Below are 136,166 nucleotides of genomic sequence, written 5' to 3' on the forward strand. Positions count from 1 at the left end.
GTGCTTTTATTTAAAACGCATCTCTGGGTTATTTGTGGGGCACAAGAATTTGTCCACTTTTCCCCTTCAAAATATAGTCCAGTCCCCACAAGGTCTGAGGGACAGTGGACTGGCCCCCTGCTGAAAAAAGTTTGCTGACTCCTGTGTTTTCACACACTGGTACCCCATCCTGTAGAATTCTATCCGTTATATTTTAGCTGAACAAATTTCAGGAACCCAAATGCTCCTTCTGTGCAGCTTGAGCGGAAGCAGTGAATGACATTATAGTCAACTAGTGCCATTCAGCCCGTTTAATAAACGGGCGCTAGAACATTCGATCTTTTTCGGTGGCAGCGGCGCGTGGGGGGCTTTTATTCCTTGTCTAATTGATTGTTCCTCCCCCCTCCCTTTGATCCTTAAATTATCCCTAATTCCCCCCCCCTTTCCCAAACCCCAAGTCAAAGTCCCCCCCCTTTTTTTACCTTTACAGCCCGGGCTCGGCTGGGGGGTGCGGGGGGTATTTCTTCCTTTACCCCCTCCGAAGCTTGTTTGGGGTGCGGATCCCTCCCCACCCTGTTTTCGCGCGCTTTTTGCGCCTGCCGTTTGGTTCCTAATTTTTCCCCGTCAATAGCGCTGCTGCTGCCAGGGCCCAGTGGCCGAATTCTGGCTCCTGGATGGCCTGGGCGGCTGCTCCGGGATATACGCCCAGTTTTTCGGAGGGGGTGGGGGTGGCTCCCGCTACTTTTGTTGGCCTCCGCGGCTGTTTTTCAGTTGCCTGCTGCGTCTGGAAGGGAGCTTTGCCGTCCGGGGGGCTTGCGCCCACCCCGGCGCTTTCTGAGGGTCCCGCGGTTGGCGCTGAGCATTCGGTGGCCTCCCCGCGCCTTTCCTGGCCGTTCCGGCCCAGCGGGGGTCTCCCGGTTGCTTGCACTGTTTGGGCCTCAATTTCGGGCCTGTTAGTGAGGAGAAGCCGGGGCCTCAATTTTTTGGTCGCCCCGGCTTCCTCCTCAGGCCCTTGGGCACGTTGAAAGAGGGCCTGCCCTGCTTAGGGGCCTTGCTGCCTGCTCCTGCCTTCCACCTGGTGGCCTGTTTTAACTGCTTATTGAGCCAGTGCAGGGCAGAGGGGTGGGGTGGGGAGAGCGTGTGTGTGCGTGTGCGTGCAGTCTTTGCGTCCAATCCCTGTGTCCCTGGGGCACATGCTCAGTAGCGCGGAAAACGGGACACAGGGAATCTGGATGCAGAGACACAGGGACTTTATTATATAGGATTGTCGCTTGTCTTCACTGACCCCACCCCACCGCCCTGTTCACAGCTGTGAAGAATATCCCTATGTTATGAATGGTCCATTAAGAAAAAGAGGTCTGAATCGGCCGATATGTATGTGGATTGTCCCTGGATAAGGTGACATATCTTAAGTTCTCAACGCTCTTAACCTAGCTCAGTGTTGTCATCTGAACTTTGTTGTTATTGTTGTTTAGTCGTGTCCGACTCTTTGTGAACCCATGGACCATAGCACGCCAGGCACTCCTGTCTTGCACTGCCTCCCGCAGTTTGGTCAAACTCATGTTCGTAGCTTCGAGAACACTGTCCAACCATCTCGTCCTCTGTCGTCCCCTTCTCCTAGTGCCCTCCATCTTTCCCAACATCAGGGTCTTTTCCAGGGAGTCTTCTCTTCTCATGAGGTGGCCAAAGTATTGGAGCCTCAGCTTCACGATCTGTCCTTCCAGTGAGCACTCAGGGCGGATTTCCTTAAGAATGGATAGGTTTGATCTTCTTGCAGTCATGGAACTAGCCAGATGTTTAAATGATAATTGCAATCGGTCAATAAAAATTAAAACTTTAGAGCCGTCTTGCCCTAAAATGGCAACCATTTTGGTGACATTCAAGGAGCCATTTGGGGCCTAGCTCATATACCTGAATTTCAAACACTGCTTTTGTTTCTCTCCCATTTGTTTCCCTTTGATTTATTAGGCTGTTCTGTAGGAAGGAGTGATGTTAGCACGGCCTCCCAGAACCGGGTGCCAGACAGAAGTTTCTGGACTACAGTTCCCATCATGCCCCTGGCCATGAGACACACTAGTGACATCACTGTTAAGGGGAGGGGGGCACCACCTTGCTCTGTAGCAATTCCAAGCATTAATATGAACTAAAGTGGTTAGGAGCCTGCATGGCCCTCCCGGATCTTGCTGAATTGCAACTTCCAAAAGGCCTGATGGGATTTGTAGTTCAGCAACACATGGAGGGCCAAACGTTCCCCCACGCCTGATAACAGAGCTTGATTAGCTCCTCCTCCTTTCTGGCCCCATGTTTGCCTTGGACCAATCAGGGAATCGGGAGATCACCCTGGTCTCTGTTCAAAGACTCCTTCTTTTGAACCACGGAGCTCTGCAGGTTAAGGATTTAGTAAAACACTAAAATCAAGTGTAACAGACAACTGATTAAAAACCTAAAAGCAGAACTAGGGAGGTGAAGGACAAGCCTTAAAGATCCGGCCCAAATAAGAGAGTGCAAATACAAGGAACCCTTCAAATTTAGTGCCCAGGTGCCACCGATTGGCAAAAGGGCATTAAGAGACTGGCATTTCCTTTTTGACCACTTTTTGTGGCAATGCTTTGGTTCAGCGCTCCCTCAACTTTTGCAAAGAATGCCTGGACAACTCATCTGTTGAAACCCTTTGTGCTCCTTGCAGGGGCTTTTGCTGTTAAATGATGTGGTGCAGAGGGGAATACTGGGGGCCTAACCATTTTAGGATAATCATTATTTTGCTGTTACAAGAGAGACCACCAACAGGTCACTGCGTTCTGCTAGAAAGTTTCTCCTCCAGGCTCCAGAGATAGCTCACTCTGCAAAATCTCTCAGCAGGGTTTGCAGTGGGTTGCAGAACAGATAAATTAATGGGCCCACGTCAAGCCACGTCCGTTAATTTCAGTGGGTTTGCTCTGCGCATGGTTAATGCTGCATACTAGCCACAGATTTCAAAACTTTTTTAGCTCTTTCAGTGTTAAGTCTATAAAATCACCTTGAGACCTATGTAAAAGGCGATTGATAAATGAATTGGTAACGACAAGCTGCATCCAACATTTGCCCTACTCTGAGTAAACCCACTGAAATTAAAGGATGTGACTAAAGTGCTTCAGTTTCAGGAGTCTGAGTTGAATTTAGTAGGAGATACACTCTAGTAAGCACAAAATAACAACAAACAGGGATTGCCAAAATGCTTATATCCCATCTCGACCACAGAGGTCATCTGCAGGAGTGTTGTGGGTCATCCCCCAAGTCGGCGAGTCTCATTTGACAGCAGCAGCTTTCAGTGCCATGGGCCCAGTCCTGTGGAACTCTCTGCCACTGGAGACTCAGCAGGTACCTTCTCTGCCAACTTTTAAGCACCTGCTGAAATTTTTTCAATTCCACCAGGACTATGCAGGTAAGAGAAGAATTGATGCTTTTGATTTATGGTGCTGGAGGAGACTCTTGAGAGTCCCATGGACTGCAAGAAGATCAAACCTATCAATTCTTAAGGAAATCAGCCCTGAGTGCTCCCTGCAAGGACAGATCCTGAAGCTGAGGCTCCAATACTTTGGCCACCTCATGAGAAGAGAAGAATCCTTGGAAAAGACCCTGATGTTGGGAAAGATTGAGGGCACTAGGAGAAGGGGATGACAGAGGACGAGATGGTTGGACAGTGTTCTCGAAGCTACGAACATGAGTTTGACCAAACTGCGGGAGGCAGTGCAAGACAGGAGTGCCTGGTGTGCTATGGTCCATGGGGTCACAAAGAGTCGGACACGACTAAACGACTAAACAACAAAATGCAGGTAAGAGTGCGCCGTTCCACAACGGTTTGCTGGTGCTCGTTTTAAAGCTTTTTTTGTGCTTTCACAATACACGTTTTACGTTTTCCTTGCTGTAAACCACTTTGATATGTGTATTTATGAAATGGCAGCATAAAACTATTTCCACAAATAAATAAATACCGGTTAGCTGGTTGCGAAAACCACCGACAAGGAAATCGATAAAAGGGTTTATTATAGAGGTTCCAAATCTCCCACCCTCCTCCTTTGGGGAGACACTTGCAAAACGAACCACGGTCCTGAGGTTCAGAAGGCACCTTTTTAACTCCGCACAGATCCCGCGGCCTGCTCCCCAGTTCTCGAGCCGCAGCCGGCTTCACAGCTTGCGGAGCTTCTGCATGAGCATCGTCCGCAGCTCCTTGTTGGTGACGTTCTCCGCGATGGACTCCAGGAAGTGCCTCTCGTTGGCTTTCCTCAGGGCGCTGCCAAGGGACTCGTCGGCGTCGTAGAGCATCTCGTACTGCGAGAGGATCTCCAGGGAGAGGAGGAGGAGGGGCTCGCCCGTGCTGTCATCCGGCAGCATGGCGGCCACGTGGAGGGCGTGGCAGAAGAGCTGGACGTAGACGAAGGACAGCTCTCGCGTCACGCTGGTCTTCTCCTGGGCCGGGTGGCACTGATTCCGGGCGATGCCCTTGACCGAGCCCAGCAGGTCGGAGACGGCGAGGCAGTACAGCCGGGCCACGTGCTTCCACGCCTCCGCCGGAAGCCAGGTGGAACCGCTGGCGCCGCAGAGGAACTGGAAGGCCCTCAAGAGAAGCACCGAGAACTGGAGGTGGTAGGCAAACGGGCGGAAGTTCAGCAAGGGCAGGAACTGGACGTACTCCAGCGAATAAGGCACGTACAGCACTTCCCGATCTAGGAGGCTCTGCACCACGCCTACCAGCCTCCGCCACTCGCTGTGGCTGCACCAAGGGAAGACCTGGACTAGGGCCACCAGGAAGCCTTTGCTGAAGAGGTTGACCTCCTCGGGGTTGTCCACGTTGACCGTCAGCAGCGCCAGCATCTGCTCCCGCATGGCGGCAGAGACGCAGCAGCACTCCATCCATGCCAGCAGGCCGCTGCCCGCGCCGTAATTCGGGAGCGGGCAGGACGTCCACTCGCCCTCTGGGAGCTTGCAAACCTCAAAGAGCGTGGCCGGCACCTCGTTCTTGAAGTGCTCCCCGTAGATGCTCTTCAGCCGGAGGCCGACAGTCCAGTCTAATGCCGCCACCTTCTTGTGGAGCCAAGCCACCGACTGCGCCCACAGCTCGGGCGAGAGGGAGTCCTTCTGCGCCAAGAGGGCGTCGCAGAGCTGAGCTAGGTTGGCGGCCACCAAGTCCTTGGCTTCCAAGGGGCAGCTGTGCTGGTCTTGCGGCTCGTGCCAGTACTGGGCAAAGCCGTTGAGGAGCTTGCAGAGGCAGAAGAGGAGCGGGAAGGGGTGGCAGGTGTGGAGCCAGCTGCCCTCCTTGGGGGGCAGCGGCACTTTCAAGACTTTGTTGAGGATCTGCAAGCACAGCTCGACGCAAGGGGAGCCCGCCTTCAGGAAAGGGAGGACGAGGGCCTGCGTCACCTCTGCCGGGGAGAGGAGAGGGCTCGCTCCGCTTGGCTGTAAGAGATAAACCAAGAACTCCAGGAATTGCTCCTTCTCCTTGGGCGACGAGAGGCGGTCCCAGACGGCTTCTTTCAGGCACCCCAGCAGCAGGCTGATGGGTGCTTCCTCCGAGTCCGGAGTCTCTCGGAAGCTCAGAGCCGGGAAGGAACACAGGATCTCCGCCAAGAACTGGTGCGTCCCCAGATTGGCCACAGCTAAGTTGCTCATTTTCTTGATGGTCGCCTCCGGGTTGAGGACGACCAGCCGGGAAACGGAAGCCACAGCCTTCTTCAAGCCTTCTCCGGAAGCGCTCTGGATGATCTGGTTGAAGGCCACGTTGAGGTCCTCCTGGAACCCCTCGGAGAAAGCCTGCGACACCCTGGAGAGGCCCTGTCTTCCCCAAGCAGCCAAGACGCCCGAAATCACTTTGTTCTTATCCGGCAAGGAAAGGTCCGTGTAGCACTCAAGCAGGACCCTCGCCACCGTGGCTTGTTGCTCCTGCTTCCCGGAGGAGTCGGCAGATGCCACCGTCTCCAGCAATTTCGAGACCAGCTCTGGTTCCTTGAACAGGTCTTTGTTCCGAACGAGGCAAGCGACCCAGTCGTCTGTGAACGCCCAGCTTTTCTCCGAAGCAAAAAGGGAGCACATCTCTTGGTGCCTGTCCATCTTCTTCTCGATGACCACCATGGCCACCGAAGGCAGGAGGTCACCACCGGAGCTCTTGCCCCACAACTCAGGGCTCACTTTCTTCAAGAAGCCTGCGATAAGGTCACCGAGCGCCGACATCTCCTGCGCGGCGTCTCTGTTGTGGTCTTCCTGCTTGGAGCAGCCTGCCAGCTTCTTCTCGAGAGAGGCCAGGGCCTCCAGGAGCCGGTAGCTCTCGTAGCAGATCTGCTGGGGGTCGTTGAGCAGCTCCTGCAGAGCAGGGGACCACTCCTCCAGCAAGGCCCGGAGGAAGCCCACATCGACGGGCAGCGCTTCACCCGGCGGCCTCACGGCATTCAGCAAGCTGGTGCTCCTCTCTGCCTCCTTCACCTGCTCGCCCAGTTCCTGCTTGCCGTATGGACTATCGCGGTCGCTGCTCCAGAGAGTTACCACAGAGGAGATCTTCTCCAAATAAGCCTGGACTGGCAGTGAGTCCGCCTCGCGCTGCGCCGCGAGCGACCCAGACAGCACATCTGCCAGGTTGGCGAGAGCGTAGCATTTCATCCTGGCCGGGTCAACGCGCTCCTTGATGAGCTTCAACCCTTCAGTCAAGATCGGGAGGACGCCAGCGGCCACAGAGGAACCTAGCAAAGAAGGGGCATCACTCTTGAATCTCTTGGGGGGCTGCCCCGCCTCGTCAGGCTCCGAGAGGTACTGGTGGGACACCGAGCGGAAGAGCAGCACCAGCCTGTCCTCCTGCCCCTCCTTATGCTTCAGAATTTCCCACCAGACGTCCAAGAAGAATGAGACGTCGGCCACGGATGTCTCGCTGGCCACATACCCCACAAAGGTCTCCAGCTCCTTCCGGCAGACGTGTTCCGGCAACACCAGCAGCAGCTGGGCGAACAGCCGTGGGGCGTTGACAGCCTTGAAGAGCTCAAAGAGGACCGTGTGGTTGATCTCCGGGATCATGCTGCTGGCCGAGAAGAAGACATCTTCCTTCCACCTCTGGTTGGCGGAGACGGACGGTGACGAGAGGAGGATCTTGGACCATAGGACCACGGCGGCTTTCCTCTTCCATGCGCCGGGCTCGGGAGGGTAGGAGGAATGAGACGTGCAGATTTCTTCCAGGGCATCGATGATGGGCTTCCCCACTTGGGGCCAGTCGGACTTGGCCAACTCCGACAGCGGTTTGGGGTGGCATATGCTGGAAGCTAGCAGGAACCCCCCGTGCAACACACTCAGTTCTCCGCAGATGGTCACCGGCCCTGTTTAAGCAAAGAGAGGCATACTGAGAAGGCAAAGACCTGTATTTATCCATCCAGCCCTATACGGCCCACTCTGACTGGCAGCAGCATTCTTCGGTCCTGGGCAGACACACACTGGAAGCTGCCTTATATAGGGTTACACCATTGGGCACAACTAGCTCAATACTGCCCACACTGATTGGCAGCCGCTCTCCGGGGCTACAGGGAGAGGCGAATTCCCAGCCCTATCTGGAGATGCTGGAAAATGAACCTGGGACCTTTTACATGCCAGAAAGATGCTCTGCCGCTGAGCCCGAGACCTTCCCACCCATGATCCTTTAAGCTGGAAGCGTGGAGGTTCGAGCCCATATTCCAGGGATGGAGAGACTGAGCGAGAGAGACACCTGCCTTTGCTTAAGCCTGCAGGCATGGCCAAACTTGGCCCTCCAAGGTTATGGAAAAGTAATATGAAATTTACGGCATGCAATGGATTAAAAGAAAATATGTATAAGATGATGTATAGATGGTACTTAACTCCAGTAAAAATGGCGAAAATATATCATAAAAAGGACAATAAGTGTTGGAAATACCAAGAAGCAGAAGGAACCTTTTATCATATGTGGTGGACTTGCCTCCGAGTAAAGGGCTTCTGGGATAAGATTTACAATGAATCGAAAAAAGTGTTCAAAAACACGTTTGCTAAAAAACCAGAAGCTTTTTTACTCGGAATAACAAGACAAGAGTTACCAAAGAAAGATATTACCTTTTTTCTGTATGCCACGGCAGCAGCCAGAATACTTTTGGCAAAGAACTGGAAAACTGAAGATTTACCTACAATTGACGACTGGCAAATGAAGCTGATAGAATTTATGGAACTGTCTGAACTGACTGCGAGACTCCGAGACCAGCGAGAGGAGACAGACAGTGGAAGATGACTGGAAGAAGTTTAAGTTATATTTAGAGAAAAATTATAAGGTTAAAGAAACAAGGCAGGGGGAAGTATAAGAGGCTGAAGAGGCGAGAAGTTAAATATAAGGAGAGAAATGATTATATGTTAAATAGTGATTATAGATTCCAGATTCTAAGTAGTTTTTTAATTATTTTATATTTGTATGTAAAATAGAATTGGAATAGTAATGTAATAAGTGGATTAGAATCAAGAATAGAGGAATGAATTAGAGAGTGCCAATGTTAGCTATAAATAGAAATGTGGATGGGGGGGAAGGAGGAAGTCAAACAGGGTCAAGAATTCATAGGGGAGCAAATTTGGTTAAGGGGTATTATTGTTAAGAATAAGGATCCCCAAATGAGATTTTGATGTGTATTATTCTTTGTTTTTTTCCTTTCTTCAAATTTTGAATTATTCTTTTTTCTCTCTCTCTTTTTTGTATTCTTTTTTCTGTGTTTTTGTTCTCTTTTTGTAACATTAGAAAACCAATAAAAATACGTAACAAACTTGGCCCTCCAAGTGTTTTGGGACTACAACTCCCATCATCCCTAGCTAACAGGGCCGGTGGTCAGGGATGATGGGAATTGTAGTCCCAACACAGCTGGAAGGCCAAGTTTGGCCATGCCTGGAAGGCCACTAAGTGGGCACACGGTTCAAACCAGAACCTTCCCTATTAATTTTGATTAATTTCATAAAACTGCTTGATGGTGTGTGTGTGTGTGTGTGTGTGTGTGTGTGTGTGTGTACACCAGACACACACGCCTCAAAACGGTTCACACACACAAAAAAAGAACAATAACATTGTACGGTTAAAACGAGCTATTTAAAATACCCAGAAGAGAGTTAAAATAGACGATAAACTTAAAACACGCGTCCACTGACTACACATCTGGGTGGGCTTCCTTAAAGACTCCCCCCCCCCAGGCTCTGAAAAGAGGGCAGTTGGAGGCGAGTTCAAAAGTGTGCGTGTTGCCCTCGCTAAAAGATTGATTTCTTACAAATGCGCTCCTTGGCAGGAAAAGAGGCTTAAGAAAACCAGTGCAGAACCCCCCAAAATGAACAGCCGCGACCAACTGGGCCCCTCCGTTCATTCCAAAGGGGTCTACTCCGAGTAGCTGGAAGCGAGAGAGAAAGGCCAGCAGCCACGCAACTACCTAGCTCCATGGCTTCGGGGCTGCCTCCTAGCCCGGCTCCGGCAGGCGAGGGGAAGGCGGCATGGCCGAGACCGGGGCTTTTCCGCCGCCTGCCCGCGCCGGGATCCTCGACGGCGGCAGCGGCTCGGGCGACGGCACCCTGCAGGGCTCCGCAGTTGGAGACGGCGGTGGCCCCGTCCATTGTGCGCTCAGGGCGCACGGCACAAAGCTTTGGAGAGGGGCGCACGGGCAGGCTCGGCCAAGGTGCGCCACACCACCGCTGCCGCCGCCGCCGCAGTCGCTTTCCAACCGCGCGGGCGCGCTAGATCCCGGCTCCTCCTCCCGGATCTCCCGGTCCCTGGGCGGATCCCGTCCAGCCAGCGAGACGGGGCTGCGCAAGCAGAAGCGACGTCGGAACAGCTACCTCTGCAGGCTCCTGCGCAACACTGCACGGCGCGGGGGCCGCCGAGCCATCCTGCTGCCCGCCTACACCGGCTGGTAAAAAAAAAGCCCCTGGATGGAGGGGGGGGGCTCTTTCTATTCCTCCTTCCTCACGAAGAGCAGCAGGTGTCGGGGCTCCCCCCCCCGACTGCAAAGCGAGAAGGGCGCCGGGGTTTGGAAATATTGGGGCAGGAGACATTCTCCTCAAGCTCTCGACGTTTCGCAACCTGCCATCTTTTAAATCGCCTCCTGGGTTTGTGCAGGGGATAGCTTGAGGGACGCGTCTCTGGGCATGTGCAGAGTGCTTTCTTGCATTTCTATCTTTATGGCGCTCAGCCCGGCTGTATTTTGGGGTGAGTGGAGATTTAATCCCAGGCCTCCCTGTTCCCGATCCGAAACTCTAAAGGAGTGGGGAGTCTCCGGATGCTGATAGACTACAACGCCCATCATCCCTCACTACTGGCCATTTTAGTTGGGGCTCATGGGAGTTGTGGTGGCGCAGCTGGAAGGCCACAGGGGTTCCCCCTCCACCTGTGCAGTCTACTGTACTACCATGGGCCACGCTGGTTAGAGCTGATGCGAGTCTGAGCCCGACACCATCCAGACAAGCGTATCTCTTTGTAGGCTACCAATTTCTTCGAGGCATTGCTCAACAACTTTTCTGTCCAGGTTTTCACTTTTTGAAATATGGCAACACTAGAATTACAGCTTTGGGAATCTGAAGCGAGGGGGCCTTTTGCTGCTCTGGAACTCAGCCACCTTACAAGTGATATAACACAAGGGTGTTGTTTCAGAAGATAATTACAGGCGATGCATTTTTAAAACCATGAAAGGTCCTCCAGCAATTCATTACTGCTCTGTAATATTGCTCTGAGCAAAACAGACAGTTATTGTCATCATTATATTATTAGGTAAAGGTAAAGGTGCCCCTGACCATCATCAGGTCCAGTCGTGTCCGACTCTGGGGTTGTGGCGCTCATCTCGCTCTATAGGCCGAGGGAGCCGGCGTTTGTCCGCAGACAGCTTCCAGGTCATGTGGCCAGCATGACAAAGCTGCTTCTGGCGAACCAGAGCAGCACATGGAAACGCCGTTTACCTTCCCGCCGGAGCGGTCCCTATTTATCTACTTGCACTTTGAGGTGCTTTCGAACTGCTAGGTGGGCAGGAGCTGGGACCGAACAACAGGAGCTCACCCCATTGCAGGGATTCGAACTGCCGACCTTCTGATCAGCAAGCCCTAGACTGTGGTTTAACCCACAGCGCCACCTGGGTCCCCATTATATTATTAGAACCCACCTTATTGCTGTGATTTTTAAGTCATCTTAAACTGTCTTTAATACTGAGTTTTAATTACTGGAACCCTGGGCCATTAGAGTGAAGGGCAGGTTTATTTATTTATTTATTTATTTATTATTGTTCCTATTATTCCATAGAATGTATATCCCGCTTGGTTGTAGAAATACAGTACTCAAAGCAGTTTACAAAAATAATAATAAGATTATAAGTAAAAAAAATTAAAACATTCAAAACATTTAGCAACAAACTGCAAAAAACACCACCATTCCAAATATCTGGTTAGGCTTGTCTAAACAAAAACATTTTTAGCAAGTGCGGGAAAGAGTACGGTGAAAACGCCCGCCTCATATCAATAGGCAGGGAGTTCCAAAGTGTAGCTGCTGCCACACCAAAAGCTTGAGTTCTTACAAACGGCCGTTATGTGGCCAGTTCTGCAGATCCAAACAGCCGAGAGGGCATATATGGGGTAAGGTGATGTTCGCCTTAATACTAATTAATAATAATAATAGGCAGCAGATTTAAGAAGTGCTCCTTTTCCTGCCCTCTGTTTGGAACACCAGGGACAGCCCTTTCAAGCATGACTCGCGCCTGATCTCGAGAAGGGCCCTGTGTACAGGTCAGAAGGAAGGGGCGCTCATGACGACATGTCACAGGCTGAGCTTGAGAAAACCACTCCCCTGGTCTCGCAAGTGAAGGGGTCCGTCTCCATCATGGATTTGGTGGTGCACAAGAGCGCTGCCCCCTGCCTGGCCAACCACGACCTAAAATCCGAAGCAAAATGGGAGGCAGGGAGAGACCACCGAGACCTTTTGGAGGAGGAAGCCCCCGGGAAGGTCCACATCACCAGGGTGGAGGAGCTGGAGAAAAAGAACAGCAGATGACTGCGGAGAGGACCACCTTCCGCCCTGACGATCTCTGGTGGTTAAGGCAATAAAGGGTCCCTTGATAAGCTCTCCGGTGTCACCTTGCAGTATTTTGTAGCTGCCTCTCTCTTGTTTCAAATTGGGAGCAGTGCGTTGGGCTTCGTTTTGTGGTACAGACCTGCTAGGGTTGGAGGACTGTACCGCCGTGGGGTTGGCGGCGCCAAATGCCTTGCCTGAAAAGGAGCACCAAACCTGCTCCTTGAACCTTTTCCTGATGTGCTTAAGCAGCTTAGGGAGCAGCCTTATGTAGGTCAGACGCTTTCTCCATCAAGACCACTACTGCCTGCTCTGACTGGCAGCTGCCACCCATGTTTCAGGCAGCTCTTTCCTCATCGCCTCCCGCTATCTAATCCTTTTAACCTGGAGATGCTGAGGATCAAATTGTGGGGGCTTCTGCATGCAAAGCAGGGGCTCTGCCATTTGTTTGCCAGCAACGGCCTGCTAGAATTTCTAGGTGCAGAGAATTTAGTAAGAGTGCGGCACTTAAAAACACACACACACATTTTGCAAGATGGAGTGGTACCGTCCCGACTATTTGGGGGAAGGGGGGGCCTGTCCTTTTAGACGGCAGGAATGTACAGTAGGATAAGCTATTTATATTTATTTATTTATAAAGTTCGGACAGAAAAGTTCTCAAAGGGGTGTGTGTGCATTTGAAACAATGGACAGGACAATGACATGCAGCGGCATTTTGGTTTGGTGAATCATCACACCTTTGCAGGCTGCATCCGTCGCAGCCAAGAGGTCTCCCCGCTCCATGCACACACAAGAAAGGAACAGATTCAAGAGGGGAGGGAAGGAAACTGCAATTAATTTAATTAAAAGAGAAGGAGTTCCAAGCAATAGCAGCAATACTCCTCCACGTGCGGAGAAAGTATATGGCCAATGGCCTCCTTTCCTAGGTCCCCACAAAAGACACTCGCCAACCAGATGATTCCCCCCCCATGCTAAGCGGAAGGCTTTGGGGTGTTACGTTTGGCAAACCATTCATGGCTCTTGTCGGCCGCCATCGCCTGCAGGAGAGAAGAGAAAAGCCGTGAGCCACATCGTAACGGAGAGAAGCCGAGCCCTTGAATCGCCTTTTAATTCAGAATAAACGTTGAAAGCAGGAGCCTCACCTCATCTAAGAGTTTCCCACCGTTTGGGTCCACCTTGGAAAGCTCTCTGAAGGCCTCATCCCCGACAAAGCAGATTTCGTGGCCGTCCTAAAGCAGGTTGAAGAGGAGGAACAGCAAGGGGGTCACCCAAAGGGAAGCGACATTTGTCACGGGGCTCGCGGTCACAACTCAAGGGAGCTGGCAATTATTTTGGGGATATACTGTCAGTTTGCATTTCTTAGTACAGAAGGTATTGATCTGATGCGTAGAGATCTTTCCTGTTCTGCTTAGCTCAAGAGTGTTCTGGAAGCTTTCTTTCTACGTGAAAGAAACAGGCAGAAGGTTTCTAGTCTTTGGGTCATTCCTTCTGGGAAGCTGCTTTAAACTGGTTCCTTATCCTTTCTGTCAAGGTCAGGCCAGGAGGAGCCTGGGTTTCACATTTGTCTTTTCTCTCTCTGTTCTGGGTGTGGTGTTCTGTTCTGTATGCTATAGTGTTAAGGTTTAGTCCAGGGTTTCCCAAACTAAGGCCCGGGGGCCGGATGCGGCCCAATTGCCTTCTAAACCGCGGATGGTCCTGGAATCAGCATGTTTTTACATGAGTAGAATGTGTTCTTTTATTTAAAATGCATCTCTGGGTTATTTGTGGGGCCTGCCTGGTGCTTTTACATGAGTAGAACGTGTCCTTTTATTTAAAATGCATCTCTGAGTTATTTGTGGGGCATAGGAATTCGTTCATATTTCCCCCCAAAATATAGTCTGGCCCCCCACAAGGTCTGAGGGACAGTGGACCGGCCCCTTGCTGAAAAAGTTTGCTGACCCCTGGTTTAGTCTTATTATAAGTTATTGTTAAGTTTAAGACAAGACTGCTGTAACTGGATTTCTTGGGGACAGTGCCAATCCTGAATGTATTGGATTTGTGACCATTATGCTCATTTGCCTTCGGTAGCAGTACAGCTCTGCTGGATGAAATTGCCTCTGGTTTATTTTTTGGGAACTGCGATGTGTTAAAATTCTCCCTCCACATGCACTCTCTCAGGAAGGACTCCCTCTGCTAAACAGAGGCATTCCTTCATCTCTCGCACACAAGTAGGGAATGCTGCTTCTTGGGATCCGGGGTAGGGGACCCTGTGGCCCTCCAGATGCTGATGGACTACAACTCCCATCACCCCTGACCACTGGCCCTGCTGCAGCCGGGGCCTGATGGGAGTTGGAGTCCAAAGACACCTGGCCACAGAGCCCTCATTCCTGACCTAACACTGGAGGCACGAAAGCTGTTTTGAGGCTGCACTCACAGGATCCGCCAGGATGACCACCTGAACCGTCGCTTTCCCAGGCGTGTCCAGGCTCACGAGGGGGGTCAGGATCTTCTGGCCTTCCTTCTTCATCAAGGCTTCGATGCCAGGCAACTTGGGAGGAAAAACGAAACGGGGCAGGGGAAATCAGCAGAGTGCGAATGCGTCCGTTTTGAACGAGGGAAGGGAACAGAAGAGGGAGCTCATTTCTCGTTTCACAAAATCTTTGAGCGCCTTTAATGAACGAAATCTAAAACTTGGGTGCCAAATAGGCCACGAAGCTCCTTGGGCGACCTTGGGACAGTCCCTGTCTCTCAGCCTAACCTACCTGGCAAGGTTGTTGTGGGGATAAAATGGGGAGGAGAAGTATGGATGCATCCACCTTGTGCTTCTTACGAGGAAAGTTGGGATCCCAATGTCATCAAATAAACAAGCCAAACCAATCCATTTACAGCTTTTGTAAAAACAACAACAACCAACTAATCCATTTACAGTAGTCCAAGAACTAGTTGAATTAAGACTGTTAAGAAGAGGGCGCAGTGGGACCCTCCAGCCCAGCATCCTGTTCTTAGTTTGGCCTCCCAGAGGCCCCAGTGGGGATTCTGCAAGTGGGACCCGAGCACAAGAGCAACTCTCCCCTCCTGTGGTTTCCAGCAACCGGCATTCAGAAGCATTGCTGCCTCCAGCCGTGGAGGGCAGAGCACAGCCATTGTGGCTAGTAAACATTGGCAGCGCTTTCCTCTTCCAATCCTCTTTTGAAGCCATACCTGCCACTGCAAGAGTGAGCTCCGTAGCTTAACTATGTGCTGCGTGAAGAAGGACTTTAATGAACAGATTGGTAGCTACTTTGTGTTATTCAACATTTCTATTTATGAACAGGTGTTGCATGCTTTTGATATACCCCCACTAAGCATTTATTTCAAGGTAAAGTTGCCTTTGTCTTGTTGGGAACATTAGGAACCTGGAGAAGCTGCCTGACAGAAAGTCCAGGCTACTGGGTCTACCTCAGTATTCTCCACTCTGACTGGCAGTGGCTCTGCAAGATTTCGTGCAGGAGTCTCTCCCAGCCCGACCTGGAGATGCTGCCAGGAACCGAACCCGGGACTTTTCATCTCCCACTTGAGCGGCAGCCCCTTTCCTGACAAATCCTGTAAGCAATCCCCACTGACCTCTTCCTTGGGGCAGGAGAAGGCGATCCTCCCAAAGGCTGACCCGTGGTCCACGGCTTGGCCGATGCCCTGCAACTCCAGCTTACACTGGAAGGGGAAAATAAAAGGAAAGGAAATCAGGCCACCGGGTCTGCAGCGAAGACTGATGCCTCAGCAGCAGCAACAGCAGAAGAAGTGGGGCTTGCGAAGAGAGCGGAGATATCCATGCCCTCCGTTTAAAGCACATGACTTCCCCAATGGAATCCTGGGAACTGTATAGTTTGTTAACTGCAGAAGTCGGAATAGCAGCCCCTGTCTCTACCACACATACCTGGAAGATGCCCTGAGGTTCCCTTCAGCCTCACCTGGTTATCTCCATAGCCGAGCAGAGCCTTCTGCTTGTCTTTGTCCTCCTCGTACAGCTTCATGCCCAGGAACTTGGACCAGTAGACCAGAGATTTCTGCAGGCTGGACACGGCCAAAGTAACCTTCAGCACAGGATCTGGAAGAACGGAAGAGCTTCAGGGATGGATGGGCTTTAGGTACAGGATTGAGGATTCCAATAAATTTGGGGCTGGTGGCTGGTAGTTCCTCTCCCCAACTCTATTGTTATGCTTTATAAAAACTGGTTATATACAGGCAACACCTCTCCCTCCCCCATTTACGCAGGGGTTATGTTCGCACGCATCAGTGAAACTGCATATATTTGAAACACCTTTTAAAAAGCCTGCAAACACCCTATTCCGACCCAGTTCCACCCCCACCCAGCTGAGTTCTGCTCCTTTTTTGTGACCTTTTTAGGTCACTTTCCGGGGGGTTAGCACAATGAGCGTAGAAGACATTAGAAGACACCTGAAGGCAGCCCTGTTTAGGGAGGCTTTTAATGTTTAATACAGGCGTCCCCAAACTTCGGCCCTCCAGATGTTTTGGACTACAATTCCCATCATCCCTGACCACTGGTCCTCTTAGCTGGGGATCATGGGAGTTGTAGGCCAAAACATCTGGAGGGCCGCAATTTGGGGATGCCTGGTTTAATAGATTACCGTATTTTATTTTTCTGTTGGAAGCTGCCCAGAGTGGCTGGGGAAACCCAGCCAGATGGGTGGGGTATAAATAATAAATTATTATTATTATGCAGAGTCGCACACATATTGAACGCGCGTCAATAGGGGGTTGCCTGTAATGCTGATTCATTATTTTAAAAAAAATCTGAGCAGTTTGCAGCAATTGCGCATAAAAACAATATGATGAAAGCCATATCAAAAAATTAAAATCAGAAATCAGCAATTGTGGAAAGGGGTATTCTTTACTGCCTGCATAAGCTTGAAAGAAAATAATTTTTTTCCCAGAAGGCTGAATCTCCACGGGCAGATGAATCGACTGTCACCCTAACTACAGAGTATCATATGCAAATGGGGGCCCTGCAGGCTCTTTACCTTCCTTTGCTGACGTTTTGTCTTCCAGGCAGAACTTGTATCCTCCTGGGGCTTCCGTTTCGTAGACGCCTGCTGAGATCTCTTTGAGCGGCCACTGCAGCCTTTTGGCATTGCTCACAGCCTGGCCGGACACAATAGTCATTCCCTGGCATGGCAAGAAGAAGAAGAAGAAAAAATAACCCCAGAATCACAGCCCTGGATGACCTGGGGCCAATTGCTCTTTCTCAGCCTAACCTGCCTCACAGGGTTGTGTTGGGAATAAAATGGCAAGAGGAGGGGGAAAGCATGCTCACCACCTTGAGCTCCTTGGAGTAAATCCGGGATATAAATGTAGTAGTAGCATTGGAGTAGTAGCAGTATAAAAAATAGCACCTGTCTGCCACATTTGACCCCTGATCTGAACCTGCCCAAACAGTTGGATAGGCTTCAGAGGTCTCGCTTTCTGACTCGCCTCCATTGACAAGACCATTTTTATTTACCTTCCCCCCCCCCATTCACGAAATCTATACACTGCTTGATTGTAAAAGAAAACCCCTCAAATCTCTTTTACAAAAAAAGAAAAAGATAAAGTCATCAATAAGAAAAAATGACAATTAATTTAAGACTTTCAAAAAGTTAAAATAACAATTGACTAAGAACAGATTAAAACCGTCCTGGAATATTTTGATGGAGTGCATTGAGCAAGATCTTGCTGAACTACAGCTCCCATCCCTCTGTGCCCATTAGCCATGCTTGCTGGTGCTGATGGGGCGTGTTGTATAGCAGAATCAGGAGGGCCAAAGGTTTCCTAACACCTGCAGTACACCTAACCCAACCACAATTGAAGAAGACTCAGAACACACAGTCCACAAAAGCTCACTGATCTAGTCCCTTTGCTATGTAAACTCCAAAGGCTTTTTGGAGAGCTTTTCACCTTTTCTATAATGAGAAATGTGGCCCACCTTACTCCCAGGGCCTACTCAGTGCTTTGTTCATTTCACCTGTTCTTTTGAGCAGAAACTAAGCCTTAGCGATCCCAGAACCAACATACTTTGCAAACCTTCTCACTTATCAACTGAATGAAGCGGTGCCTACCAGGAAATCGATGCCGAGGCGGTAATCTCCGATTCCATAATTATAGGTTAGCTCCGCGACGAAGTGGTTGTCTTCTGGACCGTAGCCCACCATCGTTTTACTCCACTTGCCGTCATAGGGGCTAGAAACACAGCTGCCTTTTATTTGTATTGCAGTAACACGGGGGAGGATCCCTACATCTCCCTCTTCCCTGGGGTTCTTCAGCTCACTCAGATGCCAATGCAATGGCAGAGATTATGCATCGCATGAGAAGGTCCCAGGTTCAATCTCTGGCATCTCTTGCCTAAAACTCTGGAAAGCCACTGCCAGTCAGAGAGGGCAATAGAGGGCTTGATGGGAAGACATACCAGGTCAGTTTTTTAAGGCAGTTTTTTCTATTCTGATTAGTCTCCCACCTATCTTCCCAGCTTTCTGCTCTTATCAATGGTGCACAACTCCTCTCCACCCAACACTGGACTCATTTGAAGGGCAGCATTCTACCCAGACACTGGCACTATACACAGGTAGAATTGTTGCGAATGTCCCATGATGTCACAGAAGGTCAGCCAATGGGAAGCAAGGGAGCATTTATTTCGCAGGCACAATTGGCAGAAGAAGCTTGCGTTGCCAGGCAGCAGCAAATGCCTCAGAGCTCTCCACCCCTTTGGGGCTACCGCCTCCGAACACTCAAGAGCAGGCGTAGGCAAACTCGGCCCTCCAGATGTTTTGGGACTACAACTCCCATCATCCCTGACCACTGGTCCTGTTAGCTAGGGATGATGGGAGTTGTAGTCCCAAAACATCTGGAAGGCCGAGTTTGCCTATGCCTGCTCTTGAGTGTCGAGGGTGAAGTAAAATTTTAAACTGGTTCCTATGAACCCAGAGAAATGGATCCTGACCCAGGGAGAGCCCAAGGATCCAGGCAAGCAGGCACGATGTTGCCGCTGGCCGTAGAATGACAGAGACCAAACTAAGGCTGTCAAAAGCAAAGTACAGTTTATTAAAGAATAAAAACTGTTGCAACAGGGTCCTTCCTCTCACGCAGGAGAACAAGGAAGGAACACCAAACAGAGGTGTCTTGCCCTTAAAAAGAAATTTGAAATTGGTTTCAGCCCACCCCCCAGAAGCATCATCCATATGTCACAGAAGGGGTGTAGCCCAAGACCCCCCTCCCTAGATTTATCATAGGTACATCATGAAAGGGGAGGTCTGGTGGCAGTAATCTGAGCAGTCTGGACCCTGCCCCCTGCCCCCAAAACCTAATCAACAAAATTGAGAGATATTTACATTTCCCTGTTTCCCAGCCAACTTAATCACACCCTTTTGTCTGGCACTCAGGTATCAGGATGCCAGGGATTATCACTTTAATTCCTGAGACAATGAGAAGGTTCCCCCCACCCCCCTTCTTCCTTGCAGAGGAACACCTGGTCAGAGAGAGTCAAAATGGTGTCAGTCAGGCCTGTTTTCCTGTGCTGCTTCAGACATGTTTCTGTACATTCATGTACATGTTTTATGAACCATTATTATATATATATAGATATGACCTCAAAATTCTTATAACAAGGGAAACGTCCGCTTTGATGAGAAACAACCAAAATGAAGACAATGTACCCGTTACAAGTGGCCTTGCAGCCTTCTTCAAATTCCTCATGCCTTAGAACCTGTTTGTTATATAAAAAAAAACACAAGTTAACATTCAGGCATATACAAGTATATTGCGTTTTAACACTATTATTCCAAAGTGATCTTAAACGCAACATGTGAATATTTGCATATAGATATACGGAGACACACACAGAATGTTTTCTGAAATGTGTTACTTATAAAAAATGAATGCATTCCTGATTTCCTGAAAAACCAAGTGCGCCGCTCTGCGGCCTGATCAGGAGCGACAAACGAAACGTTCAGGAAAGCAAACGCCGCCTCTGTAGGAAGATTGGGCCAAAGAGGCCGCCGTAATTAACTAGCCGCTCTAGGGGACGACGCTCAAAAACCAAACAAACTCGTTCCCGCGTTGCTTGGGACCCTGAGGCACCCGTAGCCGTGACGTCATCCCTGCCTAAAAAAGCCCTCCCCCCAAACAGCCAAGGCCGCTTCCCAACCGCCCACCATCTCGCGCCCCTACTTACGCGCATGCCCAGTACATCCCGGTAGAAGTGCACGGTCTCGGATCGGTCGCCCACTTTGAACACGAAATGCAGCGCCCGCCGAGCCTTCATCTTCAGGGTCGTCTTTCTTCCCAAACTCCGCCCACACAGAAGTGATTCGCGAGCAAGCGCGGTCGCCTGATTCAGGGGGTGCGGTTCGTTTTGTATTTATCCTCTCCCCTTTCTGGCGCGTATGAATGACGTCACGCAGCCTAAACCTGAGGCAACTTTTAAAATATAGACATATTCATATTTGAGGCGACAGCGCTCTTGAAACAGATAAAACTTATTTTTGAAAGCTTCTGTAATTCATGATTTTCCACGAACGTTGAGTGGTGTCTCTATAACTTTATATATCTATGGTGAACACCATATCGGGTTCGTCTTAAAAGTGTGAGACTGGAAATCGCAACGATGAATCTACTATGCCATATCTCTACAAGGGACTCGCAGCCAATGGCCGTTTCCGAACGTAGCCCGGAAGTTGCGGCAAAACGTTTTGACGCCCCTCTTCCATCTCTATGGCTTTTTAAGGCCGGTATTTAGGTTGCCATTAGTAACGGAGATCTCGCGATAGTTTGAGAAGCGGAAATCCCGATCGACGCCCGCGCCAGTAACCAATATGGCGGCCTTCGTGAGGGGAGCGCGAGCCCCCTTCTTGCTGCTCAGGCCGGCCCTGGGCAGCGCGGCCGGACGGCGAGGGGTCCGCGCGCTGAAGAGGAGCCCCGTCCGCGTGCTGCCCTCCGTCGCGCAGGCGCGGGAGGAGCAGCGACGGGTCGTCCCCGGCCCTCCTCAGCACAAGGCCGGACCTTCGAAGAAGCCTCGAGACCAGGCCGGCTCGGAGAGCAAGGCCCCAAAGGCAGCGGCCGAGAAGGTGCCGGAACGCAAAGAAGCGGAACTTTGCTTCCAGAAGGCGCAGTCCGGAGACAAGAGACTTAGGCAAGGCCGCGCGCGCGCGCAAGGCATTCTGGGGGTTGTTGGGCTCGGTCGGAGTCCGGGAAACGACGAACGGGGAAAGGGACTACAACTCCCAAGAACCACCAGGGCAAGCGAGAAAGGTCGCGCGCAAGGGCCTCTGGGAGTTGCAGTTCTGGGTGGATGGGAGACAGAATGTTTGTTTGTTGTATTTAAAGTCCACCCTTCCTCCAAGGAGCAGGGTTCTTTCCCCATGACTGTTTCACGGCTGAGAGGATTTGAACTCTGGTCTGCCAGTGCCTAATCCAGGCCATAGCTGTCAACTTTTGGATTTGAAAATAAGGGATTTTCACCTATCCCGGGGACATTCTGGTATATCTAACAATCCAGGATAGCAGCAGGAAACAGTGCTGGAATAAGGGAATTTCCAGCAAAATGGGAAGGCTGACAGCTTGGAATAAGAGAGTTTCCCACAAAAAAGGGAGGGTTGATAGCTATGATCCAGGCACCCCCAAAACTGCAGCCCTCCAGATGTTTTGGCCTACAGCTCCCATGATCCCTAGCTAACAGGACCAGTGGTCAGGGATAATGGGAACTATAGTCCAAAACATCTGGGGGGCCAAAGTTTGGGGGGTGCCTGTGGCCTAATCCAACAGTCCAGCCGCTGCACCACCCTGGTTTACTATAATAATATAAAAAATTAATAAGAAGCTATTTTAAACTACCTGAAAAAACAAAAGTGCCAACTGTATATTAAAAGATAAGGCAGTCTTCTCTGTCTGCTGATTCGCAGTTTTGAGTATTTGCAGCATGAAAGGAAAAACAGAAGGGAAGGGTAGAGGAAAGCAAACGAGCTGGGTTATTCTCCCCCTTGCAAGGATGCTTTCTGGCAAGCAAGGCAGTGCAACTTCCCAATGTCCCTAAGTCCACGTGGCTTTCATTTAGTCAGTCTTCCATGTGGCTCTGAAAGCAGGGCAAGGTTTGCTTCCCTCCTTCACCATAGATACACATTCTCCCTAGGTTTTATTGGCAGAAAAAGGCTGCAGAAGGATGTGATGGAGATTGGATGGGTTGATATCGAAAGCTGCCTTATAGCAAGTCAGAGCAACCCGCCCATCTAGCTCAGAATTGCAGTGGGTTTCCATTATTTCAGGAAAGCAACACTCTCAGGAGATGCCAGGGATTGAACCTGGGGCTTTGTGAATGGGACGCTGAGGCTGTACCATGGAACTAAAACCATTCTCCTGTTATGGGGGGGATTGTTATAAATGGAAACAGTTGTGCACATTTTGGATTTGTTCCTGTTGGAAGAACCACCTCTGATTGAGCTGGCTGGTGTGCTCTCTATCGCCTTTGGTGGGTGTCCTCCTTTGGGGCTACAGATAACATTTGTCAACCAGCATGGGGGAGAGGGGAGAAAGAGGAGGAAAAGCTTGTGGGCTTGATGGATCTGTTTCTCTGCAGCAAAGCGGTGACGCTTGCCAAGTCTAGGTCGTTTCGCGAGAAACACGGGAAGATCCTGCTGGAGGGCAGGCGACTAATAACTGACGCGCTGGCAGCTGGTGCCGTTCCCCAGACGCTCTTCTTCAGCACCATAGAGCAACTGAAGGAGCTGCCGGTGGACAAGCTGAAAGGCGCCAGCCTTGTCAAGGTGAAGTTTGAAGACCTCAAGACCTGGTCTGATGTCATCACATCTCAGGGTGTGATTGGTAAGTTCATCAGGGACGCAGGGAGGCTGCCTTATACACGGGCAGGCCATTGGTCCCTCTGAGCTCAGTAATGTCCACATTGACTGGCAGAAGCTCTGCAGAGTCTCAGACAAGAGGATATTCCCAGCCCAACCGGGAAGTGGTGGAAATTGAACCAGGGCGAGGCTGATACTTTGAGCCACAGCTCTTTTCTTGAAATTAAAACAAGATTCTAGTCCTTATAAGGGGCTGGTTTAAAGAGGAACATGGGAAGCTGCCTTATACTGAGTCAGACCGTATTGACCCATCTAGCTCAGTAGTGTCTGCACTGACTGGAAGTGGCACTCCAGAATTCCAGGCACTCATGGTGTATGTGAAGCAGGGCCAGTAGGGGGTGTGGCCTGGGGATAGGCTTTGGGAGAGTCTCGAGGGGCCCATTTGAGGCTATGGGTCTGAGGAGCCTCCACCCTTGTTCTAAAGCAGGGGTGGCCGACTCCCAAGTGACTGCGATCTACTCATAGAGTTAAAAACTGGCAGTCATCTACCCCCCTTTTTTTGGAGGGGGGGTTCAGGTCAAAGTTGTTGAGCTTTTCTTCAGGAACGAAAATCCTGCTTTTTGGGTTTCAGGTGAAAGAGTTATTGAGCTCTTTTTTTTAGGGACAGGAAAGCCCCATTTTGGGGAGGTGCAGGGAGAAAATGTTGAGCTTTTTTTAGCTGAGCCAAAGTTGTGAAGCTTCTATGGGGGGAGCCAGTGATTTACCACAGACGTCCAGTAATCTACCGGTAGATCACGATCTACCTGTTGGACATGCCTGTTCTAAAGGAATCCTCCCCGCCTCCATTTCCCCCAGGAATCTTCTCCAGACCAGACCATGCAAACACGGTATACCCGGAAGTCCAGCAAGAACATGGGCTGCCCCTCTCTCTCATCTGTGACAACATCCGTGACCCAGGGAACATGGGCACCCTCCTGAGATCAGCAGCTGGAGCAGGCTGCAGCAGGGTGCTGCTTCTTAAAGGTGGGGAGCGTCACTCTATGGATGTATCAGAGCTGGGTTCCAATTCCGCTTCTGCTCCTTGGGGCAGGACCTGTTGCCGTCTTCCCAGAGGCAGCTGGTTGGTCCCACAAAAGGCAGCGACTGTCACCAACCTAGTGGACAGCTTTAAGAGAGGGCGAGGCAGAAACTGCAGCATGCCTTTGAATAATAGTTGCTGGGAATTGCAGATGGGGAGAGCGCTCAGAAATGTCCCCTGCTCTCAGGCTTGCCATCTAAGAAGACTTGGCACAAAAGGAAAGGGGAGGGGGCTGGGAGGGAGAAAGGTGGGGAGCTAAAAAAAGCAGATCCAGAGAACCCGAAACCCCCCACCATTCTCTTTGCATTCTGTGGCCTGATGGGAATTAATTGTCCCAAACTTGAAGGCATCAGGCTCAGAAAGGTTTATATAGAATAGAACCTGATGGGTTTGGGGGCGGTTTGGCTCCAAGGAGGTAAGACTGATGGGTAACTGAGTTTTCTTAGTTACAGGTAGGTAGTCGTGTTGGTCTGAGTCGAAGCAAAATAAAAAAAATCCTTCAGTAGCACCTTAAAGACCAACTAAGTTTTTATTTTGGTATGAGCTTTTGTGTGCATGCACACTTCGTCAGATACCAAGTTTTCTTAATCGACATGCCTGTTGCCATTAACCCTTTAACAAAGCAGCTTTTGTTATGACGCATTTCCAAACCTATGGCTGTAAGATATGCAGGGCATCTCCAAAGCTGACCTCACTCAGGGACTTGATAAGGTTTCAGATATGCAAAAGGGGCAGGCTTTGCTTCTGGAAAGCTTCCTCCTTTAATCTTTTAAAGAAATCTGTGGAATTGGGATTGTGACCACTTTCATAAAATGAGAATCCCCACCCACCCACTCCCCAAAGGAAGTTTACTTTTCTATTCATATTTTTGAAGCATTTGTTATAATTAAAAAACAACAACACATGCCTTTGGGCTTTGCATTCTAAAAGTCACAACATAAAAGGAAGAAGGGATGGGGAGGGTAGAGGGAGGAAGTAAATCCAGGCCCTGGTTCTTAAAATTTCAGAGTTCTTTTAGGACCAACTGGACCTGAGTCAGTCTCTTAGGAAACTCTAGTGGTCCAGTTTCTCTCCTCTCCTTCACTGGCAGCTGCTGAGTGGCATCTGAAGAGGCTCCTTGAATGAGGAGTGCTTAGGTGGGCTGTGCCTTTTTCATCTGCCAGCAGGGCTGCTGTTGCTAGCAAGGCTTGGCTCCACTGTCAAAGGCAGCAAGGCATTCCTGGAGGGCCACAGGGAGAATGCTCTGGCACTTGAATCCTGAGTTACATTTGTGTGTGTGTATTGGATCAGATTGTTATAAGGTATGCAATCTTTGCTGTTTCTTCAGCTTGTAAACCACCTTGCATATAGCAATATAGAAAGGAAGTATACAAATAAAAAAAATCAAAAGTGAAATGAAATGCTAACACAGGCAACAGACCTGCCATTAGCTGGCGGCTTAAAATAATTGTAGGTCAGCAGTGTGTCATTCTCCGCAAGACTGCTCCAGACTCTTCTAACATTTCTCCTTCTCCCCGCACTCCAGGCTGCGTCGACGCCTGGGAGCCCAAAGTCCTCCGGGCAGGGATGGGAGCCCACTTCCGCCTGGCCATCCTTTCCGACCTGGAGTGGGGGGTCCTGCCAAGCTACCTCCTCCCCGACAGCTGTGTGCACGTGGCCGACTGCTCCCAGGCACAGGCCACGCCAGCAGTGGCAGAGAATGCCAAGAGCCATGGCTGGGTCTCCCGGCCCTACAACCTGAAGGCAAAAGCGGCTGTGCAGGACTGGGACCCTGATTTGGACGGCAGCGGAGATGAGGGGCAAGAACCGGGCCAGCTGGAAGTCCAGCCTTACTCCGAGCCCTGGATGGAGGGTTCCGCGACGGCGGTGGTGATCGGTGGGGAGACCCACGGCGTGAGCATGGAAGCCAGGCAGCTGGCCCAGAGCACCGGGGGGAAGCGGCTAGTCATCCCGGTGGCCCCTGGCGTGGACAGCTTGAACTGCGCCATGGCGGCCAGCATCCTCCTCTTCGAGGGAAAGAGGCAGATGAACCTGTCAGAGGCGGGGGGGAACCCCATTTCCGGGATCCGGCAGAACTGTTGAGGAATAGATGCCCGAGTCTTGCCCTTTTGGTTTTGGCCCCTGCATCTTGGAGAGTCCCTTCAGGACCACTCCAACTTCTCTCTGACTTGGTGGCACCACACTCTCGCAGTGCAGCCCTGTTGCCGAAGAGAACTGAAGTGAACAGGAAGGGAAGGGGCATGTGTCTGTTAAGAGACTGTAGTTTACAAAAGGCTGTTTGCCAAGAATGGCTCTCTGGGGGAGGCAAGTGTGATTGCAAGAAAGCTCCACGCAGAAGCGTTCAACCCCATTTTTACACTTTTTCTGCTTCAGTTGGTTGTTTTCCCACATTGCATCACTGTGGGGCTTATGGGGGCATATGTCCGTGGAGTTGCCTGCACATTTGAATTCCTTCCATCCCTGGGTGGGAAACATAGCTGCCAAGTTAGCCCTTTTTTTAAGGGATTTCCCCTTATGCTGAATAGGCTTCCTCATGAGGAAAGGGAAAACTTGGCAGCTATGGTGGGAAAACAAACAAACACAAAAAACACAGGTCCCTGCATCTAGAAAACCAGCACTTCAGGGGGAAATGTTCTGATCTTTCATTGAGGTTCTAGCTAACTCCATGCAGAGATACTTCGATTGGGGGGGGGGAACCTACATTCCAGAATAGGACCCTGGCCCATCGCGCACACCTGGCTGGCTAAAGTGGCACAAGATCTTGTATGCATTTTGAATTCTGAAACTCAGAGCTAACAAAGAAAGCTTTGCCTTGGCCCCAAGGCCCCTCACCCTGTGAAGCTGGCACAAAATCAATGTAGCCAAGCGCCCCAGGGCTGTGGCATCTGCCAGCATGTACTTTTTAAAAAGCCAGCTTCATCCCCCCCCCCAATCTTTTTTTCCTCCTCCCTTTTCTGGCAGCGAAGGTGCATTGCTGGGTGTGTGACTCAGCCTCTGGCACAGCCTCTAGGGTGACCTCACCGGGTCCTCTTTGATCCCTTGCCAAGGGCACAGTGCAGCTTGCCACCTCTGTCAGGCGACCGCAAGCTGCCACAGGCTCCCATGCTGTAGTCCCTCCTCACACTGCAATGTGTTTGTTCAGGCCTCTTTCCGGTTGGTGTCTCTTTCTTCTGCTGAATGACCCTTCCTAGCTGAGCCTGTAAACTCCTGTTTGGGGGGGGCGGGCGGGCGGGATCTCCATCTATTTCCTTCCTAGCCCTCCCAGTCTCTTCTTTTGTCCAAATCAGATGCTCAGGTTTCTTACCCAGATAGCATTTTAGTGCATTAAGCCAATAAGTTAAAAGATAAATCTGCTAAACGGTCACCCTGGTTAAAGATCAAGCTTTTAAATCTCTTTCTGCGGGGAAAAGATTCCCCCCCCCCGTTGTTTACCAGAGTTGTACAGAATAAATTTTGCATTTGCTCCCCTTTCTCTTTGTTGAGTATATTTCTAACAAGCCATTGAAGCAGTGAGGCTTCTCCTCATTTCAGATTGCCAGCAAGGTTTAAACATTCTGTAAAAGCCAGTTTGGACTGACACGTGGCTTCTCTTCTCTGCACTGCCCACCCTTAAAGGAAGCCTGAATGCTGCCATCTGCCAGAAATGCCTTTTAAATTTTCCCCCTCCTTTTGAACCTCCGGCTCTGACCTGTGTCACTCTGGCCACTCCAAAAGGAGCTTTACGGAAATTCTTAGTATATGTGTGTTTCTCAAACTGCTAAGCTTCTTTTTTACCAGAAGGTGGCAGAACACTCACAGAAGCACTTGATGGCAAAAGGGTGGGGACTCTACATGAAATAGTGTAGCATTGCCAGACTTCTTTACCCTCCTTTACTCCTGGATGGGATCGGTGCACCTGCGTCCCGTCCCCGTCCCCGTCCCCCCCCCCGGTCATAGGCTGGTCTCCTATCAGCTCTGGGAAGTTTGGTCAAATGGTCAGAGATGAGAGCGGCACTCCTCCAAGATCTGGAAGGCCAGAACTGCCAGGGCCCCCTGCTCTGGATGTTGTTGGACTTCAATTCCCATCAGCCATGGGGTGGCTAAGGATCATAGAGTTGGGGTTCCAGCTAGAGGGCCACAGAGTCCCTTCCCCCACCCCTGCTCTAGGCAGAGTCGAAATCAGCTTTGCCACCCCTTCCCGGTTTGCATCCTGCAGAAAGAGGGACGTCTGGAGGAAGCAGGACCTTCTAGCTCAGGCATCCCCAAACTGCAGCCCTCCAGATGTTTTGGCCTACAACTCCCATGATCCCTAGCTAACAGGACCAGTGGTCGGGGAAGATGGGAATTGTAGTACAAAACATCTGGAGGGCCAAAGTTTGGGGATGCCTGTTCTAGCTGTTGGATCTATGGGTTAAACTGAGCATCACTCTACTTGATCAAGGCCTTTTTATAAACTCCAGGCTCCTGGGTATTACCTCCAAGCAGAGGTCCTGGAAAACAAGGCCTCTTACATATGACAACTTAACGGGGCAAGCAAATCAGAAACCCCTGCGAATGGGACTCAACTCCCAGCGACCCCAGCCAAGGATCATGGGACTTGTAGTCCCGAAACATCTGGAGTAACACAACAAATCACCTCGATGTTGCAAGAAAACATGGGGGGGGGAATCTGTCCTGAAGGCCCCTTGCCATGAGTTTCTCTTGGAGCTTTCTCCCACGCTATCCTGCCCAAACACGTCCTCACATTCTTGCAACCTGCCTCTGCAGCCTTGACAGCAAAACCACACTGGGCGAGCTGACGTTACTAGAACGGGTTTTATTACAAAGTTCCAGTCACCATGTACAAGTTTGTTTGTTTTTTACAACGTCCAACTTTGCCAGAGAGAGAGAGAGAGACAGAGACACGATGGGGTTGGGGAGAGAGGATCTGGCTGTGCTATCCCAGCGTAATCCCACACCACCCCACCTTGCTTGCCAAAACGGCTAAAAACATCAGTCTCACCTCTATCGAGAATTGCTCAAGATTTTATCAGCTGCATGTTTTAGGGGGGATGTATTTAACATGGGATTAAGGAAGAAAAAAGGCAAGGGGAGGAGGAAAATAAGAGAGCCCTGGGTTTTATTTCAAAGTCATTGGAAGAAAGCACTCTGCGGAAAGTTGGTTGCAAAGCAGAAAGTGGAATTCAACAATTCAGAGCGACAGGAAAGTTCCCTACTTGCTAGTGGTCTGAAGGTTAGGATGGCAGCTACAGACCCCTCCCACAGGGAAGGAGCTCGTTTTACTGGGGTCCCTGACCAGGCAGAAGCTTCTGCTTACACTCAAGCAAATGTGACTTAGAAAAGTTTTGCATATCTTTAGCCACAATGCAGTAGGGTGGGGAAGTTGGGGCGGAGTCATGTGTGCCCCTCCTCTCCTTACTCTGAGCCAGGAATCCCCAAACTGCGGCCCTCCAGATGTTTTGGCCTACAGCTCCCATGATCCCTAGCTAACAGGACCAGTGGTCAGGGATGATGGGAATTGTAGTCCAAAACATCTGGAGGGCCAAAGTTTTTTTGGGGGGGTGCCTGCTCTGAGCCCTTGAAAGTTTGGGCAAATGGCTGACTACACCTCAGACAACACCCCACTTAACTGAGCCAGTTGAAGTCTTGACTTGTCTGACTGTCTGAGGGGCAGCAAAATGGTGCTAATTTTAGCAAAAACAGGCAACTACCAAAACACCCCACCAACCCGCGGTTGGAAGTTTTAAACACTGGGCAAACAACCTTCCACTAGATTTAGAATTGTGGCTGGTCATTCCTAAAAGAAGCCAAATTGCTGATTTTCAAAGCTAGGCTAAAAAATGCAAGGACATCCCCTTCTCCCCCAGGGAAAAGAAAGTGCAAGAGGATGCTAACATTTCCCAAGCCCCTAATTTGTCCCCCTACACTGCCCCATCTCAATTCATACGGTCCAATGGCAGCAACAGCAAGATCTCACACAGAGACACCATGGGCACACCCCATTACTCCCCGTGTGCTTAAAGCCCTGCATGGCAGATATGGGGCCTGAGGAAATCTCATTATCCAGGGCTTCCGAGTCTTCAATATCAACCTTTAAAGGTGGCTTGGCAACTACAGGCTCCCAAGATGCAACTGTTGTGTACAAATTGCAAAGAGAGAAAGGCATGGACGACTGGATTACGACCCAAGTTTTGGAAGGTTCAAGGGGAAGAGAGAGAGGAAATTCGATTCGATTCGCAATACAGGTGAGCATTAAATGCTTTTGCATTTTGAGCCAGGAGCATTCCAGCAAAGCTGGAGAGGTGACCCTCACCTAGGAAAACCTTATGCTGTTTCCCTGCTGCAAGACACCCTAAGGGAGTGCGGCTGGAAGAAGATGCAGAGTATTTGTTAGAGCAGTGTTTCCCAAACTTGTGCCGCCAGATGTTTTGAGACTACAATTCCCATCATCCCTAGCTAGCAAGACCAGTGGTCAGGAATGATGGGAATTGTAGTCCGAAAACAGCTGGAGGCACAAGGTTGGGAAACACTGTGTTAGAGGATGCTAGCTTCACCCCCCCCTACCCCTCAAAAGAACATAGCCAGGAGGGCAGTGGCCACTCTGCAAGCTTTTATTTTTCTTCAGCCTCGAAAGGCAAACGGTTTCGATAGGTTAACTACCCTACCCTTCTCCCAAAATATTACATAGGCTGGGTTTAGGTGTGGGTGCTTGTATGTCACTTGTCATCTTGGAAAGATGGGAAAACTGGGCTTTGATAAAGGATCCGATTACTGATTTGTTAGGTTTCATGAGTGACCAGCAGAGATTTTTTTAATTAAAAAAAAAAACAGAATGCAGCCACAGCTCTGCCTGGTACCATGGGAAATCCATCATTTCCCCTTCACCTGGGCTCTTGAGAAATCTCCCGCTTCCCCTCACAACCCCGGAAACTACAAGCCAAGCCTCCTCTGGCCAGCGTCTCCCAGCTGAAATGCAGCACCTTCTTAAAAAGAGTTTGGTTAGGAGGAGAAATCAAGAAGAGAGAAACTGCTGTGTTTGAAAAAAAACAAGGCACCACAAGAACGTCAAGAGTTAACGTTGTGCACAGAGCTGGAGAGAGAGAAAAATCCTGCAATTTTTTAAATAAGGTCCAAGCTGGGAGTGGGGGCGGGAAAAAAAAGAGCCCCCCTCCCCTTTTCAACCCTGCCTCTGCTTCTCTTCAGATGGGCTCCGGTTTAAGCTTGTCCATAAGAAAGTCATTCACAAAAGCTTCCACGATGTCGGGTGTGATCTCCTCGACGTCCATGACGTACTTGGCACGGGCAGACATGTCCAGGATGGTGAGAAGAGGAGCAGCCTCTGGGAGGTTGGTGAAGTCCCGAAGGGAGTCGGTCATGTCATCCTGCAAAAGATGGCCGAGAGAGACCCGTTATCCCAAAATCTAAGAGGCAGGAACACATGAAGTTTCCATATCCCCTCCCTCCTTCTAGTTCAGTATGGCTTGCGCTGACGGGCACCCGCTCTCTAGACAGGGGATATTTCCAGCCCTAGTTGGAAATGCCATTTGGGGCCTGAGTCTGGGACCTTCTGCCTGCAAAGGGGAAGAAGAGGCTGTAGCACAGCAGCAGAAAGCCCCTGCTTTGCATGCAGAACGTCCCAGGTCCAATCCCCAGTGGCACCTCTAGGCAGGGCTAGGAGAGACCCCCCTGACCCACACCCTGGAGAGCCCCTGGCCGTCAGAAAAGACAATTCTGGGCTAGGTGGAGTAGCAGCAGCTCCCTGTGTCCCCCTAAAAGATTCCAGTCCTCGTGGTTCTGAACAAAGGGATGCTTTAAGTATGGGAAGCCAGTTCACACAGAGTCAAAACCAGGCATAGGCAAGCTTGGCTCTCCAGATGTTTTGGGACTACAACTCCCATGAACTCTAGCTAACAGGGCCAGTTGTCAAGGATCATGGGAGTTGAAGTTCCAAAACATCTGGAGAGCCAAGGTTGCCTATGCCTGGTCAAAACAATGGTCCATTTAGCTCACTATTGTCTACACTGACCAGCAGCAGCTGTGCGTGGTTTCAGGCAGGAGTCATTGCGATCCCCAACCCACTATTATTCAGGGGCAGTGGGCCATTGAATGCGGAAGGGGAGCACAGCCATTGCGGCTAGGAGCTCCAGACTAGAGGGGCCTTTGATCCAATTGTAAACCCTTTTCGGTGTGGGACATTAAAAAAATACCCCAAAACAACCCCACACATTTTTTGCTTATGAAACTCTGTAAAGCATCTCAGGAACTGCTGGTACCGTGTAAAATAAATACTGTCATCAACTAGGCAGGAGGGTCTTGTGTTCATTGCGGCCTGGTGTAATCAGAGAAGAAAAAGAAGCTGCCTTTTGTCTGTACTTGCAGCACCCTCTCGCCCTGCCTGTCAGTCAAGCCACAATGAAAAGGGGGGGCAGTACAAAGGGGGGTTTGCGGCATAGTGCCCCCGCCTCCCCTCTCTGCTTAGAAAGGGTGAAAGCCAGGCCAAAGGTTAAGGCCTCCTCCCCTTCTCTCTCTCTCTCTCTCTCTCTCTCTCTCTCTCTCTCTCTCTCTCTCTCTCTCTCTCACACACACACACACACACACACACGACTATTGGGGGGGGGAAAGGCTGTGAACAGAGAGCGCTGCAAATTGTGGTTAGGTTAAATGGTGTAACAGGTTGCTCTTTAGCAGCTTGAGAAGCTCCACCTGCATTTTTTGTAAAAGCAAGCCAAGGATCTAGTCCTCATGGCTGAATTAGAAAAAGAGAAAAAAAGGACAAGCTTAGAATGGTGCAGGAGACAGAATCACATGAGAGGACCCAAAGGTTATTCCAGGGGAACCCCCTGCAATGCAGGAATCTCAGCTAAAGAATACCGGACAGACGGCCATCCAACCTGTTTAAAAACCTCCACGGAAGGAGAGTCCGCCGCCATCCAAGCGAATCCGCTCCACTGTCAAATGGCAGAAAGCTCTTCCTGTTTTTGAGTCAGAATCTCTTTTGCTGTAATGCGAATCCATTCCCCAACTCCCTCATAAGGCTTGGTTAGAGATCCCTGAAGGCATCCACACATGCCAAAGAGGTATTTCCCAAGCACCCACACAAAACAGGCGGCCTGAACATCGATATCCTGGGCAGATCAGCCCACCCGGCCTGATAAAAGGTGGAGTGCCCCCCAAATGGGCAATAAATACCTAAATAAAGAAGCAGATGGATGCAAAGGATCTGTTTGTGTGTAACGTCTGTGTGTTGCTAAAGGCAGTTTTTGCTTTGGAACAGTGACTGCAGCCAGCGTGGGCTTAGAGACAGGATTCTGAGCCATGAAGGCCCTGGTGAGATTTATTCCTCTTTCCCCTGGGTTTCCTGGCAGGAGATGCAGGCAGACGCGACAGCAAAGATGAAAAGCAATGCAAAACCCAAAGGGAGCACAAACTCTCTCTGCTTTTCACCCCCAGCCCTGTCTGCAACATGGCTACGGCCTACCTTTTGGGGATAGCCACTCCTACATATTAACTGCACCAATATCCCACCTTTCCAACAAGTACAAGGCAGAGTACAGTTCCTCGTTTTACCTTACGACACCCCTGGAAGGTGGGCTAGGCCGAGGGAAAGTGTCAACTTCATGGCTGAGTGGGGATTTGAAGCCGCATCTCCCTGATACTACTCTCTGAGCCCAGAGATGGCGACCCCAGGGCCTTCCAGAGAGCCCCGGGCTCCAACTTCCATCATCCTTGACTGGTGGCCATGCTAGCCGCCAGGGCTGATGGGAGCTGGATTCCAGCGTGCCTTGGGAGGGCGGCAGGTTCATCAGCTAACCATCACGACATAGTGGATCTTGAACTGCTCCTCTGCTAATTAGACAAATATTATTTATTACTCGGCCACTCTTATCCAACCCTGAGCGTACCCCTCCTTCGACCGCAGCTCTCCCCCACCCCCACCGCCTGCCTCCACCCATCCATCTTGGTCTGCCTCTCTGCCTCGACAAAATGGCGGGCGCCCATCCCTCCACGCCCAAAATCCCATCAATGTCTGGAGCACGCAGGCGCAGGACCAGGGGGCAGGGGGAAACGCAGAAATTGTCAGCCGAGTCCAGGGGTGCTCAGAGACGCTGCCCCTTCCCCAGTATTGTCTCAACCAATCCTCCTCAGGCCGACTCAACGGTGATGGGCGCATTATAGAGGATGGAAACCGTATTTTGGAGAGGCTTTCTGGATGAAGGGGGCGAGGCAGCATTGTTGCCAGATGCCGGGATCAGAGTTCTCCGAAATCTCCTGCGCCGTCGATTCCCACTCTCCGACCAGCTCGGAGGGCCTCAAAAAAAGGCTTGACATTTGTTCCATCTTCCACAAAGGACCCTCCGTGCCCCGAGAAGCCCCCCGGGGTCGCCGTGTCGGGTCCCCAGAGGCGAGAGGGCGTTCCCAGCACCTACGGGGGCCAAGGACAGCTGGCGAGGGTGGGTCCCGCCAACCCCCTATTATCGGTGCACAACAGGTGCAAGACTAGGGAGTCCGCCCCCTCTTTCACTGTCACCTATTTATTTCACCCCTCCCTTGTTCGTTTATTCTTTGCTTTTAAAGGGGGGGGGGAGACGGCGCAGGGAAGCTCCGCCCACCGCAAAAAAGCGCAGTGCCCGTAAATCAATGCGGTGGATGTGGTGGGAGCCGCCTTTCCTCTCCGCCCTCCCCCCCCCGCGTATGTGCACGTTACCGCAGCCCCCTTTCGCTCGCAGGGTTAGCGCAAAACAACCCCGGGGGCGTCATCCAGGAGCGACGGCGTGGGTGATGAATGGGTCATTCAGGCGGCTGTCAGGGAGCCTGCAAGCAGATGGCGTTGGAAATGAATGAAGGGCTGTGTTTGTCAATGTGGGGCTGGTCCGCGGAGGGGCTTTGGGGGGGAGAGCGAGAGGGAGAAAAGCAGGAGGAAGGGGGGGGAGAAGGGAATTTCCCCGGGCTATCTGGGAGGGAGGGAATAGGGTGCAGGAAACCTTTGTTTTAGAAGGCATTTTTTACAACAAGGAGCGCATTCAGAACTCCCAGGGGGTGGGTGGCAGGCAGGCATCTCAAACATGTTAGGGGGTCGCAGGGCAGGGGGAAGCGTATGGACGGAGGAGCAACAAAGGTCTGGAAAACGAGGGGTGGTCTCTGGCTGGAAGGGAATGCCGTGTTCGTTTGGCTCACTCGGGAAACAAGGGGAATGGCCACATCTCCCATTCCCCCCCCCAGTTGAAAAGCTGAGCCCTGTCTTGGTCAAGGCCCCCTAATTTACATACTCAGCCCCCCAAAACTCCTTAAAATAAAAAGGAGTGGGTTGAGAGAACATAAGAATCACATTGCTAGATCAGGCCAAAGGCCCATTTATTGCAGTGTCCTCGGAATCTGATATACAGAGGTAGACTTTCTGTGGACAGGGAGGAGGGAGGCTCTGTTCCAAACTAATTGTGGCAAATGAGTACAGCCGTACCTCGGCTCCCGAACGCCTTGGGAGTCAAATGAACGATCGAAAACCGGAAGTGAGTGTTCCAGTTTTCGAATGTTGTTTTGGAAGCCGAACGTCCAATGGGGCTTCTGCATATTCCAACTGGTTTCCGAACATTTCGGAATGTTTGACTTCCGAGGTACGGCTGTACATGAGAAGCCCTGATGGCTCCGATCCAAATAGAAGCCAGTCAGCAAAAGCTACTGGGGGAGCCAGGTTGGAAGGAAGATGGCAGTCAGCAGTCTGGAAATGTCCTGGCACATGGGGGGGTTACACACGAACCTCTTTTGACTGCCAGCAACCCACAGATAAGGAGACAACAGGACACCTGAGAATGTGCAAAGAACCAGATTTGAGTTTGGTCCAGGGTGCTGAAAATTCTTTTAATGATCCCTTGCAACTCTTTGGGAAACAAATGCGCTCTCTCTCTCTCTCGCACGCACACACACACACAGAGGCTTGCAACTTCTGAATGTAAGTAAGGCTCTGAGCAACTGGGTCAGGTTTCCAAGTTAAATCTCAACGGACACAACCTCATCTTGTTCCCCAAAGCCTTCACCCTAACCCTGCGCCTGGGACACTGTTTGGACTGTGTGCTTCTCAAACAATTAAACCACAAGAGTCTAGGGCTTGCTGATCAGAAGGTCGGCGGTTCGAATCCCTGCAACGGGGTGAGCTCCCGTTGCTCGGTCCCAGCTCCTGCCCACCTAGCAGTTCGAAAGCACATCAAAGTGCAAGTAGATAAATAGGGACCGCTCCGGCGGGAAGGTAAACGGCGTTTCCGTGCGCTGTTCTGGTTCGCCAGAAGCGGCTTAGTCATGCTGGCCACATGACCCGGAAGCTGTCTGCAGACAAATGCCAGCTCTCTCGGCCTATAGAGCGAGATGAGCGCCGCAACCCCAGAGTCGGACACGACTGGACCTGATGGTCAGGGGCCCCTTTACCTTTAACTCAGTCAGTAGAGCATGAGACTCTTCAAAAGATTCCTGCATTGCAGGGCGCTGGACTAGATGACCCTTGTGACACCTCCCTGCTATAATTCTATGATTTAAAAAGCATGTGTTTTTAAAATGGGTGCAGAGGGCTTTGCTGACATTAGCTTTCTCAATCCTTACAAACCACCCTGCGAGGAGGGCCAGATTGGGGAGGCAGGTGGAGGCCTAAGTTAACGGTTTGTAAAGCCTCGCTTGCTCACCAACAGCAGGCAAAATGCTAAAGTTCCCGTTTCTGGACTGAACCACATCAGACTGGATACGAGAAGGGGAGGGATCACATGGTCAAATGTTCCTCCAGACTAAATTTATTCCACATTGAAAGCTAGCATGTCAGGGAAAAGTGGTCTAGCCTAAGCTTCTCACCTGATAGGCAAGATTCCCGTTTATTCATTGGAGAAAAATTGAACTATATGAAAGCCATAATCATTGATCTGTACTCTGTGACGGTATATTCTAGGTAGGACTTTTATTTGGTAACTTGCTGTTGTTGGCATGATATCGGCCTTAGTCAAGCTATTATCTAGAAGTATTGCAGGAAGGAGGGCAAGGAAGTGCACCTGTAAAATGAGGATAGTAGTACTTTCCTACCCTGCAAGAAAGTTGTAAGCCCACCTAGAAAGTTCACAGCTGGCCCGAAATTTGAACCAGCAGCTTTACAGCTTGCGTTCTTAGACACTGGGATAGCGGTCGCAACTTTGCCTAAAGCAGCAGAGGTGGGCAAACTCAGATCGGCCCTCAGGGCTTCCCTATCTGGCCCTCGGTCCTCTCCCTAGGCCACACCCCCTCCCCTCTGTGAGTGTCCTGAGACTGAGACACCTCTGACTTTGGTGCAGCTGGAGAGTAGCTTCCTCTACAAATTTACGCTGCATCCTTTGCTCTGCTCACTCTGGCCTCGCCCCAAGCCCAAGCCTACGGCCCTTAGAAGATCACCGACAAGAGAATGTGGCTCTTGGCTGATGACACTTCCCTCGCCTCTCCCCTGAGGAATTCTGGGTCTTGTAGGCTGGTGAGGATGCTGAGTTCTGTTAAAGAACCCTTGCCCCTTTCCCATCACAACAGTTCCCAGGGTGCACTGGGGAAAGGGGCAGACGGCCTAGTGGCTTTCAGCTTTTAACACAGATGCACCCCCTAAGTCACTCTCTAGTTATACCCTTAGGTTATATGTTATCTCCTCTAGAATCTATCCACAAATGGTCAAATCATCAAAGAAGCACAATGGACTTAACTGAGCCACTTCTTAATTTGTTTATCAGGACAGACAAGTCTTTGGCAGCAGGAAACAAACTAACTTCTTAACTCCCAAACCAAACTACACACAGTATTTTTAGTTTAGTCTGATTCCTGGTCAAAGGCCTGAAAACGATGCCTTATGAGGAACGGCTTAGGGAGCTGGGTATGTTTAGCCTGGAGAAGAGGTGGTTAAGGGGTGATATGATAGCCATGTTCAAATATATAAAAGGATGTCATATAGAGGAGGGTGAAAGGTTGTTTTCTGCTGCTCCAGAGAAGCGGACACGGAACAATGGATTCAAACTACAAGAAAGAAGATTCCACCTAAACATTAGGAAGAACTTCCTGACAGTAAGAGCTGTTCGACAGTGGAATTTGCTGCCAAGAAGTGTGGTGGAGTCTCCTTCTTTGGAGGTCTTTAAGCAGAGGCTTGACAGGCATATGTCAAGAATGCTTTGATGGTGTTTCCTGCTTGGCAGGGGGTTGGACTGGATGGCCCTTGTGGTCTCTTCCAACTCTATGATTCTATGAATCAGCAGCCCACACATGGGCGTACCCAGGATCAAAACTAGGGGGGGGCAAGGGGAGGGGCCAAGGCACGGAAGGGGAGGGGCCACAAAGTGGGCGGGAACGGCAAACTCGCGCTCCGCCGGGCTGTGCCCCTCCCTAGAAGCAGGGCTGGTGGGCGGAGGCGGAGCCCAGCCCAGCGGAGCGCGAGTTCGGCGTTCCCGCCCACCGCGCCGCGCTCCCTGGTTCCCCGCCGCGCTTGGCCTTGCCTGAGGGCGCGCCGGGGAGCTGGAGGGAGGGTGCGGCGCTCCGCCGGGCTGTGCTCCGCCTCTGCCCACCAGCCCTGCTTCTAGAGTAGGGCAGCTGCCCTAACTTGCCCCGTGGTGGGTACGCCCTTGAGCCCACAAGCATTAGCAGTCAACTATGTCGCGTGCCCATGCAAGACCCACCCCTTTCCCCCACTGCCACGGCTCCCCCTCCCCTGGCCATACCTCTCCGGCAACGAAAAACAGCAGAGGAGCCTCTTCGTCTTTGGCTTTGTATTTGGCAATTATTTTCTCGGCAATGGGCTGGATCAGCTGCTTGGCGGCCTCCGACTCCCCATCGTCGTCGGAATCTGCAGGGCGGCAAGAGATGTGGAGGAAAATGATCCACATCAGTTTCAAGGTTCCAGTCCTCACTTTTTAAAAGCAACTCCTGTCCGTATATCCCAGGAGGGCTTTGTGTATGGTGCAGTTTCAGCCACATGGGAGCTGAATGGTACAGCAAAGACAACACACACCCACACACACACACAAACGGGTGCTTTCTACACTTATGTGAAACTGTGGCATGCACCTGTTACTGGAAAGCATCAAATACACACCCACACACTTCTTCAATCAGCCTAGAACATTATTAATAGGAGCCCTGCTGGGTCAGACCAGGTAAAGGTAAAGGTAAAGGGACCCCTGACCATTAGGTCCAGTCGTGACCGACTCTGGGGTTGCGCGCTCATCTCGCATTATTGGCCGAGGGAGCCGGCGTATAGCTTCCAGGTCATGTGGCCAGCATGACAAAGCCGCTTCTGGCAAACCAGAGCAGCACATGGAAACGCCGTTTACCTTCCCGCTGGAGCGGTCCCTATTTATCTACTTGCATTTTGAGGTGGTTTCGAACTGCTAGGTTGGCAGGAGCTGGGACCGAGCAACGGGAGCTCACCCCGTCACAGGGATTCGAACTGCCGACCTTCTGATCAGCAAGCCCTAGGCTCAGTGGTTTAACCACAGCGCCACCTGGGTCCCATGGGGTCAGACCAGAGCCCCATCTTAATCCAGCATCCTGTTCTCATAGGGGCCAGGGAAGCCCACATGAGAAGCGGGGTGCAATGGTGACAGCCCCCCCCTCACTCATGATCCCCTCCTCCTGGTGGGGAGCAAAGCAAAGCTACAAAGAACCTACCAGGCAGAGGGCCTTATTGGTGGTGGCGCCCGCCCTGTGGAATGCCCTCCCACCAGATGTCAAAGAGATAAACAACTCCCTGACATTTAGAAAACATCTGAAGGCAGCCCTGTTTAGGGAAGTTTTTAATGTGTGACATTTTAATCTTTGTTGGAAGCTGCCCAGAATGGCTCGGGAAACCCAGCCAGATGGGCAGGGTACAAATAATAAATTATTATTATTATTATTATTATTATTATTATTATTATTCACAGGCCTACTGCCTCTTGCACTGAAGGGCACTGAATTTAAAGCAATCTCTGAAAACAAAATAAAAAAATTCCTTCAGTAGCACCTTAAAGACCAACTAAGTTTATATTTTGGTATGAGCTTTCGTGTGCATGCACACTTCTTCAGATACACCCTGTATCTTTTGTATCTGAAGAAGTGTGCATGCACACGAAAGCTCATACCAAAATATAAACTTAGTTGGTCTTTAAGGTGCTACTGAAGGAATTTTTTTATTTTGCTTCGACTCAGACCAACACGGCTACCTACCTGTATCTGAAAACAAAACAAGCCAATTCCAGGTAATTTTTAAATACAAATAAAGACCTAACAGGGAAATCTGTATAACAGGGTCTGATATAAAGTTATTGCTTTCCGCGTTCCTAAAAGTTGTACAATAGATCACTGCTTTGGGGGTTTCTAAAAACAGTCCCCTTTTCCGACCTGCTCCGAGTTAAGGGCAGTGGTTTGGGGCTTTGACAGTCTCTTTGTCTGAAGCTGGCTGGAATGTGCAGGCCTCACCCGCAAGAACCCCGAAGGCCAAAGCCACACTGCTGACTCGATTGGGAACGTTTTGAATCTTGCGGAGCTTGTGTCTGGATTGGCTGTGTAATTTCAACCATGGGATGTCAGCCTGCAAAGACCCGTGAGATGCGCTCCCTGTTCCTCTCGCTTTTAAAAAATTTAAACAGAGAACAAGAGAGGCTGGAGACATGGAGAATCCCACCCACCCTCCGTGTTTGCATTCGGGGAGAAAGATTAATAATGGGATTAATTTTTTTCTCTCCCCTTCTCCCCCCACCAACAAAGCTAATTGGCTGCGCTCCAGCTCCTGTGCCTCCAGGCTGACCTCCCAAGTAGGTGGCAAATATATACGGCACAAAGCTGATTAATAATAGTCACAGATGCAGCTCTGTGTAAAGACACACACACACACCTCCAAGCTGTTCTGAGGCTCCTGCTGTTTAACTTAAAGGGGGGGGGGTCATGAGGAGAGAGAGAGATGGTGGACTGTAAAATGGGGCTTTGCTGTCGGGCTGGTTCGATAGGGGAGGGTGTCCTGGAGCTGAAAGGGCAGCTGAATTATCTGGGGAACTTTCAGAGCAGTTTTAAGTGTGTGTGTGTTGGGGGGGGGCATGTCACAGGAAGCCAGGTCCCGCATCTCATCACAACCCCATGAAAATATTGGCAAAGATGCATGATGTGGTCCTGGCACCAAAATTTTAATTCCAGAGAACCAAAAGCTTCTTTAAAAAAAGAAGAAGTAGTTTCTAGTCCATATGGGTGCAAAGATGTTTGGAAAGCATGGGATCAATGCCTGCTGGAAACTCAGAAGCCACAGGGAGGGAGGGTGTCGTATTCGCAGCAGCAATTCGAGTGTCAGGAGGCACCTGTAACTTGCCCGTTGATTTTCACGACAACTGTTTCAAAAGTCCCTTGTCCCTATCCCTTGTTGTTAACTTTGCTGCGTTAAATGTGCATTCTGCAGCTGACCTCCCTTGCCATGTTTAATTTCGATTTAATTATGTTGCTTTGAATGTATTCTTCATATTTGACTTTCTTCAATCACGTTTCATTCTGGATTGTTTTATTTGGTGTTTAAATGTGTTGCAAACAGCTTTGAGATTTCCCCCCTTAAAAACAGAAACTGGCATAGAAATGAAAATAATAATGATAATAATGATAATAATGATAATGATAGCAACAGCAGCACCTGAAGTGGAATTTCAGGAGCCACAGTGGCGCAGAGGTGAAGGGGGGGGCAGCTGTAGAACAGCAAGATCTCTATAGAGGTATAGATGTGGTCAGGCGACAAATCCTATCGACCAACGGTCAGGGGATGAAGGGGTTTGCAGCCGATGAAATCTGGAGGGAGCAACAGTGGCTACCCCAATATAACTTTATTTATTTACCATACTTCGTAAAAAAAAATTATATACTACTTAATGTTTTTTTTAAGCACAAACCTCAAAACAGTTTACAAAAATAATAATACAATAATGCAATGACCCACCCTGAGACCTTAGGGTGAAGGGTGGCTAAATAAATAGACAAATAACCAATAAAATTATCAGTAAAAACCGTACTCTGAAAAGCATTTGAAAAAGAACTAAAATCAACAATAAGCTAGAAACAGATTAAAACACATGCCAGCATTCTACATTTCATGTCAGCAAACTTTTTCAGCAGGGGGCCGGTCCACTGTCCCTCAGACCTTGTGGGGGGCCGGACTATATCGGCAAGGGGGGGGGGGAAATGAACGAATTCCTATGCCCACCAAATAACTCAGAGACGCATTTTAAATAAAAGGACACATTCTACTCATGTAAAAACACACTAATTCCCGGACTGTCTGCGGGCCGGATTTAGAAGGCGACTGGGTCAGATCCGGCCCCCGGGCCTTAGTTTGCCTACCCATGGCCTAAACGAAAAGGTTTTTAGCAGGTGCCAAAAAGAGTACAATGAAGGTGCCTGCCTGATGTCAAGAGGCAGGGAGTTCCAAAGGGTGGGTTTCCCCACATTAAATGCTGGATTTCTTACAAAGGCGGAACAAGTATTATGTGGCACCTGTAATGGTGCCAGTTCCACAGATTGAGGCAATAACAGTCGGACACGACTAAACAACAACAACAATATACTAGGGTAAGGCAAAAAAGGTGAAACAGCCTCATCAACCGTAGCTATGTGTTAACTCCCACATCATCTACTTATTCTTTTTTTCAGAGAGCAGGGTATAAACAAAAATAACATAAAATAAACCATTTAAGGAAGACAAAAAAATCTTACTATCTTTCTTTTATATATTTTAAATATGTTATTTTATTATTTTATTTCATTACTTGTTACACGTGTAGTAAACAAGACTGACAAAGCATTCCAACAATTCAAAGAAAGAAATCGTTTTTCTAATAACTGGGTGTTATGTATAAACTATGAAGAAGAGCTACAGATGAAATATTAACTGCTGTCATTCATTCAGGCTAATTTAAAACAGCATTTGTGAGCCATGTGCTGTTGTAGCCAACGACTGCATTTAAAATTCTGGACTGCCTTGCAGTTTTATTATGTTTACATTATCATTTCAGCGCACTTTTATTGTATTAAGGGGCCATTGTCTGGTATTTTAATATGCACTGGTCTAGAATCAATCTGGGGGGGGGGGAAGGACAATATAAGAAAGTGGAATGAAATTGGGTAAACTGGAAGGTTTTCAAATATTCGGCTGAATTAATTGCACCATTAGCATAGGTTCCTTTTGATATGAGATGGCTGGATTAATTGAATTATTGATTGCCTTGATTATATATATACAGAGATGGAGCATCAGTAAAGCTTTTAGTATATGTGTCTATATAAATTTTTTTTTTAAAGAAATACAAAAACAACAACAGCCCTAAACCAGGGGGAAAAAGAAAAGGGGAAAAAAGGACAAGGTTTTCGCTAGGCAGAGCAATGACAGGTACTCATTAGCAGAGGGCTTGACATTTGTCATCATGGCAACAGATAAGAATTCTAGGTCGTTTTCACCCCCCAAGGACACAGCACGACCCACCCTCTAACTGAACCCCTGGAAACGATTCCTGGATTATTTGTTCCCCCGCTGAATTTCTGCCCCACAGGCAAGCATGGAAGGGGGGAGGATGTTATTATGCTGCTGGGATAACTCTCTTCCAAAGTGGTCCATCATTAGCCAGACGGGGCCGCCCTATCAATCATTCCCCACTCACCCGCAGGGAGCGCAACAATCTATTCCCACCCCCGGCTACAAGAGTCGGGTTCCCGGTGGGTTGGAGGACCCTCACGCAGCAGCGCTTGGCTGAATAAATAAGAAGGGTCACCGTGAGCTCAGCTTGAATAGAGAGTTAGAAAGCGGAGAGGAGAGTGAATTACTAGGGGGCAGCGTTGAGGGGGAGAACTAGGCTGATGAGCAGAGCTGCCCCATCCCAGTAGGACAAAAAAAGACAGCTTCGTCTAAGACCAGAGACTATCGTGGTAGTTTCACACATAACACACCACAAGAACTGGTGATGCCATACTGTAGATAAAAACAGATTCCACTAAAACGAAGGGAACTGCTATACGTACAAGCTTAAAGCCGTAATAAATAAAATGATATATCCAAAGAGATACCGGATCAACTGAAATGAATTCTGTTGATCAGGCATCTATTTGCATATACCATTTTGGGTTTTCTTGTTTTTTTAAAAAACAAACTTCCTGTCTCAGTGCTATTTATTTCTGTAATGAAATCCATATACTGCTTGATTGCAACATAGCCTCCATTAAGCACAATTTACTGTCTGTCACATTGATTTCGTTGGACGTTATCATTTTGTTTTATTTTTTGCATTTAAGCATGTATAGTCATTCCCATTCAGAATACATTTCACCTACAGCATTATGAAAAATTGTATGATTATTTCATTGTAGCATTTTAAGCAGCAGCAAGTCTTAATTATCTATCTATCTATCTATCTATCTATCTATCTATCTATCTATCTATCTATCATCTATCTACCGTATCTTCCTGATCCAATTCACTGTATGAGAAACCATTTTTGCCTTTCCCAAAACACGTTTTTGGAGGCTGGGAGGAGGTAATATTTCAGAGCAAAACAAACCTCAACGGTGCAATCTGAGCGCATTTAAACCCAGATTTGGTACTGTTACAACCAGAAAACACAAACAAAATGGCGAGAGTCTAGTTTGAATATCCACGTGTCCATGGGTCTGCCTGCCTTCCTGTGTGTTTGTGTGTGTGTGCCTAAGCACCTCGCAAGGGAAGGACACAATTGCGATAAAGGCAGGAGATGTACAGCTTACACAAGTGGCGTTGCAAAAGATGAGCCGCTCCAAGCCCTAAACGGTCTCAAGTGTGCGCTCGTGCGAAAAAGCAATTGTGTATTTTCAAGCACTTTGCAGACAAAACAGCGCTTTACAAAAGGTTAAGCGTGAGATCAAACCTAAAGCAAAATAATTAATTACGTGGGGAGGTGTTACGCTCGCCGCCCCCGTTTCCCCCCACGGCCGCTGATACAAACCGAGAACTGTTGGGGTTGGTGGGGGGGCTTAGATGTACGGGCCGTGAAAGAAGCGCAATTGGCCCCGCACTCCAGGGGGGTTACAGACAACCACATTCAGACACAGCTTGAGTTCTCGGTTGGGTGGAGGGGGAGAAGACTCCAGGGGCAGAAACAGGAAACGGATGAATGTGAGGCTTGGAGTGCCGCCATTGAAAGGGAACTGATCTGGCACAGCATGGCTGCAACAGGGGAACAGCTCATCCGATTAAGGTACCACATCTCCGTGGGTGGGTGGGGTGTAGCTTGCAGGGTGTGTGTGTGGCCTCATGCTGAACGGGAGTGAAGACTTCCACTGGGCTGGAAGCCCTAACCCAGATTCAGAACCGGGAACAACAGTTGTGCTGCTAGTGGGAACACACTGGGGAAGAGAAGATCGCAGCTGCTTTGCTCTTTCCTGGGATTTCCAGAGCAGGGTGGGCCTCCAGGTGTTGGACTACAACTCCCATCAGCTCCAGCCGGCGTGGCTAGCAACCAGGAATGATGGGAGTTATAGCCCAGTGATGCCCAAAGAGCCACTGCTTCTGCATGCCTGGGAAAGGAGTCACAGTCTCTCCTCCTTAACCATGACCCAAGTCTTGTCCTATGGCTGCAGGTTGTGGTCACGGAGGCGAAAGCCTAACAGCCAGGGATGGGGAACCCTTTGCAGGCTGAGAGCTGCATTCCCTTCTGGACAATCTCCCAAGGGCCACATATTAGAAGTAGGCGGGGTCAGAGGGGAAAGTGGGCAGAGCAAGAAATGCAGATTTTGCCTTTGTATGGTATGCTAATCTCTAACACATTCACATTCTCTCTCTCTCTCTCTCTCCTCTATTCTCCATCCAAGCAAGCAAAGAGGCATACTCAGAGTTCAAGGGCACATTTCCAGCCAGGCACATTTAAAAACAAAAACAAAAAAACAAGGAGGGTTTGAAACTGGCCCATGAGGGTCATGGCTTGGAGAGAGTCCCAAGGGCCAGACAGAGGCATATGGAGGGCCACACCTGACCCCCCCCCAGGCTTGAGGTTCCGCCTGGTATGTTGCTTCTGGCTAGAAACAAGGCGTGTGTTGCAATCTTGAGGACTGGAGAATTTCCAAAGCCACTTCTAAAATTCTCAGGAAGAGAGGTGCTGTTTCTGATCTCTGCAACTTTCCGAGGGGCGAGAAGAGGAGGCAGGAGAGGAAGAATCCCTTACCTACGAAGAGGACGAGGCAAGGGCCCTCGTTCAGCTGGACGGCGTTGGAGTCGTTCAGCTCCAGGACGGGTTTGGGGTGCCAGGGGAACTCCCGGCACTCGATGTCATTCAGCACCTCCGCCCGGCCTTGTCGCGTGATCACGTCCCCCTTGGGGTCCAGGATTATGAGGGTCGGGATGCCTGGAATAGGGAGGGGACAAAGATAAACAGCAAGGTGAGCCTCTGTGTGGGCAAGACACATACAAAGAGAGAGAGATGGTGATCCTCAGTAACAGAGCATTCGCATGCAGACGGTCCCAGCTTCAATCCCCAGTGGCTGGGCAGGACCCCTGTCTGAAATCCTGCACTGCCAGTCAGTGCAGGTAATACTGAACTAGATGGACCAATGGTCTGATTTGGTATAAGGAAGTCTCTTCTGCTCTGTGGGAAGGAAAACCACAACTTAGTTGCAAAGCACTTTACTTGGAACCATAAAGACTGCGATCTTACTTCATTTGCCCTCAGTGATAGCAGCATATAGCCCAATCTGGCTTCTGGCTGGTCACTGTGAGAACAAGCTGCTGGACTAAACGGGCCTCTGGCCTGATCCAGTGGCCAGCCTCTTCCTACACTGCCCTCACTCACCATTTGACTTCGCTTGCCCTCAGTGATGGCAGCACATAGGCAAATCCAGCCTTTGGCCTGATTCCACAGCTGGACTCTTCTGATGGCAACTTTCACCTAATGTTCAGTCAGTTGGGCATCTCCCAACCCTCCTTGCCAGCCATCTTGGATCCCTGGGTTGCTTTTGCTTCTCTTCAGAACCCCTACTGCCCTGATCCCCCTGCTGCCTTGGGGGGGGGGGAATCTGACAGGTGTCAAGCAATGTCCTGCCTGCAGCCACCACCCGCCCCTCAGCTGTCCAGGAATCAGGTTTCCCTAAATTGTGGCTAAACAGTGATGAGCCTGCTTCCTTCTCTAGTAGGCAGCGTGAAACTGGTTTCATGTAGGACAGTTAATAAAACTGAGGGGGTTTTTTTGGGGGGGGGGTGAGGTAGGAGAAATTCATTCATCAGCAAGCTCTATGTAGCACTAAGCCAGAAGGATGGAAGTAACAATTCAAGAGCGATGGGTGCCGCAGGGCTCAAACCGGCAGCTCACCAGGCCAGGAGCTGCTTCCTTGCTTACTGAGCCCCTGCCACGTTGGCTGGTTTCGAGGGCGGACTCACACCCCACCTCACCAACCAAGGAGTCAGGTGAGCCACAGGATCACAGGAAGCTACCTTACACTGACAAACAGACCACCTTTGCAAAAAGTGAAGTCTTAAGTTTTCATAAGGACTAGAAACTTGCTTCTTAAAAAAGAAAAAAAAGTAAGCTGTAAGTTATATGATGAAATGCGGTATATACCAGTGCATTAAGAATGAATGAATAAAAAATAAAAAATAAATCCGAGGTGGAATTTTTTTGGGGGGTGCTGAAATTGGTGAGCAATACCACAGTCATTGTTTTTTTTGTGTGGTGTATTATAGGCACAGATGTTGCAATCAAGCTCTCTCAGTCAGCAGACCATGACTCTCTTAATCTCAGGGTCAAGGGTTCGAGCCCCACATTGGGCAAAAGATTCTTGCATTGTAGCGGGTTGGCCTAGATGACCCTTGTGATCCCTTCCAGCTCCTCAGTTCTATGGTTCCTCTGGTTCTGTTTCAAATTTCAATATAATGTCCTCACCCCTGGCCAAAGAATATGGGTCAGGGTTCACAGCCGGCTGTTGCCAGCCAAGTCTTTGCCAGGAATTTGCCCCACAAGCTGGCTGCCTTCAGAGCTTTCAGCTCATTCCCCACATTGTTTGCATTCTTCCTGCGACAGCTGCTTTTGTGTAGTGACCTCCGCCAAAAAAAAACCAAGTGATGATTCGACACGCAGGGAGGGGAAAATAAAACCCCAAACTGTGTGCTGAGAGGAAAAGCAAATTGAAAAAAGAGAGAGTTAAAGGCACACAGGAGCACAGCAAAGCTCAGTTCTACTGAGGAGCCTAAGTGCTGCTGCTCTGCACGATACTCTGATCTGGAAGGAGGAGGAAGCAAATGACGGTGTCATGGACTAGGACCCTGGGGGAAACTGGATCTCCAATCCCTGCTCAGCCTTGAAACTTTTACCGGGTGAAAGTGGGCCATGCGCACTGTGCAGTCTCTCAGGCAAGCTGACCTCGTAGGGTCATTGTGAGGATTAAATGGGGAGAACCATGTAATAATAATAAATAATAGTGATAATTTCAGCTCCATTAGAGATGAGAAAGGCCTAGGGAACATGAAGCATTCAGTACCACTTGGCACAAAGCCAGCTATGTTTTACTTAGAGCCGACCCACTGAAGATAATGGACATCATACACTTGGGCCCATTAATCTCACTGGGCCTACTCAAAGTAAAACGTAGCTGGAGGCAAGCAGAAGTCATTCATTTCATCTACTTCACACTGAGCGCTCACTGGAATGACAGATCGTGAAGCTGAGGCTCCAATACTTTGGCCACCTCATGAGAAGAGAAGACTCCCTGGAAAAGACCCTGATGTTGGGAAAGATGGAGGGCACAAGGAGAAGGGGACGACAGAGGACGAGATGGTTGGACAGTGTTCTCGAAGCTACGAACATGCGTTTGACCAAACTGCGGGAGGCAGTGCAAGACAGGAGTGCCTGGCGTGCTATGGTCCATGGGGTCACGAAGAGTCGGACACGATTAAACTACTAAACAACAACAACAACAACTTCACACCTGGATTCAGGTTGGTAGATGTTTGCATTCTAGCAAAAGGCAAAACAACTCTGACTAATCTTATTTTTAGAGAATGAATGTGGCCCTCCAAACCTGGCCCTTGAGTCTCCCTCACAGGTCAGAGCCCTCACTGTCCCTGATTCAGTATTTTTGCTGTGCTGAGAATGTGCCATTGAACTCTGAACATTCTTCTTTGCTTGCTTGGATGGAGAATAAGAGGGGTGGGTGTCTGTTAGTAGAAACTAGCCCACTGTACAAAAAAATATATTTGTTGCTCCACCCCTTATGGCTCTGCCCACCACTGGAACACGGCCCCCAGAAGCTTGTCCAGAAAGCAAAGTGGCCCTCAGGCTGAAAAGGTTTCCATTTTTGCAATTATTTTGGCAACAGGGAACCCTGAACATAGGAATCTAGAAAGTGACCTTCTACAGGGTCAAATCACAGGTCCATCTAGCTCAGGCATCCCCAAACTTCGGCCCTCCAGATGTTTTGGACTACAGTTCCCATCTTCCCCGACCACTGGTCCTGGTAGCTAGGGATCATGGGAGTTGTAGGCCAAAACATCTGGAGGGCCGCAGTTTGGGGATGCCTGATCTAGCTCAAGATTCTCTCCAGATGTTATAAGACTTCAACTCCCATCAGCCCCTGGCACCTTGGCCAACAGAGAGGAATGCTAGGCGTTGTAGTTCCAACATGATGGTCTATCCCCCCCAAAAAAACTCTACAGCAACTAGCAATGGCTCCCCAGGGTCTCAAAGAGAGAAGGGTCTTTAACCCACCACCTGCCATCTGATTCTTTTAAAGGGAGATCATGTCAGATGCAGAACTGGTGGCTTTCAGCCTGGACAACCACATGCTCTATCGGTGAGCTACAGCCCCTCTCAAGATCAGGGGCTTGTGGGGATGAGGGTGGAGCCCTCCCTTCCCCAGCGCTGTGAATGGAAGCTTTCAGACACACCCCAAATTAAGCTCTCGGAGTCTGTGTACAATTTCCTCCTGCAGATTTGATTTTCTTTTTTCTTTCGGCAGAAAAAAAATAAAGCTAAAGAAAAAAAACCACCTCCAGGGCACAAGGCCAGAGGAACAAGAAAGCCTGTCATCGGAAAACAGAACCAGACACACGCAGCCAGCTTGGAACATCTCTAGCATAGCTTTCCTCAGCCCCTGCCAGGTGTTTTGGACTCCAGCAACCATCAGCACCAGCTTGCACTACCATGGATTGAAGGGAGAGCGGCAAAGAAGGTGTTTGTAGGGTGCTCCCCACTTTACACAATTCCACTTATGCACGCAGGGCCCCAGAACGTTACCTCTGCGTTAAGTGGGGAGTCGCCTGTACAGCTCCCACCAGCCTCGTCCAACACGGCCCCAAATCTACTCCAAATAGCTCCAGTTTACTTGTGGGGGCTGAGAAAAAGGGGATGTTTGTGGCTCCCTAGCCATGCAAAGCCACAGCCCGTTCTTTTGTCCCTTAATGGGAGCCGTAGAGTGAAAAGATTGCCCTAATCTGCATAGCCCCACCCCTTCCTTTCCCTTTCTTGATCACTCAAGAAGAAAAGTGAAGGAGCTTTTTTCTGCTTTCTCTTCCATAGGTCACCTGCCAATAGTGGGTGGGGCCAGAGACAAAGTGGGCGGAGCAACAAATGTGAATGCAAACGTTTGCTCTTTCATTCATCCAATGAAGAAAGAAGCATGAATCAGTTCAACGACATTTTCCCAGGGCAGGCAAAAATATTCAAGGAGGGTGTGAAGCAAGGCTGGGTGAAGGGTGTGGCCTGAGGAGTGTCCCGAGGGCCAGATGGAGAGGCCTCAAGGGCCACATCTCAAACCCAAACCCGAAGTGCCCCACTCCACCTCTAGGGAGTGACAACGACATTGAGCCCAGAGATTTGACAAGTATAAATACATCATTAATACCGTACTGTTATTTAATAGAAGACATCTGAAGGGAAGTTTTTAATGATTGATGTTTTATTATGTTTTTAATATTTTATTGGGAACCGACTAGAGTGGCTAGGGCAACCCAGTCAGAAGAGCAGCATGCTGTTGTTGTTGTTGTTGTTGTTGTTGTTGTTGTTGTTGTTGTTGTTGTAACGGTTAGGGACTTTTGCATATTCTTTGAACCGTTAAAATCCACCCACCCCCAAGATCAAAGGTTCTTTAATCTGAATTCAAAAATTTCGTAGCCCATGTAGCATTTTTTTAAAATGGTTAAATCATTGTTCACTGTCTTTTGGTTCTTGGCAGGGGTGTATTGGTTTTGAGTGTTTATCATTAACTATTTCGTGCTTCCTTAGAAAGCCCCTAAGGTCATCAGCAGGGCGCAGCGGTGAAAATGACAAAAGGAAACAAGCAAATGACAAAAGCCAGGCAGAAGGTAGATGGAGAAAACCTCCCTCTTGGGCAGATCAAGAAAACCTCCCTCTTAAAAGAAGGAGGAGGAGGAGGCGAGGAATGCACAGAATGTAAGATGCTGCCTTCTGCTGAGTCAAACCATCAGTCCATCTATTCTCAATAATGTTGACACTAACTGGCAGCAGCTCTCAAGGATTCCAGACTGGGACACCTTCCCAGCCCTTCCAGGAAATGTGGGGGATCAAATCTGGGACCTTCTGCAAGCAAAGTTGGAGGGGGGTTTTTTTGGACTTCAAGACGTTTATAAGAATTTCATGCAAATAAACATTTTATAAGAGTTTTATACAAATATCCCAATAACTGGGATATAAGAAAACATGAACATTACACGTCAATACTAAATCTAATCAATGACCTTTTTATTTTGGCACCACCTTTTCTAGCAAGGGCCACAAGTATGTTATGCACGACACATGCAATCCTAGGAACGTTACTTTTCGAAGAGCGTTTTTGTCCCACCTTGGATGCCGTAGAGCCGGTTGAGACGTGAGCGCCGGGCATCATCATCGTATGGGACAGCTAGCCAGGGCATCTCGCTGAAATACTGCTTGAACGAATCCTCCGACCTGGAGGGGGTGAAGCAAAAGGAGGCAGCCTATTACCCTTTCCAGGTGGAACACCAACCCTGCAGTGCGGAACGAGGTCTGGACTGCAGTGGACAAAAGCAGTCTGGTTGCAGTAGCCTTCACAGGGATGCTGTTGTGAAATCTGCTCTTTGGGAAGGGGGATGAAGCTGATCGGTGCTGGGGGGGTGGCCAGGCGGTAGGGCAGGGAGACTGTGTGCACCCTATGATTTATAAAAGCGTTACAACCATACGAAGGTTGATACTAAGGAAACTTATCCATCCATCACTCTGGGGCCAGACACTCCAGCAATGGCATTGCCCACATGGTTCCCCGCCCTGAAGCGTACTTTCACCACTGTAATGAGGACTAGAAACTTGCTCTTCTTCATATACTGTATATATACTGTATAAATAAAGCAGGGGTGAATGGGATGCAGAGTTTCTTTAAAAAAAAACACCCACCAACGTCTGTAAAATTGTGGAATATATAAAAATGCTGCCTAGGAGGTGCCACAGGGATTCTAAAAGCCACAGGAAGAGGCCACCAGAGAATAGCCTTGCACAATGGAAATGTGGTGCTAAGGTTGTCTGCTGAGTTTGGATTCGAATGCCAGGAGCTGAGCAGGACCCCTGATCTCAAAGCCACACTGCAACTCTTTGGCAAATGACACCCACTTTTACTGATATCGGTCTTTGAATTCCTTTTACTGTGGATGGGTTTTGCTAATACCCATCTCTCTCTCTCTCTCTCCATGCCTGCCTTACCAAACCCCGGTTTACCTCCTAGGAACTAAACTTTGGCACCTCTGTAGTGAGGACACAGAACCTCTCCAATAGGTGACAACCCTGGGAAAATACTTACACAAGTGCTTATGTGTCAAGGTCCAGAGCTCTGTAACTTAACATTTCACCAGGCAACGGGTCACATGCACCTTTGAACCGTATCTTAGGGACTAGAAACTTTGCTTTAAGGAAACCAAAAGCTGAGGCTCTCAGAATGCTTGATTCCACACTCAGAGCTCCGCTAATGACATACAGCCCCTGCTACTGTCCCGCCTGCTTCTGACACCCGCTTCCCCAGTGCCATGGACCACCTGCCAATCCATTCTGACTGGCCAATAGCCGATCATCGCCTTTCATCCCCACGTCCTGTCCCTTCCCCACCAAGCGTAGCAGGAACTGGTTCCAATGGCAGAGAGGCAGCTCTTACCTGTCTGCGCTGACAAAGACGATCTCGAATTTATGACCGGATTCCTTGATCTTACGATAGGATTCCACTAGTACCCGGGTGAGGCTTCTGCAGGGTGGGCACTGCAAAAGAAATAACATGGGAAAGGTAGTACATTACTATTACACAGGCAGCCTCATGGCGAGTAGGAATTGCCTATGCGGAAAGGGTTTGGTCAACTGGGAGCAAGGACTTTTCTCCCTTTCAGGCTCTCTACATGCCAAAAATGACTTACGTAGGTATGTGTAGGCAGGCAGGCTGCAAAACAAGAAACACTGTGGACTACAACCTTCGGCACAGGTAAAGCTGGTGCAATGCAAATAAAGAGTTTAACAAATGTTGGGCAAAAGATTCCTGAATTGCAGGGGGTTGGACTAGATGGCCCTTGTGGTCCCTTCGAACTCTACAATGCTAGGATTGTATGAAATCACTCCAAATGCATTTCATACACATTGTTGGGGGATGCTGGCAGTCATAGCTGCTCTACAAAAGGAGTCTGAATCATAATAAAATGTTCTGAGTCACAAACCCTACGAAAAATTCCCGCTGTTAATTAAAAATAGAATTCTTCCCATTACAATCACTGGTTTTTCCTTACTTACAATTCATCACTATTTACAGGTAGGTAGCCGTGTTGGTCTGAGTCGAAGCAAAATAAAAAAAATCCTTCAGTAGCACCTTAAAGACCAACTAAGTTTTTATTTTGGTATGAGCTTTCGTGTGCATGCACACTTCTTCAGATGATCAATACATGGCTCTGCTTCTGATGACTCGTTGTAAGGGGAAGGCGCTCTGCACATGCTCGTGTGCACCCTCGAGCTCCATTCGCCACCCACACCCCCAAAGTGGTAAAGTTAAGAGCATAGCTCACCCAGTGTGCAGAGAAGTAAACGCCAACGTAGGAGCCCTCAAGGGCGCTGCTCTCCTGGGTCTGGCCGTTATTTCGGAGGACAGGCCCAGCAACCACTTCACCGAATGGCCGGGCCCCCCAAGGGAACTCCAAACCTGGAGCAAGAACGGGAGCAGGAATAGGAGTAGGAGCAGGAGCAGGAACAGGAGAAGGAACACAGCATAAAGGAGAGAAACGACTAACAATATCACAGCAACACCCCATCTGTCTCAACCTGCATCCCCCCCAAAAGAGAATCCAAAACGGTGTCTGCCATCATGCAGGCCCAAGACTGGTGTCATTGCAGGAAAGTGCATTGTGGGAAATAAATATGGCAGCTAGGTTCAGTTGCCAAGCACTGCTTAAACCCTCACAATGGCCCAGGAGATGGAGAAGGCAATTGGCCCACACTTAATCCTCAATGGCATCTCCACGTGGGGCTGCCCCAAACCCTGGAGAGCTGCTGCCAGTCAGTGTAGACAAAACCGAGCTAGATAAACCACTCATTATAAAGCAGTATATTGAGATTCTAATTAAATCTGCCTGTAATTCCGAACAATGAGGACTGGAATCTTGCTTTGTTCTTAGGAGAAGTCTTCGGTGAGGTTCGCCTGAGTGCATCGGCTTGCCTCAATCTCTGCCATGCTCTCAGAAAAGGGCAACCATGACCCACGAGAGGCAATGATGCAAAGATTTCCTTTGGCGTGACAAGCGAGAGCATTAAACACACAGCCTTACCTTCTGGGTCATCTCGAATTACCAAGAGGCCGTTCCGGCACACAACCTTTCCCGTAGTGGCATCTATAAATATCAGCGAGGGAATGTTGGACACTCGGAACTTGTTCCAGAGTTTCAACTGGAGGGAGGGGGAAAGAGAGAGAGAAAGAGAGAGAGAGATGTGGTAATGAACTGCAAAAGCAAGAAGTGAAGTTATATTTAGAATCGTCATGCCCCTTCCACTCTCCCTCCTCCCAGTTGCTGTCTCATGGTTCAAAAACTGTAAGCTCCTTGTGGCAGGGACCTAACTGGGTTTTCCGGTTACAACCAGAGGCCATTTTGAATCAAGATGGAACTGTTCAAGGCAGAGCTGATTTTAATAAATGATTTCAAAACCACACGGGTTCTTTTGGGCTTCTTGGATGTCCCAAGTGGCGCCAGGTTATGATAAATTAATTTCTAAAAAAATAAGGTAAAAAGAACAAATGAAGAGAACTGCTGGATCAGGCCAGTGGCGCACCTACTCTTCTCACAGTGGCCAACCAGATGCCTCAATGGGAAAGCCCACAAGCAGAACCTGAACACAACAACAACTCCCCCCACTCATTATTGGCAGCAACTGGTATTCAGAGGCATGTACTAACTGCCTCCAGCAATGGGAGTGGAGCATAGCTCTTGCAGCCAGTAGCCATCAAGAGCCTATCCTCCATGAATTTGTTCAATCCTCTTTCAAAGCCATCCAAGCCGGCGGCCATCACTGCCTTGTCTGGCAGCAAGCTCCATTGTTTAACTATGTGCAAGCTTTTCTCTGGCCACTCTCCCTTTGCCATGCATAATAAGATTATATCATGTCGGACGGTGGTGATACTTAAAAACGCACCATTTTAAAACGTTGGCCTTCCACCAACCCTCCTCCAAAAGGATTGTATGAGCCATGTGCAGATTCATTCAGAATTGATTCATGAGCAAAGACAACAACCCTGCCAGGTGGTCAGTTCAACCTCGTAAAAGCTGAAAAACTGAAAACGCAGCCCTCACTCGACCAATCGCTCACCCTGACAACAGCAGGCCTGCACTTTAAAACATTTCCAGAGCCAAAAGGGTTTTTTTTTATGGAGTTTCCGCAGTCTTTAGAGGAGCTTCGGAATGTGTTTGCAAAGGCTCTGGACAGAGTGTCCACTTAAAGGCGGCTAAAGCCTTCTGTTTATTTGGCCGGGCTTTGCAGCCCTTGAGACCCAGAGGAAGGGCGGCTGGGGTTGCATCAGCTTTCCTTGGCTTGGAGACAGGCGAGCGGGTTTCTCCTCCCGTTGCAAGTCAAGCGATGTGGCAGCAGCTCAGATGCTTAAGTGAGCTGGAGAGGGCCTGCGCAGCTGGATCTCAGGAGGGTCAAGAGGGGAAAAAAGGTCAGTTTTGCCAGAGAGAGGGAGAGAGAAGAGACGGAGGAGGGTGGAGAAAGAAGATCAAGTGGGGAAAATAAGTTTCACATTTGCTCCGTTCACTAAAAGGATTGATGCTGAGATTGCATCAAACCCAAGTTCTTACTAGGCTGGGAGGCTGCAGCTGCTGTCTTTCTGAAAACAAGTGCTCTGCTGCAACCAAACAATGCAATTCAGTGTCTCTTGGTGCGTGGTGAAGCTTGCGGGCCACAAAGCATTGTGCCAGCCAATAACACTTACAATCTGAATTGTATGGAATTCAAATTGTAACACACTAAAATACGAGAAATAAAAGCAGCAATATTTTTATTTTGTTTTATAAAAAAACCAAACACACAACATCTAGCACAGGGTAGGACAATTGTTATTAACACGCAGAACAAAAAAAATTCCAATGGTCCATGGGGCAGGGGAAGTTAAGGGAATTGATGCCTTGATGAAAATAAGTATGTGTCATTTCGACTACTGCAGGGGTAAACAAAGGATAAACTTTCTTGCCTTTTCCTCTCCCCACCTTATCCCTTTTTCCTTTTGTGTCACATCCTTTTAGAATGCAAGCTGGTGTTATTTAGACTGATCTGTAAGCAGCTCTGTAAGCTTTTCTGGCTAAACCAGTGATGGCGAACCTACGACATGTGTGTCAGCATGTCGTATTTGGCCGGGCTTTGCAGCACAGCCACGCATAGCCATTTTCGGTGACACGTGTCTGCATGCCGAGACCTCATTTCCGGCCGGCGGCAGAATGCCACAGGCGACGCATCTCTGGGGGCCTTGTGGACTTCCGGCGAGGCAAGATGGCGGTTGGCACAGAGCCGTGGAGCTCCTGAAAGTGACCAGCGGTGCAGAAGCCACTGGACGGGCTCCTGAGCCACCAAAACCGCCACCGCCCAGACACTGGGGGCCACCAGTGCAGCAGCCGGGGAGCTGCCGGACCCCACCCCCACCCCGCGAACCTGACGGACAGCCTCGAGGCACTCCGGAGGCTGGAGGAGGAAAAAGGAAGCCCCGGCACAGGCCCAACCCGAGCCCACCTCCCCAGCGGCAGACCCATTGGAGGAAGGCCTGAGCCCAGACGCCCACTGGGAAAGACCTCTGGGTTTTGCCTTATTTTTTTCCCTTTAAAAAAAAATTTAAATAATTTTTCCCTCCCCCTTTTCCTTTTTTTAAAGGGGAAACAATTATACATTTTTGATATTTAAACTATAAATATCGCAAAATTATGGGTTTTTTCTCGAAGTGACACACCACCCGAGTTATGCTCGTTTTTTTGGCGAATTTTGACACACCAGGCTCAAAAGGTTGCTCATCACTGGGCTAAGCAGTGGCATATAAATGCTTTCGATAAATGGTCCAACTTTCTAGTCATGATTAATATGGCAGAGAATACATGAGCAGTGGTTATTTCCTCTCAGCCTTCCAGGGTGAATTCTCCCAGCAGTTCTTACAGCAACCCTGGAAGGTAGACTGCCATCCAACCCTCCACCTAGTGCCACCAGACCACAGCAACCCACGGCACTGGAAACTTCCAGGCTAGACTACTGCTGTGCAATGCATATGGGGCTACCTTTGAAGGCGGAAAGAGTAAATCAAATTGTCAGTCTCTAGCAGCGACCCTAGCTTGGTCTCTTAAGATATGTAAAAATGGAAGATCCAAACAAGGCATGCTGAAATTCCTAAAGGTGAGCCATTTTCACTATAATCCCCCCAGAGACCTTTTTTTGGGGGGGGGGGAGGGGAAACAACACAGCAGGAATTCCTCCAGCAAAACCTAAACTCCAGTGGCTTATTCCGTCATTGTTCCCTGAGCATACTAGAGGGATGCCAAGATCCCTCTCGCTCCGTCTTTTCTGGAGGCTGGAGGAATTCCTGCACTTTTTTAAAAAATTAGCTGTTCCCGTTAAAAAGGAAAAAAAGGTCTCATCCAATATTGCTTTAAAAACTCAGAGAACAGGGTGTGTTTCTCCCTCCCCACTTCCAACTCTTTCCGTTGCTAAGCTACAAGAATTGCTTCAACAGCTAAACACTCTTGTAGCTTGCCTCACTCGATGGTCTGAAAGCACCACAGGCTCATAGCTGGTGCAATCCTGACGGTATCAGTCTCACAGGGGGAAAGAGGGGTGTGTGTGTGAGAGAGAGACTGGTGACTGATATCAGCTTTCCACAACCTGGAAAGCATTGGATTTTTTGGACTACAACTCCCAGCAGCCCTGACAAGCAATGGGGCCGACAAGAGCTTGAACCGTAGTAAAGAAACCATGGCCTCGGATCGTAGTTAAAGAGAGCCAGTGTGGTGCAGTGGTTAGAGTGCCGGGCTAGGCTCTGGGAGACCAGAGTTCAAATCCCCATTCGGCTATGAAGCTCACTGGGTGACCTTGGGACAAGAGCAGGTTTGTTGTGGGGATGAAATGAGTTCCTTGGACAAACAGGTGGGACATAAATGCAATTAATAAATATATAGCATGTGGTTCTATATTTATTATATAGAGTTTGGGCAATCAGACAGACCATGGAACCTCCAGCCCTAAATAATCAAATAAGCTGTTTTCCCCAAACCACACTCACCTGCCCCACACCTGACATCATATGGGATGCAGGTAAAACATAACTCCTTTACAAGCTGGGCTCTCAAAACAGCTGGGATCGGCTACACTATGGTGGGGGGATCACTCTAAGTGCCAATGGCAGAGAGCCCCTCTGAACTTTGACGGGCAGGCACTCCTCAAAAGTTTGACCATAGGGCGGTGGTACAATTAAGAATCTCACCCGCAGGCCAGATGAGGTACCCCATCTGGTTGGCCAGTGCTGGACGCGTTGGTAGTTCACAAAATGGGTATTCAGTAACAAAATGCAAGAGTATGCTAAGCCAGCAGATATCATCAGGAACACTGTAGTCCTAAACCATCTGCTCTTATTTATTTTTCCTCCTCCCTCCTCCTCTCCCTTTCCTCGTTCAAATACGTTAAGCCTTTGTTTTATATATCTATTGTTGACTTTGCGTCCATACTGAAGTTGTGTTTTTTTGTAGATGTATAAATTTTTTTTAAAAAAGTTTTAAAAATGGTAACAGGGAGGGGCAATTACCTCTCCCAACATGTCCCTTGAGCCCCCCCCTTTTTTTAAAAAAACACCAAGAAAGCCATTTCCAGAACTATCCCAGATGCAAGAGATTTTTCTGCTTCTAATTTTCTTTGAAATAAACATTTAAAGAAACATTTTTGGGGGTGGGGGGAAGAGAGAAAGCACAGAGGTGCCTTGCTGCTTTGGAATGAAAGTTCAGCTGTTTTCAAGCTTCACAAGAGGCTTTTTTTTGTGTGCTGGTGGGGGTGGGGGCAGAGCTTAACCATAATGGTAACAGATCTTTTCTTCTGTTAATTCTCTTTGCAGCAATCATCACTGGCCATGCGGGAGAAAGAGGATTTGGTCTCATCAAGATGTCCAGAGACCTCCGAGGAGATGGCCAGAGATCTTGCCTGCTGACAAAACCCAGATAGGGCAAACGGGGTGGGGAGCTTAGGAAGAGCCAGCCAGCTTCAACGAGGAAAGAAAAACACAACTCCAGAAAAGAAAAAGGGTGAAGGGACACTTGGGTGTGGAAGGAGAGGCCAGGAGAATCAAATGGAGAGAGGGGTAGGGGAGGAATTTGGGAGAAGGGTTCTGTCCAACAAAGGCTACATTCACAAGGTTAGTGTAGGTCTCCTTAACAAGCTAGCGTTCCCTTTAAACATGCCAGGCAAGAGAGGTTAGGATTGGCGTCTTGGCCCACATTCACACCACGTTTTAAATGATGCCACTTTAAACACCCATGGCTTCCCCCCCCCCAAATGATTCTGGGAGCTGCAGTTTGCTAAGGGTGCTGGGAGTTGTGAGGAGGCACCTCAACTCCCCTCGCAGAGACACAATTCCCAGAACGATTTAAAGATCCCTCGTCACAGGAAACGCTGGGAACTGTAGCTCTGGGAGGTAAATTGACGTCTCCTACCCACTCTCTCTCCTGCCCACCTAGCAGTTCAAAAGCACGTCAAAGTGCAAGTAGATAAATAGGTACCGCTCCGGCGGGAAGGTAAACGGCATTTCCGTGCGCTGCTCTGGTTCGCCAGAAGCGGCTTAGTCATGCTGGCCACATGACCCAGAAGCTGTATGCCGGCTTTAACGACTCTCTGCACCCTTTACAAACTACGGCTCCCAGGAATCTCAGGACGCAGTCCCCCATCCAATCTGAAACCATACCAAACCCTGCTTAGTTTGGTAAATGTGCTAGCAGTTGTATTAGGGTTGCCATATTTCAAAAAGTGAAAATCTGGGACACAACACAATTGCTGACCTTTTTCTTTTGCAAGCGAAATCTTTCCGCTTTCCGCTGTTTCCGATGGCCAATATGCCTGGGAAATTCAACCCTTGTTATATTGCTGCACCAGCCCAACAGTAGGCGGAGTCAAGAGACAATGATAGGCAGAGCCAACTCAGTCTGGTTTTGCCCCCATACTGCTTCCAGCTGAGTTCTATGGGAGGGGGCAATCAGATTAAGGAGGATGAGGATGACGGCAGATTCTGGGCTGGTTGCAAGTGTGGTGTAATGGTTAGAGTGCTGGACTAGGACATCGGAGATCAGGGTTCAAATCCCCCACTCGGCCACGAAGCTCCCTGGGTATGACCTTGGGGGCAGTCACTGTCTCTCTCAGCCATCCTGCTCACAGGGTTGTTCTGGGGATTAAACGAGGACGGGGAGAACCCTGTACGCCACCTTGAGCTCCTTGGAGGGAATGTAGTAAGCAAATAAAAAGTGCATAGCAGAGCATGTAAGCTGCCCGTGTCGGGTAGAAAACACAGAGAGAAAGTAAGCCAAGGGGCCTTTCCCCAGGAAATGGCTCTGGAGATCGTAGCCACAACATGAATCACAAACACCCATGGTGGTGTGTAAACAACAACAAGAAGAAAATAAGAAACAGACTTAGCCCCCCCTCTCCTCTGCACGTGTGCACAAACACACCCCCTCCATGTATCACAGTGAACTTGGCTCCACACACCGTTTTCTTTTGATTTGTTTGGATACCACTGCAGCAAGCGCCAGGAAAAATCAGTCCGATTTGTCATAACAAACCAAAGGTAAACAGAAAAGCATTAGCCAATTAAGCAGGAATGTGGCGTCTTAGGACGGGGAGGTGGTGGCGGCTGCTCGTTGCCAACCAGGGTCGCTTCTCGGGAGGGAAGGACACAATAGCGGGGTTGGTGGGCAGAGGACAACGTCCCTGGGAAGCAAAGAGGGGAGTCTCACTGGCCCCGATGATCCGTTTGCAGCGGGACTCTTTGCGAGGGTTTAATGCCACCTGCCGCAGAGTTGGGAAGGCCTAGACGGGGAGGGCAGGGGGCTGACAGATGCCCTCCCTGGGGACCTTGGCTTTACAACTTGGAGGGATGCCTAGTAAGCCCAAAGCCAGTCGAGAGAGAGAGAGAGAGAGAGAGAGAGAGAGAGAGAGAGAGAGAGAGAGAGAGAGAGAGAGAGAAGGCCAGGCCAGGCCAGGTGGCTGAATGGGGCCTTTCCGCTTGTGTCTGATTTAACAGAGGCTTTCGGCATCCGCTCCAGTGTAGGATACAAGGGGAGATTTATGGAGGGCTGGAAAAGGAGAATCAAAAGTACCGTGGATAATTCTTTTTGGAGACTCAGCAAGCCAAGCCGCAGCGCTGCAGGCCAATCCCCTGAATCTTCCTAGACTTCACAACCTTCACAAAATCCTCCAGAGGAGGTAGAGAAAATCTGCAAATGTTTCTAGTCCATAAGAAATGCACCTGGCCTACACTCAAGGTCAATATCATCACAGAGCAGCGCACTGATGGCCTCAAAGGCAGAAAAGAAACTGCAGATGCATCTTGAAAACTTCTGTGGACCCCCGCAATAATGAAAGAATAACATTGCTGGATCAGACCCAAAGGCTGTTGAACTCCAACATCCTGTTCTCACAGAGTGACATGAGCGCAACAATAGCCCTTTCCCCATTTGTGATTCAACGGGTAAATTCAGGGATAGACTGCTCCTGAACTGGGAGGTTCCACATAGCCATTGTGACTAGTAGCTGTTGAAGAGGCTTCTCCTCCTCCATCTTTGCCTCTGAAAGCCATCTAAACCTGGCAATGTTCCCCACATGTTGCAGCAATGAGTTCCACAAGTGCGTTGGGTTGTGTGTCCTGAAAAGCCTTGAGTTTCTCTGGATTGACTCCTAAGTTGGAAAGTATTACAGAAGAGGGTTCCGGTTTCCGCCTGCAGGAATGGCGGACCTGTTTTCCATCTCTCTGACCTTCGTAAGGAATTTGGCGGTTGCTAGGGGAGTAAATGGCAACCCCCTACCCTCTCCGGGGGTTACGGAGAGGGGCCGCTGGCCCGCGATGCCCCCAGACCCACTCCGACTGTTTTTGGAGTGGGGGGAGCTTGGGCTGAGCACTTACGAGGGCCAGGACTCCCGGACGCTAATCTGCATGGCGGGGATTTCCATGGTTAAAGAAGATAATTAGGTTTAAATCTATGGACATACTTCAGAAGGAGGGGAAGAAGCGCTGTTTACTGCTGAGAAATTTATGCTGCTGAGGGAGAGGAGTCAAAGATTGTACTGCATCTGGAAGAAGGATTGATGGGGACGGAGCGATAAGGGAAGTGAGTTTTTATTTTTTTTCTTCATATTGTTGCCTCGTACCTTCCCGGACGCGATGTCCTGGCTTGTTTGGAGTGAAAGAGAAGCAAAAGACTGTGTGAGTTGAACTTTATAACTGTTGTTACTGAGCATATTTTTTAAAGATGTGGAGTTGCCGATGAGAAAAGCCCCCCCCTAGTCGGACGGAAGGAGTTCTGGACGCGTTCGGAGGATTTATGAGCTGTGACGCACTTTAAATTGGAGCAGCGACCTGAAGCTAAGTTCAGCTATAGGGCAAGGAGATCCATTAATTTACCAAGAGTTTATGGTTTGATGTTTGGGTCTCCTGCCTGGAAAAGCTGTAAATTCTATAATGATCGTAAATCTTCATGGCTATGAGAGAAAACGAAAGTGATTTGAGCTTTTTAAGATGGCGCTGCTTCTAGCTGCTTCGACGCAACAGGGAGCTCCATTAAGAAGATTTATGGGGAGGCTGGACTGATTAACTCACACAGGAGAAAGAACATCTGTGAAACTTTGTTTGATATTTATCTCAGCAGCTGGGAAACAATCGGATGAAAGTGGAAAACATCTATGTGACTGTAAGGGGAAGATCTGGATTATTATGAACTTGGAAGACGATTTGAACTTTAGAAAAAAGACGGCAGTGGACAGTTGCGAGGAATTCCCAATTTCTTGAAGCATGGGAACCCAAATAAAAAATTCTTTAGATGATTTGGCATAACATTCGGTTTGATTGATATATATATGTGTATAATTTGAAATATTGAATGTGATATAATTGGTTTTAATTGGAAAATTAATAAAAATATTTTTTTAAAAAAAGGAAAGTATTACAGAAGAAATGAAGTTTCCTCTCTTCCCCCCTCCCTATTAATCTGAAAAACAAGATTTCCACACCATTTTCCACAAGTCGTATAAAAAGTAGAAGTCAAAGTGTTGGCAGGTTGTGGCTGAAGAGACTGATATAGGAGAGACATGTTTTGTTGCAGCTGGGGCAGAGGAAGGCGTCCAGTTGTGCTGCTGCAGATGCACCACGCCGTTTCTTCTCTTTGCGCTCCTCCCTGCAGTCATTTCTCCTCCGGTCACTGCTACAGATACATGACCTGACTGCCTGTCTCCAGGCACTGTGGTCGTCTGCAAGGGAATCCCACAGGGCAGGGTTGATGTTGCCAGCCTTCGTGTCACGTTTGCAGACATTTCTGCAGCGCAGAGTTGGTCTGCCTACGGGCCTGGTGCCTGAAGCATGTCCTTGGGGATCCTGCCATCTTCCATTCTGTGAACATGACCAAGCCAGCGTAGACGTCGCTGAGACAGGACTGCAAACATGCTGGGAATGTGGGCTTGGGAGAGCACATCTTTGTCTGAGACTCTGCCCTGCCCTGTGATGCTCAAAATCTTCCTGATGTGAAAGGGCTTGAGGCATCGCTCCTGGTGGGTGTAAGTTGCCCACAACTCATCTCCATAAAGCAGCATGCTCAAAACGCAAGCCTAGTAGAGCTTCATCTTGCTATTGGTCACCAGCATCACATTCTCCCATACCCTTTTGGAGAAGCGACCTGTTGCCGTAGCTGTCTTGCCAATACACTTGTCCAGCTCACCATCAACAGAGAAGTTGCTGGTTATGGTGGAGCCCAGGTAGACTAAATCATCTACCACCTCAAGTGTGTGGTCACCAATGCTGATGCGTGGAGGTGCTGACCCAGGATGTTAACTACATAAGAAAAGAAACGCCATGGAGCAGACCTAGAAGGAGCGTGTATAGAAAGTAGCCCAATGCACAAAGGTAGATGTTTACCTTCACTGCTGCACCCACTTTCCCCTCTGACCCTGCCCACCACTGGCATATGACCCTTGGAAGGTTTCCCAGATAGAAATGTGGTCCTCAGATTGAAGGTTCCAGAATGCATGATCAAGCTTTCTTTAGCGCCTCAGCCCTTGCTCCCCCCCCCAGGACATATTGCAGTCATCAGCAGTCGTTAACAGCCATCAACAGGTTTACCACTCCTATCAGCCCATCACCCATTCCCACCCACCACTACCACCCTCTGAATATACATAAGGGTCTGGCTCTTCTGTTTCAGTGTATCTGAAGAAGTGTGCATGCACACGAAAGCTCATACCAAAATAAAAACTTAGTTGGTCTTTAAGGTGCTACTGAAGGAATCTTTTTATTTTGCCAGAACATTCAGATTGACTTTTTCCCCCTGATCTAGCGAGAAAGTCCCCACATTCAGATATTACAAACATATTCCTAGCCTGGTTACTTGGGAGGCAATTGGTACTTGTCACAGGCAAGCACAGGCCACTTTTTAAAATATAGCCAGCCTCCAAGGTCTGATTGAGCACAGGGAAGCAAAACTCCCCAAGATCCAAGGGTGAACTGACAGCTAACCCCTTAAATTTTCAGATATAAAATACCCAGGTCTGGAGGAACCGGGGAGAAGCTACAATTCTCTCTCTCTGTCTCTCTCCCCGTTCCCCTCCCCTCCCCCCAAAGATAATTAAAGTCAGTACATTCCGGATTCTAAGAGGCTATTGCAAGCTCTGACAATCCCAACCTATAGCAGAAAAGCAGGCAGGCAACAGTTGGAGCCAGAAGGTCTATTGAATGCATCCAGACACTGTCTGGCGTGCTGGATCCCAGCCCGTTCCCTTGACTCCAGAGGCCCCCAGGATCCAAGATCTGGATTTGTCAGAACAGCTATGGGTTTAAAAGAATAACAGCAGTTAGCGCCTCCTGTATAAGGAGGCTTATTAAAAGGTGGTTATATATATATAAACAAACTCAGTGATTCTCATGTACTCACCCACTTTAAAGCAAAATTTCCTTCTCTCAAAACCAGTAAAATATTCCGTTCCCCCTTCTCATGGAAGCAAACAGGGGATGGTCAAGATTTAGATCAAACTCATTTTGGACCCCCCAGGTGAACACCCCACTTTGTGGTGCAAGCACCCACCTGATTCTGCAGAGGAAAAATCTGGGGAACAACTTAGCTCGAGTCTAGAGCAGGCACCCCCAAACTGCGGCCCTCCAGATGTTTTGGCCTACAACTCCCATCATCCCTAGCTAACAGGACCAATGGTCCGGGAAGATGGGAATTGTAGTCCAAAACATCTGGAGGGCCGAAGTTTGAGGATGCCTGGTCTAGAGCCTCTCCAAAGGGAATCAAGATGAGGAAGCTTCATTTAAGTTAATTGAAAGAGAGAGATTATATTATGGTGGGTTTTTCAAAGGCAGTCTGTCATCAGAAGGGGATTCTGGTCTAATCCCCACCCACCCTTGGCTTTTATCAGGACAGGGTGACGTTTCCTGACAAATCCTTCTCTAGACAAGAAGGACATTTACCAGAGGTCTGGTTTAGAAGCGCATGAAAAGTGTCTGGGAGGAACAGTGCAATCTATGGGAGTCCCCTGCACTGAAAGATCTGGGAGGCCAGAGTTCAAATGCCCACTCGGCCACGCAACTTGCTGGGTGACCTTGGGCCCCTCACTGTCCCTCAGCCTCACCAACCTCACAGCCTCACCTTCTCACGGGGTTGTTGTGAGAATAAAATGGGAAGGAAGAGAACCACATCCACCACCCTGGAGAACACAGTGGGGTTATGAATGCAATTTTTTTTATATACATTATATAAAAGAACTGGACCCTCAGAGCTTGCCAAAGCAGTTCCCGACCACCATCTTCCTGCATCAGAATTCACTGCGTAGCAAAGGAGGCGTTTTGTGCAACGAACATCTTTCCCTTCAAATGCAACAGTGGGAGTAAGCGAGGGAGGCTTTTGTTCAAAGTAGGGCAAGTTCATTCATCCCCGCTGTGCTTCGTTTCTCTTTATCCCCATTCCCTCCTTTCAAGCTCAAAAGGGCCTCTGAAAAGGCAGGATCCGCAGCTGGCTCTAAACTCACCTGCTAGCAAAAAGAGACAGGCCTACCACCGAGAAGAAGAGTGGGGGGAAACTGCAGCCCCGCGGCAGAAACTGACCGGTAACACCCACAGGCTACACTCAGAGCATCGAAATTTATTGGGGGGGGGGGAACACACACACACACACACACACAGGATTTCAGAGTTTGATTTGGCTCTGTAACTGGAATATTGAGGGAAAGGGACATAGCTCAGTGGAAAAGCATTTGCCTTGTGTACAGAAGGTCACAGGTCTGACTGACTATAAGGCAGCTTCCTATATTCCCAATCAATCAGTCTTTAACAAAGAACCATGGTTCATTTCAGGGGAACAGCTGTAGCTCAGGGATGCAGCACAGAGAAGGTCCCAGGTTCAAACCTTTGTATCTCCACATAGGGCTGGGTATGTCCCCCCATCTGAAAACCTGGAGAGCTGCTGCCAGTCAGTGCAGACAACCCTGGTCTGACTTTGTATAAGGGAGTCTCTTCTGTTCTGTGGGGGAAAGAACCACAGTTGTTTTGTTTATGTTTTTGCTACCCTGACCACAGCTATTTGGGGATCATTAAGACATTAATTATTCCCAGAACATAATTTTATCAGGAAATCCAAGTGCTTCTAGGTAACTTCTGGTCCTCCTGGGTCACAGAAATGTGACCAGAATAGCAAAGATTTTGTAAGTTTCCTCTCTTTTCACTATTTAAACTAGAACAGCTGTTTTTGTTTGTTTGTTTGCTTTACCTTGAGCCTAGCTGAGTGTTCCCAACAATAAAATAAAATGTACCCAAGGACACCAGACGAACAACACAACAGGAATCTGCATCTCCTACTTAAATTCTGAAGTGGTACAATTCCAAAGAAGGACTGTACCATTTAATGCACTGGCTATCCTTCCTTCTCCATTTTCAACCTGTAAAATGGAGAACAAACCAGCCTACTTCACAAGGGTGTTGCAAACTGGGAAAGGGAAAGACAAAAGTACATTACAAGTGTGTCATCATCAATAAGACGTTGAGATCCTACCTCACATTGGATTTAAGAAAGAGGTAATTGTCACCTGTTCAAGCCTAGAAATTTCTCCAGAGTTAAGAACACTTATATAAGCCTCCTAGCCAATCAGGGAGCCAAACTAGGAACCAGCCAATCAGGGAGCCAAGCTAGAAACCAGCCAATCAGGATTCCTTGCTGGAATCTAGCCAATCAAAATATATCAGCAGGGCCTGAAAAAGGTGGGAAAGTTCCACCCTTTCTTGATTCCCAACCATGATTTTAAAAAAACCAACCTCATTTGCCAAGGAGGAACAATGCACCGTGATACAGTAGTTGTTGGCTATGGAGATCCCTGGGTTGGCGGGCCGAGAAGGAAACGAGCTGACATGAGTCCAAAGCCCACAGAAAATCCTGCTAGCGCTTTTCAAAACAAAGCTGTCAGCCTCTGTTCTAAAAAGGAAGGAGAAGAAATCTCCCGCTTACCGGAACAGGGAGGAACTCAAACTCAGCAGTGGCCGGAGAGAATGAGGCAATAAAAAGGACATTACAGAGAGCCTGGCTGAATCAGATAAAAATTCAGCTTTCTATTCTATTCCCAGACTGGACAGGCAGATCCCCCAGTCTCGGGAAGCTCACAATCAGGACATCAGTAGTGTAGTGGCAAATTCAGTAGTGCAGGGTCCATTCACGATAGTCACAGCCTTGCCCCTTCTAAGTTTATAAAAATCTCTAATAATTATAATAATTAGGGGTGCATTGCAATGCTTGGTGCAGATCTCCATATGTTTGTTGCCTTTCAGCTAGATATACTGTTTTCTGTGCAGTCACACAGGGAAATGATCTAATATCTTCTATTGCATCACTATTGAAGTGATCTAATATCTTCTTTCGGTGGGACTCAAGTTGTGTTTTCCATGAAATTCCCTTGTAGGGAACAGAACTTGCACTCGCCATTCCCTTGAAACAGAAGCCCCTTGTGTTTGCAGTGCTCCTAAATGCTTAGGTTTGGAGAGTACAGAACAACTCCTTCTCCGTGTTCTTCCCCTGCACCATCTCCAGAGTGACCCTAGGAGCTCATCCTCAGTGACTGGTTCACCTCTTTTCACTCTGATTGATTCCAATCAATACAAAGGAAAAGGAGACTGACTTCTCAGAGGCTAAAAAGCTCCCGTTTCATGCTGTCTGGGCAGCTCTAAGATGCTGAAGATGGAGACCCTGCTGCAGAAATAGAATCAAGAGTTTTCAACATCCTGGATCACTGTAGGACATGAAGGCAATAGCCATCTTCAGCTGTTGTTTCCCAGCAACCGGGACTCGGGGATAAACTGCTTCTGAAGCTGGAGGTTCCATTTACACCTCATGACTAGTATACATTACACAGGACACAGCTAAGATCAAAGAAGGGTAAAATCAGCTCTGAGTTGTGGGTGGTGGTGGTGGTGAGGAAAACAATATTTCAAGAGGTCACCATTCCCCCATCAAGACCTCTCATTTCACCTTTACTGATCCAATAATGCTCTATATCACTTATTTAGGCGTTTGTACACTGCTGTTCCATGACACAGCTGTGAGGGTTCCCCCCTCTCCCATTCAATCCTCACAACCCTGCGAGGTAGGAGAGGGTGAGAGAAAGTGACTGGCTAAAGGTCACCCCAACTCAGCATCTTGGCCGAATGGGGACTCAGGTCTCAGAGGCCCTAGGTTCAACACTCTTTAACACCACTCCACAACAGCTTTCTGTTGCTTAAAAAAAAATGCAGGAAGTACTCTTTTTTCAAGGGGTATAGTTCATTTTTAATTTGCAGGATGTTCCATTAAAGCAGAGGGCAGTTCAACAATAACGCACATCACACACTCGTGGTCTAACGTGGTTCAGTCCTACTCTCACACCTCAGGATTCTACCATCTCAGGCACGGAGTCTCAGAGCAAGTTCCTGAGATGCCTGCAGGCCTTTTGATGTTTGCCACCCGCCCTTCCCACTTTTCACCCCCCCCCCCACCTCCCTCAGCCATCTCTGCTCCTGTCCAGGCTTACAGGATTTCTTGTACATTCAGCAGATGTTAAGTTAGGACATGCTCAGGCAGAAAAAAAGAAGTTTGGGTTTAATTTGCTCTAATTATTTGCATTCTTGGCAGAGGCTCCCAGCAAGCCAGCAACAGAGCGAGACGTCTGTTTGAAAAAAGGAAAAGGGGAAAAAGAGGTCCTGTTGCAAAAAAAATGCCAGAGATCCACCCTACCACAAATATATGGGGTACAGCTTTGCCTATAGATGTGCTCTCCCCTTTAACTCAGTCACCCCTAAAGTGTGTGTCAGGGCTGCAAGAGAACCACCACCACAAGAAGTGCATGAATGTGAACCAAACAAAAGCTGAGGTTTTGTTTTTGTTTTTTAAAATAAAAAAGCCGAAAGAATCTATCCAGATGCAGGTTGCCCACTGTGTCTCTGTATGATCTACTACTCTGGGCTTCCCTTCTTTCAGTCAGTGTCTGCTGGGAGCAAGGCAGGTAATGGATCTTTATCTTCTGCATCAAGTGCCGTTGGATCATGTAACCACTTTCAATTGACAGGCGCAGCAGCAGAGGTTGCCCCTTGTGTCTCTGCGTGAGTTGCTGCTGTAGGTCCTAAAATATCTACACTGGCTCTCAGTACTTTTCTGAGCACAGTTCAAAGTGTTGGTGCTGACCTTTAAAGTCCTAAACGGCTTTGGCCCTGTATACCTGAAGGAGTGTCTCCAGCCCCATCACTCAGTCTGGACATTGAGGTCCAGCTCTGAGGACCTTCTGGCAGTTCCCTCACTGCGGGATATGAAGTTACAGTGAACCGGGCACAGGGCCTTCTCAGTAGTGGTGCCCATATTGGGGAATGCCCTCCTATCAAATGTCAAGGAAATAAACATCTATTTGACTTTTAAAAGGCATCTGAATGCAGCCCTGAATCGGGAAGTTTTTTATGTTTAATGTCTCACTGTGTTTTTATATTATGTTGGAAGGGGCCAGAGTGGATGGGGCAACCCAGTCGGTAGGGTGGGAAGAAGAAGAATTAGTTAGGGCCCTTTGAAGGTGGATAATTCTCACTCTTTCACACTACGAAATTAATTATGTTGCTGCTAACTGGGAAGGGAAACTGGAAAATTAGCGAGTCATATTTTGCCATAACGTTCCCAACCTGCATTTTCTACCCCAATAATCAGCCTGCAACCCGTCCTTTTCATGTACCATTTTCACCTACGTTTTACGCACTACATTTCCACCCCAAGGAAAGCTTGGCACGGTGCATGGGTTACCCTGTATTTTGTCCTCTCAACAACCCTGCAAGGCAGGCTAGGCTGAAAGATGGCTGAGAGTCACACAGCCAGCATCATGGCCAGCACAGTGTGGTGTAGCGGTTAGAGTCCCAGGGTTCAAATCTCCTCTCAGCCATGAATCTCACTGGCTGTGGCACTGGGGCCAGTCATGTCCTCTCCCGGCACAGCCTACTTCACAGGGTTGTTGTGCGAATTAAACGAGGAGGGGGATAACTATGTACAGTCACCTCGAGCTCCTTGGAGAAAATGGCGGCATACGGATGCCATCAATAAGTGGCCAAGAGGGGATTTGAACCTGGTCCCGCCGTCACCTGTCAGCAAAACTGACTTGAAAACGGGTTCGATGGCTTAGGAAAGCTTCACCCTTTCTCTCTCCCGTGCCAAATTTGAGGATCAGAGAAGGAATTTCCTCAGCCGCGGTGCTGGGAGATGCTAACGGATGTGTTTTTGTTTGTTTTTTCTGCCGGAGGGCTAAGGTGTGCCCAGAGAGCCATTCCCTCCCCGCTCCCTGGAGGATCTGAAGGGCCATAAAAACCACTTCGCATGCTTCCGGCTCGCTCGTAAAAAGCAGCAGCTCCGAGTCTGACATGAAAGAAACCACCTCAGGAAACGGCCTCCCTTCGCCCTCCCCTCAGCCACCCGGACCACCGCAGTAACACGGAGGCAAAACAATGGCTCATCCTGCGTGTTGCTCCCAAGGGGACAGGCGGGAAGGAAACTTGACACGTAATGGCACCTCTTGTACCAGAGGTGGACAACCCCCTCCGCCTTTATTGTTCTGTTGAGGGCCACATGCTGATAGCGAGGAGGGCCAAAGGCAGGAGTGCGCAATATCACAGGGCAGGGACACCCCTTTCTATTATTCCACCATCTCATTTTCTGTCTCTTGGTCACCCCCTTTTTTTTTCTCCCTCCGCATCACCCCTTCTTTCCGTCACTCCCTTTTTTCTCCTCTTCCATCATCCCTTTTTCTTTCTATTCACTCTTTTCTGTCACCCCTTTTTTCTCTCTCTCTCCCTTTGTTATCCCTTTTCTCTGTCCTCCTCTCTCCATCAACTCTTTCTCTCTCACCCCTTCTCTCTTTTCCCTTTCACCATCACCCCTTCTTCGCCCCCCCCCATCCTTTTTCTCTCACACTTCTTTCCATCAACCACTTTTTAATGTCACCCCTTAGAGAGAAGTCACCTGTTTCTCTCCCAGTTACCCACTTCTCCCCACACCTTTCTCTCTCCATCAACCCCTTTTTCTCTCTCTGAGGAAAACTCGGTGCAGGGGTGACATTTTGAGGAGAAACCCTCCTCAAACCTCAACCAGCTTCTGCCCTTAATTTGTCAAGGAAAAGAGCCCAAACCAGCCCTTAAGCACACAGTCGCCACAAAACCAATCTGTTCCCTCACCGAAATCCATGTTTTCTGGCATATATATATATATATATATATATATATACACACACACACCACCACCACCACGACAGACACAACCACAGATATTTTAACTGCCTCTTCAGGAAACGCCGTCGCCTTTGTCCGGCTGAAATATGAACGCCATCCAAAAAAAATATGGCCATGTCAAGAATTTTCTCTTCACAACGAAGCTTCACTCAATTTCCTCCCTGACACAGCCTGTCAGGGCATAAATAAATAAATTTCTCTCCCTCACTCCCTTAAAAAAGAAAAAAGAAAAAGAAAAACCTGACTCTTGCAGGGCCCAGGGTGAAGACACCAGGTTGAAAAGCGCAGGGGCTTAAAATTCAATTAAGCGAAATAATAAACGAAAGATGAGCCCAACTCCTTCTATGGTTTCCTGAAGAAATAGTTAGGCTGCAATCTGATACATGCTGGCCCTGTGAGTAGCTCTCATTGAGCTCACAAGGACTTACCTCTGAGCAGAACAAGGCAGGTTTTCTTGTGACAGCAGCACATTTCTAACAAGAAATTATTTTGACGTTTTAAATGTTTTTAGAGGCTTTTAAATACTTTCAGGCTGCCATTTTTAAATTCAAAATGGTGTCCTATCGCAGCCAAACACAGATGAAAACGTGCTCCTTGGCCTCAGGAACCACCATGCAAAATTCATTTTCGGTATTTCAAAAGGTGTCCAAATGCACAGAGAACAGACAGAAAAACAACTTTCCAAAATGTAGAGCATGCTCCAGTTTTATTTAAGTACACTAATAACTTGTTTTGCTTCGTTTTTGTAATGGAACTCACCAGCACAGGGTATCCTTGCCAATGGCAGCCATTTTGTGCTGACACCCCAAAACAGTTATGAGTACTGGGCACCTCATTTTTCACCAGGAATAAGCAACAAAACAAACAAACAACAGAACTAGCTTATAAATGATCTCTTAACAACATCTCTGCATCTCTTCATTTTCTTGTCTTAATTTACACGTTGGAAGCGTTAACTCAAAATCTCATAACTCTTCCTTCCTTCCTTTTCCATCGCCCTTCTTCTCCCCAGAAGCTAAAAGTGAGTGGTATGCATGGTCTCCTTCCATTTTAACTTCACATTGACCCAGCTGAGAGCAAAGTGAACGACGTTAAGACCACCCATAGAATCATAGAATCATAGAGTTGGAAGAGACCACAAGGGGCATCTAGTCCAACCCCCTGCCAAGCAGGAAACACCATCAAAGCATTCTTGACATATGCCTGTCAAGCCTCTGCTTAAAGGCCTCCAAAGAAGGAGACTCCACCACACTCCTTGGCAGCAAATTCCACTGTCGGACAGCTCTTACTGTCAGGAAGTTCTTCCTAATGTTTAGGTGGAATCTTCTTTCCTGAAGTTTGAATCCATTGCTCCGTGTCTGTTTCTCTGGAGCAGCAGAAAACAATCTTTCTCCCTCTTCTATATGACATCCTTTCATATATTTGAACATGGCTATCATATCACCCCTTAACCTTCTCTTCTCCAGGCTAAACATACCCAGCTCCCTAAGCTCCCATAAGGCATCGTTTCCAGGCCTTTGACCAGTGAGCTTCTTCATGGCTCCAGTGGGGATTTGAACTCGGGTCTCCCTCAATCCTGCCCGATAACTAAAGGTGGAGAACCTATGGCCCTCCGGCTACATTGCTGGACTACAACTCCCATCATCCCTCACCACTGGCTGTGTGCAGGGTTCGCCTCCCTGCTCTAACCACTAGAGAACAGTGTCCAGGCACAACGGAAACTGTACTAAGCGATCCTGAATTGGTGTATTCTCGGTTAAGGATGTTAAGAGGAGGCCTGCTGGGTCAGCCCTGCGATGAAGGCAACTCCCGTTTGCTAAATGAAAGCAGGCAAAGTTTGTATGGAGGAGAGCTCTAAAGTTGAAGGGGGATGCAGAGTCTTTATCTCACAAAAGGGGCCTCATCTTGTTAAAGCAAGTGTAATAAGATCTTGCCATCATTTTGGCACCAGATGTTTGCTTTGGCTGGGATGCTCTCGGAGGAAACTCACGCCAACAGGGTGCTGATGCCTTTAATAGGCTCTAAGCCTCGATAAAGGAATTTGTTCCGGATAATCCATATTTCTCCAGTTCTTGCTGTTAATATTTCACAAGGACAGCAGAAAGGGTTTGCTTTCCTGTTGATCAGAGTGTGAGAAGAATCAGAGGGGTCTCCTTAGGCCCCGGTGGGTTTCAGGTGAACTTCCAGACAGCAGAGAGAAAACAGCCTTATTCTGGAACCAGACCACTGGAACTATCTATCTCAGTGCTGTCTACACTGATTGGCAGTAGACAAAGCCCTACCTGGAGATGCTGGGGACTGAGCTTACCTGGAGCATACGACTTGCACTATACAGACTTCCTATCCATTTCTGGGCCTGATCCCTTTAATGAGGGGATCTCAAAGACCATTGCTCCCACACAATACTGCCTTTGCATGAAATCTTTGTGGGAAGATCTCCTGTGTCCCACCGTAACCTGAGGCCATGTCCGCACTTTGCAATAAAAGCACTATCATACCACTTTGAAGAAGCTTGGGAACGGTAGTTTGTTAAAGGTGCTGAGCGTTGTTAGGGAACCCTCATTTCTCTCAGGGAGCTACAACTCTCAGAATACCCTGGCAATAGGAATTGATTGTTAAACCACTATGGGAACTGTAGTTCTGCTAGAGGAATGGGGTCCCTTAACAACTCCCAGACACCCCTAGCAAACTACAGTTCCTAGAAGCAGCGAACAAGGTCAGACCTCACCTGGAGTACTGTGTCCAGTTCTGGGCACCACAGTTCAAGAAGGATACTGACAAGCTGGAACGTGTCCAGAAGAGGGCAACCAAAATGGTCAAAGGCCTAGAAACGATGCCTTATGAGGAACGGCTTAGGGAGCTGGGTATGTTTAGCCTGGAGAAGAGAAGGTTAAGGGGTGATATGATAGCCATGTTCAAATATATCAAATGATGTCCTATAGAGGAGGGAGAAAGGTTGTTTTCTGCTGCTCCAAAGAAGCGGACACGGAGCAATGGATTCAAACTACAAGAAAGAAGATTCCACCTAAACATTAGAAAGAACTTCCTGACAGTAAGAGCAGTGGAATTTGCTACCAAGGAGTGTGGTGGAGTCTCCTTCTTTGGAGGTCTTTAAGCAGAGGCTTGACAGGCATATGTCAAGAATGCTTTGATGGTGTTTCCTGCTCGGCAGGGGGTTGGACTGGATGGCCCTTGTGGTCTCTTCCAACTCTATGATTCTATGATTTTATTCTAGAGTGCGACAGAGTGAACCCACAACATGAGAATGTGACTTCTCTCAGAAGCGGTGGTTGCAAACCTCAAGAATAGTGCCTTATTTTCCAAAGCTCAGCAAGAACAGGTTAAAAACCTCCTGGCTAGCCTGAATGGCCCGTAAAACGATACCCTCGCTCTCCCTCTCCCTCCCTGAGCAGTGGGATCCTGTCTTATTTGCCTTTTCGTGCGGGATTACTGCAGAGAAACCAAAGCCATCTGCCTGAGCGCTGCGTCAGCTGCGGGGGAAACCGAGGCCCAGATGGACTGGCAACCACGGCCGCTCCCTCTGGCTGCAGCCCTGGCGCTTCCATGTATGGAAATCCCAGCCGGAGGGATGAGCTCCATCGAAGGGCAAAGAGAGAGAGAGAGAGGAGAGCCTCGTGGAGAGAAGTGCGTTCAGTCAGTCTTCAACACAAAACATTTGGGGGCAAAAATATAAGACAAAAACCACCCCAGCGAGGCTCCCGTCACCAAGATCTTCCCTTTTTCTCCCCATGCAGAAGAGTTTAGGAAGAGTCCTTTGGATTAGGCCAATGGCACATCTACGTAGTGGAGGCACTCTCTGCCAGGCCACATCACTCATGAACCCTGATTTGCGGCCAAAAGATGAATGTGAACTCTGGTAATGCCCCTTGCTTGGCCAGAATGGAGGGGGGTGTGGCCAGTAAAATTTATCAATTGTTGCTCCACCCACTTTTGGTTCTGGTCCTGCCCACTGGCATGTGGCCCTCGGAAGATCACCTAGGAGAGAATGCAGCCCTTGGGTTGAAAATGTTCTCCACCCTCTTGGGTTCAAATTCTCATTCGCTTGGCACAGTCGTTCTTCCACAGCCAAGCCTGCCTTGCTGGGTTATTGTGAAGGTAAATGCGGAGGGCAGCACCTTCTTGGAGGGTGGTGCAAAAAAGACGCAGCCAAGTTAACTGCCTAGAAGGGAACAAGGAACTGGGAATTGGGAGGGCAAAACACTCATTTAAGTCTTCCTTCCTAATAGAATTGTAGAGTTAGAACAGTCATTTAGTCCAACCCCTTGCAATGCATCTACCTTCTTGAACCATTTTTCCATCGCGCTTTCTTCCCCCGTTCTTGTTCAGATGCAAGATATCCTTTTTCATTTAAAATAACAACAACAGCTGGCTGGTCCTACATCTTTTCAAACCATCGTATTTCCCTACAAAACACTGGCTACATGTACCAGTTACGGGACAAAGGCGCAAGGAAGCCTTGCCGCAGCCATAAAACGCAACCACACGCGTTATTCATTCCCCCCCCCCCGCACTGCTGCCATTAACAGATTTAATATGTTGATGTCTATTTTTCCATTGCATCAATACCATCTCCCTGCTCCTTCCACCCACCTCGCATTGCAATGGAGCAATCATTTTTAACAAGGCTATATATCAGCCTCCAGGAAAGCAGGGACATACAGCAATTTTCCAGGCGGGCATCATGTTCTGTGGGGACAAAGGAGCAATAAATCACCCCAGCACCACCACCCCGTATGTCTTTGGGAGATGGCCTTGAATCGCAGCAGATACAACTGGCCTCAGAGGCAATCCGCCTCCCCCCCGCAAGACAATTTCTTTCCTGGAAAATCTCCCACAATGCACTTTCTCAAGGCCATTGAAGCAATGCCGGAGGCAGCTGGTTTGGTGGCAGCGCTGCATTGGCCACGAAAGCTCAATAGAGGTTGCTTTAAAATAAAATTTAAAAACCCACCAAGTCATTTGCCCAGATGCTGTGGGCGAAACCTGGGCGTGAAAATTGGTACCCAGGTTACTGAAGAGTTCCAAAAATATCTTTCAGGGCTAGGAAATGACTATGGTTTTATATAAATAATAATAAGCTGGTGTGGTGTAGTGGTTAGAGTGTTAGGATCTGGGAGACCAGAGTTCAAATCCCTACTTGGCCTCAAAGTTCAATGGGTGACCTTGCTCAAGCCACTGTCTCTCTCAGCCTAACCTACCCAAAAGGTACGGTAGGTTAAAATAAATGCATCTCCATCCATGTCCCCCCCCAAAAAAAAGAATGACTCTGGACAGACTCCCTTCTCCCGATAGCCTTAACCCCCTAGAGCAGGGGTCAGCAAACTTTTTCCACTGTCCCTTAGACCTTGCGGGGGGCTGGACTATATTTTGAAGGGGAAAAATGAACGAATTCCTATGCCCCACAAATAACCCAGAGATGCATTTTAAATAAAAGCACACATTGTATCATTGTATCATGTAAAAACACGCTGATTCCTGGACCGTCCGCAGGCCAAATTTAGAAGGCAATTGGGCTGGATCCAGCCCCCCTTAGTTTGCCTACCCATGCCCTAGAGACAGAAACAAATTAGACAACGGAGGACAGTGAGAAAAAAACGAAGCAGGGGTAGACTCTCCGATTTCACTTGCACCAGGGGTTGGGTAATGTTTTCCAGCCCAAGGGCCACAATTGCTTGGAGGCAACCTACTGGGGGCCACATGCCAGAGGCAGAAGTGGGTGAAGCAAGAAACGCACATTTTTATTTATTTTACCTTTGTACAATAGGCTGCTTTTTTTACACTCGCTCACAAGACAAGAGTGTTTCTCTTCTCCATCCAGGCGACCAAGAGGCATGCTCAGAGTTCAAGGGTATAGGGCAGTTGAGAGAGGTGTGGCCTTGCAGGGTGTTCCTTGGCACAAATACAGAGGCCGTTGTTAGCCGAAATCTGCTTGTCTGCAGATTCCCACCCGCTGCTTCTAATCTGCCCTCAAGCTTAATTACCAGAGATGTAATGAGTAGTATATAATGAATGTGGCCTAAAAGCTGCAGTTTCAAGCCCTTTCTTTCAGCTGGCAGCATTTGCCCCCGCAACTGAAGACACAACTGCCCCCCCCCCACCACCACAGTGTGGCCCCAACAGAAAGATCAGGTTGAACCAAGATTCCTGCACTGGAGGGGGCTGACCCAATGCCATGATTCTAAGACGATGACATGGTTAAAAATTAAAAAGAAACAGGGAGGGGGACATGGACTGTTGTATTTGCTGGTTCACCGGCACTTCCCCTTCCCAAACGGTTTTTCCAGAGGTTTATACCACAATGGATAAAAGATGTTGGCATTTCCCTGCTGAATCAAACTGCGCCAGGATCTTGCATCTGGGCAAAACCTTCAAGCAGGTCCCCCCTAAGTTGTTGCCTGCCAAACTCCCCCCCAGCCCACCCTCGCCATCTGGAACTCAGATGCCCTGCCTCTAAACATGGGGTCTTCCCTGAACATATCGGGTTGATGTACTTGAGTCTTTCACATACCTTTCTAAGACTTTGTACCACCACCACCCCAACAAAGCCATGTAATCTGGGCAGTGGCTGGGGTGGGTGGGGGGAGCTGAGCACCATTTACATCCTGCAATAACCAACTCCATATGTTAATGATGTTCCTACGCAGAAAGGTCCCCTTTTGCCAGTTTTCAAATCTTCTGCCCACCGCAGTACGGTGTGGGTCTGGGTCTCTCTACCTGCTTGCCTGCAGCCTGTATGTGCTATTCAGCCTCTCTTAAACGGCGCTCATAATTTTGTTGTATCTCAGATGCCTTCTTACCCTTCAAACCAGGGTTGGAGAACTTCTGCAAATGTGTCGTGCCCCCCCCCTACTCCAAGCCTACTTTCCCCAGGCCCCTTAGTGGTCCTGATCCACACCCTCGAGGGTTTTTGCCTGGCTGGGAATGTGGCTTCAAACTCTCGATTGTGCCTCTCTTTGCATGCCTGCATGGAGGACAGAGAGCAGGGTGTGCAAGCGTGAGCAAGCCTACATTTACATTTAAAGCTTACATTTACAGTTGTGGCTCTGCTCACTTTTCCTTCTGCTCTCGCCCTCAAATAGCATGTAGCCCCTGGAGAGCTTGCCCAGAAGGGAATGTGGCCCCTGGTCTGAAAAAGGCCACACACCCTCTTGCTCTGTGCACCAGGAGGTAGCTGCGATTTGGCACCAGTCCCAAATGTAGCTAAGAGTTCGTGAAGCAACTTTTTTAAAAAACAAAAAAATCCCTGGTTGATCCTCAATAACTAGTGGTACAAAATTGTGAAGGCTCGTCTTCAGCTTTCTAAAGCCAGACTTGGGGGAGGGGGGGGGAAACGAACCAGTCTGCTGCCACCTTTAAAAAGCTGCTTACGTAATTTAAGACACACACAAAAGCATCAGCAGAAGGGAATCCAGACGTCATCTCACAGACCACAGAAGCCACAAAGTGCTGTCGAGCGATCAGGTTGTGGGCTGCAGAGAGTCTTAACACTTCCGTTCCTTTGTGTAGGTTACAGAGCCAAAGGGATGTGCTTTGGTTTGTTTGTCAAGTTGCTAAGCGTCTCGCTCTCGCCAGATCTTGAACCCCAAGCCAAAGATGGGGCCTCTGGGTGCCACTGGACTCCATCAGCCCCTGCCAATGTGGCCAATGGTCAAGTATAGTGGGACTTGTACCGTAGTCTCGCAACATCCAGGAGGGCCGCAGGATTCCCTGTTCCCTAGGTTACAGTAGGGATGTCCGCTCATTACATTCAACCAGTGTACAACCTATGTATACAAACAGCTAAGCTGTGCCCTCGCACAGGTATTCACATGTAACTTTCCAACGAGTGTATAGGCTGCATACCTGTGTACATAACTGAACAGTACAAATCAAGACAGGTACACGCATTCCCATTTCTGCATGTGTTAGCCACCCTATTCCTGCGTCTGTACAGTCGTACCTTGGTTCTCGAACGCCTTGGTAGTTGTAAGTTTTGGCTCCCGAACGCCGAAAACCTGGAAGGAAGTGTTCCGGTTTTTGAACATTCTTTGGAACCCGAACATCCGACGCGGCTTCCACAGTTTCCGACTGAGTGCAAGAAGCTCCTGCAGCCAATCGGAAGCTGCACCTTGGTTTCTGAACGTTTTCAAGAAGTCGAATGGACTCCCGGAACAGATTACATTTGAGAACCAAGGTACGACTGTGGTTTGTTTTAACTTTTTAATACTGAGTGGTTTAGCTATCAATTGCTCTTCACAGGGAACTCTGAGAATTGTAGTTCAGGGAGGTGGATATGGGGTCTCCTAACAGCCTTAACAAACTACAACTCCCATAATATATATATTTTTTTGGGGGGGGAGAAGCAAAGACTGTTTAAAGGGGTACCGTAGCCCTTTAAATGCATGGTGCGAATGTGGCTATAGTCTAGCAACATCCAGAGAGAACCATCATGGCTATACCTGATCCAGGGCAACAGAAGAAAAGATGCAAACTTCATTTTTTTCTTATGTGAATTATCCCGTGCAAATTATCTCAAATGGTTTCCACACACCCCAGGAAACCTATTAACAGCCATGGATTTTACAACCATAAAATCCTTTCAGCAAGGACCTCTCCAAAGGACATCTCACAATCTAATGGGGGAAGCAAAATTAGCTGAGCGAGATCTGGGTTCAAACCGTACCATTCCCATCATACATGAGGACTGGAATCTTGGCTTTTTTTCAGGGGGAGATGTAGCTCAGTGAGACAGCACCTACTTTATGCACTCAACACCTGATGGGTCAATCACCAACATCTCCAGGCAGGCCTGGGAGAGACACCTCTTGCAAGATATGCTGGAGAGCTGCTGCCAGTCAGTGCAGGCAATACTGAGCTGGATGGACAAAGGAAAAGACGGCTCACATTGTTCCTATGTTACCGAAGGGAAGGAAACGCCACCTCTCTGGCGGTGTCACCGAGAGGGCAAAATAGACATAGACGTTCATCATCGTATCCGTTTGGCTCCCATTCAAATTTTGAAAAATGCAAGATGAGGAAGCTATAAGAAAAATGTTTGGGCTTTCTAGCGGCTTCCTGGGGATGCGAGGGGAGGGGAGTTAACAGCTTTTCTGCTGCTTGCAAACGCCTCAGGAAGCCTCTTCCCCAAGACCCACTTGGCCTAAATTCACGCTGGATGTTGAAACCTCATTTCCTAAGATATTCTCCTCTCTGTTGCTGCCAGCTGATACGAACACGTTGCTGAGATTTCTCAAGGATCACACACACACACACACACACACATATAGATATATAAAACACGAAACCGTTGTTCAGATCCTTGCCCCGGAAGAATGAATTGGCCTGCTTTTCTAATGCAAAAATAAGGAGGATTTCCTTTCATCTCAACAGTGAGATCAAAATGCCACAATGGGGGAATCGACCCAGAAGATGCAGAGCCTGTCATCTCCTAGGCTACTCTGCAGTCGCCAAAACAGCCTAGTGACAACACACACACTACCCAGTGGGTTGTGGCTGTCACATTGTCACCCAATGAGCCATCCTTTTGTGGAGAGGCTACACAAACCTGACCCCAAAGTGGTCCTATATTCAGCTCTACTCCAATATTGTCTACACCTTACTGCAGAAAGTCTTAAAGATTTTCCAAAGCTGTTCAGCCGCCTGCCCTTCTCGGCTGATTGACTGGAGGAGATTATTACTCGCCCCAGGCGACTAGTTACATACAAGCTTCACACACACACACACACACACCCGTGAACTACTGTGAGCTTTAGGGATGAGGTATGCTAAAAAGCGGTGTAAACAATACACGACAACCCTTTTATACAAGGTCTCCAAAAATCACAGAACTGTAGAGCTGGAAGGCACCCAAACGATCATCTAGTCCAACCCCCTGGCAAAGCAGGAATTATTAATATGTGGTACAGTTTGCCAGGAGTTCCTTACTGATCTGGGATTTCATATCCTAAATGTCATTTTAGAATTCCTCTGTAGCCCAGCATCAGGCTGCAGACTCTCTGTGACATCACAGCAGTTGGGCCAATGGGAGTCATCCCAGGGTCGGCAAAAGATTCAGGACAGACAAGAGAGAGGTGTATCTTCACAAAGCACACTACTGCAATTCTCTGCCAATAGATGTGTACTGGTGACTACCACCAATTTGGGATGGCTCCAAAAGGGAATTAGGTAAACACATGGCAAAGGAGAACAGGGGGGGGCTCTGTATAAGTTGAGCTCCTGTGGGTGTCAGTCAGCCAATAATAATAATAATAATAATAGCAGCAAGGAAGTGATCAGACATATATCTTTTTATCCTTTCAAGCCTCGACATTGCCACAAGAAAGCCGCCTTATGAAATAATCCCTCGTGCTCAAGTCGAGCCGCCACATCTGGCCTGACCGCCGGCAGTCCAGATTTCAGCCAGATGTGAAAGCACAAGGCCAGATAAATGTGTGTGTGTGTGTGTGTGTGTGTATGTGTAGCCTTCCTGGAAGACAGTGGGGTGGGGAGAGAGATTATGAGGAAAACACAGCAGAGGATTGTTAGATCCCCTTGAGCCACCCCATCGTCGTAACCCAGTAAGATAGAGATGGAGGAGACAGCCAACTGGAAGGTGAGCAGAGAAGGACGACCAGGGGGATCAAGGGTCCAGAAACCAAGCCTGTTGAGGAACGGTTGAAGGAGTTGGGGATGTTTAGCCTGGAAGAGAAGAGACTAAGCGGAGATAGGGTAGCCATCTTCAAATATCTCAAGGGTTGCCACATGGAAGATGGAGAGAGTTTGTTTCCTGCTGCTCCAGATGACAAGGCCTGAAACAACGGATCCAGATTGCAAGAAAGGAGATTCTGAATAAACACCAGGAATAACTTTCTGATGCTAAGAGCTGTTCCACCGTGGCACAGGCTACGTCGGAAGGTAGCAGGCTCTCTCTCACTGGAGGCTTTTAGGCAGAGGCCTGTCAGGGGTTCTTTAGCTGGGATTCCTGCATCGCAGGGGGTTGGTCTAGATGACCCTTGGGGGTCCCTTCCAACTCTGCCCATCCTAACGGATCAAATAACCCAAGCTGCCCTGCATGCCTTTATGCCTGTTTCCAAAAGCTTTTGATAAGCACGAGACATGCCTTTGTCCACCGAACAAGAACAGAAAATCCTTCCTTAGATGCCTGCTTAGACCCATCGCTGTGGCATCTGAACTTTTAAGAAAGCTCTGCCTCTTCAGATTTCAGAATAAATACAGTCAAACCTCAGTTGTCCGAAACGTTCGACAACTGAGGATCAAACGGCGGTCGGCAAAGTCAATGGAGAAAAAAGAAGAAAAAAACCTCCCCAGAAGCTGTTCAACTTCTGAAAAACGTTCAAAAACGGCTATCGGGAGCTGAATCGTTCGAAAACGGAGCTGTCCAAGAACCGAGGCTTGACTGTGCTGGGATCATTATTATTTTTAAATCCATCTACCAGTTGAATCGACAGCTTGATCAACAAAGGTGCTATATACCGTATATTCCGGCGTATAAGACGACTGGGCATATAAGACGACCCCCAACTTTTCCAATTAAAATATAGAGTTTGGGATATACTCGCTGTATAAGAAATACGACTCGGCGTATAAGACGACCCCCGACTTTTGAGAAATATACAGTACCTGCTGCCTGGGAGCAAGTCCCTATGATCTCCAAGTAGGCCTGTAGAGAACTGCACTTCTAAGAACCCATCAAATTTCATCCTTTAAAATTTCCTTCAACTGATTTCCTTCAACAACATCCCTAATCTCTGATCTTTTTTTGGGGGGGTTGTGTGTATCTATCAGAAGTAGGGAACCATTTTTAGTCCAAGGGCCACATTGCCTTCTGGGAAACCTCTCCGGGGCCACGTCAGGAGTGGGCAGGGCCAGAGACAAAAGTGGGTGGAGCAACAAATGTTTAATTTTATCATTTTGCAGTAGGCTAGTGACCACACACACACACACACGACTCTCAAGCAAGAGGCACTATCAGAGCTCAGGGATACATTTCCAGCCAGGCAGAAACACTCCAGCAGGGGCCAGGGCAAGGCCTGTGCCTTTGGGGGCAGAAGGTGTGGCCTGGAGAGAGGCCCAAGGGCCAGGCAGAGAGGTACAAAGGGCCATATTCCCCCATTTGCGAACAAGCACGCACCTCGTTTCCTCCCAACGCCACAATTCTACGATCAGCTGTGTTTTTCTCCAGTGCAAAAGCTCAGTGCAAAATAAAGGAGGCTGCATTTCTGCTGAGCCGCAGGAGAATTTTAATCCCCTGCCTCACGTTAGTGCTAAACACATTTGGAATCTGTTCCCTTCGCAGGCAGGAAGGAGGATTGGCATTCCTTTCCACCACAGATGCTTACAACACAACACCACAAAGGGTGTGTGTGTGTGTGTGTACATGTGTCAACCAAAAACTAACAGGCTAAAGCATGTGGCAAGGGGGGGGCGGGGAAGAGAGAAGAGATTTGAATTTAAGGCCCTCGTCCACATGCAAAAGCAATGTTTTAAAAACACATTTATAAAAAGCAATTCGGCAATGTGAAAAGAGATGCACAAAATTCAAACCAATCAATAAGAATATCACGAAAGCCCTGCTGGATCAGGCCAGCGGCCCATCTAGTCCTGCCTCCTGTTCTCACAGGGGCCAAAGGATATATTTCAGATCCTTCTCTAAGGGGCATTTTGCTTTCCCCATATTAATTGTACTTAATTTATAGAGCAGAAGAACTCTAGGAAGCCCGTGTGATTCAGTGGTTAAGAGTGTTGGAATTATCAGGGTTTAAATCCCCACTTGGTCAGGAAAATCACTGGGTGACCTTGGAGTCAGTCACAGGGACATTGTAGGGATTAACCATGAACTCCTGAGGGGAAAGGTGGGATATAGGTACTGTAAATGCAATAAATAAGCTTACCTGCTTAAGAAAGCTGGAGGGGCCAGCCAGGTGGAGACGTCCGTCGCCAACCCGGCATCCAGAGATCTCCACATGGTCGCAGTTGGACCCGCGCCAGTCACAAAGTCCACCTGGTGAATTCCTAGCACCGGCTATAACCCTGAGTGTCTACCCCCACACCCCACCCCTTTGCACCTTTTAGAAAGAGGCAGGGCAGTTCAGCTGGACTCATTTTGCAAGCTTGAGGCAGCTTCAACCCAGCACTTTCTGAGTATTAAGGGAACCATAAACAGGCCCCATATGCCAGCAATATCATAATCGCCTTCTCTCTCTCTGGCTAAGCAGAACAACATCTGTGCAACATCTGGAGGAAAACGACTAGGCCTGGCTCCTGGTTTTCCTAGATCGCCCAGAAAAGTCGTGTCTCTGGGTCCAACAGCTGGTATTAGATGAGTTAATTTGAAGGGGAGGGGAGGAGCTACTACCTCCCACCGTTAAACGTCCGCTCAGATAACCAGCCTGGGGCAGCCAGTTTGACAGGACAGGGGAGAGATGCTGCAGTTGCCTAGAAACTTGCGCCAGGTTGGGCATCAGCACCTAGCAACCTTCTGTAGAGGAGGGGTAGTGCCAGTCCAGCCCCCCCCCCAGATCTATGGGGGAGGCTTGTGGTTCTGCTTCGCATGCAGAAAGTTTGGGTCCAATCCTGACAAATTTTCAGATTAGGCCATGAATGTCCCCTGCCTGAAATCCTGGCGAGAGACTGCCTGTCAGTGTAAGCAACATGGAGTAAAATGAACCAATGGTCTGACTCAGTATATATGGTCTGACTCACTGAAGGCTATGAGAAATCGCTTCCTGTGGGCTCAGGTCTTGTTCTGGCAAACCACCAAATCAAACTGGGACACCTCTGCTAAAGTGCAGCTCCCCTACAAGAGTTCAGTTGCAACTTTAAAATCAAGAATTAAAAGCCGGCGCAGCAGAACTCCTTGCAAGAGCTCATCTCCTCCGTAGACTAATTCCAGGAGAGCTTTGCAAGGGGTCAGCTGCAAGACAACCCAGAAACAAATATATTTTTTAAAAAACCAACTGTATGCCTGGGTTTGGTAGGTACTTTATAGAACGTACACAGACTGCGCCACTCAGCCGAGACAACAGCACTCTTTGCAAGCACTCAGGTTTATTCAGGCAAGTAGCATGAGCTTCGCAAGAGTTCAGCTGCAAGTCAAGCAGGCAGAAATCAGAGATCCCCAGTCATGCTACTGGGAAGCTATCGGTTAGGAGGGATGGATTTGGTCCTGAGGCCTCAAATTGCAGATCCATACAACAGATATCTGGGTTCTTTAAAAAAACCACACCTAATTTCCCCCATCCAGATCTCAGATGCACACTTCAAGCCTGCCTCCCCAAACTCTGAGCGCGCCAAACCTTCAGGTTTTTATAAACCTTCTGTTTCGAAACCTGATCCACCCAACGTTAATTGCCAGTTATAAGCTTACAAGCGAAGCTCTGTTATCCCCAGATTAAGAGGTCCTTACAAAGCACAACCACATCCCCACACGCCTCCAAAATTACTCAGCACTCTGCAGGAACACAAATCCAAACCGCAATACTGAACTTTTGGGGAATGCCAGCCCCTGCCCAACCCCTTTTTCCCCTTCTTAAAGACACCATCATTTATTTACTTTTTTATTTAAAAAAGTGCTATGTTCTCATAGAAAAAAGCAGAACCAAAATATAAAGTTTGCAGCCACTCCTAACGCTTCCCTAAAAATACTCAGGGGGCGCGTGGAGCAAAGGCAGGCCAGGATTCAATTTTCGATATTCCTCATAAAGGAAACTTATTAGGCTCTCCAGGGCCTGAACAGAGTTCACTGGAAAGGCTTTTAAAACAGGTGAGCTGACATAAAAGATTTCATTGCTGTCGCTTGTGGATCAAACAGCGACAAAGGTTGTTTTGTTTTTTTTAGCATGCCACGTGGCTTAATTGCAATTTCCAAGGCCAGGATATCCTCCCCATCAAGAGCTGGTTGAGACGGTTTCAACAAAAATTGAGGTTTCAGGTATATTAGAACCAGCAGCATCTTCGTAGCAAGGAATTGGCCAGGACAGATTAATGCTGCTGGTGCAAAATGAATGTTGCTGGTAACCACAGAAAGGGAGGGCACTCAGGTCCTGCTACTGGGCTTCCCAGAAGAGGCACCCGGGTTGGCCACTGTGAGAACAGGATGTTGGATCATGAGGACTAGAATCTAACTTCACTTTTAGTGGAAGGGGCACAGCTCTATGGTAGAGCGCTTGCCTTACCGACAGAAGGTCCCAGGCTCTACCCCCAGCGGCATTGCCAGCTCAGGCTGGGAACGTCCCCCTGCCTGAAACCCTAAGGAGCTGCTGCCTGCCAGTGTAGACAATGCTGAGCTTGGTGCGGAAACCCTAAGGAGCTGCTGCCTGCCAGTGTAGACAATACTGAGCTAGGTGGACCATTGGTCTGACTCAGCGTAAGGCAGCCTTCCTGCGTTACACCAGAATAAATTTGTCAAGTCTTTAAGGGGTCACAAGACAATGTGGGTTTTGTTGCAAAAGGCTTAACGGAGCGATTGCTCGGGAAACCGAGCCAACCAGGAAATATTTAACAGTGTTAACTAAAGAGCAGAAAGGAAGGGCAGTGGATTTCAGGCAGGCTGCTGAATGCGGCCCTCCAAATTTTCTCTGTTTGGCCCCACAAGGATGCCAAGCAACAACATGCCCCTCAAAGCTTCCAGGAACTCAGCGCTCAGGGCGAAAGCCTGAGCTTTGAAGAGAACGTGCAACAGATTTTTCGCTCCCGCCTTCAGCCTCCTTCACATTCTAGCAATTCCTTACATGCCTCGGTGGGTTGCCCTATTGTTGTTTAAATTTATTTGTTTTGTTTTAAGCAAACACCATACATTTACTGGTTTGTGACTTTAACTTTCATTGGAGTTTATTTATCTAAAGGAGCACAGATTTATAAAGATTTATAAAGGGGAAAAGGGGGGTGGGGAGATCACCCAAGAATTGCAAAACCGCTCCAACAATCTGGGGCGGAAAGGGGTCTTGGAGACGTCACAGGCGCTAGCCAGTCGCTGCCTTCCACCAACCAGCTTTTTCCTACAGACTTACAGGACCTTTCCCCTAACCTTCCACTTGCATCCAGGAAGAGGAAAAGGAAGATATACATAGGGACAGAAGAAGCTGCCTCCTGCTGAGTAAGCCCATAGGGCCTACCTACCTTGGTATTGTCTACACTGACTGGCAGGGTCTCTCCAGGGTTTCAAGAAAGGAGTGTTTCCCAGCCCTACCTGGAATTGATCCTGGGACTTTCTGCATGCAGATGCTCTCCCACTGAGCAATGGCTCTTCCCCATAAAGATAAAACAGGTTTCCAGTCCTCGTGGTTCTGAATTAAGGGCAGATGGAATAGGGACAAAGCAGGTGTCCCATCACGGAGCTTTGGGCCATTTGGCAAGGGCACCGTCCAACACAGCCCTGCCGACCTGCACAAGTCTCGCCCGCATTCTGGGGAAGAAGAAGAAATACAAGACTCCCGCCGGATGCAAAGCAGCCAACCAGCAAGCATATCCTCCCATCGGATTGGCGCGAGTCCCGTCTTCTTCTGAAGACGCTCCTTGCCATTCCACATGCAGAGTCCAGCCCTCTCTTGACGCTCAAGCGCATGGAGGTGCCGTGGGGAGGAAAGGAAATAAAAGCAAAATATAGAACAACACGGCAGGACGCCGCTTTGAGCCGCCTGACAGCTTTCAGAGCAGATTAGCTGCAAACTGAATCGGAAAAGGAGAAAATTGTTCTTTGCCGCCGCAAAAAACCAGCCGCACGCCAGCACACACACTCCTCCAGCAGGGATCTCGCCACGCAGGCACCCTCCGAAGACATCGCGGAGCATGTTGGAAGCACATCGGTCAACACTGTCGACACTCCCAACCTCGGCTTGGATTGAGGGAAGCTAGCAATCCCACAGAGCGACACAGAGCTCTTCCGCAGCCCTGGCCTTTGGGGAACAGGACAAGATCCTTGGAGAAACTGCATGTAGAGTCTCGCTTCACTTGTGATTCCCAGCTACTGGAATGCATTGACACAGAACAAGATCATAGATCATAGGATTCCAAAGTTGGAAGGGACCTCGAGGGTCATCTAGGCCAACGCCCTGCAAAACAGGAATCTTTTGCCCCATGTGGGGCTCGAACCCATGAACCTGAGATTAAGAGTCTCATGCTCGACCAACTGAGCTAATCCCAAGTCTGCCTCTGAGAGCAGCCATCATGGCGAGGGGCCACCAATAGTATTCTTCTCCGTGAATCTCACCCTCTTTTAAAGCCCTCCAAGCTGACAGCCAGTACGGAGCAACTTGGTGGAAAAGGTAAGGTGGAAATACGTCATGGATCGGGACAGGGTGGGGGGAATCACAGGGATGACCCACAGCAACGCGTGGCCGGGCCAGCTAGTATAATATATAAGCGGAGTCTGCCAGGGTCCATCCAGCCCAGCATCCTGTTCTCAGTGACCACCCAGATGCCTGCAGGAAACGCTCCATCAGGACCTGAGCACAGCAGCCCTCTCCCCGCCTGCAGTTTTCAGCAACTGGAATGCAGATGTGTTGCTGCCTGTAACTATGGAGGCAGAACATAGCCATCCCGGCTGGTAGCCATTAATAGCCATTTCCCCCTGATCTGTCTAATATCCACTTTTAAGTTGGACATCACTGTATCCTGTGGGAGTGAGTTCCACAGTCTTACTACAAGCGGTGGGGAAGAAGGGCTCTCTTCTGCCTGTCTTAAACCTCCTGATGAATTTTTACGTGGGGGAAAAAAATGAATGAATGACACTTGGGTTTGAAGGCTGAAGATAATGTTGGTTTCCAGAAAGTAGCCTGTCTAGGACAGACTAAAGAATCAGAAATTCTTTAGTTTCTTAAATTAACCCCCCCCCCCGTTTTATTCCCTTTTTCCTCGCTTAATCCTTTATCTATTTACAGGTGAAACTCGGAAAATTACAATATCGTCGAAAAGTGCATTTATTTCAGTAATGCAACTGAAAAGGTGAAACCAATATGTGAGATAGATGCATGACATGCAAAGCAAGATATGTCAAGCCTTGATTTGTTGTAATTGTAATTATTTGTCGTTAGGCAGGCCTATTATAAATGGAATGTAATAGCAATGTTTATTTTTGTATTATAGTAACTATTTGTTTTATTACTGTGGAATTTCCAAAAGAAAGCATTTGTAAAAATTAAAAGAAAAATAAAAAATAAAAAGTTGCGTTACTGAAATAAATGCACTTTTCGACGATATTCCACCGAGTTTCACCTGTCTCTACCTCTTTCTCTCTCTTTCCCCCTTCTTTTTTCTTTCTCTCCTTCTTCCTTTCCTCTGGATCTGTGTCTTTATCTAGATTAACGTTTTAGTTGTGGATTTCTAATTTCTAATGAAATTTATTGAAAATAAACAAATCTCCCAATGCTGTGGCTTGAACCTTCTGCAATCAAAGCACACGTCTTAGACCTGCAATACCACAGCTCTGCAGCACACACCTGCACACACCTGAAAATTGGGCAATTTCCCCGCACGTCTTCTTTTGTCCTCTGGGGTTCACGCCCAGCATCACACGCCACTGATTTCCCCATTTCTAAGCTCTGGCAGAACTTTCGCTTCAAAATTGAGACTGTGGCATCCAAACACCTTTTGAGGGCGGGGGGGGGGGGCAGTTCATTTTTAGAATCTCATCATCCTTCCACCCAAAAGCGCCCCGCCCCCTTCAATGTCGGGGTGGAAGAGAAAAATATATCCCTCCTGTTTGAAAAAATAAAATTTGGGACGCTCCACATTGATCTCAAACATGCTCAGGTCACTTCTGAGTCGTGCCAGTGTTTTAGGAGACCCGAGTCCCTGTTTCAAACACAGTTTTGTTCCCTCCCCGTGAACCAACTAACATCCAGAAAAGAGATTTCTGGCGGAGGACATCAAACCCTTCGAAATCCCACACACCGCTCAATTCCTTCCAATCCCAAAACGCATTTCTGACATATTTGCCATTTATAAGAAGCCACTCAGTGACTGGCAGGGACCACCTGAAGCACTTTGTTGCACAGTGAACTACTTACCGCACAATGGTATCAATGCTTAATCAATGCGGCCCCCCTAGACTTTTCTATCTGGCCCTTCGAACCCTCCTCTGATTCGCTCACTGCCTCTCATTCGCAGCCTCACTGCGTGTTTTTGCCGGGCTGAAAAATCTCCTTGAACTCTGATCTTGCCTTTTGCTAGCCTGCAAAGAGGATTTTTTTGGGGGGGGGGAGTGTTTGAGTGTAAAAACTAGCCAAGTGGACAAAAAATTGTTACTCTGCCCCCTTTTCCCTCTGGCCCTGCCGACCATGGGCATGTGGCCCCCAGGAACTTGCCCAGAAGGGAATGCGGCCCTTGGCCTTCATAAAGCTTCACCTTACAAGGAGGTCCTGCTATAAAAAGCATCAGTTAGGTAAGAATTTGGGATCTGTATGCCCGTTTCCAAAGATGGCTGGGTTGCAAGCAGACCGGGCCAGGTGTAACACACCTGTTTTCTTCACATTAACAGACCAACATACGGCACGGGATACAGGATGTGGGACCCTGAGAATCTGAGCTTCTATTTGTAAAGAAAAAGGCAAGGACCTAGGCCTCATGGTGCAACGAGGAGAGCCGTCAATGCTTGATAGTCTGGGAAGCCAGGGGAGCGACTTGAATAAACTCTGCAGTGGGTTATGCAATATAAAGAAAGGTGTGATAATTCTTAGTCCGACACAGCCGCTCCCTTTTCAAGATCATGCCCAAACTCAGCTGCATCAAATCCGCTCACGTCTTTCGGATCGGCCAAGCTAGAGATTCACAAACAAATACAAACTCAGGCGGACTAAGTTCCCTTACCTTTTAATTTTTTCTTTTTTGTCTCGGGGGGCTGGAACGGATATATACCCAATGCCTGAGCCAAAAATCCACCTGTATCTGTAATCAATAAAGCTGTGGCCATTTCTGATCAACATCATTGTCTGCTTGAGTTTATTATTAGGGTTGCCAGACTCAATAGACAGGACTTCTGTGCCTTTAATTGCCCTGCTCTCTTCCAAGTCTGGAAACCTTCAGGAGAAACCAGCAGACCCTTTGTTTAATTTCCAAGCAAAGGGTCTGCTGGTTTCTCTTTAAGGTTTCCAGACTCAAAAGAGAGCAGGGCAATTAAAGGCACAGAAGTCCTGCCCTCTATTGAGTCTGGCAACCCTATTTATTAATCACATTTTACATTCAGCCACTGCCCTGGAGGGGGGAGGGTGTGTGGCAGCGCTGCGACTGGGCCCGCAATAAAGAAGCAAACATACTTCGTGGTGAGTTCTTCCACCTATTTTTCCAGGGGGGGAAAGCACTGCAAACGAGGGGCCATTTTTTTTACCTAAAATACTGTTTTGGTACCACCTTGAGTGATGCAAGTTACATAAAATGAAGTAAAATGAAGATCTAGCAGCCTTACAGAGAAATCTGCTGGATTTTCATCGCCTGCCTGCTAAGCATTCCTGCGTCAGTCATCAGGACAGAGAAACGAAGGGAATTCATTCCCGTAATGATTCCTGGCTGCCCGGAAGCAGCAAACTTCCTTGCCACCCAGGCCAGAGTGAAAATCCAGGCCCAGGTGTGACCAGGACTTGGGAACATCCTTCCCACTGCAGATGTGAATCACTCCCTTCTGGTTTAGGTACTTTTCGTCACATATCGTTTTCTCACCACTGACCCTGCATGCCAGGGAACCTGTGGGCTTCCAAATGTTGCTGGACTACAACACCCATTATCCATGACCGTTGGGCATGCTGGCTGGGGCTGATGGGAGCTGGAGTCCAATGCCACAGGTTCCCCACTGCTTGCTATTTACATAGGAAGCCAGCAGAGAAATATGGCTCACTAGCTGTTACTCCTCCTTACACTGCACAGACCCAATATTTAGGTTTTTTTTCGTCCCAAGCCAGGGTACCCATGCAAATTAGAAAACCGCTTTGTGCATCTTGACTTACTCCACAATCTATGTATTAACATTTACAGATGATGTTGCATTCATTTGCACAGATCTGCAAGTATGCCAGGCCCCCGAGTCAGGGCGCTTGCAAACTCTGTGGCTGCCTTAAGGATGCAATCCTAGGAAGACACGGAGCTGCCTTTTACAGGGCCAGACCAGCTCAGTATCGTCTACCAGTGGTGTCCAAACTTTTTTCAAAGAGGGCCAGATTGGATGAAGTGAAGGGCCGTGAGGGCTGACCAAAGGGCCAACCCAGGCATCCCCAAACTGCAGCCCTCCAGATGTTTTGGCCTACAACTCCCATGATCCCTAGCTAACAGGACCAGTGGTCAGGGATGATGGGGATTGTAGTCTAAAACATCTGGAGGGCCAAAGTTTGGGGATGCCTGGGCTTACCAAAGAAGTCTTGAGCTTTTTTTAGGGTTGAAGTTGTTGAGTGTTTTTTTTTTAGTATTTTACCCCCAGGAAATAAACTGCCACAGGGGCCAGATTAAACTGACCGGCGGGCCAGATTAGGCCACAGAAACGGACTTTGGACATGCCTGGTACACTGGCCGGCAATGGCTGTCCAGGGTTTCAGATGGGAATCGAAGCAGAGACCTTCTGCAAACCACTCAGCTACAACGCCTCACCTAAAAAGAAAGCCAAGGATCTAGTCCTCATGGTTCAAAATCAAAGGCTGGTTTAATGAGAAAGAAGTGTTTTAAAATCGGTGATGTATATTGTGGTTCATGCTCTAGTCATCTCCAGCTTGGACTACTGCAACGCGCTCTTCCTGGGGCTACCTTTGAAGGTGACCCAGAAACTGCAACTAATCCAGAATGCGGCAGCCAGACTGGTGACTGGGAGCGGCCGCCAAGACCACATAACACCTGTACATTTCTGAGCACAATTCAAAGTGTTGGTGCTGACCTTTGAAGCCCTAAACGGCCTCGGTCCTGTATACCTGAAGGAGCGTCTCCTCCCCCATCGTTCTGCCCGGACACTGAGCTCCAGCGCTGAGGGCCTTCTGGCAGTTCCCTCCCTGCGAGAAGTGAGGTTACAGGGAACCAGGCAGAGGGCCTTCTCGGTTGCAGCACTCGCCCTGTGGAATGCCCTCCCATCAGATGTCAAGGAAACAAACAACTCTCTGACTTTTAAAAGACATCTGAAGGCAAATTTTTAATGTTCGATTATATTTTTAATATTCTGTTGGAAGCCACCCAGAGTGGCTGGGGAATAAATAATAAATTATTATTATTATTATTATTATTAATTTCTTATGTAACTTTTGAATTTTTTTATATTATTTGGCATCATTCATAAATATTTTAGACACTGCTGTAAACTTAAAAGGTCTTTTGTTCTAGCAAGCAAGGAACAATCCTTTCGCCACTTTAAACTGTGCCTTACAAAGCCAAGTTCCTCAATCCGAAAGCAATGCCCAACTGGTACCCTCCAGACCTTTTGGACCACAACTCCCATCATCCCCCAGGGGATCAGCTGGGGATCATGGGAGTCGCAGTCCAAAAGGCTTAGGAGGTCAGCAAGCACCCAGGGTGGAGGTGTCACCTTTGCAGTGGATTTTACTTCCAGATTAAGGACTGCCAGTTCCCGCTGGTGCAATTCCACCATGAATGGTAATTTTCTTTTAAATGCACATAATCAAACACCACCACCCCAAAAAGGGTGTGCGCAACTAATTTTTAAAATCAGAATCAAAAGCTGGTCCAAATTTCCCAGGTAGAAAACAGCTAGCTGCTGTAATGTCACCCAAAGGCCTTGCATCAAAGAGAAGGCCTAGGGTTTTTTTTTAAAAAAAGGGGGTGAGTGGAGAATTGGAATGAATTACATGCATTTTTAACAGGTTTTTAAAAAATGAAATATTTTCCTTCCATCTGTGGAACAAAATTATCTGTGTGTGGCGTTGCATAGATTTTATTTTAAGGAAGTCTTCCCCCGGCCCCCTACAATACGGGGACAGACAGTCCATATACAACCCAATAAATATTCTTTCAGAGGATTCTCTGGAAATTATTGCAAAATGTAAAGATTTCCTGCTCTCGCTGCAGGGCACGGGGACCCAAATCCAGTCTTCTGAATTTGATGTGGAGCATCCCCAACAGAACAGGAGAGGGCCAACCAGTAGATCTCTCCCACCCAAAATAAGATGCTTAAAGAATTGAAAAATTATGGAGCAAGGCAGGGTTGGGCGGTTTACGCCAGCTCCTTGCAACAGCCAAACATCCTTATCCGTTTCACTAAAACCGGAATAAAAAACCGGAATTAAATCTGGATTAACACAGCTGGAATAGGAATAGAAGATTTCGGGGACGGTGGAGCCTTCAGCAAATTATTTAAAGACAGGATTTTTGGTCAGAGGAGGAAATTTGGGGTGGGGGATTTTTTTCTGGGTCTCTTTGCAATACCAAGGCTAAGATTTGGGGGTCCCTGAATTACAGCAGATCCGAAATGGTGATTTACAACCCATTCACCCCGCACAGAAAACCCCATTTATTTCAACTACACCCAAGTTACTACACCCAATTGCCTGGTAGTAAACCCCACTGAACTCATGGGGTTTACTTCTGAGTACAAGTAGATGTAATTAATAGCTACCTTTTGACCCTTTCTGTGCTTCTTCTCCAAGAGGTGATGTCTAAGCTAAGGTTGCCACAAGATACAGTAAAAACAAAGCCAGTTTAAAATGAGCCACAAAACAAATAAGAAAACTTAAAACTCCTGCTAAAATAAAAAGATGTGTGCCAAACACTGCAAGTTCAACAGATAAAGAGACACATGGATAGGATTGCGGTATTTCTCTGCTTTGATTTTTGGATTCTTCTCCCCACCGCCTGCTTTACCATGGATTCCTTTTACGGCAGCAACCCCACCCCAGCCTCGCATCTACCCGAGAGTAAACCGCGTTCAAAGCAACAGGATTTGTTTCAGAAGTAAACGCATGCTTACAGACGAGGCTGCAAAAATTTTTGTTGCAAAGTGGCGGGGCGGGGGGCGGTGAAGGACTAGTTTTGGTAGAAAAGTAATGCCCGTTACGCGCTCCCTTTTCGGGCTACGCTGCGCTTACTTCGGAGCAAAGCTCCTCCCAACTCCACGGGGCTTACTTCGGAGTGAACACGCACAGGCAGCATTGTGTTACGTACAGAAAAAGCGCTTAAGCGGAGTTCTCTCTGCCTACGAAATATCGGGACAGTGGTTCTCGGCGCCCAGAGGCCACGGCGATGGTCCCCCAAGTCGGCCTCTCCAAACACCGTTTTTTGGAGAGGGGCGCACGGGTGTGCGGTTGGGAAGGAGGGTCCGGGCCATCATGGACGCTTCCCAGAGAGAGAGAGAGAGAGAGAGAGAGAGAGAGAGAGAGAGAGAGAGAGAGAGAGAGAGAGACGTGGCCTGCTGCCACCCACCCCCCTCTCTTCCCCAAGACGCGTGTCTCCCGCTTCCCACGTTCCCCGCCGACCCGCGCAGCGCCCACCTTCCGGCGCTTGTCGGCGAAGGGGAGCGCCAGCCACGGCATGGCCCGCGTGGCTTCTTGCCAGCGCTGCTGATCCTGCTCGGCCGACACGAAGACGATCTCCAGGCGCTGCTGCCGCTGCTGCTCGGGCGCCGCTCCGGCTCCGGCTCCGGCTCCGGCTTCGCCTCGGGCCGGCTGGAAGCGCGCGTAGAAGGCGGCCAAGCTAGCGGCCAGCTGCGCGCCCGGCCCGGCTCCGGCTCCTGCCACTCCGGCGGCGGCTGCTCCGGCTGCGCTGCTGCCGGCGCCACAGTATCCGAAGTAGAGCCCCACGAGAGAGACGCCCCGCGCCAGCAGCGAGGCCACGGGCACCGCCGAGCCGTCGGGCGCCGCTAGCGCCTCGCCCAGCAGCTCGGCCAGTGGCGCCGCGGCGGCAGCAGCGCACGGCGACGAAGACATCCCCGCCGAGCCCCACGCAGCTCCCGCCGCCGCCGCCAGCCAGCCGGCCGAGCTCAGCCACACCGAGCCAGGCAGCCGCGGCCGCCAGCGGGCGCTCCCGGCCCGGCCCGCCTCGCCTTCCCCGCGTGGCGCTCGCCGGCCCGCGACCCGCCCCCAGACGCCGCGCAGACGCCGCCCCCAGCAGCCCCGGGCTGCGCGCGGGAGAGACCCTCTCCGTCTCCCTCTGTGCTGTTCTCCTCTCCTCTCCTGTCTCCCTCTTCCCGCTGGCTGCCCCGCTTTTCTGGGACCGGTCCCGATCCTCGGTCTGCTTGGGAGTAAGCGCGCCTGGGCACCTCCCGAATGAGATCGCGCGCCCTGGGGATGGTTGGAGTAGCGCGCGAGGCTGGCGCTCGCTCGCTCGCTCGCTCTCTTTGTGTGTGTCTACTCGGGAGTAAATGGCAGGATGCTCCTTTGGGAATTTGCTTTCCCGCCTTCGCTGGTAAAGCGCGGCAGTGGGTTTGTTGGGCGCGATTCTCTCTCTTTCGCGTGTTTGCGCGTGTTGGGTGTACCCTCGGGAAAGCGCGCCGTGGGGTTGTAGGGCGCGATGCTCCCCCACTTTCCTAGTGCCTACGCGGGAGCAAATGGTGTGGTGGTTATGGGACTAAAACTCCCGGGAAGGCGCACTTGAGGGTTGTAGGGCGCGATCTACTCTCTGCTTGTTTTCTCGAGAGCAAATGGTCTGATGTTCCATTGGACTTACTCCCGGGGAAAGCGTGCCGCGGGATTGTTGCATGTCTGTTTACATGTCTACTCGGGAGCAGCTCAGGACTTACTCCAGAGGAAAGCACGCGCCGGGGATTGTAGCCCCCCTTAGAGGCCGAGCCTCTTTTGCAGGTCTACTCGGGAGATAAGTCCTACTGTGGCCAAGGGGACTTCCTCTCAGGAAAGTGAGCGTGGTAATATTTATTTCAGGCTTTTGAAACTCACTTGTAAAAAAAAGAAGGGCCAGAATTTTTGAAACGCCTGAAAACCATTTGAAAACACTCATTGTATGTATCCAAATGTAGATCTGTAAGGTGTTAGGGGCAGAGGCCTGCCAGAGCCACTCCCATGAATGGTGCTATAAAGCAAGGCCAATTTTATGGTGTTGCTGCTTGACTCAGACCTAACAATAGTGCTCCTGAGCATGTACAGATTGAGTTCCCCCTCGCTTTCTCTGGACCTTTATTAGAGGGAGGCCTCAGACCTGCAACATCTTGGAAGGTTTTACTTGGGAACTGTGTGCCCTTGAGCATGTCCAAAGTACATTATCTCTACAGTGCCACCAGCACACGTGGTGTTTTGACAAGAGTGCGCATCACACTTTTACAAAGGAGAAGATGGGAGGGGGATCCTTTGACCCAAGGGCCACATTACCTTCTGAGCAACTTTCTGGGGGCCACAGGCAAAAAGCGGTGGAGCCCTGGAAGTATAGTTTCTCAGGTCTCTCCACCACACCACCACCACTACCACCTCCCCCCCCCCCCGGCCCCAGGCATGCAATAGGCCTTTCCAGGACACATTTCCAGCCAGGCAGAAACATTTTGGGTGGAAACTGGGGTGTGGCTTTTGAGGGGTGACCCATAGGCCAAAGAAGGGTTGCTTTTGGCTTCAGTTTTCATTCCCCAATATAAGGGCTGCCTCTGGAAAGTTCTCTGCAACCTGCCGCCAGGAGGCCTTTGAGTTTACCCCATAAATACCCAGATAATCACCACCGCCCCTCTGGGAAGATGCCTCACGCTTATTAAACTCCTTTGTCTTCCTCTGCCAAGGCCCCAGGAGCAGTTCAAAAGGGAATTTGCCTTCTGCATGCTCATTTGTTTTTTTCGGGGTGGGGTGGGGAAGGTCCTTTAAAAAAAGCCAGTACTGCAGGCCCAAGCTTATGTGCTTTCTTCAAACCAGCATCAAAACTTCACCCAGAGCCCAAGCTTTAAACATCCCCACAGTTCTTATAATTCGTAGGCAGAAACTGCGACAAAATATTGCAGCGTGGAGTATTCCACCAGCCAACCGTGCCCTTACACAGGGCACTCCCGCTTGGACTACTGCAATGCGTTCCACGTGGGGCTACCTTTGAAGGTAACTCGAAAACTACAACTAATCCAGAATGCGGCAGCTAGACTGGTGACTGGGAGCGGCTGCCGAGAACACATAACACCGGTCCTGAAAGACCTACATTGGCTCCCAGTATGTTTCCGAGCACAGTTCAAAGTGTTGGTGCTGACCTTTAAAGCCCTAAATGGCCTCGGTCCAGTATACCTGAAGGAGAGTCTCCACCTCCATCATTCTGCCCGGACACTGAGGTCCAGCACCGAGGGCCTTCTGGCGGTTCCCTCGTTGCGAGAAGCCAAGTTGCAGGAACTAGGCAGAGGGCCTTCTCGGTGGTGGCGCCTGCCCTGTGGAACGCCCTCCCAACAGATGTCAAAGAGGAAAACAACTACCAGACTTTTAGAAGACATCTGAAGGCAGCCCTGTTCAGGGAGGCTTTTAATTTTTAATAGATTATTGTGTTTTATTCTTCTGTTGGAAGCCGCCCAGAGTGGCTGGGGAGACCCGGCCAGATGGGCGGGGTATAAGTAATAAATTATTATTATTATTATTATTATTATTATTATTATTATTATTATTACTCCATTCCACCACCATGCAACATTCCGTGCCCACAGAGCGTGCTCAGTCTGCGTTGGCCTATTTTGGGGGCTCCCTGCTTTAAGATTTCCCCTCCTAAATACTTCACAAACACACACTGCACCTCTGCAAACCTCCCCCCCCCACTGACGTCTCTCCCTTGTATCATTTTGAGTACATAAGGACCCACATTTTAAGAGTGAGTGCAATATTATTCCTAACAGTAGCACAGTAAACCCCTTCCAGAGCTGGAGGGTTTTTGCAGGGGAGGGGCCCCTAGAATAAATTTCTCTGCTGGATCACAGCCTGAGTTTGCGGTTGCCGGATAAATGCACCTCTGAGCATGTGCAGAGCACCCCAGCCTAATGTACCTTGTGGGGTTTTTGCTAGGATAAAGCAGGTGCGGGGCTAGAGTTATGGAGCCTAGAACTCCTTGCGGGTGGCTGGGAGCCGGAATAAAGCTTTAAATTATTATTAATGTGATATCCCTGGGAACTGCAACGCAATGTTGCAGCGCAACCTCATCCCTAAGGTGTTTCTGACCACTGACAGCTCAATATGATTTAAGAGTTGTTGTTTCCTTTGTGTGGTTTGGCATATATCAACGAGTCCTTCTTGGAATACAGAAACTTGCTGCCTATCACTTTCGCTTCCAAAGTGATGGGTGCTCAAAAAACGAAGTTCGCTGTTAGAAGGAATAATGGAACAAAAAAATCCCCCTGCAGACTGAGAAATGAGTGGCATGGGGCAGACTTTTCACACACATGAGGAGGGGCAAACCCCAGCACCTCTCTGACTTGTGTGAGTGTAGAAAGGACCCCAAATTTGGCAGGCCTTCTTTGCTTTCAAATTCAAATTGCCAAAAAGACAAAAAGCGATTAAATGGGGCTGAAGCGACACCTAGTGGCTGCAGGAATGGTTGCAGCTCTATCCAGCGACTTTTTATCCCTTTCATTCAACCTGCCATTCATATTTATCAACCTGGCCTTTATCTGGGTTTTACACCAGCTATTTCTGTGCTTTTATATTTCAAATCATTTTTTTGCTTTCCTATGACTTGGTGGTTCCTTGCTGGGGAAGGGCCCTAATTCAAAAATGGGACCATGAGGACTGGAATCTTGTTTTTATTTTCAAGCTTTTAGGGTCGTAGCTCAGTGACAGAGCATGTTGGCTGGGGCTGATGAGAGTTGGACAACATCTGGATGTTCGAGGGTCCCCGTCTCCCCGTTCTGTTTCTGCTACATACTAATAGCAAACACTGCAGGCAAAACGCTATCTATGCCAGGAGCAGGGATGGTCTGGCCCCTATAGGTGTCACTAAACTATAACTCCCACCAGCACCTAGCCAACAAGGCTAATGGCTTAGGATGATGGGAGTTGTAGCTCAGCAGCAACTGGAGGGCCACAGGATCCTTGCACCGGGTCCATGCAACAGCGGGAGGCATTTGCAGAAACGCAAAATACTATCTGTGCAGAATGTAAGAATGGGAGCAAGTTGCATTCTTTAATCTGCCCTCAATCATCCAATGAAAATAACCTCAAGCAAGAGAGCAGAGCCTCAGCCCCCCCCCCCCCAATGAGGCCTGAGCACAGCCAGTTAGTGGCCTTGGAGCACCAAGTGTCTTTGGGGGGAAAAGGAAGGGAGTTTACGGCAGACTGGCTAGCGGCGTCAACAGCTGGCAGGACTTTGTTACAATTCCCACTTGTTATTTAGCAATGCCTGTTGGGGGTAGAACAGGTGTGGGGAGCCTTTGTCCCCCCCCCCGGATGTTGCTGAACTACAACTCCCAACACCCTTTGCTGCAGCGGAGGAGAAGTTGCAGTTCAGCTTGGGCCGACGTTTCCCACACACCTGGATCGGAACTTCTGCCGGCGTAATCAATGAGGCACTCGACCTGGCAATCTATTAAAATAACTCAGGAAAACTTGGTTTATTCATAAAAACCCTGAACCATACCAAAATGCAGAATTACTGGGGGGTAAGGGGACACATAAAAGGTGCGTTTTTTACTAGAGTTTGCCAAAGGAAACTTAATGAGCACTGAGCTTGTGACGCATAAAAAGCCGGCAGGGTCCACAGCTCAAGACTGCGCCATGAACTGAGTCCTTGATCTCGCTCCTCTGGGTCCAACAACCGCAGGCTGGTTATTGAAATATAAAAAATGGGTGGTGTAGGGGGAGACTAAAAAAAGATTTGAGCTGCCAAGGGGCAAGTCTGGTCAAAAATAAACTTCCAGGAAAAGAAGAACTGAGTAACGGTGACCCATCGCTTGAACATTCTCATAGCCGTATCCGATTATCCTTTTCTTGAGTTGGCCAACTCTTCCCAACCAAAGCAGAGCGGCTCAGGCCAGCCCAGGAAATACCCCCCCATCCGTCATGCCAAGGGCGACTGGTTAAGGGGTTCTCTTTGAGTTGTGCAACACACACACACACATCCGGCTGAGCCCCAGGAGGGAAAGGGGTTCCTCCTGTACGGAACAGAGTGCCCAGCCGTCTTCTGTCCTCGACAGGGTCCACCTGCCGCCCCTCGGCAGCGCCTTACCCGTTCTGCAACAGGAGGCGGATCAGGACGCCTGCGACCAAAACGGCGATCGCCAACGCCAGAGCCAGTCCCCGGTGCAAAAGGAGCTGCCTCCCGGACAAGACTTCCACACGAGACGAAGTGAATTCTTCTGGGGGAATCAGCTGGTCTTGCGGCGGGTGCTCGATCACGTGGTCCATGGCGCCGAGAGCGTCCCCGTTGGGGACCTCCGTTTCCATCGTGAGGTAGGCTGAAGGTTTAGAAAACCTCATCGTTAGTTCAGGGTGGGGGGGGGGCCTTTTCCGCAATCCAGGAAGCGGGAATCGGTTGCGGGCCGCATGCTGGCCGCAGTGCCAAACGGGCGAGGGCTTCTCGCCCCCTTTTCTCTCTCCATCCCCCCTTTTCCAATCTTACTCATCCCTTTTCTTGCCATATGTCATTGGCTGGGTGCAGAGGTGGGGGGGCAAGCTGGGGAACCCCCTAAGTGAAGAGGGCTCAGAGCCCGTAGAGGGAGAAGATGGGGAGGAGGAGGTGTCCAAATAGGGCTTCGTGAGCAGGAAGAGGCTGTGGCAGAGAGCAGTCCAGAAAAACAGGTAGAAGCAGAGGCGGTCAGAAGGCAAAGTGGAAGCCAGGGTGGATAAAAATCAATGTTTGTTTGTTTTTTAAATAAATTGGGGTTTTTTTAAAAAAAATTAAATCGGGTTTTTAAAATAAAATGCTTTTGGAGGAAAAATCTAAAGATAGCTTTCTGTTTAAGTTACCTTATAGTCCAAAGGCTATTCATCAGGAAATAAGGATTTGTTTAAATTTTTCATGTGTGCTAAAACTCTTAGACTTATGAGGTTTTTTAAAATTGTTTAAGCACATCAGTTAACGAACATTAGGGATACATATGCCCTAATGTTATTGCTTTAGTTAAATGAATTGTTTGCATTGTTATTAAGGAAATGATTGTTTTTTTTCTCCTGGTAAAGTACAGCAGAAAAGTTGTCCAAATATAAATAGTTAGCTTATTAAACCTCCCATATTAAACCTCCCAATAATTTCATAATTATCTGCCTATGTATTTCTTAACAGTATACCGAATCAGTAATTTTTGATGTAACTGTAAAAAACTACTCTGAAAATTAAAATGAAACCTTCATCTGGTTGTAAATATTAAGATTATACCAGCAAGAATGAGTCTTTCTGTAAAAAAAAAAATGGTTTAAATCAAATCCACTCTGGTGGAGGCAGGCTGTTGAAGAAGCCAGGGGTGTCTCCCCCTCTTGCTGTGACTACGTAGCTCCCCTACCCACTGGTCTTGCAGAACCAGAAGAGGTCTGAAGAGAGCAGAGCAAAGAGACACAAAACGAAGAAGTCTTAGGCGGCTGGCGAAGGACCCAAGGGAGGACTCTTAGGAGGGCGGTGGGAGGAATGTATTTTGTCTGGGAGGAAGCAAGATCTGCTTTTCCCCAGGCAAAGCGTTACTCAAGAGGTGTCGGGAGGAAATGTTTCCAAACTGATGAATGACTACGGTATTATAGATAGATGAAAGAGGAATGACTTGACTATTTTGAGGACAGGTTATAACAATGTATAAAAGCCACAGCAGAAATTGGTAATTGAACAGGTGATGTTCAATTAGGGAGAAGGGATGGACGCATTTTGAAATGATCGTTGGGAAAGTTGTGTTATTGGGAGCAGAAAAGGAGGGAGGAAAATAGAGGGGACACCTGGGATGGGGGGTGGGGAGCTGGCTTCTAAATTTGTATTGAATTTTATTAATTTGGTGACAATTTGTTTAAAATGATGGAAAATCAATAAAATAAATTGGCAAAAAAAGAGGGCAGTGGGAAGGCCCTCTTCAGTCCTCACTGGGGAAGATCTACTGGGAAGAGCTGCTCCAACCACTAGGCCTGTGCTGTCTTGGCTTCTTTGAGTGATGAGTTAACTTCACTGACACCTGGTGTTTTATTGCTGACCTGCCCCAGACTGGCTCCTGACACACTCTCTCTCTCTCTCTCCAACTCTTTTTCGCCTGCTTCTCACCCCTTTCCTCTTTTTCCCCACTCTGCCATCTCCCCCTTCTTGCCCCCTGCCCTCCCACCGGGGCTGCCGCGAGATGAAGCGAGGATCCCTCCCACCAGAGGTCTGGATCAATTGCAGGGGGCTTCCGAAATTAGGCAAAAAGCCAGAAGTGCAACGGAGAAAAAGATGCTGACTAATCACACTCCGGTTTAGCCTGGGGTGCAATAGCCCGTTTCAATGTGAATGAATGAATGAATAAAAATCCACTTGTTTTTTGTTCCAAGTTCCTAGAGAACCACTTTCTTTGCTAACCCATTGGCGAAACTGGTGTGGTGCTGTGAAAGGGAGCTTGCACATAATCCAAGGGTCTGATCAGGGCAGAATTCGTTCCAACTACCGACCAGCCCCCAGGGCATAAGCAAAAGGCAACCGCTCCCTCCTCAGATACTCCCCAGCACCCCTTCCTTGGTGGTGACCCCCTTTCCTTGGCAGTGATTCTCAGCTCTTCCCATCAGTGGAGCAGGCGACCTCGGAAGGTGACGGACTTTCCTTCGTTGGGAGGCATTTAAACAGAGGTAGAGTGAGCCACCTGTCGGCAATTCCTGAGCTGCGATACCGGCATGGCCAGGGGGGTCAGGCCAGATGACCCTTGGGGGTCCCTTCCAACCCCACAATTCTAGGAACTTAACCCTTGGAAACCTGCCCCAGGCCATGTATTGCACAGGGAAGAGCAGTCATGGTGATCAAGCTGTCTTGCGAGGAACTGAGTTTTTAAAGCGAAACTTTAGCAGGCTCCGCTCTCCTCACTGTCCCCCCCCCCCCCGACCTTTATATAATCGGGGACAAGCAGGAAAAGGAATCCCTCCCATTCATCTCTTGAGAGCCAGCGTGGTGTAATGGTAGACTCGTAATCTGGGGAACCGGGTCCACGTCTTCGCTCCTCCACATGCAGCTGCTGAGTGACCTTGGGCTAGTCACATTTCTTTGAAGTCTTTCAGCCCCACTCACCTCACAGAGTGTTTGTTGTGGGGGAGGAAGGGAAAGGAGAATGTTAGCCGCTTTGAGACTCCAAGTAGTGATAAAGGGGGATATCAAATCCAAACTCTTCTTCTCCCCCCCCCAAAAAAATATATATATCATACTCTCAACCCCATTCATTCCCGCCCCCACATAAAAAAATTACCTAGGGGCACTGGTTTATTAGCAGAAATGTCCTCAGAACTGCTGGTCTGTAGTCTGGCTGTCAGCCCAGCTCGGCTCTGAGCCTAGGAGATGAAAATTTTGGGATGTGGGAAGAGAGAGAGAGAGAGAGAGAAGATATCTCAGGGTTAACACCCAGAGCACACATTTCCCATGACGTCCCAATCAAGGCTCATTAAAGTCGCCCTTCGTCAGATACCTGGATACTTTCACAACTGCCCATCTCTCCGAAAAGTACTGGGTACCATCCAACTCTCACCTTACCTAGAGTAGACCCCTTGAAGTTAATGGGTGCGCCTAATTAGGGCCAGCTAATTTCAAGATGTCTCCTCTGACGGCTGCCTCCCGTGCTATTCCTGCTCAAAACAGTCCCACTGGGAATAATGGGTACGGCTAGCTTGGGGGTCTCGATTTCCAACTTCTGAGCAAAGGTCGTTTGCCGCAACTCGTTGCCTCTCAGCTGGAAGCAGAATCGCGGGGCTCCCAACGTTTAATTTGGATCGTGGTGTTTCTGCTCTTTTCAGAACGGCACTTTTCCCACCTCGACAAAACACCTTTGCCTTAAAACAACGAACCGAGGTGTGGAATTTCTCAGGGAAAGCAGAGCCCAAGAAACACTCTCACACAAAAAAAAACCCTTTTGTGTCTCTTTCAGAGAACTGAGGAAGGAACAGCTCTTGTGAGGGCAAAAGTTCTGCACCCCCCCATGGCAGAAGAGGATATTTGTCCTTTATGTGTTTTGCATAAATCCAGCTGGGGCAACCCAGTTAGATAGGCAGCATATAAATAATAAAATTACTACTGATGATGTTATTGTTATTACAGGCAAACCTTGGATCCCGAATGCCTCCGTTGTGGAACGTTTTGGCTGCCGAATGCAGAAAACCCGGAAGTAAATGCTCCGGTTTTTGAACGTTTTTCAGAAGCAGAACGTCCGACGCGGCTTCCACTTGAGTGCTGGAAGCTCCTACAACCAATCGGAAGCCGTGCCTTGGACTAGCATTTCAGAAACCGAACGTTGATTACGTTCAACAACTGGGGTTTGACTGTATTATTATTATTCTGCTGCTCCGGACGATAGGACTCAAAGCAACAGATTCAAGTTGCGAGAAAGGAGATTCTCACTCAACACCAGGAAGGATGATAAGAGCCATTCAACAGGGGAACGGACAACCTCAGAACCTGGCAGACGATCTCCTCTGGCTTTTAAGCAGAGGTTGGGTGGCCAGCCGTCGAGGACTCTTCCCCTGTGTTTCTTGCATTGCAAGGGGTTGGGCTAGATGTCCCTTAGGGGTCCCTTTCCAGCTCTACCGCTCTATGATTCCATGAGGTGCCTCCTTTCCCCTCGGGGGTGCTGGGACCCGCCCACTTATGGAAACCAAAGGAACCGGTGCTCTCGAGCCTCACCTCTTCCGAGGCCTTTGCCCAGTCCGCTCGCAGGACGAGGACCAGGAAAGAGGCAGCTTGGAGGGAGATACAGACAATCAGCCCCGTCCACAGGCCTGGAGAGAGAGAGAAAGAGAGAGAACAAGGGAAGATCTCTCAGATGAACCGTCCAGTAGGGTTAGAGTATTTATTTTTTCTGTGTTGCTGTGGTTAAACCACTGAGCCTAGGGCTTGCTGATCAGAAGGTCGGCGGTTCGAATCCCTGTGACGGGGTGAGCTCCCGTTGCTCGGTCCCAGCTCCTGCCAACCTAGCAGTTCGAAAGCACATCAAAATGCAAGTAGATAAATAGGAACCGCTACAGCGGGAAGGTAAACGGCGTTTCCATGTGCTGCTCTGGTTTGCCAGAAGCGGCTTTGTCATGCTGGCCACATGACCTGGAAGCTGTACGCCGGCTCCCTCGGCCAATAATGCGAGATGAGCGCGCAGCCCCAGAGTCGGTCATGACTGGACCTAATGGTCAGGTTTGTCCGCAGACTGCTTCCTGGTCATGTGGCCAGCATGACAAAGCCGCTTCTGGCGAACCAGAGCAGCACACAGAAACACCGTTTACCTTCCCGCCAGAGCGGTCCCTATTTATCTACTTTCACTTGGACGTGCTTTTGAACTGCTAGGTTGGCAAGAGCTGGGACCGAGCAACGGGAGCTCACCTCGTCGCGGGGATTTGAACCGCCAACCTTCTGATCAGCAATCCCTAGGCTCTGAGGCTTAACCCACAGCGCCACCTGCGTCCCAACTTAATATTTTAGGTAATGCTATAACAGGGATAGGAAACGAAGGGAAATGGAAAGATGCCAAGTTTAATTTTGTAAACCAGGCATCCCCAACCTGCGGCCCTCCAGATATTTTGGCCTACAACTCCCATGATCCCTAGCTAACAGGACCAGTGGTCAGGGGTGATGGGAATTGTAGTCCAAAACATCTGGAGGGCCGAGGTTTGGGGGTGCCTGTTGTAAATCATCAGACGGGAGGGAGGGAAGTCGTCAGGCTCAGTTGAGCCAAAGAGATAAAATAAGAGGATCTGATGTTACATAATGTGATTATATGTAAAACCAATAAAAACCATTTAAAAACAAAAACAAAACCCGGTGCACCTCGCCTCAGAGGTTTTTGGAACTATAACAAATGTTAAATCAACAGTTCCCCAAGTGAGTGGTGCTCTGCCAGTCAGAGCAGTTACTATCGGGCTAGTCCAACTTGACTTGGCATAAGGCAGCAGCCTAATAAATACACAGGTGTGGGGGAAAACTTTGGCCCTCCAAACGCTGCTGAGCTACAACTCCCATCATCTCTGGCCATTAGCCATGCTTGCCAGGGCTGACGGGAGTTGTAGTTCAGCAACATCTGGAGGAGCCACAGGTTCCCGCCACCTGGTCTGGCTGGATCTTTGAGACAGCCGAGCAAAGGGGCCTAGTGGCATAGCTGCCAAGTCTCCCGTTTTCCCCGGGAAATCCCCGTTTTTCCAGCTGTTCCTAGCTGAAAAAACGTATTTTTTTTGTTTTTTCACAGTTTATTCTGGCGCGGTGGCCATTTTGGAACTGGGCGGAGCATGCTCAGAAGCGACTTTTGATGCTGCTCTGCCCAGTTCCAAAATGGCTGCAGTGCGACTTCTGGCACGGCGGCCATTTTGGAACTGGGCAAAGCAGCATCAAAAGTCACTTCTGAGCATGCCCCGCCCAGTTCCAAAATGGCGGCAGCGCTACTTCCGGTCTGCTATTTCCGGCCCAGTCCCTTATTTCTCTGACAGCAACTTGGCAGGTTTGCCTAGTGGTAAGTCCCCAACAAAGGCCTTGCTCCCCCCCCCATTTGTTGAAAGCATTCATATCCTGCTCTTCGGTCAGCACGGCTCCTGGAGTGAGTAAAGGCACACACACACATAGTCCCTGCCCTCAGGCTTAGAATTTTTAAAAAGGCACGGCACAAAAGGAAAACAGGATGAGGAGGGAAGAGGGAAGCAAGCACACACAATCCTTGATGTGTCTTAGAAAAAAATGACCAGCAGGTATTAAATTAAAATTCTTTTTCTTTTTTTTTTAAAGCAGGTGACATCAGCTTGCGTTGGCCTGCTGAGATACATACCCATCACTCCAAGCTTGTACCTAAACATAAGTGTGATGCCGATGGGGAGCCCAATGATGTAGTAGCCGATGGCATTGGCGATGGCACCAATCTTCTGCTTCCCAGCCCCTCTCAGTATTCCACCGCATGTGGCCTGGAGAGGGGATGAAAAGGAGAGAGGGCTAAAATCATTATACCAGTTCAGCAACAGTGTCAGCGTGGTAGAGCGTCAAGACCCTGGCCTACCTCAAAGGGTTGTTGTTTTCCTTAAAAATAAATATTAAAGTTTGAAAAAAATACAGAGATTAATATCCAATATCTTTTTATCAAAGATTTTAAAAAAACCCTAATCCAAATAAAACACAAACCAAGATCAAGAAAAGAGAAGGGGGAAAGAAAGAAAGAAAGAAAGAAAGAAAGAAAGAAAGAAAGAAAGAAAGAACTTCCGATTCTTCACCTGTCAGCTATATAGAGAAAATTATTTAAAACATCCACTCCAAGATAACACTCAATGGTTCTATAAACCAATGCTTTATTCAAACCCAGATACCAACAGTTTCATTTTCTTTTTCACATAGCAACTAAAAGGGGTTTCCAATCTTTCGTAAATATTGAAAAATATTTTTATCTTTGCCACCTCAGCTAAGTCTAATAATTTCAACCACCATTCCTCCACGGTAGGGAGGAATGATAAATCTTTCCATCTTAATGCATAGGAAAGTCTCACTGCTGCCTCACAGGGCTGTTCTGAGGAATTTTTTTTGTAAAAATGGGGATGGGTGGGAGGGGAACACTTTTGCTCCATGGAGAAGTAATTTTCAGAGGTGGCAAAAGAAAAAATTTGGGCACAGTCAGCCAGCTACGGAGGAGGCTGCCCTACTGTGTCTCTGGATGATGCCCAACTCTGCCCTTCCAATCAGCAGGCACTGGGCAACAGTTCCTGTGTGTCAACAGTGAAACGGAGGCGTTCCAATAGATTCCGCTGCAGGAAGATTCACGCTCAGAGGAGAGAGCTGCCTGTTGCCACCCTGTATGAGTTCTCGCTTCTGTCCAAGAGGCAAGCTCAGAACAGGCTTAAGAACGCACATCAAAGTCCCTCAAGTGGGGGAAACGCTAATGTAAATAAACCAGGGTTGTGTGCACTTAAGATAATAACATAAATTATGTGCAGTGGTACCTCGACTTACGAATGACTCGACAACTGAATTTTTCGACTCACGAATGGGGGTAATGTCTCGACATCGGGGGGAAAACCGTGGCGGTTTTAGACAGGGATTTTTCGACTTACAAACTTTTAGATAGGTTGCTTCGACTTACGAATTTTTCAGTTTCCAATGCATTCCTATGGGAAATTGCATTTCCAATGGCGTTTTTTGACTTGCGAATTTTTCGACTTACGAAGGTGCCTTCGGAACGGATTAAATTCATAAGTCGAGGCACCACTGTACTCGCTATGGTCTATTCATATCGCCATTGTTTATTTTTGTGTTTGTTTGTTTGTGTTCATAAAATTGTAATTTTGTAATTTTAAATAATAAATAATAATAATAATAATTTTTAAAAAAACCATAAATTAAGACCCAGTCCTAGCCCCACTTAGCTGACAGCAAATCCCACTGAATTTAGTAGGAAATACTTCTGAGTAGACAGGATTATGACTGCACTGTCAAAGTCACCGGGGGCAATGTTGGGAGAATATCCAGAGGGCAGGAAAAAACCAGATCTCCAAACACTGGAAAGGTTTATTTGGCAGCTGAGATTGTCTGGGTTAATGTCTTCAAAAATATGTTTATGAACATGAGGTCTAGAAGCTTGCTAAGTTTTAAATGCTGCAAGGAATCATAAAACCCACCGACAAATACCCCTTCCTTATGGTGCATGTGGGAACCAATGACACTGCAAGCCATAGCCAACAGAAGATCAAAAGTGATTATGAGGCTCTGGGCAGGAAGTTGAAACAATTAAATGCACAAATTGTCATCTCATCTGTCCTCCCAGTTGAACGACATGGCCCAGGGAGAGAGAGAAAAATAGGGGAAGTGAACAACTGGCTTCGCAAATGGTGCAAACAGGAATGGTTTGGATTCTTAGATCACGGTCTGCAGTTTCTTGAAGATGGACTTCTGGCAGGTGATGGGCTGCACCTCACAAAAGTTGGGAGGAATGTTTTTGCCATGAAACTCAAAAACCTCATCAGGAGGGCTTTAAACTGACTTATATGGGGGAGGGAGACAGTGGTCCTGAAGGTAGGAGTCTATCAAGTTCTGAAGATGTTCATCCAAATGTCAAGGACCAAATGGAGCAAAAAGCACACAGACCTAGTGGTGGAAGGAAAATATCCTTAAATAAGAGGCATGGGGGAATGATAAATGGTCTTCAATGTCTGTATACTAATGCACAGAGCATGGGAAATAAACAAGATGAACTTGAGCTCTTGGTACAGCAAACTAAATATGACATAATAGGCATTACTGAAACCTGGTGGGATGAGTCTCATGATTGGAATGTACAAATAGAGGGATACAATCTATTTCAGAGAAATAGACCAAACAGGAGAGGAGGAGGAGTAGCGTTATATGTCAGGGATGTGTATACCTGTGAAGAGATCCAGGATTTAAAACTTCAAAGCCAAGTTGAGAGTATCTGGGTCAAAATTAAGGGAGAGAAAAATAACAGTGATCTCATTGTGGGAGTTTACTATAGACCCCCCAAGCCAAACTGAGGACACAGATGAAGCCTTCCTGGAACAGATGACCAGGCATTCAAAAGGAGGTGAGATAGTAGTAATGGGGGATTTCAACTATCCTGATATTTGTTGGATGTCAAACTCAGCCAAGAGCATAAGGTCGAACAGATTCCTCACTGGCCTTGCAGACAACTTCATTGTCCAGAAAGTGGGAGAAGCAACAAGAGGATCAGCCATTTTAGATCTGGTCCTAACCAATAGTGATGACTTGGTTAGTGGGGTAGAAGTGGCAGGATCATTAGGTGGGAGTGATCATGCTCTTCTGGAGTTTATTGTTCAGCGGAAAGGAGCAACCAAGCATACTAAGACTCAAATCCTAGACTTTAAGAAAGCCGACTTCAGAAAACTTAGGGAAACGCTGGGTGAGATCCCATGGACAGAAATACTACTAAAAGGGAAGGGAGTTCATGATGGTTGGGAGTTTGTTAAAAGAGAGATATTAAAAGCACAACTTCAGGCAATACCAATGAGACGGAAACATGGAAGGTGCCTAAAGAAGCCAGGGTGGCTATCTAGAGAACTTTTAACTGAGTTAAGATTTAAAAGGGATATGTACAAAAAATGGAAAAGGGGGGAAATCACCAGAGAGGAATTCAAACATATAGCCAGCACGTGTAGAGACAAAGTCAGAAAAGCTAAAGCACAGAATGAACTCAGGCTCGCCAGAGAGGTTAAAAGCAACAAAAAGGGCTTTTATGGGTAGGTCCGTAGCAAAAGGAAGAACAAGGAAACAGTGGGGTCACTTAGAGGAGAAGATGGTGAAATGCAAACAGGGGACAGAGAAAGGGCAGAACTCCTCAATGCCTTCTTTGCCTCAGTCTTCTCCAAAAAAGAAAACAATGCCCGACCTGAAGAATATGGAGCAGATGATTCAGCAGGGGAAACACAGCCCAGAACAAGTAAGGAGGTAGTACAAGAATACTTGGCTAGTTTAGATGTATTCAAGTCTCCAGGGCCAGATGAACAACATCCAAGAGTATTAAAAGAACTGGCAGAGGTGATTTCAGAACCACGGGCAATAATCTTTGATAATTCCTGGAGAACAGGCGAAGTTCCAGCAGACTGGAGGAGGGCAAATGTTGTCCCTATTTTCAAAAAGGGGAAAAGAGAGGACCCAAACAATTACCGCCCAGTAAGCCTGACATCAATACCAGGAAAGATTCTAGAGCAGATCATCAAGCAAACAGTCTGTGAGCACCTAGAAAGAAACTCTGTGATCACTAAAAGTCAGCATGGGTTTCTGAAAAATAAGTCATGTCAGACTAATCCGATCTCATTTTTTGACAAAATTACAAGCCTGTTAGATGAAGGGAACGCTGTGGATGTAGCATATCTTGATTTCAGCAAGGCCTTTGACAAGGTGCCCCATGATATTCTTGTAAAGAAGCTGGTAAAATGCGGGCTAGACAATGCTACCATTCAGTGGATTTGTAACTGGCTGACTGACCGAACCCAAAGGGTGCTCATCAATGGCTCCTTCTCATCCTGGAGAGTAGTGACTAGTGGGGTGCCACAGGGTTCTGTCTTGGGCCCAGTCTTGTTCAACATCTTTATCAATGACTTGGATGATGGGCTTGAGGGCATCCTGAGCAAGTTTGCAGATGACACCAAATTGGGAGCGGTGGCTAATACCCCAGAGGACAGGATCACACTTCAAAATTACCTTAACAGATTAGACAACTGGGCCAAAGCAAACAAGATGAATTTTAACAAGGAGAAATGTAAGGTACTACACTTGGGCAAAAAAAATGAAAAGCACAAATACAGGATGGGTGACACCTGGCTTGAGAGCAGTACATGTGAAAAGTATCTAGGAGTCTTGGTAGACCACAGACTTGACACGAGTCAGCAGTGTGATGCAGCAGCTAAAAAAGCCAATGCAATTCTGGGCTGCATCAATAGGAGTATAGCATCTAGATCTAGGGAAGTAATAGTACCACTGTATTCTGCTCTGGTCAGACCTCACCTGGAGTACTGTGTCCAGTTCTGGGCACCACAGTTCAAGAAGGATACTGACAAGCTGGAATGTGTCCAGAAGAGGGCAACCAAAATGGTCAAAGGCCTGGAAACGATGCCTTATGAGGAACGGCTTAGGGAGCTGGGTATGTTTAGCCTGGAGAAGAGAAGGTTAAGGGGTGATATGATAGCCATGTTCAAATATATAAAAGGATGTCCTATAGAGGAGGGAGAAAGGTTGTTTTCTGCTACTCCAGAGAAGCGGACACGGAGCAATGGATTCAAACTTCAAGAAAGAAGATTCCACCTAAACATTAGGAAGAACTTCCTGACAGTAAGAGCTGTTCGGCAGTGGAATTTGCTACCAAGGAGTGTGGTGGAGTCTCCTTCTTTGGAGGTCTTTAAGCAGAGGCTTGACAGCCATATGTCAAGAATGCTTTGATGGTGTTTCCTGCTTGGCAGGGGGTTGGACTGGATGGCCCTTGTGGTCTCTTCCAACTCTATGATTCTATGATTCTATGAAATGTGAGAAAAGGAAAAGGAAGAACATAGAAGCTCTTCCTGTCCTTGGCACCACATTCTGTGCTTGTGCTGCCCCCTAGTGGAACTACAGAGTTTGCAGCCACACAGAACCCTGGGTACCAATTCATACTGTATGGAACTCACCGCTATTGCATCCAGCAGATGGAAAGGGGCGAAAATCATCATCACTTTGGCAACCAGGGCAATGATCTCTCTGTCAGGGAGGAAAGACAAGACTGAGAATGGGCTAGGTAAGAAGGTGGGGGTTTTTTATAGAGGTTTTTTAAAAAAGCATTTCATTTTATAATGTATATAAAACAGAGATAGCAATTATAACAGACAAAAAATAAGAGATGAAAAACAAAGCTAGAAAATAGGCACGCAGGATGAGTCCAGTTTAACACGGGTTAAAATAACCAAGTCCCAGTAAAGAATATCAATGTTATCAGATCATCAAGTATTTGTTTCGCATTTGCCAGGCTTACAAAAGTGTTGCTTTGAAAAAGATGTCTCTGTTGTATAGGTAATAAAAGAATGCCAAATCATATAAAAATGTGTTTGGAGGTTCTAGTCCCTGTCACAACCTCAAATTTTGTGCAATTTTCTCCACTATAATTATATGTGTTATTGGTTGCTGTTTTGTTCTTTTAATGCATTTTGTGTTTAAACTTGTATTTTTATGCTATGGCAAAAAGCCTTTGCCCAAGTGGGTCGACTGCTGCTTCTTGCCTCCTGGAGCCATCGACCTCCCCAAGAGGAGAGCCCGCCCCTCAGCAGGAGCCAGAGCAGTTTGGGGCTGGGCGATGTATATTGGGCTGCTGATATATCACAATGTTGTACCTACTCGGACCCTGAGATCATCTTCCAAGGCCCTCCTTCGTGTGCCTCCTCCTCGAGAGGTGCAGAAGGTGGCAACACAAGAACAGGGCCTTCTCTGCAGTGGCTCCCAAATCTTTGGAATGCTCTCCCCAGGGAAGCTCACATTACACACCTTTGGGCGCCAGGCAAAGACGTTCCTTTTTAACTAGGCCTTTGATCTTGGTTGACATCCTATATTCCCTTTTAAAATGTGGCTCTTTTCTTGGGGGGTGCTATTGGGTTGTTGTTTTTATTCTGATTCTATGTGTTGTGATCTTTTCTGTGAACCGCCCTGAGACCTCCGGGTATATAAACTCAATAAATTATTATTATTATTATTATTATTAGAAAATCAGGTTATCACCCAACCCTAGCACTCACTCTCGGCTGCATCTCTGTGCCAGAAGAGGATGCAGGAGCTGGTCAGAGACAGGGGAGAGCAAAGATTACCCGCCCTCAGCAGAAACACGAAGGCAGGAAGGAGGAAATCATGCAGAGGCACACCAGGAAGGCCTCTCTCCAGTGGTGGGCATTCTGGTATCAGAGAAGCCGTTTTATCATCTGTGGTCGCTTGTCATCTTCTTCTTCTTTCGTGACCACTTGTAGCCGAGTAAGATTGTCTTCTATAAACACGGTTTTAACAATGGGTCCGTATAATATAATTATAATAATAATAATAATTTTTTATTTATACCCCACCCATCTGGCTGGGCCTCCCCAGCCACTCTGGGCGGCTTCCAAAAGAAAAATAAAACACAGTAATCTATTAAGCATTAAAAGCCTCCCTGAACAGGGCTGCCTTCAGACGTCTTCTAAAAGTCTGGTAGTTGTTTTCCTCTTTGACATCTGTTGGGAGGGCGTTCCACAGGGCGGGTGCCACTACCGAGAAGACCCTCTACCTAGTTCCCTGCAACTTGGCTTCTCACAACGAGGGAACCGTCAGAAGTCCCTCGGCACTGGACCTCAGTGTCCGGGCAGAACGATGGAGGTGGAGACGCTTCGTCAGGTATACTGGACCAAGGCCGTTCAGGGCTTTAAAGGTCAGCACCAACACTTTGAATTGTGCTCGGAAATGTACTGGGAGCCAATGTAGATCTTTCAAGACCGGTGTTATGTGGTCTCGGCGGCTGCTCCCAGTCACCAGTCTAGCTGCCGTATTCTGGATTAGTTGTAGTTTCCGAGTCACCTTCAAAGGTAGCCCCACGTAGAGCGCATTGCAGTAGTCCAAGCGGGAGATAACCAGAGCATGCACCACTCTGGCGAGACAGTCTGCAGGCAGGTAGGGTCTCAGCCTGCGTACCAGATGGAGCTGATAGACAGCTGCCCTGGACACAGAATTGACCCGTAAGTGACTGTGGAGGCCAAATCTGGATCCACACATCCTTCCACAGTGGGGACATGGGTTACCAGGCAGGAGTTGATCCCGGTGTGGATTTGCCAGGCGTGCCTTCCTCTTAGCACGTTTCTCCCTTGTGTCCTGAGTTGGAGTGTCTTCAAAGCCCATGACATCTTTGATAAAGGCTGGAGCGCTCGCAGGCCAGTGTTTCTCAGTTGTCGGTGTTTATACTGCATTCTTTTGAGAGAGTCTTTAAACCTCTTTTGTTGACCACCAGCATCACGCTTTCCATTTTTAAGTTTGGAATTTTTAAAGTTCTCTCGTGGACCGCTGAGCAGTCCGCCGATTTGCCCAGATCAATGCCTAAAGAATTTCCTGCTCCGAGTTTGAATGACCTACCTGTCGCTGGTAAAGACGTAAGCTACCACATCCTTCACGGCTGCCAGGAGGCCAGCAAACACCATAGCAAACACACCTGGGAGAGAGGAGACCAGAAGCGTTGTTAAATGTGACAGTATTTAAAGAGCCCCTCTGGCAATGGGGGGGGGGGGAACCTTGCCTCAGAGGTAGCACATCTCTCATGCTGGGGTGAGGGAACCTCAGGTCTGAATGCGGCCCTCCGTGATTCTCTGTCCGGCCCTTGGGACACTCTCCAGGCCCCGCCTCCCCCAAGCCCCGCCCCCTTTCCCAAGATGGTTCTGCAGGATGTCAGATAGGAATGGGTGTTTAAAAACCCTTTCCACCTGTTGTTTCATTCTCTCTCTCTCTCTCTTTGCCTCTGGCCCTTCCCATCACTATCACACGGCCCCCAGAAGGTCGCTTGTGAGAATACAGGTGAAACTCGGAAAATTAGAATATCGTCGAAAAGTGCATTTATTTCAGTAATGCAACTTAAAAGGTGAAACCAATATATGAGACAGATGCATGACATACAAAGCAAGATATGTCAAGCCTTTATTTGTTGTAACTGTAATTATTTGTCGTTAGGCGGGTCAATTATAAATGGAATGTAATTAATGAAATGTAATAGTGATGTTTATTTTTGTAGTATTGTAACTATTTGTTTTATTACTGTGGAATTTCCAAAAGAAAGCATTTGTAAAAATTAAAATTAAAATAAAAAATAATAAGTTGCATTACTGAAATAAATGCACTTTTCGACGATATTCTAATTTTCCGAGTTTCACCTGTATGCAGCTTTCAGACAGGAAAAAAAAAAAAGAGGGTTCTCTGCCCCTGAGCTTAGGGGACTCTGACCCTTTAAGGATCAACCCGTCTTGGAAAAGAGAGCTCCGCCCACTACCAGAGTGACTGCGGCAGCCTTAAAGAGACATACACACCCGTGCAGAGGAGCCCTGTGATGCAGGACAGTTTGGCTTGCTGGATGTCACCGGCCCCCAGGGCATTCCCCACTCGGACGCTGGAGGCAACGCTCATGCCTTGAGGTAACTGGTGGGGGGACAGGAGAGGGGAGTAAGCAAGGGAGCAAAATACTCTGCAGTCAAAGGGAGTGAGGAGTGAAAGCAATAGCCCCTTAATAATAATAATAATAATAATAATAATAATAATAATAATAATAATTTATTTATACCCCGCCCATGTGGCTGGGTTTCCCCAGCCACTCTGGGCGGCTTCCAACAGGAAAATGAAATATAATAATCGATTAAACATTAAAAGCCTCCCTAAACAGGGCTGCCCTCAGATGTCTTCTAAAAATCTGGTAGCTGTTTTTCTCTTTGACATCTGATGGGAGGGCGTTCCACAGGGCGGGAGCCACCACCGAGAAGGCCCTCTGCCTGGTTCCCTGCAACATGGCTTCTCGCAACAAGGGAACCACCAGAAGGCCCTCCTTGGAGCTGGACCTCAGTGTCCGGGCAGAACGATGGGGGTGGAGACGCTCCTTCAGGTATACTGGACCGAGGCCGTTTAGGGCTTTAAAGGTCAGCACCAACACTTTGAATTGTGCTCGGAAACGTACTGGGAGCCAATGCAGGTCTTTCAAGACCGGTGTTATGTGGTCTCGGTGGTGTTATGTGGTCTTTAGCCTTTAAGGCTAAAAAAAAAAGTATTTGGAGAGTTTCTTTTTTGAAGTTGTGTGTTTTTTCGGGGAGGAGGGAGGAGAGAAGATGGTCCCAACAGTGCAATTCTAGGGATGCTTACTCAAAAGTGTGTCCCGCTGCATTCAATGCGCTGGTGCTTATTCAGTAAGCACATTTGTTTACTTTGTTTCGTAAAAATTTATATTCTGCTTAATTGTGAAACGGAACACAAAACCACACATACACCACCGCAAGGCGGTTTACAAAAATATTGAAGCAATGAAATTTTCAGCAACTGAAACACACACACACACACACCCAGTTAAAAACAACTATTTAAAACCTTTAAAAATATTTTTTTTAAAAACTTTTTTAAAAAAACAACCAGATTAAAACACATGTCAATATTCTACAGGACTGGACAGGCTTGCCTAAAATGATGTTTAGAGGAGGCACCAAAATGTGTATGGTGAAAGAACCTGTCTGGTGTCAATAGGCAGGGAGTTCCAAAGGATAGGTGATGCCACACTAAAAGAACGATCTCTTAAAAGTGTGAAATGAGTGTAGTTGTGCCCGTTCTACAGATCAAAGGGCATATATTGAGTAAATATATTGTGTTTTAATATTTCTGTTGGAAGCCACCCAGAGTGGCTGGGGTGGCCCGGCCAGATGGGTGGGGTATAAATAATAAATTATTATTATTATTATTATTATTATTATTAAGCGTCCCCACAAGTAAACTGGTCCCAAGCTGTTAAGGGTTTTATATACCAATAGTATTTGTTTTAATTTTTATTATGTATTTTGTGCTTTTTATATTGTAATTTCATTTTGTGAACCACCCTGAGATCTACGGGTATCAGGCGGTATACAAATTTAATTAACAACCACCACCACTTGAATTTGGCCTGGTAATGAATCGGCGCAGATCTCTGATTGGGGTGAATCATGCCCCCCCCAAAAAAGACTGCAAAATAGTGTCGCAAAGTATAAAAGCCCAAGTTGTGTAAACCGCTAAGGTATAACAAATACCTGCAATGAGAATTCAAAATAAAAGGGTTTCACTGGAACAACAGCGGCAATTTTTATAAAAACGAGAGACTCAAGTGAAGAGATAACGGCACGGCGAGTTCTAGCCGAAAATGGCGCTCAATCAGGACAAGGAAATTCAAGACCTCACCAGATATGCGACTGTAGCCAGTTCGTAGATGATGGACTGAGCACCCAGTTCGACCACGCTGATCATGCCTTGGGGAGGACAGAGGAAGAAAAGGAGACACAGAGGAATTATGAAGGCGACCTGAAAGCAGGTGCAGGGGCGTACCCAGGATCAAAACTGGGGGGGGGGCAAGAGAGAGGGAGGGAAGGAAGGAAGGAAGGAAGGAAGGAAGGAAGGAAGGAAGGAAGGGAAAGAAAAAGAGAAGGAAGGAAGGAAGGAAGGAAGGAAGGAAGGAAGGAAGGAAGGAAGGAAGGAAGGAAGGAAGGAAGGGGTGAGAGAGAGAGAGAAGGGGGGAGGGAGGGAGAAAAAGGAAGAAAGAAAGAGGGGGGAAGGAAGGAAGGAAGGAAGGAAGGAAGGAAGGAAGGAAGGAAGGAAGGAAGGAAGGAAGGAAGGAAGGAAGGAAGGAAGGAAGGGGTGAGAGAGAGAGAGAAGGGGGGGAGGGAGGGAGAAAAAGGAAGAAAGAAAGAGGGGGAAGGAAGGAAGGAAGGAAGGAAGGAAGGAAGGAAGGAAGGAAGGAAGGAAGGAAGGAAGGAAGGAAGGAAGGAGCTCCCGTCCGCCGCCCCCCCTCCAGCTCAGGCTTCTCCTCCCCCCTCCCACATTCCTGTCGCTACAGCCGCGGAGGGGGTGAAAACAGCCCAATTTTAGATTTTAGATTTCTGAATATTAGAATTTCTGAATATTAGATTTCTGCATTTTAGAATTTTGTTGGAAGGCGCCCAGAGTGGCTGGGGGAACCCGGCCAGATGGGCGGGGTATAAATAATATATTATTATTATTATTATTATTATTATTATTATTATTATTATTTCCATAACCCGGTGACTTTTCCCCTTCAGTTGTCGGAGGGAAAAAGTGCGGGTTATGGTCCGTAAAATGCGGTAATTTATTTATTTTTGCTTCTAGGGGGGGAGCAACTGCCCCCCCCTGCCCCTCGCTGGGTATGCCCATGAGCAGGTGACTCATCAGAGGCCGAAAAGGAGGAGGCAGAAGATGCTGGTCTTTAGACTTAATGGCAGACGTGTGAATGGGTAGGAGGTGCTGGCCTGGTCCAATTGGACACATCTCACTCTCTGCACCAGCAAGAATGAATGAACGAATGAATCTTTATTTGCGTCAGCCATCGGCCATAGCAGTAAAACAACAATACGATATACAAAGCATAGAAATAAAAAGCTAATTCTATAAAATACATTTATGGGTTTCGAATCAGTAGTCAAATAGTGGATCTTATTCTGATTGCCCCAGCTAAAAACCTTGTCACCTTTGCTGTCACCTGCTCATCTTGATCTGCCAAGAGAAAGGTCGCAGTGGTTGGGCGACCCGGAATGGACAATAAAAGAGGGGTGATAATCTCATTCCTCAAGTCTCTATAAGGAGTGCAAGCCAGAAGGGCATGCGCCACCGATTCGGTACTGCCATCTCCACAGGGGCATAAGTGTTTTTCATGTGGAATCTGTTGGAATCGTCCCTCGAGTCCAGCCGAGGGCAATACATTCAATCTTGCGAGAGTCAAAGCGTGTCTATATTTTAGAATTGCTAGGTTATGGCAGATAGGGTGCCAGAGAGTCGAAATGGGAAGGTGGAAAATAGCCAAAGCATGGGCAAAATTTCCTTATTGTGGCCCAAGTTGTTCTGACGCTCGATATCATTTAGGCCCTGACAAATTTAGACTGCTTGCTTTACTAAAACCCAAAGTGAGTAGCTGTTGTGGTGACGAGAGTGAAGTTTTTTATAAGGGGTACTGCGGTTTGTTGGCGGGATGGCTTGGAACGGTACGAAGCAGGGGGAATGCAGATGCAGGATAGGGAAGCAGACAGAGACACGGCCTTCTTGGAAGCCTCACCCGCCAGGAAGCTGCCGATTTCAAAGGTCCACCACTCGATGCAGATCATCAGCATGCTGGGGAGGGCCAGGCGGATGAAAGAGCCCCACTCCTGCAAGCAGTCGAGCGTCCAGCCTGCAAGAACCGGCAGAAAGAGGCTTCCAAATTCCAGAAGCTTGGATTGGGCATGCGTCACATGACCCACCCTGACCTATCACTGCAAAGGGGCTCCCTAAAAAGTTTTTTCCACCCGCAGTCGCCCGCAAACTGCAAAGGGCATGGGGGTGCCAGGGGGGTTTCGCTCTCCCCTCCCTTCCACGCCCGCCTTCTCGAAGCCAAGAATTAAAAAATAATCCCCAGGTTAACACCTCGCAGAGAGTCCAAGGGTGTGTGTCATAGTTATAGTGCTGGACTAGGGACGTCGGAGGCCACAGTTCAAACTCCATTGGGTGTTCCTTGGGCTGGCCGCTGTGTCTTAGCCTAGCCTACCTCGCAGGGTTGTTGAGAGGAAATAAAACAGGGGGAAGGCAGAATGCCACACGCCCCCTTGAGCTCCTTGGAGGAATGGTGGTATAATTTTTTTAATAAAAACCAATTAATAATAATAATAATAATAATAATAATAATAATAATACCTCCCCAGGTCTCCTTGTGTATCTTCTTCCACCACACATACAGGAAGAGAAGGATGGCCTGCAAATTCTGAGAAAGCGTGTTGGCCCACGCAGAGCCCCTGTGAAACAGCGAGGAAAAATTGGAGCAAGGTGAGAGGAAGGAATAATGGAAGGAATGTCAGGTTCAGTTTTGCTTTAGGCTAGTGGTCCTATTAACACGTTGCCATGTAGTTTTATGAGTCGTGGCGGGGCTGGCGGTGGATTTCTTTTTAATCATGAGAACTAGAAACGTAGCTTTCATTTTTAAAAAAAAAAATTGCGGAGAAATAATAATAATAATAATAATAATAATAATAATAATAAAATTTATTTATACCCCGCCCTCCCCAGCCAAAACCAATATTACCACAAAATCGAGCAATCAATTAAAATACATCCTAAAATCAAATAAGAATCAAAGTGAAATTCAATCAGATGGCAACCCGCAAATTAGGGATGGGGACCTTAAATGCACACAGATATGTGTGCCCGGGCCGTAACGCAGCAGATAAAACACTCCCACTGCCCCTGGGTTGCCTAGCATTGAAATAAGACAGCGTGTCATAGAATTGTAGCATGGGGAGGCACCCCAAAGGGCATCTAGTCCAACCCTGTCCACACCAAAACGACACACAGACTGGATATCAAAGGAGGAGGGTGTCAACAGCCTGTTGCTTCCCCTGTTGCAGAGGCAACGGTGTGAAATTCCCGTTCTGGGGGTCGCAGCCCCGTGATATCCTGGAGGGCGCGGGGTCACCACGAGCAAAACGTTCCCCAGTGATCTTACAGGTTTACGCAGGGAGAGGTTGGCCTTTTGGAAAACCAGATCCGAAGCTGTCCAGGAATTTCTGTGTTAGCAACAAGACCTTACCCTGAACCCAGAACTTACACCACTCCCAGCCCAAAGGAGTAAAGGAAGGCGGTGTTCATGATCACGTTCAGGATATTGGCCACGACGCCCGTGATCACCTGGGGCAGGAGAATAGCCTGGGATCGGGGTGGGTGGTGGGTGGGAGAGAAACAGAGAAAATTAAGCACACCTCCCCACCCAGCCAGCCCCCTCCTGCACCCATGTAAGGCTTCCCTGTTTGCATCTCCCCACCTCCCTCAACCACCAAACCCCAGAGGAATTGCCCTCAGGCATGGATCCCTTTGGGGAAAGGTTGATAAAGATTTGGAAAGTCTCTCCAGCATCTCTTTCTGACCCCCCCCAGCAGTCTTTAACGGTTCAAAATGTGCTCGACTGTGTTAGGCTGCTGAGAATATAAATCTAACGAGAAGCTGGAAAAGGGCCTGTGAGCCGGCTGGCGCCCATAGCTGCCAAGTTATCCCTTTTTTTAAGGGAAATTCCATTATGCTGAATAGGCTTCCTCGCGAGAAAAGGGAAAACTTGACAGCTATGCTGGCGCCTGGCCTCCCCCAGCCCTACCCTGCCCCACCCCGCTCCAAAAAATGCCAAAGGAAATATTTGCACAACCCCCTTGACCCAGCAGCAGTGACCCCCAACCTCCCCCTAAGCAGGTGAATGGCTCCATACCTGGCTTTGCAAGTAGCGGGTTTGTAGCTGGTAGATGAAAGCTGCCTGGAGGCGGGAGGAAATAAACCACAGAACCGTGTTGGGTTAAGATTTCTTTCGGCGGCAGCTTCCCTTGAGCAACTGGGCCCGCCCCGGAGAGTCCTTTGCCCTTGCCCCAGGTGATTCCCAGCATTCCCAGTTAATTCCCGGTTTGGACTGGGATGCCACAGAGCATGTCGGCGGATTAGCGAGTCGTGAGATCATCAGAAGACCCCCAAGGGGACCTCTCTCCCCTCCTGCCTCCTGTTCTCTCGGAGGCTAAACAGGTGCCCCAATAGGGTTGCCAGACTCAATAGAGGACAGGACTTCTGTGCCTTTAATTGCCCTGCTCTCTTTTGAGTCTGGAAACCTTAAAGAGAAACCAGCAGACCCTTTGCTTGGAAATTAAACAAAGGGTCTGCTGGTTTCTCTTTAAGGTTTCCAGACTCAAAAGAGAGCAGGGCAATTAAAGGCACAGAAGTCCTGTCCTCTATTGAGTCTGGCAACCCTATGCCCCAATGGGAGCCCGTAAGCAGCATTTGAACTCTTCCCCCCTCGCAATTGCCAGCAGCTGTGGCTAGTGCCCATTGAAGTAGCCATGACCCGCAAACCTCAAAACCCTGCCTTGGCATTTTGACTTGGCATTTGGAAGCTGCCCAGAACTATATGGGAAAAGGCCGGGGTGCGAATCTGTTTCCAAATGAAGGACTAACACCCGAGCCCCACCTCTGAGACACAGATCAGTTCCCCGAAGCGAATTTAAGGCGCTTCTGAAATTGCAATTGCTTTAATTGCAAGTGTAAACGGGAACAAGGCATCTGGGGTGCGGAGAGCAGAGAGGAAAGAAGGGGAGGTATTTTAAAAAACAACAACACTTACTGGGAGTGCTGGAATAAATATCATCACGTAAACCTGAGTTAACCTGCAATGAAAGACAACAACAGAAATTTTATTCTTCTTCCCAGGCGCAGTGGATAGGAAGTTAACGGGTTGATTGGCTGCATCGGAGGGAACCGCCAGAAGGCCCTCGGCACTGGACCTCAGTGTCCGGGCAGAATGACGGAGGTGGAGACGTTCCTTCAGGTATACTGGACCGAGGCCATTTAGGGCTTTAAAGGTCAGCACCAACACTTTGAATTGTGCTCGGAAACATACTGGAAGCCAAATGTAGGTCTTTCAAGACCAGTGTTATGCGGTCTTGGCAGCCGCTCCCAGTCACCAGTCTAGCTGCCGCATTCTGGATTAACTGCAGTTTCCGAGTCACCTTCAAAGGTAGCCCCACGCAGAGTGCGTTGCAGTAGTCCAAGCGGGAGATAACCAGAGCAAAGGAGCCTCGGCAGGGGAGTTCTCTGGCATTGCTCGCCACTCTGCGTAAAGGCTCGAAAACGTGAAGGACGCGGAGCTTGGAACCGATTTGGAAAACAGTGTCAGGAGACAGGAAGAGGGCTAGTTTGAGGAAACACTGTGAGGGATGGATCACAGCTCCCAACCCCATCCTGAGATATTTGCTGTAAAGGGGTGTGTGCATTTGCATGCTTGCGGGGAGCGGAACCATCTGCCTTGCTGATGCCCTAACCTGGAGACTTCTGGGTCCTGCCTGCAGAGAAGCAGGATCTGCTCTGTGTTGATGAAGAAGGCCCAGCAGGGGAAGCAGAAGAGGAGCAGGATGAGGATCCCTCGTTGCAGGATGGTCCCCACACGCTTCACATTCTTGCTCCCGTATGTCTGATTTAAAAAAAATAGCAGGAAAGCAAGAATTAAATCGGCTGCTGCTCCTTGTACCGCTGCAAAGCTTTGCCCAATTTTGGCTGTTATTCACTCAGGGGAAGGGGAGAAACTTGGGGATTAGGATGAAACCCTCCTGGCATCCCTGGTAAGAGGCGAGGCGGCCTCCTCGGGGACATATTGCACCCCTCTCCGGGCGTGCCATGTGGCATAGTGGTTAGAGTCCTTGCTTTGCAAGCAGAAACCCCCCAGGTTCAATGATAATAATTTTATTATTTGTTCCCCACCCATCTGACTAGGTTGTCCCAGCCCCTCTGGGCGGCTTCCAACAAAATATAAAAACACAGGAAGACATACACCCAACATTTAAAACTTCCCTGTATAATCCCTGGCATCTCCGGGATTTTTAAAAGGATCAGCTAGCCAGGTGATGGGGAAAAGAGCCTGGGGAGCTGCTGCCAGTCAGAGCAGGGAATACTGGGAGAGGTGGGTATAAGAAGTCAGGAGTGGTACTGAGGAGCTCCCTATGCAGTGTCCGGACATACCTGGGACATGAGAGTGTCACACACAGATGCCAATCCAGTGCCCACGGAAATGCCAATCACATTGATGACCTGGGAGGCAGGAGTAATGAGAGAAAGGGTGTCAAGGTCAGTGGAAGAACAACTGCTTGGCATGCAGAGAGTCCCCCAGCGGCATCTACAGTTGGGAACGTCCCCTACTCGAAATTCTGAAGTGCTGCTGCCAGTCAGTGCAGACAACACTAGATAGCCCATTGCCCCAGCTCAGTATATAGGGCAGCTTCCTGGGTTCCTAACGAAACCAGCCCCCATTATTCAGAACCACGGGGAGCTGCCACTTGACTCTTAAGGGAAAGATAAGAGTTCCACGTTCGGCATTTCTAGGTGGGACTGAGCCGCTGCTGCCAGTCAGTGCAGGCAGCGCTGAGGCAGGCACACCCTTGGCCCGACGCGGCACCAGCAGCTTCCTACGTTCCTCGTGAAACCAGAACCATGAGGACTGGGGTCTTGGCTCTGCTTTTAGCGAGAGGGCTGCATCTCGAGGGTGGAGCACTTGCCCCAGCTCCGATCGCCAGCTCTCAGGGAGCGGGGCAGCCCAGGGGTCTGGCTGGGTGCAAGGCAGCTCTTGCACTTCCTCCACCCTCCACAGGTGGGGCAGGTCCCTACGTACCGATACAGCGAGGGTGACGGCATCCAGCTCGACTTTGCCCAGGTGGCCGCAGAAGATGGAGCTCACCACGCTGATCAGGAAGCCCAGAAGCTGCGCCACGAACTAAGGAGGAAGGGTAAGGGGTGAGGACCTCCTATCGCCGCGATCCCAAGCACACAATTAAACTGTGGAACTCACTCCTGCAGGAGGCGGTGGCGGCAGTGGTGTAGCATGGGGCAGTGGCCCGGGGCGCAAAATTCTTCTTCTTTTTGTAATTTTTATTAAATTTTATGTTCGAGCATTTAAAATATTCATTTAAACAACCTTAAAATACCAGTCCCTTCCCTTCTTCTCTTTCTGCATACAGCGTCTAGATCAAGGGAAGTAATAGTACCACTGTATTCTGCTCTGGTCAGACCTCACCTGGAGTACTGTGTCCAGTTCTGGGCACCGCAGTTCAAGAAGGATACGGACAAGCTGGAATGTGTCCAGAAGAGGGCAACCAAAATGGTCAAAGGCCTGGAAACGATGCCTTATGAGGAATGGCTTAGGGCGCTGGGTATGTTTAGCCTGGAGAAGAGAAGGTTAAGGGGTGATATGATAGCCATGTTCAAATATATAAAAGGATGTCATATAGAGGAGGGAGAAAGGTTGTTTTCTGCTGCTCCAGAGAAGCGGACACGGAGCAATGGATTCAAACTACAAGAAAGAAGATTCCACCTAAACATTAGGAAGAACTTCCTGACAGTAAGAGCTGTTCGGCAGTGGAATTTGCTACCAAGGAGTGTGGTGGAGTCTCCTTCTTTGGAGGTCTTTAAGCAGAGGCTTTGGACAGTGTTCTCGAAGCTACGAACATGAGTTTGACCAAACTGCGGGAGGCAGTGCAAGACAGGAGTGCCTGGCGTGCTATGGTCCATGGGGTCACGAAGAGTCGGACACGACTAAACAACAACAACAAGCAGAGGCTTGACAGGCATATGTCAAGAATGCTTTGATGGTGTTTCCTGCTTGGCAGGGGGTTGGACTGGATGGCCCTTGTGGTCTCTTCCAACTCTATGATTCTATGATTCTAAGTCTCTCTGTGCTTCCGAATATGTACAAGCCACAGCCTCTCGCACCCGCATCCTGCTCGAGGGCGTCCTATTGGGGCATCTGCTCGACATCACCATGAGAGCAGGCTGTCTCCTTATTCCCAAACGCAAGGTCTCGGTACAGGGAACACCCCTGGGTATTTTGTCATGCAGGAGCTAGCTTTCTACCTGCAGGGAGCCTGCAACGTTGCTCAAAAAATGGTTCAAAACATTTCCATTCCCCCCTCGCGGCTCGCAGGACCTCTCCCGTGTGTCTTGGCCCTGCGGAGTTTGAACTGGCTTTTGGTTCCAGGACCTGGGGCCCGATCCAAAGCGGTGTTTTCTTGTACTTGGGGAACGGCGCCAAGAGAAGCTGAACAGGTCCCAACAAGCACAGCTTACGCGAAGCTCAGCACTACCCCAGGGCACCAATCGTTCACCCTGACAAGGATCTGGGAGGGGAAGGAGAAAATAAGCATTTTGTTTCCTGCCCGTGCGATGGCGAGGAGAGGTTTATGACAGCAGTCCTCTAATTCTGGACGTGCCCTGACACAAATATGTGGATTTTTTTGGAGGGTGGGGGAAGAAGAGAAGAGGCAATATACTGTTAGCTGAATGGCCCAATCCGGAACATGTCAATAGAGAGACCCAGCAGAGGACAAGAAAAACAATATTAAAAAGTCAGGTCCTTGGCTCCTATATCCGAAGGATAAATGTCCCTGCTATTTCCAAAGTTCAGGCATTGTGCGGAGTTGCAAAATACTCCCCCCCCCCAATTTTAGTGGGGGGGGGGGTAAGTGACCCAGAAACATCTCAGTGAAGACTGAATGTGCTTGGTGATCCTGGAATGCTGATAAACTGTTGGGAGAAGGGGAAAAGGGAGTGGAGCTCAGTGATAGAGCATCTGTTTGAACTCAGTCCTGGGTTCAAATCCCCGGCATCATCAGGTAGGACTGGGGAAAGACTCTATAAAACCCTGCCGGTCAGTGTGGACAGTACTGTGCTGGATGGACCAAAGGGTCAACTCATCACAAGGCAGCTTCCTAAGTTCTCATGGGGGGGAGGGGCTAGAATCTGGAAGAGCAGCAGTTCACGCCGCAACATTTTATTGCAGTGCACATGTGTCCTGTTCCCTCCCCCCCCCCCAGGATTAAACTTGGGACCTTTTATGCAAAGCATGTGCTCAGACAGACAGCCACACACACACACAAAACCCCTCAACCTCAGGGCATGAAAGTTTCAAGAGGTGCCATTATCTGGAAGCAAAGAACTTCCGACTCAAAGTCAGATGCTTGCAGAATGGTCAATGAACAAAAGGCAATTTGGGATTGAAGGAATGAATGAATGGATCCCTCTCCCTCTGCTCTAGAGGGACAGAACAGCTGATCGAAACATAAGATCACACACACAAGCACTTCAAAGTTCAGCATGCGCAATTCCCCAGGTTCTTCCTTCCTTCCTTCCTTTTTTAAAGAGAAATGTTGTGATCTGCCGAGCAAATTCAAGATTTTAAGTTTGCGTTTGTCGTACATCTTTTTAGCCGAGTTAATTTCTTGCGGATATATTCGCCGTGCTGGACCACAAGCAAACAAACAAATCCGAATCTACAGCCCAGAGCACTTTGCAAGATAACTAAAATAAGCAGGCATCCCAGGATCTGAGCAAGCGTCAGCTTTAGGGTCCTTTGCAAGCGGGGTGGGGGTAGGGGGGTGGGCACGGAGAGAAGCACACAAGCCTTCCAGGATCTGAAGAGTCAGGCCAACAAGCAGCTCTCTGCAAAACCTCAGCCCCTTGGTGGATAACTCAGTTCTAGGTCCCCCTTGTAAAAGTTGCAAGAGCCAAGGGGAGCGGAAATCAAGCTTCAGAACAGCCAACGCCAATATTAGATTAAGAGCAGAATAATAAAATATGGGAGTTCCAGTGTTTTTATTTTAGAAGAAAAGATAAGAAAAGAAAAAGTGAGACATCATTGTGTGGCCCACCAAACGTATTTTTTAAAAATGTTTTAAATTATTGTTGTTAGTTCTTTTTTATTGATAACATTAGCAGTTTAGCTGTTTTGAGGTGGGGTTTCCCCCCCCCCCCAATCTAGCAGCATATAAATTTCAGGAAGTAGTTCCTTGGGAAGGATTAATTGTCGTGAGGGAAACTGGGCAAACTCCTAATAATTCCCAGCCCTCTTAACAAACTACAGTTCCCAGGGTCCTTTGGGGGAAGTCGTGACTGTTTAAAAGCTTAACATGAGCCAACAGTGTGATGCAGCAGCAAAAAAAAGCGAATGCTATTCTTGCCTGCATCAACAGAAGAAGTCTAGTGTGCGGATCAAGGGAAGGAATAGTCCCTCTCTATTCTGCCTTGGTCAGACCACACCTGGAATACTGTGTCCAATTCTGGGGACCACAATTTAAGAAGGATGTTGACTAGCTGGAACATGTGCAACCAAGGAGTGTGACCAAGATGATCAAGGGTCTGGAAACCAAGCCCTATGAGGAGTGGTTGAAGGAGTTGGATATGTTTAGCCTGGAAAAGAGGAGACTGAGAGGAGATACGATAGCCATCTTCCAATATCTTAAGGCCTATCACATGGATGATGGAGCAAGCTTGTTTTCTCCTGCTCTGGGGGGGGGGGTAGGACCCGAACCCATGGCTTCAAGTGACAAGAAAGGAGATTGTGACTAAACACCAGGAAGAACTTTCCGACAGTAAGAGCAGTTTGACAGTTGAGATTCCTGCATTGCAGGGGGTTGGACTAGATGACCCTCGGGGGTCCCTTCCAACTCTATGATTCTATGAAAGTGGTCTGATACAGCTTTAAAAACACTGTGAAGATAGGGGCATTGCTTTTGTACTATAGGATGTACATTTCAGCCGTGCAGAAGCCAGAGATTTTCACGAACATCTCGCCATCCAAGCAAACAAGCGGATTTTTTATTTTTATTTTACAGTTCAAGGACACATTCCAAACAGTTAAAGAACTCAAGAAAGGCAGGAAGTATGGGGCGTGACCCGAGGAGAACATCAAGGGCCAGAAAGAGAGAGCCAGAGGGCCACATCCAGACCTCAGGCCTGATGTCCCACTGCCACTACTCTAGTCTAACCCTCCCCCTTCAATCCGGTGCAGTATCTAGAATGCAGAATAAAACAATGTTTTCAGCTTTGCCTCATGGTTTTATCGGGGTGGGTCTTGTCTATATTGTATTGTTCTGGCGCGAGAGGTCTTGGCAAGGGCCTGCCCTGAAAGGCAAGCTAGAAAATCTCTAAAAGAAAAACAAAAGCACTTTCGATTCCATCATGAGCCAATTTCCATGCAAAAATAAAGATTTTAAAAAACAGCCAGGTTTCGTGCAAGAGGTCACAAGGCTGAGCTGGAAAATGAAATGTGTACTTTAGTTTTTAGCGGGTGGTAAAAGGGGCTCAGGGTGGGGTCTCTGGGTCCCAATAAGCTCAGACTTTGACCCCCCCCCCACACACCTCCTTCCCTTATCAACTAGGGGTGAGTCCACCTTTGGGCAAGGACAAGATAGGGCGGGTCTCTTGAGACCACAGCTGTGAATGAGGATGTCTGCAGTTCAGGGTAGAGCACCTGCTTTGCATGCAGAAGGTCCCGGGTTCAACCCCCAGTGGCATCTCCTGGTAGGGAATGTCTCCTAGCCTGAAACGCTGGAGAGCTGCTGCCAGTCAGTGCAGACAACACTGGGTTAAATGGGCCAATGAACTGACTCATTTTAAGGCAGTTCAACTGAAATCAGCCCTTCGTTCAGAATCATGAGGACTGGAACCTTGTTCTATTTTCAGAGGACGTAGTGTAGTTCTGTCTCTCAACTTCCTCCTTCCCCTCCTCTTCTTTCCTCTTCCCTTCCTCCTGCCTTTCCTCTATTCACCTCTCATTTCATTCTTTTCTTTTTCTCTGCCCTTCTCCCTCCCATTTTCTCATCCTTCATCCCACGCCTCCCATTTCATCTCCTGCAGGTTGCATCCAGTGCTAGCTCTATTCACTCAGAGTAGACCCATGGAAATGAAGGGGCACGGCTAACTCATCCATTCTGATGGGGCAGCGATACTTCTGGGTTAAGCTTGGTCGGGGACAACCCCATAATTATTTCGTTTAGTCTTTCAAATAAAAATTACACACTGCTTGATTGTGAGAGGGAGAAACTCAGAGCAATTTGCAAAAACAACGGAACAGTGAGATTTATCAGTGAAAAACAGCCGCCCTCTCGTACAAGAGACGGAATGGAATGTTAACTGATTATTGATAGTTATAAGAATTTTCTATAATGACATCAGATATTTATTTTAGCGTAGTGCCTAAATTTTTAATCATAATCTTAAACTTTTCTTTTTGAATTGTTAATATTTGTCCTTGTGAGCTGTGAATTGTGTTATATTATTTGTGGCTTGTAAGAGTCCGCTGTTTTATTTGATTTGTTTTGTTGCGTTGTGATTTATGATGGGCGTAAAGCCAAATAAACATCTTTGTTTGTTTGTTTGTTTAAACAATTATTTTTTTAAAATAGAATTGGCGGTAAACGAAACATTAGATTAAAAGCCATTTCAACTCTCCACATTTTTATTCCTCCCATTTCTCTCTCCTTCCCTCCCATTTTATTCTTCCTATCTTGTAATTCTCCCCAGATCTCTCTCTGATCTCCCTTTCCTTTCTCAGTCTCTCCGCCTCTCTTCATTTATCCTGGTGCTTCTCTCCCTCTGCCCATTCCGCCCGCACAACAACCCTGGGAGGCGGGCCAAGGGCGCTCTAACCACTGCGCCACCGCTGCCCTTTCCCCGCGAAAGAGATCGCGGTCCCCTTCTCCTCTGGGTTCCCCTCCCCGCCTGCCCTCCTTCCTCACCACGGGGCCGCCGATCTGGACCAGCTCGCGGGCCTCTCGCCAGGCGCCGACGGGGACGAGGCGGCGGAGGCTCCGGCCGCAGCGCCCGCAGCAGGAGGGCGAGGGCGGCGGCGGCGGCGGCCGGCCGGTGGGGCCCGAAGGCAGCGGCTGGATCTCCTCGGGCTCGTCCTCCTCCGCGCCTCGGTTCTCCTCCAGCCTCCGCATCGTCCTCCTCCCCGGCGGGGCGAGGGACCAGCAGCAGCAGCAGCAGCAACTCCGACCGGCAGCGCCAACGGCCGCGCCGTCCAGCCCAGCCGAAGCATCGCTCCCCGCCGGCGGCCACGTGCAGCGCAGGCGGGCGAGGGGGGCGGGCGCGCGGCGGGGGGAATCCCCTTCCCGATTGGGCGGAGCCGGCGGTGACGCGCGCGCCACGGGAGGGGGAAGACCCCGGTCGCCCCCCTGACCCCCAAGTCGGATGTGCGGGTGGGGTGGGGGGCTCTATCCGTCTTTTTATGATTCATTTCACATTTTTGTTGTTGTTTTTGTTAATTAATTAATTACTTGCCCAGCCCTTCACCCAGGGCAGGTCACAACCATTAAAAAAATATATATTAAATATCCATTAGTAAATAGAAAATTCTGATTAAAATTGATTTACTATATTATTAGTATTACTTGCCCAGACCTTCATCCTAAGGTCCCAGGGCAGGTCACAACAATTCAAACAAAATATTAAACAGCAATTAATAATAATAATAATAATAATAATAATTTTTATTTATACCCCGCCCTTCCCAGTCAAGACCGGGCTCAGGGCGGCTAACAACAAATAATATCAACACAAATATAAAAGAAACATTTCAGTTAAAACAACAGAATAATACAATGTTAAAATTCAATTTTAAAATTAAAAATCTACGAATAAGATAAAACCATTATAAATAAAACCTTAGGGGAGGGTAACCGTGGGGTCAGACTGTGTCAGTCCGAAGGCCAAACGAAACAGCTCTGTCTTGCAGGCCCTACGAAAAGATGACAAATCCCGCAGGGCCCTAGTCTCCTGGGACAGAGCGTTCCACCAGGTCGGGGCCAGTACTGAGAAGGCCCTGGTCCTGGTCGAGGCCAGCCTAGCCACCTTGTGACTCGGGATCTCCAATATGTTATTATTTGTGGACCGTAATGTCCTCTGTGGGTCATACCGGGAGAGGCGGTCCCGTAGGTACGAGGGTCCTAAGCCGCATAAGGCTTTAAAGGTCAAAACCAGCACCTTGAACCTGATCCTGTACTCCACCGGGAGCCAGTGCAGTTGGTAAAGCACTGGATGAATATGATCCCGCAGCCGGGACCCCGTAAGGAGCCTCGCCGCGGCATTCTGCACCCGCTGGAGTTTCAATTAGTAAATAGAAAATTCTGATTAAAATTTTTTTACTATATTATTCGTATTAATTACCTGCCCTTCACCCTAAAGCCCCAGGGCAGGTGACAACAATTAAAATGCGATATTTAAAAATGATTATCAAAGCAATGAATGAAGTTTATTATAATTGGTTTTATTTTTATTATTATCCATATTAATTTACTGCTCTTCACCATAAAGCCCAAGGGCAGGTCACAACAATCAAAATGCAATATTAAATAATCATTATTAAATGTATTAATAGAAATGATTATTAAATTTATTATTCATATTCATATTCCCTGACCTTTCCTCCAAGGAGCTTGAGGCAGCATCAGTTACCCCACCGCTATTTTTTTTAAATCTTCACAACAACCCTGTGAGGTAGGTTAAGCTCAGAGAAAGGTGAGTGTTTAAATGTATGACTGGCCCAGGATCACTTAGTGAGAGTGCATTGGGAGTGGGGGGTTTGAACCCTGCCTAAGGTCAATATTTTCACCATTATGTCATATTGACTTCATTCTTTATATTTTTCTTATTACTGCTATGAGCATAGCCCACACGCAGCAGCTTATATACCCTCAACATGCAAAGTGATGCAATACAAAACCGCGAAAGCTGAACAGATTATAAAGCAGTGCTACAAAAGTGATTCCGGTTTTGATTTCAGAAGTAAGTCATACTGGGTTTACTCCAAAGGACATTCCGCTCAGTTGCACGAGGCTGAATCCCTAGTAAGCACCATCAGAGTCTCAGAGTTAGTCTGGAGCCAACCCTCTCTAGTCTATTTCATTGGATCACATCACATCTGGGTAAGAATCAGACAAACTTCCTATGGAAACATTACTAAAAGGCTGGGAATCAGATATCGGGAATAAAATCCAGGTTCAATAAGTGGCACACTCATCCATTAAAACCCGTACCCAGTTCAATCCCTGACTGTTCGACCTAGTTTAATTTCTTCTTGAGTCATTTTGAGCTCTGTCGATTTCAATAGGCTTGACTCTATCTACTCATTTAAAAGCAGCTCTTGATATGCTATATTGCACCCTAATACATTGGCAATATATATACACTCTCTCTCTCTCTTAAAGCAGACAAACGTTAATAGTTGCCTCTCTCGGTCCTCTCTAAGACCTTTCCCCGTCAAACAACGCAAGACAACGTAAGACAGATGCAATATGTCTGCGAAAACCTGCCCTCAAAAGGTCAGGGTTGTACGACTGGGGGATTTTTCTTTTCTTTTATCAGTTTGCCAGTTGCAAATCTCTTGCAAATATTTGCCCTCATTATTCTGCAGCCAATTAAAGAACGCAGATTCTTCCTCCTCTTTCCCCTGCTGAGACAGCTCCTCGCTCTTTGCTTTGCTGCTAACTTCTGTCCACAGAGACAGGTATTTGGAACCTTTAGAGCCAAAATATCAATTTTGAGACGTTATTTCCTCAATTCTTGTTTAAGATTAACTGATCGTTTATTTATTTAGAGGATTTGTGGCTTGGTCCTTCAGCCAAGAAGGCTCCCAGAGTGCCTTGAAATCAATACAGTAAAAGCAAAGACTGTCCCCACAGGCTTATAAGCATCAACAACAACAAAAAATGGCACACAAGGAAAAGGGGCAGGGAGGGCAGAGGGAAAAAAAGCAAACCCAGGCATCAATTCTTAAATTGTAGTTCTCATAATGTCCAGGCCAGACAGTTCAGGGTTGCCAGAGGCTTCTAATGGAGTTGAATTTTTTGACGGAGTTCATGGAACAGGTCCTGCTTCCCATTTCTTCCACTGAGGCAGCCTGCTGGAAATAGGTCCATAGAACACACACCTTTTTTTTGTACAACAGCCTGATGAGGCAGGACATGGTAGAGGGTTGTAAGGATTGATGGAGAGCCCTTGCTGGATCAGACCAAAGGCCCATCTAGTCCAGCACCCACTGAGATCCAGTATAGTATAGCAGTTAGAAGCAGTTAGAGCAGGGGTCAGCAAACTTTTTCAGCAGAGGGCCAGTCCACTCTCCCTCAGATCTTTTTGGGGGGGGGGCGATGGGCGGACTACAGTATTTGGGGTGGGTGGGGAATGAACGAATTCCTACGCCCCACAAATAACCCAGAGATGCATTTTAAATAAAAGCACACATTCTACTCATGTAAAAACACACTGATTCCCAGATGATCTGCGGGCTGGATTTAGAAGGCGATTGGGCCGGATCCGGCCACCG

General features: G+C 48.5%; 5 protein-coding genes and 2 long non-coding RNA genes across 7 annotated transcripts; 3 read left to right on the forward strand and 4 right to left on the reverse strand.

Moving 5' to 3' along the window:
• Positions 1-3,985: 3,985 nt before the first annotated feature.
• GEMIN4 (gem nuclear organelle associated protein 4) lies at positions 3,986-9,702 on the reverse strand. Its single transcript, XM_035139935.3, has 2 exons — positions 9,393-9,702; positions 3,986-7,310 (listed from the first exon to the last, which is right to left on the reverse strand). Exons 1-2 carry the CDS (start codon positions 9,571-9,573, stop codon positions 4,144-4,146), a joined length of 3,348 nt encoding a protein of 1,115 aa, XP_034995826.3. The 5' UTR covers positions 9,574-9,702; the 3' UTR covers positions 3,986-4,143.
• Positions 9,703-12,830: 3,128 nt separating this feature from the next.
• Positions 12,831-20,313, reverse strand: GLOD4 (glyoxalase domain containing 4). The gene is made up of 9 exons (XM_035138919.3): positions 20,187-20,313; positions 19,669-19,718; positions 18,079-18,199; positions 17,005-17,149; positions 15,934-16,070; positions 15,590-15,676; positions 14,421-14,534; positions 13,150-13,236; positions 12,831-13,044 (listed from the first exon to the last, which is right to left on the reverse strand). Exons 1-9 carry the CDS (start codon positions 20,274-20,276, stop codon positions 12,979-12,981), a joined length of 897 nt encoding a protein of 298 aa, XP_034994810.3. The 5' UTR covers positions 20,277-20,313; the 3' UTR covers positions 12,831-12,978.
• A 142-nt stretch (positions 20,314-20,455) lies between these two features.
• MRM3 (mitochondrial rRNA methyltransferase 3) lies at positions 20,456-27,351 on the forward strand. The gene is made up of 4 exons (XM_035139960.3): positions 20,456-21,143; positions 22,584-22,828; positions 23,659-23,826; positions 25,407-27,351. The coding sequence occupies exons 1-4, from the start codon at positions 20,827-20,829 to the stop codon at positions 25,961-25,963; spliced, it is 1,287 nt and encodes a 428-aa protein (XP_034995851.3). The 5' UTR covers positions 20,456-20,826; the 3' UTR covers positions 25,964-27,351.
• A 1,305-nt stretch (positions 27,352-28,656) lies between these two features.
• Positions 28,657-97,316, reverse strand: NXN (nucleoredoxin). Its single transcript, XM_035139959.3, has 8 exons — positions 96,745-97,316; positions 54,615-54,732; positions 53,859-53,992; positions 52,970-53,070; positions 51,653-51,759; positions 46,030-46,209; positions 38,557-38,681; positions 28,657-31,242 (listed from the first exon to the last, which is right to left on the reverse strand). Exons 1-8 carry the CDS (start codon positions 97,177-97,179, stop codon positions 31,060-31,062), a joined length of 1,383 nt encoding a protein of 460 aa, XP_034995850.1. The 5' UTR covers positions 97,180-97,316; the 3' UTR covers positions 28,657-31,059.
• Positions 47,960-50,999, forward strand: LOC148683589 (uncharacterized). Its single transcript, XR_015947012.1, has 2 exons — positions 47,960-48,791; positions 49,811-50,999. It is a non-coding gene; the product is annotated as an uncharacterized LOC148683589 (long non-coding RNA).
• A 3,617-nt stretch (positions 97,317-100,933) lies between the features above and the next one.
• LOC118096768 (multidrug and toxin extrusion protein 2) lies at positions 100,934-132,896 on the reverse strand. Its single transcript, XM_035138918.3, has 17 exons — positions 132,583-132,896; positions 126,684-126,785; positions 126,038-126,106; positions 125,344-125,492; positions 124,647-124,689; positions 123,750-123,794; positions 123,102-123,199; positions 122,195-122,292; positions 121,581-121,694; positions 119,699-119,766; positions 117,820-117,928; positions 116,879-116,954; positions 114,430-114,499; positions 109,083-109,215; positions 106,967-107,061; positions 105,543-105,624; positions 100,934-102,599 (listed from the first exon to the last, which is right to left on the reverse strand). Exons 1-17 carry the CDS (start codon positions 132,784-132,786, stop codon positions 102,367-102,369), a joined length of 1,788 nt encoding a protein of 595 aa, XP_034994809.3. The 5' UTR covers positions 132,787-132,896; the 3' UTR covers positions 100,934-102,366.
• LOC148683590 (uncharacterized) lies at positions 102,457-108,087 on the forward strand. Its single transcript, XR_015947011.1, has 2 exons — positions 102,457-102,594; positions 106,385-108,087. It is a non-coding gene; the product is annotated as an uncharacterized LOC148683590 (long non-coding RNA).
• Positions 132,897-136,166: the final 3,270 nt, after the last annotated feature.

The sequence above is a fragment of the Zootoca vivipara genome, chromosome 14 (genome assembly GCF_965207765.1).
Source record: "Zootoca vivipara chromosome 14, rZooViv2.hap1.1, whole genome shotgun sequence".
Lineage (NCBI taxonomy): Eukaryota > Metazoa > Chordata > Lepidosauria > Squamata > Lacertidae > Zootoca > Zootoca vivipara.

What these genes read in the sequence shown, in the direction of transcription:
- GEMIN4 (XM_035139935.3), bottom strand. Translation starts at nt 9,573, where the DNA reads ATGGACGGGGCCACCGCCGTCTCCAACTGCGGAGCCCTGCAGGGTGCC. An exon ending in CCCCGAAGCCATGGAGCTAG is followed by an intron (nt 7,311 to 9,392) that starts GTAGTTGCGTGG and finishes TTGCTTAAACAG; the next exon opens with GGCCGGTGACCATCTGCGGA.
- GLOD4 (XM_035138919.3), bottom strand. Translation starts at nt 20,276, where the DNA reads ATGAAGGCTCGGCGGGCGCTGCATTTCGTGTTCAAAGTGGGCGACCGA. An exon ending in GGGATGTACTGGGCATGCGC is followed by an intron (nt 19,719 to 20,186) that starts GTAAGTAGGGGC and finishes TATAACAAACAG; the next exon opens with GTTCTAAGGCATGAGGAATT. An exon ending in TCTCCTGCCCCAAGGAAGAG is followed by an intron (nt 14,535 to 15,589) that starts GTCAGTGGGGAT and finishes TTTCCTCCCAAG; the next exon opens with TTGCCTGGCATCGAAGCCTT.
- MRM3 (XM_035139960.3), top strand. Translation starts at nt 20,827, where the DNA reads ATGGCGGCCTTCGTGAGGGGAGCGCGAGCCCCCTTCTTGCTGCTCAGG. An exon ending in TCCGGAGACAAGAGACTTAG is followed by an intron (nt 21,144 to 22,583) that starts GCAAGGCCGCGC and finishes GTTTCTCTGCAG; the next exon opens with CAAAGCGGTGACGCTTGCCA. An exon ending in CAGGGTGCTGCTTCTTAAAG is followed by an intron (nt 23,827 to 25,406) that starts GTGGGGAGCGTC and finishes CCCGCACTCCAG; the next exon opens with GCTGCGTCGACGCCTGGGAG.
- NXN (XM_035139959.3), bottom strand. Translation starts at nt 97,179, where the DNA reads ATGTCTTCGTCGCCGTGCGCTGCTGCCGCCGCGGCGCCACTGGCCGAG. An exon ending in TTTACTTCTCTGCACACTGG is followed by an intron (nt 53,071 to 53,858) that starts GTGAGCTATGCT and finishes TTTCTTTTGCAG; the next exon opens with TGCCCACCCTGCAGAAGCCT. An exon ending in GTCTTTGTCAGCGCAGACAG is followed by an intron (nt 51,760 to 52,969) that starts GTAAGAGCTGCC and finishes CACCCCCTCCAG; the next exon opens with GTCGGAGGATTCGTTCAAGC.
- LOC118096768 (XM_035138918.3), bottom strand. Translation starts at nt 132,786, where the DNA reads ATGCGGAGGCTGGAGGAGAACCGAGGCGCGGAGGAGGACGAGCCCGAG. An exon ending in TATTTATTCCAGCACTCCCA is followed by an intron (nt 123,795 to 124,646) that starts GTAAGTGTTGTT and finishes TCCCGCCTCCAG; the next exon opens with GCAGCTTTCATCTACCAGCT. An exon ending in GGGCAAAGGCCTCGGAAGAG is followed by an intron (nt 105,625 to 106,966) that starts GTGAGGCTCGAG and finishes TTCATCTCCTAG; the next exon opens with GCTCAGAGCCGAGCTGGGCT.